General features: G+C 38.2%; 1 long non-coding RNA gene across 1 annotated transcript; it reads left to right on the top strand.

Moving 5' to 3' along the window:
- Positions 1-25,180: 25,180 nt before the first annotated feature.
- Positions 25,181-117,338, top strand: LOC146327111 (uncharacterized). Its single transcript, XR_014770624.1, has 3 exons — positions 25,181-25,292; positions 112,264-112,371; positions 116,972-117,338. It is a non-coding gene; the product is annotated as an uncharacterized LOC146327111 (long non-coding RNA).
- The last annotated feature ends 26,841 nt before the right edge of the window (positions 117,339-144,179 follow it).

The raw sequence follows: 144,179 nt of genomic DNA on the forward strand, positions 1-144,179 counted from the left end.
TTAAAAAAAATGAATTATTTGATTAAAAAAACATCTCTTTACTATTCATTAGTTATTAATTATTGAGTCTTGACCCAACAGTCAATGTCTACAATGTGTTTGAGTCCAAATTCAGTTTTCACTTTCCAAATTATGAAATCATTAATTTTTTGGACTCCTGCATGTTCTCTACCAGTATTACTGAGCTAAAGCACAATCTGAGTCATTATTGATTAATGTTGCTTCAGTGTGGTCATTGAAACTCAATAGGTAACCAACAGGCGGGCACACTAATAACATTTTACCAGTTAACATCAGGTGAAATCAGAAAGATCAGAGAACTGTAGTAAGTGTCAGTGTAAGGCTTATGATTGATATACAGTATTTGTCACTTGTAAGACAATAAACAATCTCACTGTGAACTTGAGTGATAAATGAGTGAGTCTTGAGTTGTGATGAATGATGAGGTTTATCAAATCAGGTCTGTTCCTGCTTTATCAGTTCATGTCGGCTTAAATCAGTTCATTCTGTGTCTTTATTAAAGGAGTTCTAAGAGACAAATTTAAAACCAAATTTATAATTTCAATTAGAGCTTCATCAGTCTTGCTATTTGAGTCACAAGACAATTTATCAATTTAACCGTAATTTAATCAGCTCTGTTTTAATCATTTAAATTTTGTGAGTTCCATCTCTAATACAAATGTGTTTGATCATTCAATCCAGCACTAATGATCTCTGCTGAAACGCTTCCCTGCCCTCAGTAAGTGAACGGTAGCACGTCTCTACAGATGTATAGCCAGGCTTCAGCCTTCCATGGCACATCCGTTTGGAGTGACAGGCTGCCATTCTGATTTAAGCTAATAAAAAATAACCTCCACTTTGCCTCCAGAGCTGACATATTGCATATGCGGATGCAGGAGGAGCAGCAATTTATTTCTTCACAAGGGGTCACTTGTATTTTTAATAATTCATCCAGCATATGTTGAGATGTCAGTTGCTGCGCTTTGATCAAAAGCTAGCCTGTCTCTCGCTGAGCCATCAATTTCCAATGAAAGTATTTGGACTTCAGCACACACACACACACACCTGCCATGAATGTGGCACAGAGATCTTCCCCACAACCCCTCACAGAACACTCTGAGATGGTACGCTCTCCAAAAAATACTCTCCTGTAGTCCGCAGGAATAAAATGTTATCATCACATTCACGCCGTTGTTGTAATTAGACGGTAAAATAGTTGAGCAGTGCAGAGAGCAGAGCTGCCTAGAGAGAACATGGCAGCAGATGTTGAATTTTCAGAAGTATTGCTTTCTGCTGCCCTCTTGGGACGTCCGTGTACCTCTGGCTTCTCTCTCTTGGTCTTGTTTCTTTTCTCAGCCTGCCAATGAGCTTTAATAGGAAAACTTTTTTGCTGCTCCAGGTCAAATTAGGTCCATCACAACCCTCCTCCTCCATGCCTCTGTGTTTTTTTTCTGCACAGTTCTGTTGTTTGTGTTTTGGAATTTGCAGCATTTCTCTATTGGACTAGCTTCCTGTTACTGTTTGTGCTTTCAACACCGCATGTGTTTTGTCCTTAGGGGCCATCATCGTACTCAGTCTCTGTGTATGCTCTGATAGCTGTTGATTTAGACAGTTTGCTAATGAGAAAGAAATGACAAATTTCACCGGTGCATTTTGTGATGTTACCGTAATGTTGTTTATTCACACTTGCCAATTTGTTGCTACAGGTGAGAAATGGTTGCAGTTGAAACACTAAAGCACCACCACCATTACCACCACCCAGTCTCTTCTGTGTGATGAAAGAAAGAGCCCAATCAAATTACAAAAATAAGACAAGTAAAAAAGACTAATCAAAATGATAAACTCCATCACCAACAGGAGATGAAAACACGAGCATCTTTCCATATACTAAACACACACATGCATATATTACACACTGTTTCTTTATTTGTCCTTTTATGAGAAGTTGTGATATTGCTCTCTGACACCTTGTAGTTATTCAAGGGCCAGCTTTAGTATTCATACAAACATAATTAGAATGTAAGTTGACAAAGATATTTCCCACAAGGTAGTAAAGGGTAGTTGGATAATAAAGTTATGTTTCTATGGCAACTGCCTGCACAGACAGATACAATATCAAGGAAGAGTGAAGAGCAGAGGAGGGGAAAGACAAATTCATGAGACTTTGAATGTGGCTGCCTTTCCCCTCTAAAATAGGGCATTGTGTACAACTGCATACTGAGTTATCTATCTATCTTTCTGTCTATCTGTCTGTCTGTCTCTGTCTCTATCTGTGGTTCTCTCTCTCTGTTGGGCTGAGCAATATATTGATTATATTGTCTTAGATTTTGGGTATTGTTATAACATGATATGGCATAAGTGTTGTCCTTTCCTGCTTTTAAAGGCTGCATTACAGTAAAGTGATGTAATTTTCTATCTGTTCTATTATTAGCATACTTACCAACCCTCCCAGTTTTCCCAGGAGACTTGCATTTTTCATTGCCCTCTCCTGGTTTCTTCCAAGGGTCACAATTCTCCCATATTTCTCTTGATTTATGACAGATTTTCTCACTTCCTTTTCATTATCACAACCTGTTTCTGGCACTGTACAGTGTGTATCAGCCCTACGATTCTAAAAGTCTAACTTTTCCACCTGGACAGTAATACAGCTACATCAAATGTCACTGTGATGTGGAAGAGACCTGCTCAAGCCTGCTGTACCCATACATCCATGTTCATTCCTCATTCTCCTCAGTGAGTAAGAAAAAGAAATACTCAAGCACATTTCCAACATCCTAGAAAGTAGGATTATGCTTTCTTAGAGGGAGTTTTAAAGGAAAGGGCAGCATTTTTCTAATTTTCTGTGTGTAAACAAAGTCTGTGAAACTCAAATTTACCCCAAAACCATCAGCTTTGAGATCTCAAGGTTGGCAAGTATGATTATTTGCCTGTACCCACTGATGATTATTTATTATTGTATTAATATTGCAATATTGCCACAATATTGAGGTGTTTGGTTAAATATATTGTGATTAGGGCTGCAACTGACAATTATTTATTATTTTTATTAATGTATTGATTATTTTCTCTAGACTTGCACCAATTAATCAGCAATGACAGTCTACAGCGAGACAGAGCAGCTAACAATGTTGCAAAACAGCCGTAAACTTTGTAGCTCTTCATGCTAATGTTAGCCAGCAGCAGACTGCTGTTCACAGAGGGACAGTTAAAATTTCACCTCCTGTTCTGGCTGAAGAATAAACAACCTGTGTTGATGTGTCTCCTCTCCATTTCTCATCCAGACTCGTTTAACTTCTGCATCTGTTTTTCTCACGGCAAAGTTTTACTGCAGCAAACTGTTGCACCGCGTCTGTCTCCACAGGAGATCACATGAAATCGCGTCCCGTGAAATCCCGCGAGATTCCATGATCTTGCGAGATCATGTTGACCCGATTCATAATCTTAGTATCAAACAATAATAAGGCCTGGCTGTAACCTGGAAGACTTTGGAGAAAATTTAAATAGTATTTAATGAATATTTAATAGTCAGTGTCTTATTATGAACATCCAGTTTAATTTTTACAAAAAAAGTTGCAAAAATGTTTGTGAATGCTGTCAGTTTCAATTCTTAGACTGAAAATCAGAATCAGCCAAAATCGGAATCGGCAGGTCAGACACTTCAAAAAAGCCAAGAAAACTGAAATTGGTGCATCTCTGATTTTCTCAATTAATCTGTAGTTGCTGTAGTTGTAATTGTGAAAAATTGAACATTTAACTTTATAGATTATGTTCACATTAATTATGGACAGTTTCTTTAAAAAAGTACTCAAAGCGATCAATTGATTATCAAAATAGATTTAGTTTAATAGACAGCTAATCGATCAATCCATTATTTTTTGTGTCTCTACTTATGATATTTGATTTTGTCGTAGCCCTATTACTGTTGACTAGTTTAATCAACAGCAGTGTGTTGTGCTCTATAAGATCATGTAGTTGCACTTTTTCAGAATTTCCAGTACATTCTTTTAGAGAAAATGTGTTTTTAAAACATTTTCTTATATATTTGGTATTTTGATTAAATGTTAATATTTGCACATACTTGGTCTCTTCTGTAGCAAAGAGTGTTATGGACCAGACATTTCACTGGTGCATCTATTCGTAGATTTTACAGCCACACAGAGCAGGTATCTAACTGTACAGGCTGTTGTTTCATGACTTGCCAACTGAGCCTCTGTAGGATGTATGCTAAATATATTCAGTATACTTACATAAGAAGTGTTAGAACATGGTTAAATTCCTAGTTTTGCTAAAAAATTGTCAAATAGATATCCTAGACATTAACGCTTGCCTGCTTAGACAGGCGGTGAAAAGCCTCAAGCACTTATCTGATTAGGCAAGTGAAAAATAAATGTGATGTCTTCTATTTTTCAGTGTTTGTGAGTTTGTTTTTTCCTTTATTTACCAATTAGTGCATACACACAAAGGCAATACAAATATACTAAAAATACATAACAATACATAATACCTAAACATTAAAGGACACAGTTAACAGGTGACAGTGAGGAAAGGAAAACATAAATAAAAGCAAAACAACACAAACAAGACTGGAGAGAAACAACAAAAGAAAAAAATACAAGTAAAATAAAAGAGCTAGAAATAAGAAAAAATAAGTAGTCATCTGTTTGGGTTTGGATATTTTTTCAGACTTTTGCAGGCTGGGTTTGGTTTATGATTTGTAATTCCTTCTGATCACAGAAACATATCTTCCGTTCCTCCTCCCCAGCGACAAGCCTACATTTAGATTTACTTGTGTTCTGGCATTAGCTCACTGGTGGTTGAACAGTCATTGTGTCATTGAAGTGGCGGGGATGTTTTTTTTTTTTTTTTGTAGAGCTGATTGCTGTTCTATTGATACCTGTTGTGTTAGTAGATAGTGGTTTGTTTGATTTTGCAAATTTAAGGATGTGATCATGTAACGGTGGTTCTTCCAGGTGTGTGTTGGAGATGTTTGTTTTTGCTTTACCTATCACGATAACAAAGTTTAATATCAGTCGATATCAATAATTATTGATCATGTAGGTTGTGGCTGACAACACTGCTAATGCTTTCACAATGTATTAAACCAATGATATTTTTTGATAAATAATCATCACTAATATGGAGATAATGACTAGGAGGGTAAAGGCAAATACTAGAACAGCTAGAACAGACTGGTAAGTTTAGCAAATGACATTGCTTTACTGTAATGTAGCCTTTAAAACCAGGAAAAGACAACACATATGTCTTATCACGATGTAACAATACCCAAAATCTATTGCTATATCTAGCCTCATATCGTGATACGATATAATACTGATATGTTTCCCAGCCCTAAATGAAAGTGTCCAAATGATGTTTTTTCTGATGTTTTATTGCATTGTTGAGCTTGCTTGATGTTTGGCTGTTTAGCAGAGTTATCGACTCACCAGTTTTTGATCATATTTAATACAATCATTGTATACCACGAGTGTCTCTGAAAGACATTACAAAAAATCCCAATACATGCATAATGCTGCTTTAAACTCAATAAACTCAGATAATGTTTGACAAGAATTTCTCCCACTTGTCTGGAACACTGAAGCACAAACACTGATATGAGAAGCTATAACCAGAGAATGTTTAGCATTTTGTTGTTTTGCAAAATAATTGATTGTCATAATAGCTGCTGATTGTTTTTCTGTCCAATTAAGTAGTTTTAGCTTTACAATGTATACAAAGTGATAAAGACATATAAAAGATACTTTTACATTTTGAAAGAGGGAAGATGTGTGTTTAGCCATGTTTTTACATGTTCTGGCCTAAACATTTGTACACTGAACACACTGTGCCTTTAGACTGCTGGTAAAGAAATGAAGTGTGCTTCACAAGTGGACTGAGAAGTTTCTATTGATATTTAGATGTTTTTCGCCTTGACTCTGGTTTGCTTTTTGAGTCCATTGTGAATCAAAGCTGACTGCGGCCGTCCTTCAAAACAGCTGCAAACATTTAGAGCCACTTTAAAGCCAACAGGTGGTGAATATTTGGTAGTAAAAAATTGGTCTCATGTGGAGTATTTTCTTAAATTCAACACAGCTGCTTAATGCCACTGTACATTTACTTAAAGCTACTACAAGTAACTTTCATATTTTCCCACACCATGTTTTCACCATCATCACTATAAAATATTACATAAACATTATCGAAAAAGACAAATGTCCTCCTGCTTCTTTTCAACTGGCTAAGGTACTGCTCACTGTAACTTTGCCTGTGAAAATGTAAACAGAGGGTCTTCTAGTCTGCATGCTGACCTGGTGGCAAGCATCAAGAATAACTGTATAGAAACTGCTAGTCTACATACTATAATGATAGTGTATGAAAGTTCCTCATATGATTGATATGCACATTTCACCAATGTTCAGCACGCAGTAAAAAGCTGCAGACAGGTCACCACCATCAGCCTGGCTTTGATCTAGCATGGCTGTCAGACTGTAGATACTCTGCATGACTGTACAAGACCCAACTTGGTGAGTGAATTGATTAATGAAGATGGATGGATGTCAGGGACAGCGCCAGGATTTTAATTTTGGGTGGGCCACGGTAACTTTGGATGGGCCTTTTAATTACAAAAGTTAATACTGTTTCCAACTGGTAATCTCACTGTAACAAAAATCACTGGTGTCATACTGTGGATGGTGACTAGCACTTCCAGTTGATTATGACACTTTTAAAATCTTTTTAACAGTTTCAGTCTGCAGTTTATATTTATTTCAAATGGCACAGGATATCTCCTTGTCTACGTTTTCACTATGGATCAAGTATATCAGTATATCAATTCATTAAGAAAACTGCCATTGTATTTCTTTTTAATGCATTTTCATTTGATCTGGCTGGATTACTCTTTAAATTGATTGTAAGGAGAGAGAGAAACGAAGCGATCAGAATAATGGATGAGCCACTATGACTTTTAACAGGAGAGAGAGCGCGCTGTGATGCGCTGTTCATTCATAAACTGTCTGTGCTGTGAAGGTAATCTGAAGACAATCAAGTCAAGCAGCAATATTCAGCTCTGCCTCTTGTATTGTCTACATTTTATAGACATTCTAGTTTTGATGAAAAATGCATTTTAAAATAAAACAATGATAAGCTTTCCTCAGTACACCGGTCATCATTTCTGATGAAAAGCCGCCATAGTGTGACGTGCGTGCACAAGCGTAACATATCTGGTGTGACGAATTATGGCCCACTGTGATTGGTCCAGACCTCACATGTGATAATAGCCCAATAAATGTTGTCTTTTTGTCAAATGGAAACTTTTTTGTCTTAAGGGTGTATTAAAATGCTGATTTTAATAATTAAAAATAAAATTTTAGAAAATGTATGTTCTCCCAGTCATTTGAGGTGGGCCAGTTGTATAAGTGGGTGGGCCCAGGCCCGTTAGGCAAAAAAGCTAGGGGAAACACTGAAGCAGTGGACCATGCACCAAAGACATGTCCCACCATGCCTTTGCCATCCTTGGAAAATCATTTCTGCCCCATTGGCACACTGGAGTCAGCTGATCTCTGCATCCTTCCATCACAGTTTGTTCGTTTCAGTCATTCATCATATCATTTCATTCATTTCATTGATATCAGTGCAAAAACAGTCATCATTACAGACGAATCCTCTTCCTTGCTCTGCAGGTGCCTGAACCATATAGATTATGTGTGAACATGTCTGTCATGAACAGTCTTTTAAAGCAAGCTGTATGTGTGAAAAGGCAAATTCGGACAATGTCTGGACCTCTGGAGTCTCAGGAAATAGTTCGGAGTGTCATGTGAAAACAAGTTTAGATAACCCATTAGCTACCTTTCTAGCAAACAGTACCGTTAAATAGTGTTAGATGATACAATAATAAAACCGTATATATTATTTCTGAAATATCAGTGTACTTCTGATCAACTAAGCCCAGAAGTACAACACACTGTAAGTAGTCAAACTTGCAGTACAGGCTAATGTTAATGTTAAAGGGTGGGATTTGGTTTATTTTAAAAATTCCCTAGGCTTTGATCTCTGTTTGTAGTCATCACCATAGTAATGTAATGTAATAATAATACTTCTACACTTTGTAGTCTGGCTCAATGTTCTGCCCACAGCACTATTTGATTGGTTAGAAGTCATGAGTAATAGCCAATCAACACAGACACACTATGTCCCAGACAAGCAGACACAGAGCTGCACCGGCGAGCTGAGAGGAGCTGTGTAGAAGTTAAGACAGCAGGTATCATCAAAGTTTCAACAAATATCACAATCTTCTGATCTGTTTCTTTGACGACAGCATAGTTACATCAGTGAAAATACCTGAAGTCATGGTTGGGATTTCACTCAAGGCGATGTCTTGGCTTCAGTTGCTCTTCACAGAGATGTGCAGTAGAGTAAAACAGTCAGCGCATCTGTCCTGCCTTTAACTGCAGCTCTGCATTTAGATTTTGGCTGTCATTACTTAAATAAAAGTAACAGTGACAGTTAAACTGTGTTTCACACCATGGTGGTTACATGTAGCCCACGGATCACATGCGTGCCCAACTGTGGGGGACGATCTGTACAGGACACGGGACAACTGTGATCTGTTGCACCCCTAACATTAACTTACTGCCTCTTCACCCAACCTCAGACATGTTCTGGTTCAGTGAGTAAAGTTATGTGACATTAAACTCACTGGAACACATATTTTCGTTAGCTTACATACTTAGTTTACATAGAGGCAGGGTCTCACGGTAGCTAACGGTTTATCAAATATGATTTAGCTTGAAATAAGGTCTGATGTCCCTTTAGTGGAGTGGTGAAATGATAACGATTAGTCAAATTCTCTACATTTACAGCTTACAACATGGAACAAGCTTTACAATATTTCAGCTTACCACCCTGTGACATCAGAGGAAGATGTCTGCTGTGTGAATATTGTGAATAGAGGCGTCAGTATTAAATTAGGACTTTGATAACCAGTTGAAATGTGTAAGAAACATAATGTTTTATATCTTTTTACTTGGACTTTGCAGTTTCCTGGACTGGACTTAAACACACTGCTTTATTTAACAGTGCAACATTATCTCTGGTCAGATGCAGTACTTGCCACATTCTGAAGAAATTCCTCTGTGGCATTTCAATTTATCAAACAATATGTGCACTTAGTCACTGTTCCTTATCAAAAGCTGAGACTACAAGCAAAAGCTTTTATAAAAATAACTGCAGTGAGTTTCTTCTTCTCTGCTGCAGTTCATGAAGGTAACCTCAATGATAACCATATTTCTTTGGTTTCTTTTTCTGTTTTTGAAGGGTAATTGGTGGTACACAGACAACAGGTCACACACACGTGTATTTTAATACTTTTATTTATGGTCATATTGAAAACAGATCATAAATAACACACATTTCTGTCTGGGCCTTAGTGCCTACCTAGATACACAGCCACACATCGGGCTGACTGCCAGTTATTGCAGAGACAGAGTATCACCTTGTGAGAGCATCTGCCCCCCCCACCACCTTATGGATGTTGGCTGGACTGACACATTTACAGACACATGAGCAGTCTGCAGGTTTAGTTAAGACATTTCTTATGAAGGCTGGTGCTTTGTAATCTCAGTGAGCAACGGCATCATCAAAAGTACAGCTCACTTCCAAAACAAACACTTGTCTGTCGCTGTCATTAAGAACATCTGGTGTATTACCCTAAATTTTAGATTTCAAACCACATCAAATCCCAAGGGACATATGATAAATTGTCCTGTCACAACTATATAACTATCTATTATTATTTTATTATTATTATTATTATTGGATCATCATCATCTTAGCCTTTGTTTGGCATTGGCATTTTTTTTTTTTTTTTTCACAAAAATGTGAAATTATCGACAGGTATCAGTAATCACCTTTTGAATATTTTGTACATGGAAGGCACAACATAGTTTATACATTGACAAAGTTGAGGTCTGTGACCCTATGTCCTTGACGGGGAACAATTCTGTCACATCTAACTTCAAGTTTCATCGCAAGATCATATTAAATTGATTTTTGGGACAACAATACAATATTTGGCAATATGACAAAGTCTGCTACAATACAATTTTGACTGGATTAAATTTAGGGGTCTGCGGTTGGTATAAGATGACAGTTAAATTTATGTTAACTCACAAAAAGAAACTTAATTATGATTTGAGAATTTTCTTCTACACTTGTGACTCTGTCGTGCAATTGGAATTTCAAAATAGAGGCAAATCATAGAGATGACGATATCTATCAGTATTTTTGCTTTGCTTCAGTAATATTGGGTCATTGAACATTGAATTGATATGTCGATCCATATCGATGTATTGTTTCACCCTTAACTGGGATTCGATTTAGTATGATTTTTGTTTGCTTTTTCAATGCTAAACCACGGCAAAAAAGTCAAATTGTACAATTCAAGAAACTGTGTAACATAATTCCAACAGTGAACATCACATGTCAGTCATTCTTTGAGGGTTTTTATTCAGCAGCATCTTTGCTATATTGTATATAAAAGCAGTGAATAATGTAGTTTTTGAAGTCATTTGCTAAATTTAGTTGTTCCTGTTCAGCAAGAAAATGCCATAACATAAGATTAGCTAGTCTTATTGTCATAATCATAATGTTGCAAAAATCAAATACTGTGCAATCCTGTTATTAGCATTTTATGTTCTTTATACTACATTTTTGAAAGAAATATTTTATTTTCATTCTACTACATTTATCTGATAACTATAGTTACTAGTTACTTTGTTAAAAAAAAAAAAATACATTTAAAAAATATAACGCACTTTGAAAAGCCAATTCACTTTTATGTACCCAGCAGTATTTAAAATAACTCAGGTGAGCTCCAGTCCAAGATTTTGAATGCAGGAGTTTTACTTGCAATGAAATTGGTATTTTAACATTTGAGTAACACTTTTGTATTGCTATCTATACTTACTTTTTGAATTATGTAACTGTGAAAATAATAATGTGCTAATCTGTTCCATAGTTGTTAATTAAAGTAGATATGGACTTCGTACTGTTTTGTGTTCAGGGAACAAATTCACACAATACCCTGGTTGAACTTTAGCCATAATGAAGTATAGTCAGACTGAGGTGTTGGTGCCCTCAGTGCTCTATTTTAACCCATACTTCCCTCCTCTCCTCTCACTCAGCGGCTTTTACACTAGTAAAAAATTTCATATTCAGGATTACAGTTGTCTGTTGGATTTCAGAGGCTGGTCTTGTATTAGTGTCATCTAAAAATTACCTGTGTTACCTCACTTGCTTGATCAAGTGGTTGATCTAACTGGTATTGTTGTTGAATCAAAGATAATGTAATTACTTTGTTTTTTGTTTTTTTTATATGCTATTCTTGTTGCTTTGCCAAACAAACAAATACAGATTTTCTCTGTGTCTTTTTATAATATTATTGTGCTGGCATAATATTGAAGCAGCACTTTATTACATTTTATTACTGAGATAATGAAAAATACAATTACAAAATAAAACTAGTCTGCATGATAAGAACTGCGTGTGACTATAAGGTGGGAAAACACACAGTATCTACTTGATGTTTTAGAAGACTTGGCTGAGCTGAAACACTGTGTCACACAATAATCATGCATGCATGCAAGAATATTTTACTGTACAACAAATGGAGACTGAAGACAAATCAAAAGCTTTGGATAATGAGCAAAAAATTAAAAACGCTGGAGAATTACAGTGCTTGATTTGAAAATCACAATTACAATGAACTGTAATAAAGAGCATTTTTCGGCTGCTGTTGTAACTGAAGGAGGCTGTAAAGCTGCAACATGTTTGTTGTGACTGCTGAATGTACACTCTGTCGATTTGACCTGCAGAGTGCTGCATGGCTGATTTTCCAGTTGTGGCGTTTATCTTTTGCAGGTCTGATTTCATTCATATGAATAACAGAGAAAGCATCTCTTTCATAGTCTGACTGTACAAAACGATTTTTCTCCGCTGCTCTTATTGTAACAGATGAACTGATGACTACAGAGATTTGGAAATGATCTCCGTGAGACTATTTGTGTGTGTGAAAGGAGCTATTCCTGTCTGATCCCTTGCCTCTAACCCCTTCAGGGAATATCCATGAGAGATTACATGTATCTGTCATGTATGTGAACTAAACATCTCATGATTTGACTGTGTAGCATATGGCGACTTGGCACTGTAGATTTATTGGTCCTGAACGATTCAACTGCAATTTTCATTTTAAACGAGAGAAATTTAATGCTAATTAGTGTGCAGCTATATTGTGATAATTACTTATGATATAAAATGTGTTATATTACTATTATCTTTGCAATTATATGAACCATTAAAATGTCTTTGCAGGTTTTACAGAATTAACTTTTTTATTCTTATTTTTCCATATTTTTTCACATTTTTTTCCCCCCTGGTCAATCACAGTGAACCAGGAAACATAATACATTCATTGAGAACTCAACAATACATGTCAGCTTGTACCACCCATTATTTTCATGGAACATATAAGAGCCTCTGTCAGTTTTGATTAATTAGCAGGTTGTCCCACTTATCACAGTAGAGCTTAATTAAACTCCCCATTTGCATTAGCGCTCAGTGGACATTTGATTAATACAAGCTTTTGTGGATAATTTAGTTGATATACCACCAAAAGGAGAAATTACATTTGTACTCTGAAACATGAATCTAAAATTCTGAATGATCTCTGAGCTGACTCTGCAGGATTTTCATCACAGTACTCAAATGGGCACATTTAGTTGCTCTGATCAGCGAGGGCTTGATCTAAATCAACTGGTGCAAATGACAAAAATGTCCCATAGCTGCAATGTTGAAGTTAATAAAACATGAACTGCAAGGGGAAAACCCTCACAACGCTGACATCTGAGCTATTCTCACAGTGAAGTTTGACACTGTATACAAAGTGCTAAATTACCTGCCAAACACCCTGATTCCCACCTTCTATTTTCTACAGTACATGAGGTACCATTCACCCCTGTGAAGTGTATTTATTTTCCCACTGTGTCTTTCTGAGTTATGAGCCCTATTCGGTTGGAGAACAGTGAAGAAATGCAGCATAACCTCGAGCAGAAAGACAACAAGAGCTCTGAGTTGCTGGTGGAATTTTTGTTCTCACTGAATCTGCCGTTTTATGCCTCTGCACTGAGGCTGCAGCTAACACTTATTTTCATTGTCAATCGGTCTAATATTTTTTCATGGTTAGTTGTTGATTAATTGTTGAGTCTAAATAAACTATCAAAGAATGGGAAGAATGCTCATCACTAGGGCTGGGCGGTATACCGGTTCGTACCGAAAACCGGTCTTTATTTTCGTTATGATATGAATTTTTCATATACCGCCATACTGGTGAATAGCCCAAACAACGTCTGGAACGTGTGCGGCAGGAAAGTGTTTCAGCGGGGACCCATTTCACTGCTGCACACCAACACCACAGGCGTGCTTGCTTGAGTTTGTGTACTAGGGATGCTCTTGGCAACTAATTTCTCTGTTGATTAGATGCAAAATTTAGAATAGTCACTAAGAAAACACAAGGCAGAATTTATTAATTTATAATGTTAAACACTGTCCGAAAAAAATACTGTGTGTATTAAGACCCATTTGAAGCTGTTAATCACAGTCTACAATCAACAAATCGTACTTTAAATGCCGCTGAAATGCGCGCTACTTCGCGCCGTGCAGTACAAACCTTACACGCTTAAGGTTCACCTTTTCAGACTGAAGAGGGTCACAGTGTCTGCACAACCCTGGCTAACGTTAGCAGCTAGTAGTAGCAGCAGCAGCTCCGCCTGCAGGTTTATGTCCGTGTCTGTGCTTAATGCGGTCACGTTTCTCCAGTCGAGTGAATATATATATCAGTTTATTCTATCAGTCTACATTCATCTGTCTGACTTTGCTGATGTAAACATCCGGTGTTGCCATGGCGATCGGTTCATACGCGCTGGGTGAGAGGGGCTGCCGTCTGACAGAGACGCAGCCCCGACTAGTGCCGTGCGGCAACAGATAACTGGCATCATGCATGAATGAAATATTGACACATATTTCATTTTTAAATATTTTAAATGACTAGTATTTCTGGTGCCGACTAGCGTGGGTGGGGACGTTTAATTGTATAGTCGTCCATGTGATGGTAACCATACTTTGAAGGGGTCATGCTTTGCTGTGTCTGGACATGAAAAAAAAAACATGATACAATCCTTATGACAGTAAAATGGGCTGTTTAAAGACGATCAACTGCAGTAATTCTGTTCTCAGTAGAATAAAACGTGAGTAAGAACACTGTTGCATGAAAAAAAAAATACCGTCAAATACTGTGAAACCGATATGATTTTTAAAAAAAAGGTAATATGAAAATTTTGTCATACCACCCAGCCCTACTCATCACAATGTCCCAGAGCCCAAAGTGATGTCTTCTGTGAAACCAAAAGTCCAAAACCCAAAGACTCTTCATTTACCATCATCAGTGAAAAAGAAAAGCAACAAAGCCTCACATTTGAGAAGCTGGAACAAGTGAATATGACTGAAATGATTAATTATCAAAATAATTGGCAACTAATTTACTTTAAATCAACTAACTGAACAATCAACCCATCGTAAACAGGTTTGTGATGTTTTTATGTGCAGCAAGGTCTGCATCGACAAATTGCCCCTGAGGGACAATGAAGTTAACTCTACTGTTTGTCTCACCTGGAACACTGTACCCATAGAACTCATTTCCAAATCAATAAAATGGTTGTTACTGGACAATCAAACATGTTATAATGATCTGAATTAGTGGTTACGTCCTTATTTTTCATAATATATGTTAGGGCTTATGTGTTCTTGTATAGTACATTCCACTTAATGTGTTTTGGTTTCAAGGTTATGCCACTGTCTTGCTAATTGTGCTTGTGTGCTGATGTCTTTGCTTATGAGCTTTGCTTTGTGCTTTTGTGTGTCTCTTTTCGGCTGTGTGTTTTGGTCTGTGTTGTGTTTTATGTTGTACTTTTGTATAGTATGTTTTTAATGTTTTGTTATATGGTTACTTCATTAATAGGGCTTAAATCTTGCTGTCTCTGCTTATGTGCCTCGTTATGTGCTTTTGTCTGTGGTTATGTACTTTCTCTGAGCTTCTGTTCTTTCTATATTTGTTTATGTGCCCTCCTATGGACGTGCCATTAATCCACTTTTATCTGTGCTTATGTGCTTTTGTATACATGCCTGTCTGTCTGTCTGCTTTAAATATAAATAAAATTCATTGATTAAACCATGAAATAGCCAAATAGCAACAGCGCAAGGCCACTGTTTCAAAATAATATATTATAACATACAAATAATACATTAATCAGGGCGTTCACACTACAAAATAGCACAAACAGAGTAATATTTTTTTCACTTATGAATGATTCTCTGTCAACATCAGCAAGGGGAGGCATGTAGAAACATCTGTTTGTAGCCTCCAGCTCCCCCTCTCTCTCCTTAACTGTCCAGTCTCTTCTGTGTTGACTCCATGCAGCAGACAGCGCTGTCCATGGTTCTTAAACAGCAGCTAAGCGATAGTCACATGTACCTTTGGCCAATAATGTCAACATTTTTGCTATTTTTCTATCAATACATAAAGCTTAAACAGGATGGACAAAGAAATATGGCTCCAAGCCAGAAGGCAAAAATGAAAAAAAAAAAAAACAACTCAGGAAGAGCAACAGAGGTGGAGACCTTCCTCCAGGACAGAAGTGCAGTAGATGTCGTATGTACAGGATGGACCAACATTACAGTAAACAGTAGTCCACCACAAGCTTACTGGTTCTGCTAATTCTGAGGAGATTAAAATAGTCCTAAAGTGAAGACAGCATGTTCTCACTGGAAATAATCAACTTCCAATTCACCAAATATACACTTAATACCTTTTATTAACGTCCTTTAAAGTCTTCACTACAAACATTATATGAGTTTGGACAGACATGGATGTAAAATGCGACTTGACTGGTTGGTGAAGGCATACAACTGTGTGGCAGTATTTCTACTTTTTAAAAAACTTTTTTCTGTCCTTGATGATTTTCTGCATGCCATAACCATTTATTTACTCACAGTTTAATAAGCCGTGATTTCCTTGAGAGCAAACTAAGAGCACTTAATGTCAACATTAAACTGCTACATTTTATACACGAGGCAGAGTCACCATCTTGTCCTTAAGCCTTTTCTATGCAATCCTGAGATGGCTGTATGTATGACTCACATTTAAGCTGGCCATGTGTACAAATAAAAAAAAAACTAATTAGTGGGGAAATTTGTCATGTCATTGTCATTTGTCAAACTTTCTTTTTATATTACTTGCTTAAATAATACAATTGCTTTTACAATCAGCAATCACAATAATTACAAACATGATTTATAAAGGTAAATAAAGACTGGTTTACCATTTATAAAGGATTAAGCTGCTGTAATGTGACAGTTTGCTACTTATCTGTGTTTTATATGGGCCTAATTGTAAACTGTATGTTTTGTGAGTTGGTCTGCTGGTTGGATATTTCAGGTTACAACGTTAATGCTTTTATGTTTTTGTTTTTTTTACTTTTGCCTGCAAGTGGGTCAGAAATCCTCTAGTTTAAAGTCAACTTTTACTTGCTCCTGTACAAATTGTTCTATTAGCAGTGATTAAATAACAACAAAGACTAAAGTAAATCGTCATGTTTATTCTAAATGTCAGAAAATAGTGACAAATGTCCTTCCAAGTTTTTCAGAGTCCAGGGTGATGTCAGAGTCCAAGTAAATCTCCAAAAATTAATTTTCCATGAAAGTTACTTTAACCATTAATCAATGATCAAAATTGTTAAGTTATTTCTTGCCACTTGCCCAGTGAGGTGCCAGATTTAGTGTGACATGACACTTTATGTACCCTTGTTCAGCCCTGCATATGAAGACGTGTAGAATCAGTTTGGATTCTAGAAAATTGCCAATCAAAAATAATAAGAATAGATCAATTGATAATGAAAATAATCATTAGTTTCACTCCTATGTGTGTTACTGATCACAGATGATATCATTTTATTTCATTTACTTACATTTACAGGACAACACACACATCAACATTTCTGTAAATGTAAGCCAGCTGGCTAATTCTCAACTGCAGTCCTTTGGAAAGATGTGTTGAAACCTCTGAAAATGATAAAATTCACAGAACAAAGACAACAGGACACCATAAAGACAGCAACAGAAAAAAAAAAACAAGAATTCTCAAGACAGAACACAAACCATGCAGAGCAAAAGGAAACAGCAGAACATCAGTACAATAACACAGCAACAACAAACACCATTTCTGCAGGAGTAGTCACAAATACAGGCAACATGAAGCAACAACACACAGATAAACAATTCCCACCACAGCCATCTTTTGTTACACGCAGACATGCAGAGCAGCAAGACACAGACATAAATAAATAAAATAAGTCATTATTCATTTCAAATGTTATTTGTATAGCACAACATCATACAAAATCACTTCAGAGCACTTTAGTGTCCTTTATGTTGATCTTGATAAAAATGTTAAAAGATACAATTTGCCATAAGTAAAGCAGGACATTTATCCATCATAGTGTTTCTTATTTCTGTGTAAGTTCAGTGTTTGTAATGTACATAAACAAATAAACAAAATAAAAACATGACTGATGAAACAAGCACTGCCTTCAGCTGAGAGCAGTGGCAACAGATCAATTAATTGTTGTAATATAAGCTGATAATGCAACCAATAAATATGCTTATCTCATAAAGGTTGCTCAATTATATCTAATTACTGGATGGACAGGAAATAATTAGTCAAAGCGATGATGCTTAATCTTGAGACAGGGATGAGTGCACTCTGTAGAGTGTCCATGTGTTATCATCACCCCTCTGTTAAGGATTAAAGGAATGTTAATATATGCATTTACCAAGGGAGGTGATGCTAAGCCAGCGCCTGGCTAAAAGCAGGGAATTATGAGAACAGGAAAGGAACTCGGGGTCCTATGATCGGATTACAGTATTTACCCAGCAAATGTTTGTAACTCAGGTGCCTCAGCTACTCGCAGCGTCAGAAGCCGAGGCTATTATTTCCTCTGATTAGAACATTGTTAATTCACTCTTTCAGCCAATCAAGAAACGCGCCGGTGACAAAGTGAAGTAAAACTTTTCAACTTTCAACTTCATAATATAGCCAGATTAACGTTGCAAATTCTGTGAGGCTGCAGATGACACAAGCATTGTTCCAGGCAGCGCTCTCTGCAATCCACCCCTTTACTTCACAAACTCCCCCCATTTCAGAAATTTATTAGGGGATTTGTATTTCTAATGACACCTGCGCCCTGCCACCAGAGCAATGTAAATAATCCCATCACAGAGCCCCGACTCATCAGCGACAGGCTAATCCCTTGTTTAAGGCAGTTACACCGACCCCACCCATTAATACCGCCTTCATAAAGGCACAGCTTAGCATACATTATAGAGTTATAATGTGGCGAATGCTCACAGCCAACTTGAGAATTCTCCCTCTCTGCTCCAGGAAGAACATGTCACCTCTGCTGGTTTCATAAAGGGTTCTGCCACGCTGCATCACAGCTCCCTTTTTCAAATGCAGGGAAAATAAAAAATAAAACCCTCATCTCTGTGATGTATTGGGACAGAGTTAGTACAGTAATAAATTAGACCAAGCCAAAAGGATTTAGTCCTCGGAGAGAAATGTTAAGAGAAGTGGAGGAGTCAGGCACGAGAACTAATATCTTGTGACGACCCCTCTCCCCAAGTAGTTGCTGTAGTTTTTAAACTTATGCAGCTTCATGGTACATGACTAAGTAAAGCAGCAGAGGAAAAATTATCCAGCATGTTCTCTCTTGTTAGCCATACATATATTCAAAACTGAGCTGTTATTTGCAAATTTACATTTTCTCTTCATGTCAACTTCTTTTGTCTAAAAATAGGATAGCATATTTTTCTGTTAGACCTTCTTACAAGCAAATACAGAAATCAAGCAATCAAAAGTATACATTATTATGTGACACGTGTGGTCCATCATATACCTGTATGTCTCTATAATGCATACACATATAGATACATGCACATACTCATGTTGTGACAAGCCCAGGGACTAATCTGTTAGATGCAACTTATGATTGACTGTGAGATTTGACAGCTCTATTAATACACGTATGTGTGAAGTTGAAGAGCTCCTGCTATGCCTGTTTTGACACAAGTGCTGAGTGGTTGATTGTTAACGATAGCTGATAGTAGTGCTGTGCCTGAACCACAGTATTCAGAGTTGAGTCATAGTTCGCATTTTGGTATTTTCATTTGTTCATTCTTTCTCTCATCTATAGATATTTTAAGTTTTTATAAATACTCAACATCATTATCACCTCCAGAGTTTGCCAAAGGACCTATTGGTCATGGTGATTCACAATTTTTGTCTGACTTGCCATATGTGCTCTGCAGGTATTAGCCATTGGACAACTTGTATCAGATGGCATTGTGGCGTCGGCTATATGCATTTTCAAAGTCCCCGTGAAACAACAACAATGTGAGAGATAGCAACCTACACAGTGAAAATGGTAAATTAACACTTGGCTTGCTAGCGATACAAACACAAACAGGATAGCACGTCACCTCCTCATGTGTAAGTTTTCCACCAAAACAAGTTCCCTGCAGCACATATTTTGCAAGTACACTGTTGCCTCATTTTGGACATAGAGCAAACCATGACATAGACTCAATTCTATCATGATGATGAAGTTTCATATTGTGACTGATGATACGTTATGTACTCCAAAGGGTAGAAACAGCTAAGTTTATTGTACTTGCTGTCTCAGTCGGGACAGTGTTCCCACAGTTTACGCACAACTGTGGTCTGGTAGTCCATCCATCCATATCCATGGTGTTAATGTGGCAGCAGGCCGAGCATGACGTCCTGCTCTCTAGCAACACTTTCCAGCTCCTCCACCTCAGCTCCTGAGCAGCTCCTTTTGACGTGAAGGGGGAGTAGTTCTACTACTAGCCCCTCACCTTCAAAAATTGCCATGCTGGCAAGCTGTCTCTGCCATGTTTCTGTGCATTGCCATATTGGAGCGTTCATGGTTGACTAGTAAACAGAGATGCAGATTTCACAAATTGAAAAAAATCGAAAATGAGACTACGCTTTGCAAAAACACTTAATTAAGACTTTGCATACACAATCAAACTTACACTATACTTTAGTATAAAACTTAATTCAACACTTCTGGCAGTTGTGGTGGCATTGCAGTACATGCCTGGCAGAGATCTGCATTTATCTGAGTGCACTCTTCTAATAAGTGATGTTTTTCTTCAATACATTTTACGTATGATTATGAGAAATATATTATTAATTTCTCTGCCCAGTTACAGTACAGTTCAGCGCACCTGAAGAGCAGCCACCATACACTGAACTCCTCTCATGTTCTACCTGTGAGACTTACGTTTTAGTGTCTTTCATCATCATCTGTGATGTGAAAACATCACTTTTCTTCATAGTCTGTGAAATAAAAAAAGTGCATGTTCTGGTCATAGTTCAGTTAATACACCACGGGGCATCTCTCCTGCCCGGCTGCTGACAGCGCTGTCAGCCGAGGAGTCAATCACACTGGACGGCAGTAGAGGAGGTCATACCAGCGTCTGGTTCAAAAGTAGTTTAGCCAGCTTTGCTAACATTCAGCACTGGAGCTGAGAGCGTTGAAGCAGCCAACAGAAACCAGTCACTTGAAAATGTGATCAAAGAAAAGTTCTTAAAAATATTCTATTTCATTATTCTGTGTACATGCTGTGAATATATTTTTGACAACTTATTAGATTTGTAAAATGTGGGCTGTTTACTCACTGTGTGAAAATTAAACATTAAATGAGATTCAGAGTATAGTATCAGTAACCAGTTTTAGACCATTTATGTTGCTATATGGCTTCATTTTTGGCTGAAATTAAGCCATAGAGGTCCATCAGTGCTATATAACAAATTACTTAGAAAGTTGAATATTAACACTTTTCCCAGTAATAAGTAGTGTGGATTAAAATGGTCAAAACAATAATTATATTACAGTTACTAATCCATTGCTGTTTCTTGTGAATTGCATGTGCAGGTGGGCTCTGACTTCATCCAAGAGCGCATGTCTGCATTTATCATCCACCCACCCAAACATATCATTTTCTCCCATTTAGAGACCCGCAGCTCTACCTGCTGATAGACTATATTACCTTTTAAATGATTTCAAGTAGCGTGACCTCTGAGTGGTTTCTTTAATGTGTGTTGTATTGATGTGTGAGTGTTTTCTGTTAGATTTGATTAGAGAGGCTGCTTTCAGTTTCGTTTCCATGCATGGACTAATGTCACTACAGCAAATATGTGAGACATTCAAGCAACTAAAGTAAAAACTGCTGCTATAAACTTGACAGGACAGAGGAAACTCTCCAGAGGACACAGAATTAAGTAATCAAGGAGTTATGCTGCTGTCTCATTGTTTGTAAAGGCGGGCACATGTCTCCCACCTGCAACCTACCCGAATGTTAATTTTTATGAACCAGTCCACATGTTCTACTGATTAACCACAGTGTCTTCTGTTGTAACTGCAGTCCACCCATCACTAAGAACTTGTTTCCACCTCAGTCGATGTCTGAACATCTAACAGCAAAATCTGTCTGGGTGTTCACAGTTCACTGAACAGAAGTTCAGCTATGGAGAGCAACAAGGCTGCCAACGAGGTGCAAAAGTAATTTAGTAATTTATAACAAATAATGTAAATAATTCCATGTAATACCAAGTAATACCAAGAAAAGTAATACTATTACTTTTCAAAGGAGTAATCAGTAAAAAGTAACTCACTACACTATGTCTTCAGTGTTTTTCTCTTTCAGAAATGAAAGCAGACAGATTTTACGTTACACATTATAACAATATGCAAAACAATTCTAAATTCTCAATTTGTGCACACAAGTGATGTTCACCATATTCCTCAGCCGTAAATTATATGACGTGACAATAGGTCTTCAATCAGGTAGCTGTGTAACAAAAAAACCCCCAAAACATTATTATATGTCAACAAATTACTATCAACACATAAACATATATCAACACATAAATACAAACATGTAAAGAATTAGATATGCATTTGTATTGAACAATAAATAAAAATATCAGTCTGTCTGACACACGCACACAGTCATATTTTGATTATTTGGACTGAAATTGTGATTAATCATTGTGATATGCAATGCAATTAGTGGGAATGATAATTTTTGCATTTTTGCAGCATTACAATACTTCATTATAATGCTTTTCTCATGCATTTTTTCCTCTTTCAAAAAAATTGCACTTGGCCATAGTTTGATTTTGTTAATGTTGCGCATATAAATGCATACATACATACATACATACATACATACATACATACATACATACATACGTACATACACAGCAGCCCTTGTTTAAGAAAGGTATAGTAAGTACAAATGACTTGTCCATTGTCTGTGCTTTTGGAGACGCTCTAGCAGTTTCACTCACTGCGATACCACTGCTGTACTCACACTGCAGTTAAATCAGCCTTGAATCTTATGGTGTTGAAAGGGTTTGTTTTAATAGCTTTTTGGGTTTATCTGTTGGGAGTGTGCATTGACCCTGTGGGTGTGTATTGGAGAGCAGCACTCCCTGCAGCTTAGTGCTGCTGTACAGTGAAATGAAAACAATCACGACAGTGAAAACTATGAAAATAAGGCACAGGGTGAAAAGAACAAGAATTATCCTTTAAAAAAGAGAAAGGAAAGTACAGAGAAAGTGCTCTTTTTTGTGTATTCTACTTGATTTATTATTTCTTAGGGTTGTTACACATTCCTACACTACTTCAGTGTTTGCCCAAACCTTTATACTGTGGCACTTTAGCCTGCAAGCATTTCCATTACAATACTCAGCATTACTATTTAATGGTATATTATTCCATGACAATACTGCACTCCCATTTCCGACTACAATCTGTGCATGCCGTATATGCCTGAACGCATATTTAATGCTTTCTATACATGTTGGCTGATACTGTATGTATAATGTATATTTAATACCCTGCTGTGACCCTTGGCACAGAAGATGGGGTCCTGTTGCCTCAGCTTAAGTGGTAATTATCTAATTATAAGTATTTTATTATTTAGAGTAATTGCTTTTTCATGTTCATGTAATTCTACTCTACCAAGACATCACATCTTACCTGTAAATTACAGAACTACTGTGTTAAATGTAGACATTAAGAAAAATAATACCATCTGCTACAACACAAAAGTAAAAAGCTAATAACAACACAACATGTTTTCACAATATATATGGACAACTGTGCAGGTTGTGAAATGCTTCAAAATGACCTACGTTAACATACCAAGTGACAAAGCCTTCTTGTGGCTGTAGTAATAATGACGGGAGCAAAGGAGGATGTCATGGACGGTCGTAATAGAGCAGGAAAGTCTGTAGAGGATGGAAGTCAGGGTGGACGAAGACTGGATCAATGAAACACTGGACTCTTAATTTAACACAGGAGACCACTGTTTGTTTCCCATTTTCAACTGACAGTCAACTTTTTAGAGCTTGACCATGATCAACCCCAACCTTAAATCTACACCAAGAAAATTTCACATTGTGTTGATTCTGGAGGCCCCTGTGCCGTAACCACAAAAAATAAATGTCATTAATAAAATTATCTAAATTAAAATTTCCTCCTTCTTCCTTTTAACTGGCTAATGTACCAATTACTATAACTTGGGAAAATGAAACTTAGAATCGTTTCATCTTATTTCATGGAGAATCTGACGTACAGATAAAATAGAAAAAAATAAATAAATAACTATAAAAAGCTGATTATCTCACTGGTGGTTTTGTTTGGTTATGTTGGTCATGTAGAGGCATCAGGATTAAAGTGAAACAGTTTCATAACCAGTAAAAAGCTTTAACCACGTGTTTATTATTAGGGATGGGTATTGGGAACCAGTACCAATACTGATTCCTGACTGGTCAGTACTGACAGATTGATAAGCTTCTGGACAAACCATAATACTATCAGCATTTATGTAATGTTAAATAAACACGTCACAGGGCGAAACATTTACAAGTGTGGCCAATTTAACTTTTTCTAAAAAACAAAAACAAAAAAAACCCCTAACTGTTCAATCTTTTCCCATGTTTTCATGTTGTCTGTATTTTTGGCATCAAATTATGCAAAGGAGGATCGATAAGAGTATCAATATGTATTGATGTATTGGTATCAATAAAATCTTATTGACACCAATCCCTACTTGTTATCAGAACTATGTTGACAGTCGTCACCTAACGTTACAAACAGTCCCCAAACCGCAGTATCACTAAACCTAAATAAGTAATTTTTGTCGCTAACTCTTAAATGAACTTGAGATGAAACGGTATGAAAATTTCATATCACAAATATAGTGACCAAAATTATCACAGCTATCAGTATTATTGCAGTATTGTTAAAATGTTCTGAAAAGTATTAAAAAGTACAGATTTTCAGTGATGCAAAACAAACACAAGTTGCTGTGCCTGTATCTAGGATACTGAGGCTAACTTTCGTTGATGCCGCACATTATTTATTGTGAGTTTTTCAAAGTGTATTAATCCGTTTTAATGATAATTAAAATTTGAAATCTTAATACTAATTGTTTAGCATTTTACTGTGGTTTATTGTGAAACTGTGTCATTTTAGAGAGCATAGACAAACTAATAATAAATGTTTTTTATTGTTTAATTTGCAGCAATTGCAAGGCTTGTTGCCCATCCTGCAAACTCCAGTGTAGCATATTAAATATTCAATATAGCATCACAGAAGAGCATTAACCTTTGCACCATTGATGCACAACTAAATGCACAATAAGTATAGATCTCTTGTCATGGCTACATATCATTTTATTTATCAAGATCCCCATTGCTTTATCAAAACAGTGGATTGTATGCACTGGATTTCAGACTCTGCAAGTGTGAACATTTGCACAAAGATCTTTAGTAGATGATAAGCTCAATTTTTACTAGTTTAGTTGGTTGTCATAATGGCAGTGTCAATCTTAAAATAAGTTAGTATTACAAGTTATTCATACGTATGCATGCTCAAACCCATTAATTTAATTCTAACATCAGGACTATTTTTTCCTGACCTCCAGGGCCTTGTCACCGTGGGGACTATCCGTCTTTTCTCTGTCCGCATTGGGGTCAAGAGTTTATAAGGATCATGTGTGACCAAAGATGACGACATGCAGTAAAACCCTCCAGGGTATGTAAGCTCCCAAGCTCCCTTCACACTTTTATCTATTTTGTAAAACCACTGTTGCCACAGTCGCTTTGAACATGATCTGATGACATCGAGTCTAGCAGAGTTAGGTGAATGTTGTGTATGCAGACTGTACACCGTGGCCTTTGTTTGCTGCTGCAGTACAGGGTCTCAAGGACACGACTGATTCCTAGGTTGTGGCCGTCTTTGTGCATCTTATGAATATATGAGTTAGTCTGACTGTCTCATTCATTAGTCAGAGAAATCTTGAAAATACAGGAAGCAAAATATAAGATACAGAAATTCTTATGGTTTTGTGAGAATGTGATCAGTCACTGTCATTTGTGCCTCAGATATAATTACCAGACACTCAGATACTCTGTACAATTTTAAACTAGAATAACCTCCTCGTGGCTGTACGCCTCTGCCAACCAGTCAAGGTCCAGTTTACCTCCATGTCTGTATATGTACTGAAGGCTTTGAAGGAATTTAATAAAAGGTAGTAAGTGTATTTTTTTTATTATATTGACATGAATCATTTCCAAGTAGAAACATGCTGTTTTCATTTAGGGACTATTTTTCCAGAGGAGGACAGAGGACTGATAGAGACCTCAACATTATGATGTCACAGTGAAGCTGACCTTTGACCTTTTGAATATAAAATGTCATCACTTCATCATTTTGTTCTAATAGACATTTGTGAAAAAAAAGTCATAATTAGAGTATTCAGTTTTATATTGTAACACTCATATTCATACTGCCTGAAATCCAGTCCACTTGTATTTTGGATTCCTCTGGCCCTTCTGTCTGCAGGTACTGCTGGTAGAGAGAGGAGACACTGTTTTGTCTCATCCAGCTCCGAAATTTAGAAGAATTTGCCAAATTTTAATATACAAAGCAAACTAAGCTAAACAGTCAGACAACATTCAAACAGCTGTTGTTGTAGCTTGTTTGTAATAATTGGCTATTAGCCGAGCCAGCGCCCTGTGCTTGTGTAAAACATAGCGGTTGGATTGGAGATAGCATCTGAGCAGATTGACACCGTCACCATCATGTTTACCCTTGTTGAATAGGTGCATTGATTGAAAGTATTGACTTTTTACTCATTAAGTTTTTGGGCATTTACTTACAGTAACAAGCACAGTTGTCATCATCTCAAGTAGACAAATCTTTGACTTATTTTCACTTTACTGTCTTTAAGCTGCTGCATCTCTGCTCTGCTGTTCACTGACTTCTCTCTGTGTGTGTGATTGTGATGGAACTGCCCTGACTCAGGGAGGGCCAAAAGTGATAATAAATGACACCGAAACATGCATTTATCAGTTATTTATGACATTATGGTATGGTATTTATATAATCCAATATGAAAGGACCTTTTTAAAGAAAATCAAAACTTTTAAGGACTTAATTTTAGATTTTTGAATTCAGTACTTTTTTAAAATACTTTTAAAACCCACTGGGTACCCTGTGTACATACGGATGGATGGATAACATGAAAACATAACGCCTCCAACCAGAGCCGTCACCGGCAGATAGACATAAAAATGTGATTAAGAGTGACACATTGTGTAGATGTGGTTTTTCTAGCTAAGCGGGGTTATGCTAGCAATGGGCTGTAAAAGGCCATTTAAAAGGCCACTTCTGATTACATGAGAGACTGACAAAGTGTCAGACTGTTGTTGGCCTGATTTCCTATATTACACATGCTTGTTGCCATGAGGAAGAATCTGCTCTCAGACAAAGACGACCACCTTTCATCCAGGCCCAGACTTTCTTCTCTCGGCTGTGCCTTTGGCCTCTAAATAGCTGGACGTGCTCCTGAGAGTTTGATAATCATATTGCAGTTTCTGCACTCTCTGCTGGATGGCAATAGATCAGCCTCTCCCTCGAAGGTACATGTGGCCACCATCGTGGCCCACATGGTAGTGTGTGAAACCAAACTGCGTGGTCTCACAGTCTTCTTATCTGTTTTCTAAAGGGGACTTGGGGGTAGAAGCCTTATGAGTTCCTGGGATTTGTACTGAAGCCAAGTTTTGAGTGCTAGAAGCGCTTTGTCTGCTCCCTTTTGAACCCTAGGGGAAGCCTTAGTCAAAGGGGCCGTCTGCCAAAACGGCCTTTCTTCTCGCTAAAGCCTCAGCAAAGAATGCGGGTAAGCTCCACACCTTGTTCGTGAGCCAAGTGTGCATGTGCAGGAACTCCTCATTCCTCCCCAAAAGACTGTCTGCCTTCCATGCCAATCAGGCCAGTGAGTTGGCAGCATATGACCTTGCACACCAACAATGTGAGGAGGATGAGATATCAAAACAGCTTCACCCAGTGTTGCCTGGCTTCATAAATGGAGGGAAAGACTGGGGTTTGCCAGTCTGAGAGTCTGTTTGTTTGGTTCATGGATCATGCCCTGTTCAAATAGAAGCTCTGTAAATTGACTGTACAGATGAGGCGCAGACTGCTGAGGCGTACAGTACAGGTCTGAAACAGTACCCATGCTTTGTTGAGGGTCATTCTCTGTCATCTCTCCATGTTCCGGGTTATGCTGATGGGTGTACTGCTTCCACCGAGGGACCTGCAGGTTACCTGAAGGCAGCTCTGACAGAAATGACCAAAACAGGCTTGTGGAGGAGTGTGATAACAAAGGCTGCACATATCAATGACATTACCAATGCTGGATATGTTTGTTGCACCTGCTGTAAAACTTACAGTTTGTACGGTTGGTGGTGCTCTCCATACCATGGCAGCATCTGATGTGTCAATGATAACAGCATATTTTTAGTCCTTGTGAAAAAATGTGTTGTGATTTCTTTCTAAATACACTCACCACCTCTGATACGAAGTAGGATGAAAAAAGGTTTGATTTATAAATGTGGCTAAGGGTTTATAAACTGCTCTGTGTCACTTTGGATTATTTTCATGAAACAATAAGGTACAATATGTTGCAAAACACAGTCAAAGGTCCATCTTGAAGTGAATGGTTTAAATTCTTGGATTGAGACAAATCAAATACCTGCAGAAAATGTTGAATCAGAAGGAATACAACTTCAGCAGGCTACAAAGGTATCTCTCATAACCAGTCAAAGCAGATTTTAATTATGATGATTCATCTTATCCTTCACTAGAAGTTTTCCAAGTCTAAGATGCTTCTGGTGAATACTAGTGATATTTGCAAATAAATTGGCTATTAGCAAGACATGCTGTTTGTTTTGTAATTATACATTAATAAGGCCCACAACTAAAACAATACTTTTTTTTTTAACAAATCATTTCCATGGCTTATAATAATTGCTTTTGAATAAATGAGAAACAAAATTACTCAAACATAACAAACATATTCATTATTCAAACTGATACAGGATGAAAAAGCTTGTCCTCTTGTTTCCTTCAAATGTCTGTATTGCATTACCAATTTGGTAATTTGTGAGGTTTTTTTTCTTTTGCTCATTCCCAAGATAGAGTTCTAATTAAACAGTGTTGGTATGGTGATGATCATTTCTAGAGTTTCTGTTGATAAAGTTTGAGTTTTTGTAAATACCCGTGTTTTGTTTGTCTGCTTAGCAATTATTCTGTTCCGTGGTTAAAAAAAAAAAAAAAAAAAAAAAATATCTCTAGTTCAAAATACTGCTGTAGCCACTCAGAGTTACAGAAAACATTGCATCCTGCATACCAAGTATACCCAAAGCTTTCACAGAGGATTGCAACTGTGTTATATCAATCAGCAGCACAGAGAAGCGCACAGGAAATACATTCATATGAAATTGATAAAGATTTTTACTGTGGAGAGTCATTTTGAACTCAGTTTTGGCGTCTCTGTGCCGACAGGAAGATCTAACAGAGAATCAAGTAGAGAGCAGACGTTAGGAGGTTAGGCGGTTTCTGGGTTTACATATAACAACCTGACACCTCCTCCTTTGACACCATTAAAGAATACTGACAGGAAAATGAGGTGACATAGTAATGTCATGTATAGAGCAGTTCCACTGAGACTGGAGATGAAACTTACAGTATGAAGTGAACGTAGATGTGATCATAATATTTTTTCACATAACTTTTGAGAACACTTTATTTTATTGCTACCGACATTTCCAAGAGAGGGACTGATACTGTAATTTCTTAGGAAGATTCCTGGAAAGGGCTGTGCAATTTTAGCTTGGAACCAGAGGAATCTGCCAAGCTAATGTTTTGATTGTCTGTCCCATTGCAGAAAAGCCAACTCGCTCACCACCTCAGTACTGTAGTCACCGCTGCTTCCCTCTGACGGAGAAAACTCTCTAGCACAGAGAGCAGGCAAATTAACTCTTCCATTCTTGCCAGGGACGTCCCTTTACCGGCTTTAAAAGGGTTTGCGTCTCCACACGACGTGTCTGTAAGTCAGTTGTGTTCAATCTCTGAAGTCTGAAACAAACTTAGCCGGCTATCTATTAGGACTGAACAATTAATCGAAATTATATTGGCAATGTGGCCTACAGCAATTTTGAAATTGCAGGAGTCACAATGCTTGTTAAATGCAAAATGTGTGCCAGACTGCCATTTGAAATTAAATACTGTCATGCTGCAGAGATGAGAATAATTATGTAAAATTCATCATTCCCTCTAGTATAGCAAATTATTCCACAATAGCAATATCAGTCAAAATAATCGTAATTATATATTTTCTCAAAATTGCTCAGCCCTACTATCTATACTGTAGCAGGTAAGCTAAGAGAACAATTGGCACGTTTGAAATTTTGGTCTGTGAGCGTTGATAACATCCCTTGGAAATCAAAAATGATCTGAGAGTTTCCAGACTAGTTCACATTTGCAAATTAATTTGGTGATACCGGTCTAATGTTATCTGTAAACTATAGCAAAATGAGCAGTGTTTAATCAGTGCAACTTAATACTGAGAGTTTCACAGTCGACTGAACACGCAAAAATGTGAAGTTTGTCTTTCAGTGAAATTTTAAAAATACTGGCAAATGTACAATTCAACAAACATTGAGAATTAAAGGGACAGTTCACTCCAGAGTCAAAAATGCATATTTTTCTTCTGACCTGTCTCTTTCTAGAAATCATGTTCTGGTTACTCAAGATAATCCACAGACTTTGTGAACAGATTCACGGAGGAACTACTGTACTGTAGTAGAATCATCTGAAACTACTTTTAAAATGTACCTAAAGTACTTCCTTGCTCACAAAAAGGCCTGTGAATTATCTTGAGTAACGTAGTCATGATTTTGGGAAAGAGACACTGGTTTTGAATTAAAAAAAAAAACTTTTTGAGCTTTGAGCTCCACAAGCCGAGTGCCACTCAGTTTCATTATACTGGAGAAAAGGCAGACATCTCTAAAAACTTTGTAACTTACACCAAAAAACTCTAGATGGATAAACAGTACTGTTGGCCAGAGGAAAAAAGTTGTATTTTTTGATTTTGGGGTGAACTGTCCTTTTAAGTTTCCTATAATCAAGCATTTACTTTTAAATATATCAGCAGTTTCTCCTGCTCAATTAAATTAAAGCTGTTTTTTCAAGGAAATTCTGGGATTCTATATAGTAGTGCAACTCTAAAAAACACAAAAAAATAAGGTAGTGCCTACAATGTGTACTACCTTGTCTCTATTTCCCTTCAATTATTACCAAATTACGTTGTACTTGTCAGGAGAAAAAACACCAAGAAATAATTAAGATGTGACACTTGAACCCTTAAAATAAAATGGTTCTCAATTTTCTCACTACGTTGCCTCTGAAACCACTGACCCACTGTCTCCATCATCACTCAACGCCTAAGTGTGATGGCAACTGGCAACCTGATCAAACAGACAGGAAGTGAGAACTGAAAGGAAATCCTTTTGATCTGTTAAGGAAGTTAACTTCTTTTCACCCATAAAATAAATAGTTTCTCTGAGCATATGTGTAAACTATTTAATGAGGAAACACCAGGTAGTCTGTGTTATGATTTCACTTAAAACACATCTTACACATTAACTCCTTTGATCAAAATATTTTTGAAATTGTCACGGATAGCATGGTGACATGCCAGTACAAGAGATGCACTGATATTAAGATTTAAAGGTCTGTTTCAATGTTTGACAGAAAATTAGACATATATTTTGTTAGAAGTGGAAAATAAGACGGGCTTTGGGTATACTGTATGATGGACAACATCTAAGATGAAAACCGATTCAAATCCAACAGGTCTGTCATTTAGTATAAACAGAATTAGGATTTGATCAATCAGAGGATGTTTCATCATATTTAACTGGATTTGTGCAGATGCATGTTTCACAGTTTAGTGTGTCCTGTATTTGCTTGTGGCCGTGACCAATAATAGGTGTCACTGAGCAGTTACCACATCATTCCATAAAATGTTTGATTTATAATCATGATGTTGATATTATCATCTCTGGAGACATGGCATCTCTCTCCCTCTGGCTCAGATTCCGCCGTTTTATTATTTTTCGGTTGCTTCACTGGTTTCAGGCAAGAAGCCGACGCTGGTTTGTTTTGGGAATGTGGCAAGTCACATCAAAGTACTGGCAATACTGCTGTGGAGCGACTGCTTTGAAGCCCGATACAAAACACTGCAGCAATGACTGCTTTTCATGGAAGACGTGATGAATGGATGGTGATTGATGAAATGAACAGATGAATTGACAAACAGAAATCTGTGCATTTGTATACAATATATACTGTATTTGATAATGAATGATTCAGCTGGATGTCACAGCGTGTGGGCATATCAAAGAACCATTTGTGGGCACTTTTGGAACGCTAAGCCCTTTTTGGGTTAAAGCAATTTTTCTTGTCATTAAATATGACAAAAATTCTACCGCTACAGGCAAGTATTGACCCAGAATCATCTGATGACTCTGAATCCTAAAAGAAAAAAGCACTTCAGGAACTTGAATTAAACATTTACTGACTGAAGGATAGTTTTACATTTTATCATTTATGAGTCCCTCATTTAAATTGCCTTTTTACTACATCACTGTGGTCCTAGTCAGTGTATATGCCATCATGATAGGGTTACTGCTACCTCCCTAATTTCATTAGTGTGCATATTTAATACAAACATTTGAATTTAATTATTAACTCTTCTTTCCTCTCACAGTGTGTTCAGGTTTGAGAATCTGTGCCAGTTGTATGATGCAAAGAACGTGAAAGCAACAGTCTGAATTGCTGTGGTACCTGTTTTGTATTAAGGTTGTTAGTGATAGCATACTTTTTGATACCACCTATTGAAAACAATACAATACCCTTTAAATATTGTATCAAAAGTGCCAAAGCTTTAAAGAATAATGAATAAAAAAGTGAAGTGCTCTTTCAAGACCTCAGTTCTGTCTTTATTGTCCTGCTTCAAATTTGGCTTGCAGCAAAACAAACCCAGACAGTGTTCATTGACTTTTTAACGGCACTCTTAAGGTTGTTCATTTAAAAAAAGAAAAAAAAAAATCTACTTTTTGTGTGCCTAGGACATATTTCTCTTTTAGCTGTGATACCAAAAGAGGTATTGTATTGTTTTTTATATACTAGCACTGCATCAAAATAAAATTCTGGAATTTTGACAACTCAATACACTGTAAAAAATCATACAGACTAATTTTTTGTCATTAAATTAACGTCAACATCAATATTTATTTATTCAAGTTAGTTGAATTTAAAGTGGATAGTATTTATTTTCTGAACACTGAAAACCTACAAACACAAATTCTTCTAACTTGAAGTCTTTTAATTTGAAATGGTGAGCTGAATGAATATACTGTAGAGAGTTCAAGCAGCTCATTAAATTAAGTTTCTAACAAAACATAATAATAATAATATTATAATAGCTAATATAATAGCTAAGAATATCTTCAGCTCACTTAACATATTTCCTCAAGTACAATTAATACAACAAAATTAATATCAAGTTTATGTGATCAGAAAAGTTTGTCTCGATTCATTACAGAATTGCCTTAACTTGTATTTTCTAATTCAGTCAACTTAAAATTTTAAGGCGGTCCAGACACAAACTTTTTAAAATGAAAACAGTGTATTATACAGACAGGACACACAGCATTACAGAGTCTTCCACTATGAATGGTTTTTATTGGTCTGTAGTGTTTTTAGCTACACTAGCAGTGTGGCCTCAGTCGGTCCACCAGTTTGGTAGACTTAAAGGACTAGGAGGTACGATTTACGACTTCTAGCAGTGAGCGTGTAGATGGCCACCTTGCCTCACTTTCCCTTCCAAGCGTGCAAAACAACCTGTGGTGGCCACAAAACTCGAAACATGAAAGGCCGTGTCGAGAGCCAGTTTTTGGTTTGTCTGTTCTGGGCTACTGTAGAAACATGGTGGTGCAACATGGCAGACACCTTGTGTAGATAAATGTCTCATTCTAAGGTAACAAAAACAGAACAATTCTTTTTCTGTTATTTTCAGGTGATAAGACACTGTTGAAAACATACTTATGGGTATTATATTTAATTCCTGCCATATTCTGCGTTGAAATATCTCAAACTATTGTATGGAGGGCCATGACATTTTATACAGACACTGTATAGCAATATGAGCAATATGAACACAAACTTTGGTGATCCTCACTTTTCCTATGTCACCATCATGGGCTTGGCATTTGTGCTGTTGAATAAAATGTCTTAACAACTACTGGATGCGCTGCCATGAAGTTTTGTACAGTACTTTTTCCCTTAACTGGATTATCATCAGGTCAGAAATACCTGCCAAACTTATGTCATCCTCATCAGCCTCAGCTGTACTGTGCTGTGTTTACTGCTAACAAGCCAATGTTAGCATGCTAACATGCTTAACTAAGGTGGTGAACAAGGTAAATATTATGCCTGCTAGCATATTTAGCAGTGAAATGGTGAGCATATTTCAATGCTAGCATTAGCATTTAGTTTCAAGAACCACTTTGCTTAAATGCAGCATCATAGAGCTGATATTACAGCTCTTGTTGACTAATGTTTGCCAACAGAAGAGATTAATAGCAAACTGGTAAATTAATTTTACAAAGTGAAATGTCACTTGGATGACATTTGCAAAGTAAAATCTTTTTTTAACTAACTAAAGCTGCATGAAAGTTTCAAATGTAATGCCAGCTTTCACAAAAGAAAATGTGGCCTTTTCACAATGGGTTCATAAATTCCTTTTTCTTTAAATGAACAAAGCATCATTTTGCAGCTTTAATGTAACATTGTGTCACACTTAAAAAAAAAACATTATTATATTATATTATTTGCTGTGCTGCTTTACAACATTCTCCACTTGAATCGCATCATCAGACAAACATCAACAAATTACTGCACATTCCCTCCATACTTGAAAGACACATTATTTGTGCTAGCCTTCATGAAAGCCATGAAAATATGCTACAGATATGGCCTTAAATATCAGATTTTAACTACTGCTTTGAATAAAAAAAAAAAGAACTGTGGCATAATAGAGACCAACACACCTGGAAGAGTAAATGGCACAAAGCAAAATAAGCCAATGACTCATTCTCCAGTGGCACTTGTAACTATAAAAGTTTTAGTGTGGTTGGATGAGCATTGACTCCCACTTCAACAGTTGTCAGCACTAGAGCAAAGGTAATATTCATACAAGAGACAAGGTCCAAAAGAGCGCGGGGACAGCCTCTATTGCAGTACAGTACCCTCTATATTTAAAGACAAGTCTGGCGATATCATATATTTTTCTTTTTTCCCCCAAACAACCATAAAAATACCAAAACCAGTGAATAATGTTTGTCTTACTCCTCGTTTTCATTGGTGCCATAGACCTCCATTGTTGTCTAAAAATGGTTAAAAGCACAACATTGAGCCACACTGTTGCACTAGGCGACGTGTTCCTCCCTTAACATAGACACTGTGGTTTATTTTTGTCAATCCCACATGTGCTGTCCTGCTGCTATAAATACTTACCCAAGTACCAAACCTTTTCTCGTGTTTGAATAATGTTTGCTAAAAGCTACAGTGCACAGCTGTTTAAGGAAATGAAGCCTTTTTCAGAAATGATAGTATATGTTTGTGCTTTGTTTTTAAAGATTTATGTTCTCAGTAGCAACAAGAACTTGGGGCTGAGAGCCACAGACAGGCTGGGTTATTTGAAAACTTTGAAGCAGGTAGACTAACAAGGAATAGACAACAACATTTTTAAGCATTTGATCTATGGCCACCCATCCTCTAAATTTTGTGGCAAGTGGTCACCCATATGTAAATTTCTATAACAAACAATACAGAAAAGGCAATTTAATGCAATTTAACACAGTCATAGTTAACCATAAATTGTGATGTGGTGTTTTCTGAAGGCATTGTTTCCAACTGAGCTAGACTTCTTGGCTATTTGAGCGAAATCGTGGCACACACTACAGTACATTAAGTCCTTAGATGTGTCAGTAGTAAGGAATCAGGATGTTAAATGGAACTGTAATGTTGTGCTGGCAAACACTCACAGTATTGGAGCCACGTACATGGAATATTTGGATGGCCAGAGAGTGATTCTTGGCGACCAATAGATCATGGTGAATGTCAAACTCGCGCTTTGTGGACTTTGGATGTTCAGCAGTGTCCACTAGAGGGTGCCACTCGGAGTCAGCCCCAAAGAAGAAGAAGAGTTAAAAGTTTCAACACTAAACATGGGAACGGTGGAGGAGGTGGTAATTAGGCAAAGGACGAGGCGGTGTTGTAAACGGTGGTGGTCCGTGTGGCTATTAAATACATCACATGTGGATGAGTTTTTTTTCACTGCCTGATTTATGGCGGATTTTTGAAACGTCTTCATCATTTCCATGGCTACACTGCCCCCACGACCACCGCAGAAGGCTCTGCTCCTTCATCAGTTTTTAATGGACAAAAGGACTTAACAAATTTACTACAAATTAAACTGTATTTAGCAATTCTTTGGTGAAGATGAAACCAAAATGAATCCAGGTTCTTAGTTCTCATATCTGATATGAAAGCCTTGTTGGCTTCACATTTGTGACAGAAGTGCATCACAGCGGCTGAGCAGAAACGAAGCTTCTACCATCAGAGCGGTGTATAGGACAACACAAAGATGATGACAAGACGACGAAAGAGTTCTGCACCGTCACTTGACAGTGCGATTGTTTGGTGGGCGAGATGATGGATCTCAATGGAAAGCTTTGTCACCAACATACATAGCTGCTGACGCCTACACCGTTACCATAGCAACCCATTCTGCATGATATGTTGTTGTCTGGCCACACAAATCTGATCTGATCACGTGTCAATATACGTGCAGACAATTTGTTTTACATACTGAATTTATAAACTGTTTAAAGAAAAGGAGAGAACTTTTGATGAACAAATACTCAAAAATCCAACTTTTCTTTTTGACATATATAGATCATGTACCAAGAGACACACTTTCAAGAACTTCTATTTCACTGACTTGTTAAACTTGGAAGAACTCTTTCCTCTGTATCCACAAGCAAACATACACATACAGATATACCTTACCATAAAGGTTTCTAATTGAGCTTAAATCAAATAGACTCAAAACAAACAAATTACTCCTATTCCAGGTTACTGTCACTTATAATTTTCAACTACAAATTATTGCTAAGAATTAGCAAAGTGAGCATTACTTTCATTATATACTACATGATTTTCTACCACAGTGCATTTCCCAGTGATACTATCCCAAATATCTGATTACAAAGCTGATTCCTGTGTGTAAGAATCACTTGGAAACCTGCCGTTGGAGATTGCGTTTATCAGGAGCAGCAGTGAAAACAAGAGATAATTAATTAGCCATACTTTTCACCGACTGTCTGTGAGACAACTGACAAATCTTCTGTGCCGATTCATCCTTTGAGTACAAATGGAAAGCTCCAAGTAATTAAGTACCTCTGTGATAAAGTTCCACTGTGGAGCTATGAATCACATGACGTTAACTACCATTGATTTGGCTCAGAGTGAAGGGTGGTGGAGCATCAAGAACTCCATTTGCAAAAATCAAAGTAAATAGACAGATAAAGGCCATGTTGATTGTGTGAGTTTTGAATGTCTGTTGCATGCATAATGAAATCACGAGTGATAGTAAATCTCCATTGACTAAGAACTATCTCTTCAAATAGTGAGTCATTATGTGGGATGTAGAAAAGCCTTACGATTTTCTCTATTAATTTGTGCCACTCTGGCATTGTAGAGAGTACAGAAGGAGATCATGGGAAGGATGATCTTTTTACTTATGAATATCCAAGGTCTGTGCTTGATTATTTTGGTTGCGATGATAATTTTGGGAGAGCTATCCATCATAAAATATTTACAATTTGACCGGGGCTCATTGAAATGTGAGTGGCTGCTCTGAATTATAAATCAGAGAATGTAGATGTTTGGAGGGAGATAGATGAAGCCATTGGTAATAAACATGCGCATCTTCCTGGCACCTAAAGCTAATAAAGATCTGTCAGTGAGAGCCAGACAGTTTGGCGCAGAGCATATTTACAGGCGAGATTCCTCACTAATTGTTAGAGTGTGGTATACCCATTAGACACACTATTGGTGGTTGGTCTCAAAGCCACGTCAATGCCATTCACTGATGCTTTTACAATGTAATTGGATTTATTGCCTGTGCTTTCTGAACAATGTAAACACAAGTATAACAAATCAAAAAAACATTTATGTTACAACGCATCAAAAGACTTACAGGCGTGATGTCGTGAAACAGCTGTTTCAGGGTCTTTCCCTCTTTATATTCCAGCTCTTTCTTCTTCCTGGTTGTTGTACAGCTACTGTTAGTGTAAACAAAAACCACAAAGGCAGACAGTAAAAAAAAAAAACTCCCTCTGTGATGGAAACCCACTGTAGCTGGCCAATGAACCATGAAGTGTACGGTTATGAAATCTCTTCACAGAATGCTAACAGTACTTGACTAAGTTTAAGCATGTTAAATAGTTTCTTGCAGCATTATATGCTGGCTCAAGCACCCCAATTACAAGTTGGCCTCACAGTCTGCCCCGACTGTCAGTAGGATCACACTGAAACTGCAAAGGCAGACATTTCACTTTGAAAGGATTATTAATGAAATCTTGCTCTTTACACAGTGTTTCACTCTGACATTGGAGGAACTTCTCTCTACTCTGAGAGACTGTTAAAGTGGCTGAGTGGACTTGGGGAGGGAATTGGCTGTAATTGTCACAAGAGCTTGTGACTTCAATAGAGTCGCCTTGGAAAGCTTTGGTCACACTTTAAATCCCCTAGCTGCACACTGCACTGCACTTTGTTTCTTGGCATGCTCATCATGAGATCATAGATGGTTGATATTGCTTTTCAAATAGTAGTGGAGGAGAGAATGAGTCACGGTGTGGCAGGAAGTATCACAGGCTCAAGAATTACAAGGTCAAATATGTGCATCATGATCTGAGAAAGTGCTAATGTTGTGTGCAAAATTAAGAGATATATTCATCAAAGATGAGAGGAAGCTGCATTGCACCAACATAAAGGTGATCATATATTCACAGTCCAGCATTTGTTTACACATGCATGCGTAAACAATCATTTAAATCTGCTTTCTTAAGCATGTTTCATATATGTATACCCCTCCTTTGCATGCTCAGAGGCAGATTGTGTTTTAGTATTTATTATACCACCATGACTGTATTTTCCTTGCATAAGCTGTGGTTGCAGAGGAAAATTTCCTGAGCCCTCAGCAGAGAGAAAGGGTTCAAGTTAAAGGTGCAGTTCACTCAAAAATCAAAGAGACAAATTTTTCTTCTTACCTGTAGTGTTTGCTATCAATCTAGATTGTTTTGGTGTGAGTTGCTAAGTTTTTAAGATATCTGCCATAGAGATGTTTGCCTTCTCTCAAATATAATGGTACTAAATGGCACTTGCTGCTTTAAGTACCAAAAAAAATGTCTGTTTACAGAAATCATGACCCAGTTGCTCAAGATAATCCACAGACCTTGTTAAAAGCATTTTTATATAGGAACGACGTTCTTTTTAGTAGAAAGAAAGTAGAACCAGTAGATTCTCCTGCAAAAAGAAAGTAGTTACTACATGAAATTGCTCACAACAATTAATGTGGATTTTTTTTGGAGGAACCAGGTCATGATTTCTGGACAAAGACAGCGTTAGCGTTTTGAGCGCCACAAGCAAAGCGCTATCTATATTCTAGAGAAGACATCTTTACAGCCGATATCTCCAAAACTCAGCAACCCACACCAAAACAATCCAGACGGAAAAACAGCGCCACAGGCCAGAGGAAAAATATCTATTTTTGATTTTGTAATGAGCTATCCCTTTAAATGTTCCACACAGTTTCATAGAACGTGTATATAAATGTTCTCAAGTCTTGAGCAAAGACAGACACACATGCACATAACCACATGGGCAAAACCACATGCTCTCGCCTCCTAATGTGGTGACACTGCAGAAGAGGGGCGAGAGGGATGACCCATAATTCATCACCCCGCACCTTGGACATCTGGTGGTGAGTACAACCTGAGCAAGGGGACGGCTTGGTATAACCATCACAGCACGCGGGTGTCTCTCTAGGCTCTCTAAGCAATTGACTCATTAGCTCACTGCCGACTGTCTGAGGATGCATTATTCATGTGGTGGAAGGGTGGGGCACGAAGAGTGTGTGTGTGTGTGTCAGCTTGTGTGTGTGTGTGTGAAGGGGGGTAGTCACAGGTGGACAGGGGTCTCCTGAGAGGTTGATGCAGGATGGACAAGGGAGACGATGGTCTGCTCACCAAGACATCAGGCAGATGTTGGGTGGATTTAGTGCATCCACTGTTAGACACGCTTGTGTGTAAAAGCGTGTGGGTGGTTGAGCATACTAAAGCCATAGCTACTGCTGAAAGGTCCAGAGTGCAACATTGAGGGGGATCTATTGTCAGAATATGGCAGAAATGGAATATAATATTCTTAAGTCTGTTCATTAGTCTGTAATTACCTGAAGATAGGAATTGTTGTGTTTTCATTACTGTAGAATAACCTTTTATATCTATGAAAGTGAGTGGGTCGTGTTCCCTGGAGGCAGCCATGCTGTACTGACATGTTTCTACAGTAGCCCAGCATGCACAAACCAAACACTGGCTCTAGACTTTTATGTTTTTCCACCATAGTTATTCCTACACATTTGGAAGGGGAGAGTGAGGTGAGCAGTGTTCAGATGGTTGCAATTTGCAACCTCGCTGCTACACCCTGGTGCTTTAAAAGAGCATTGTATACAAATGTTTAACACATTTAAAAAACTAAAATTATCAATGAAATGTTAAGAAATAATAGTTTTGATATGTCAAAGTCATCTGTGTATTGTATTGAGAAATCTATGATATGCTAATAGTGTAGCTCAGGCCTCCTGACGTAGTTTCAGCTTGGAGATGTCTGCGGGTTGGGAGTTTTTTATGTTGTTGTGAGTTTTTTATGTTCTACGAGCTATCTTAGATTTTTTTTTTGTCAAAAATAAATGAAAAAATAAATAAAAACAACTCACAAAATCACAAAAGGAAATATTCTTACACCTATTTGCTTTAACAAGCTTCTCTCTTTTATCTAACTAAAATAGCTTACAGAGGTACTGTGCACTTAAATGTCCTTTATGAGCTGTAAACTAAATTATATTATTGTACTCTACTGATGAAACACATGATATTTCTTGATAAATCTGCATTTCATGGTTTGAAAATGGCTCAAGATGTCACCTGTTTTAAATCATCCTAATCATAGCAAGTCCAATGTTAAGATAGAGCTGACCATTTGGGCGGACCCTACATTATTAAATTTATATTTAAACAAAAGATCAGCGCCCTTTAATCAAAGGGGCCAGCCTCAACTCTTGAGTGGCTCTGTGAAGCAGCACTCATTTTTAAATATATGCTAATCAAGATTCATCACTCACAAGAGTTTACACTATTTTTTGCTAACCTTGTACTCAGCATTTGTCTATTCTGGCGCCTCTGACGGCTGTAGAAGCACCACCAGGCTGCATTTGTTCCTTTGATGATGAGAGACGGGAGGGCTATTTAACCACTAGCATTAGCTCGGCTAGCTACAACATGGGGACAACACAGATACCGTGTCAAAATGGGCCTTGAATGTGCTTCTAGTGACGGTCAAAGCTCCTGCGGACATGGAGAGTCTGAGCAATTACTCTTGACAATGAGCTGTTTACTGCTACACTGCTACACTGAGCACTCTTACTTCCTGCATCACACATTGCATCGCTACAAGGTCACTCCCCCTGACAGCGGTTGTCTTGTACACCTCCACACTGCTACCCCTCTCTCTGCCCCATTTTTTCTAAAGTATGTTGTGGGTGCAGTTAAACTTTAATTGCCTTAATAACACAACATAAAACACACTTAATTCGGACTCCAAAGAAACAAGATGAAACTCACCAAAAAAAGTCTTTGTTAGCCTTTCCACTGTTCCATCAACCACCACCTCTCCTGCTTCACATGTTCCACTGGCTGCTCGATCCCCCACGCCCCAGGCCAGAAAATCTCCTCAAGACTCAGCTAATAGGATTGTCACTAGCTGCATGGATAATTAAACTAATGAACTAGCAGCAGCTACAGTTAGTAGCTACAGTTAGTAGCGGTTAGTGGTTACTCTGGCAATATATCCCCTATTTGTTAGAAATATGAGTTTGACCGGTCGCCGAACTCTTTCATTTCTTACATATTGATCCTCTAAAGTCCAATTTAGAAATGGACATTGCCATTAAGCTTTTTTACCTCCACAGGTCTGGATTCCTCCTCATTTAATGGAATAGTTTGACATTTTGTGACACAGACTGATCTTCTTTCTTTCCACAGGCTGGGATACTTTTCTACTTTCTCTGTTCAGTAAAGGTAGCTGGTGATTACTTTAACTTTGCATAAATACTGAAAACAGGGAAACAGCTAGCTTGGCTCTGTTCAAAGGTAATTAAATTCACCTACTAGCTGCTCTAAAGCTCATTATGCTATCTCTCGCTGGTTTAATCTATACAAATCCCAAATCTTAAAAATTAAAATGACAACAAGTGTCACTGGAGATTTTGTGCCAGACTATTTCATCATCAAGAGAAGCAGCTCTTCCTTAAAGGGGCACATTGGATCACTGGGATCTTTGAGGTCTTGGATAAGTCAGGATCTTAGATAACTTTCAGTTTGTGGGCAAAGTCTGGCAGGATGATGGGGTAATCAGCCAGCCTGAAGTCTAGAGAAAGCGATGACAGATGATAATGCTACTCTCTAGTGATTGAAGCAGGTATCAGAAACTGAACACAGCACTAAAATCTGAGCAATATACACTTTAAAAGCATTTGTTCTGGGACAACATGTGCTTGGTGTCTTACCAATGGGCTTTGGTAAGAGTTGAATTTATCACCTAGAGCCCCTCCAGTACAGGAAGAGATGGATAGCAAGAGGCCGGTTGTTTCTCTCCTCGGCACAGAAAGTCTGGGATAGATAGAAGAGAATGGATGTTGTTTCCTTGTGTTTGGTAATCCTGAGGCATGGTTGCTGAACACTACTTGGAAGCAGTGTTTACATTCAAACAAATATAGGAACATTTGAGATTTATTTTATGAGTAATAAGCACACTCATATTGTTCACTAATGTTAATGATGTCAATAATAATATTCTAACACAGTGTAAATGGTTTGAATTTTATGGAGTGAAAATTAAAACAAATGATTGGAACCAAGAATGTTTTTGAAGTACCGCAGCTTACTCTAAATTGCATTGTGAACTAAATTAGTTGTATATGTTAAAATGCATGCCAAATGTGGAGATGTATGATCCACATTTTTTCAGTTTCTGATCTCTGCACTTGGATATCTTCCGACACTGATACCAGTGGTCTTTTAAATTGATTTTTTATAATTATTTGTTATTACATGTGTTGTACCTGAGGCTGAAACTGAATGCAAAATTGAAAAGCTTGTGTAGTTTGTGTAATGTAACTTGTGTAATGGTGGCCACCATAATGGGATGCTATAGGATTCTGGCTTGTGAAGTCCACAGATGCTGTTGATAGGCTGAGAGATGACGCTCATTTGCATAATATCCCATTAGAGTTGGGCAATGTCTACCAAATTGGCTTAGACGATGTCCAGAATGAAACATCGCCAGTGGACAGTGCTGTTGTTGTTTTTTTGTTTTTGTTTTGTTTGTTCTGTTTTTTTAGGGGAGGGAGAGGGAATGCCTCACATCAGTATTGTTAATGTAGTCAAAATAAGCTGTCAGTCAGATCTTTACTAAATAACTCATCAATCTAAATTAAACCCAACCATAATTGAAGTGTTTTTTTTACCCTTATTACTATGATTTTCTCTTTAGAAACTGTTTATGTTGTCGTAGCTCAAGCTAGTCAGGCCCGAAAGCAGCCTTTTTCAACACTTTTTACTTTTAATGAGATTAACTTTATTAGTTGACTGATTACTAGGGATGTGCATCTTTAGTCAATTATACGATTAAATGCCACCCTTGCTAGTCGGCACCAGAAATATTATTAAACTATATAACTAATATAACTATATAACTAATAACTATATATAATTTCTATTTTGTTCTGCATTTGTATTGATACTGAATGTGTACTTCACTACAAAAGAATGTTAGTTCTTTCTATGAATGCTGTTGTGTATCACACAGCCTTTTAAATTCAACTTCCAGCAGAAGGTAAAAGTTTACTGGGGAAAATAAATATTGTACAATACTGTAGTACACACAACAAGGATATGCACTTTTGTATGTATACAATAAATCAATTTGAGTAGCAATGTGTACAGTAAACAGAAATTTCACCTTGGATCTTTCATATAAAGGCCTGTACAGTGAACAGAAAAATGACATCCATGCCAAAGCCAAAGAAAAAAAACCCCTGCAGCAATTAAAAAAACCCGCGGTACATCAATTGCCAATTTGTCAGACATCAGAAACACTCCATGCCATGGATATTAATGGTATATACAAGTATATTTGACAGATTTTGATAATTGAATGGATCATTTTGCAGGGAGAAAAAATGACAAGAAAATGTTTCAAAGTCATGAAAAGTTTGACAGTTTCACTGAGAACTTACACTCATACACTTACTGTTTTGGACCATGTGCAGAAATGATGTCAAAACGATTTGAGGTAAATTTGTGTTTATTATAAGTGCCACCGTTTTGGTTTTGCGCTACAACAAACACAACGTGTGTTGAGAGTCAGTAAGAATTCTTGTCCTTCTCACTGCACTAGTGACTCCTACTGGTTGGTTGAGGTAACTACTCAGTGGGGTGTTGGGTGCTTGCTATGCTTTGCTGGTGAAAGTCGTCTCTGACAGGTGAAAAGATGGCATCACATGTCCACTTTGGTGGCCTCCTCAGGACAATAGTGTGTTTCACAGTGACATAAACTGCATTATAAAGGGAGGTGAAAATTATCGAAATAAGATGTGATTAAAAAACTGTATGAAAGAGTCATTGATGATTGTCAAAAATATAAAAATAAATGAAAGATAAAAAGTCATCTATAAAACCAGTTGCTAAATGTAGATTCTTTCCGCAGTTAGTTCAGTTATGTCCTCATCCTTGAGCACATTAAACATTTTATGCTTGGGTCTACGGTCACTGTGTAATTGCTAATCAATGTATCGATTGATTAAATTTATTTAGTCACATTATAATTTCAGGACTACGGAATTTTTATTCGCTTTGGGAAATACAGTATACTGTGACCAATGTACTTTTATTGCAGTGATAAAATCTGCAGTGATATATAGAAAACTACGTCACATCAGCGAAGGGAGTTCAGGTTTGGTCTTCAATACACAATCTAGTTTAAAAATACAACTCTCTTGTGAGAGTAAGGCCAATTAAGGTACCCTACCTGTGTGTGTGTTATGTGTGTTTGTGTGTGTGTGTGTGTGGCTGAGTATTTCACTGTGCATCTGTACAATAATGATACCCTTGGGTGGGGGGCTGTCTTAATGACACGACACTGCAATCTCCACTGTAGATGCTCCCTGAATTACAATAGCCTTGTATGTGTGTTTGTGTGTGTGCATTCCAGCACATGTAAACAAATCAATATGATGAAGCTTTCAGAGAGCAAACATAATTACCACTCAAATGAAAGCAATTCTGTCTGAGCAGTAATTACAAGCTCTAAAACTGTAAATCTGATACTTGCCAAATGACACGCTAACATACCTGCCACTCGATGACAAACTCTCACCTCTTATCATACATGCGGTTCACACAGAGGCAGCTCACACGGAGAGATTTTCCTGATTAACAACACCTCTTAGATGAGGCTGGATCATTGGCATCGAGTGGATGAGAAGACTTTATACGATAAAGCCTCTGTAGATGTTGGCTCTTACCCCAGGACTGGGCATCAGCTGTCGAAGTCTTTGTCCGGCAGATAACAACACCATACTGAGAGTCATGTTTTAGCCTCATGCAGCCATAGCCGGTCTTTGACATTTGCAGCATCGATTAGACTCTCAGGGAACTGCATTGTCTAACTTGACAGGGGCCGAACAGGCAAACAAAAGCTTACACAAAAGCAAAGAAATATCCTTCTCTCTTTCACTTCAACATCTCATCCTTCTGCAGAATCGTAGCCTTGATATATACTGGCTGGCTCAACTTAGCTCAGGGGTTTTATTAGCTCCTAATAGGTATGTCATTTGAAAGTGACAAATCTGACAGCTATTTTACCCAGGGTGTATGGTGCCGCTGCTTTAATAGAGCCATCGGTCTGTTTCCCGCAGAAAAGACAGAAGGCACTGGAGGAGCCATGTCTTTTTTTTGTTGGTTTTTTTCCTGCTGACTCCATGAGAGCTGCAGTGCAAAATCTTTGTTCCACCATGAAGGGGATTGAGAGGGATTCTGCAACAGTGTGTTGTAAGAAAGCAAGCGTTGATACTTTAGTTGCAAATCCCAAAGACAGACCCCCACTCATCCTGCATTCTCCCCAAGTCACCCGTGATGGCTTGCATTATGCCGGAGCTGTGCAGACGATAGAAATTTCCTGTGATGTGCTTTACATAACAAGATGTTCCGATAAAGCAAGAGTGAAAAAAAGTCTGATGGCTGAAAGCAGTTGGGTACAAACTTTATAGATGGAAAAATAAGATGTCTTATCTGTCCTGCTCTTTGCAGCTCTATCTCAAAATGTGAAGGCAGTGATTTAAAGGATATTTGCATATGCATATTTGTTCTCCTGGACATTCTGTACTTCTGTGCATTTGAGAATAAATAGCACACACTTCAACACCCTCTTCAACCTGTAAACCTGTCACTGCAGACAATCTATGATTTTTTTTTCATTTACTGCATTATATTCAGCATGTTCCGCTGGTGGCGACTTGTTGAATTATCCCCAGTACTCTCTGTTGTATTATTATTATTAGCTATATCTTATTCTCCTCAGCTACAACAATCCAGTTTCCCCCACAGGGATCATTAAAGTTTAATCTAAATGGAACTAAAAATCTACAACTTGAAATTATTCTGTCCCTATACAAGGCTGAGAATAACTGTAACTTACCGTCGCAGCGATCTATATAATGACAGAAATAAAATAATCATAATTTTGTTGTCATAAATTCTTTGACAGCAGTGCAGAAAATTTACATTCCAGATGAGATATGCTTTATAGCTCCTAGCTGTCACATTTATTTGACTGTAGCATAATTTCCATCCGTGTTTGTCCTTCAGCATCTTCAGGGCATTTTTCTATTCACATAAGATTACATGTTGCTTCCTGTGGCAAGCTTGGAGATGTGAATTCCAAAGTTTATATGCAGAGTCACAAAAAAAATCCTCCTTTACCAAATTCTCTCAAACAGTGTGTCTCCACACTGCCTTGTTCAGTGTTGTCTGTCCACTATGGCGCAGTGGAGTACATCTGCAATGCAGGGGGCTCGACAGTCTGCCCTCTATTTCACATGTCATTGCCTAACACCTTTCCTTTTACTCTTACTCTAAGCATCTGTCACTGAGGTTTACCACATGGAGTCAACCATGTGTCTGGATGGTGGAGCAGATTATTCTGCTACCGCTCTCCCTCTTCTCTTTTCCAGTCAGCCATGATCCTTGCACATAAATGGAAAACAGCAATGTGTTGCACAGAAAAGAAAAATGGTGACTCTTTGCTATGTAGTGTGTTGCAGTGACTACAAATAAATCCAGTCATAAAAAAAAGCTATAAACAAACACTTGAGAAAGTGTGACCATAATACACGTCTGAGTGGTTATTATGCATAAACATGCCTTACATTTCCAGCAGAAAGGACAGTGCATGCACCTGCATATGTCCGTGTTTATGTGTGTGTTTCTCTGTTTGGCATATAAGTGCGTGCTCGTGTGTGTGCTCATGACATACTTTTTTCCCATCTCTCCCATGAGTCCTCCAGCTCTCATTCCTGCCACCTCCCTCCCATCCCTATTGGTGATGGATCCACATTAGAATTCATCCCTCATCATCCTGCCGAGTTATGACCCAGTAATAGTCAGCCCCTGTGGCCTCAGCAAATGAACAATAAAACCAGAGCCTTGCAACAGATCTCTGGAAAAAAAAAAAAGAGGGAGAGAGCCAGGTGCCAAATCCTGACTTTCACTCACTCTCACAATAGCATGCATTCCTGTTGAGTGAGGTGAAGACAAGACAAATATGGCTTCACAGTGGCTACTTAACCTTGGAGATATTTTAAGCAAACCTCGCAACCGAACGATATGAAGATCGAAGGATTTATTCAAGCACCCTACTGTGTTAAGCTTGTAGCACTAATAGGTATGCTGTCTTTAGATACACAAACTCATGCATGAATGCAGCAGTGTGGACACATGAATTACAAGTTGGGATATTGTGGAAAATGTAAATGAAAACAGAATGCAATGATTTACAAATCCTTTTCAACTTATATTCAGTTGAATACAGTACAAAGATAAGATATTTAATGTTTAAACTGAAAAACTTTTGTAAATTCTGAATTTAATGCTCACAACACATTAAAAAAGTTAGAACAAGAGTAACAAAAGACTTTGAATTCATTCATTCATTCATTCATCCTTTATTTAATCTTGAAAATCATTGAGGGAGTTCCCTAATCTACAGTGATGTTGAGAGTACAGTTTGAACATAAAAAAAATACAACAAAACAAAACAAAATATATATAATAAACAATTCATACAATTAACAGACAACAGAACACAGTTGAAAACGGTTACATTCAAAAACAGAATAGTTTATAGTCATGGATTTAAATTGACCCATGGGTACAAGTGCTTTCAGTTTTAGTATGTGTTGTAAAGTGCTCCAGGTGTGTGCAGCACAAAAACTAGACGCAGTTTGGGACATTCCACAGGTACACAGGTTAATTGGTGTGAAAGGCGCATCCTTGAAACTCTGAGTTGTTCACAAGCATGGATGGCAGTTTAAGAACAACATTTCTCAACACAAAACTGCAAGGAAACTGCATTAAAAACTCACATGAATGGAATTATGATACTATGCGGGCTTTGGAACACTTCTGAAAAACATCAGTAAACAGAGTTTGTCACTGTATCTACAAATGCAAGTTTGGACTCCACCAACAACATCCAGAGATTTCAGTTTTTGGAAATCATGGATGTTGTGTCCTTTGGGCTTATTTCAGCAAGACAGTGCCATGTGTTATAACAGTGTGGCTTCATAGTAAAAGAATTCTTCTACTGGACAGACCTGTCCGCAGTCCAGTCCCGTCTCCTATTGAAATGTGTGGTGCATTATGAAGCACAACATATGACAACAGAGACCCTGGACTGTTGAGCAACACACTGGTATACCAAGCAAGAATGGGAAAGAACAAAGCTTTCAAAACCTCAACAATTAGAGGTAACAAAGTGGTAAACATGCCCCCCATTAACGTTTATCAGTCTGAACATCAAACATCCTGTCTTTGTACTGTATTCAGTTAATTATGGGTTGAAATGGATTTGCATATCATTGTATTCTGTCTTCATTTATGTATAACGAAGTGTCCCAACATTTTTGGATTTGGGGTTGTACATGCAAATACTGTCTCGTGTGAAATTATGACATGCTGTAGGAGACGTTTGTGAGTGACACCCATGGTAAATGGTAGGGTCAATGACCCTGACTAATCTTGTTTTCTGTGGTTGCTGTTTCTCGTGCCAGAACTGGATTATGATTAACTTAGCCAAGATGCCACCACATGGGGAGTTGTTTGAAAGGCGAGAGGAAAGTTGTTGTGGTGTACAAACCGGTCCGATTGCAGGCTGCCTGGGGACTTCACAGGGATCAATACGGGCGGAGTGACAGCCGTGCACTTGATTAAAAGTGACTGCTACATCTGGCAGGCTCGGCCATTACTTTCCCACTCAGAGTCCCCGGGGTGAAAGAGCATAAAGTGACAGGCCTCAGTCAGCCCTCCATTACCACCTTTCAGCTGCCCCTCAGGTAGCAGCAGGATAGGGCAAAAATAGGCTGACGGATGACCCGGGGGGAGATGAAACAGAAAGGGAAAATAAAGGTGCTGCATGTCTGTTTGCCCATGTGGCCATGTATGTTAGAGGGTGTCAGTATGTGTCAGTCTGCGTCAGGCTGTGCCTGTGCTTTTGAATCCACAAGTGAATGCAGGTAGACAAAGTGTTTCATCCCACTCTGCTTCTTAGATGATTTTTTTTTCTTTGTTTCATGTATTTCATTCATTGTTTCCTGTAGGAGTGAATAGGGCTGTATTGTGGTCATGTGATGCCTTCTTCAGGGTTGAGCTCATTACCATCACCACTGCAAATTTTATTTTGGAGGGTCAATCTCATGTGTAGCACAGTTAACGGACCTCTTAATTCATCCATGAATCAGTGGTGTCACACACACATCAGGCACACAGCCTGTGATTGGTCAACAGACTTAACCCGAGGCATTTTAGGATTGCCAGTGGGCAGCTAACAACATGCTAACAACAACAACTGTTTTCAAGACAGAATAATAGATCGAAAAACATTCAGTGTTAGATTTATCACCATTTTATTTATTATTTATTTATCTCCAAAAAAAGACACTCATATATTTATTATTATTATTGTTGTTTATAAAGTTTCTGAAGGGGGTACAATTTCATCGGAGTCAGTGTTGTTAAGATAATGCAAACCTAATGCTAGCATTGTATTTTTACATTAGCCCATCCTGCTCAGCTTATTTTGGGGCTAACTGCCTACACTTTTCCAGCGGTTGAGAAATAACAGACAAGATTTTTCTTAGTCTTGAGAAGCTGCAGTTTTTATTAACTGGGTCTCAAACTGGCAGCCCGGGGGCCACGTCTGACTCCCTCTCTTCCTCCTTGTCTGCAAAACTATTTTTTTTTTTTTTTTTTTAAGATTATTTTTGGGGCTTTTTGCCTTTAATCATAGGACAGCTGAAGACATGACAGGAAAAGGGACAGAGAGAGAGAGGGGATGACATGCAGCAAATGAGCCGCAGGTGGGAGTCAAACCAGCGGCCGCTGCAGAGGACCAACAGTCTCAGTACATGGAGCACACGCCCTACCAACTGACCTATAGGGGCAAAACTTTTTTATTTGATTATTTTTTTGTTTTGTTTATTTAACTACCAATTGAAATTCCCTCTTCAATAGAATACGACTGAACTAAAGGCACAATTCTATTAAAAAATAGACGGAATTCTTAAGGATCACGTGTTGCAATTTGCTGATATTCTATGGCCAGAGAATAATTTTTGTTCACCAATATTTCTGCAAACACAGTGGCAGAGTGGCTTTGAAAGTCATCAAGTGACATTTCCGATCAGTCACACTCAGTTGTACCCCGTTACAAAGCTGAACTTTTCACCACACGAAAGCACCAACATTTCTCCTTTACCCATTTTCATCAGGGGTATTAATACCCAATTCAAAGTGACAGAGGAGTTTGTGTCCAGTGCATGGTTAACTGATGTATATAAAAATATATATAGACACTGCTGTTTGCAACTTTTTTTGTCAAGTATGAAAAAATTGCTAGTAATCGAAACAGAAATGCAGATTTTGAGAATTATTTCACTTTCCTGAAGTACTTGAACACCGGAGTGGCCCCCTATGAGAAGACCATACCATCACTAGCCCCAAGCCAATTTGAGTTTGACACCTCTGGTAAATACCATCATATCAGCCTGTTTTATTTTGGATATCCTCACTTCCCATCTCATTCCAGATATTCCTTGCCCTTGTGTGTTTCCTGCCCTTGTACTTGCCCCCCCCACCCTGATTTCTTTCACCTGTCTCTCAATAGCCTTCCCTCCCTGGTGTATTTTTGTCTGTGTCTTCCCCTCTCTCAGTGCCAGTTCATCTTTGTACCCCGTGTTAAACATTCCAGTCTCTGGTATTTTTTTGGATCTCTGCTACTTTACCTGACCTCACCTTTTGACCAGCCACCTGTGCATCTAAACCTATTTGGTACTGCTTTTTGAACCAAGATCCTGTATCAACTCAGTCCTCTTTCCAGTGGTTTCTCTGGTCCTTTTGGTAAATGTGTTTTTGAGCATAACACAGAGGTCAGGGTTGAGTGGCTTTAGTAGAAAGATGAAATAAAAACATGCAGTAGGTGCAAACTTAACAAAACTTGTTAATAAATAATTATTATGCCAACATAGTCAAAAGGAGCTCTTTCAAAAGTCAGGGGCATCACCCTCTTTATACAGTATCATCTCACACTTACTTTGTGTGATATCTTATCTCAATCATGGCCAAATACAAGTGCCAAGTATCAAAGGGAGACTGACATTAAAAGAAGCCACTGTGCTTGATGTTGTTAATCTCTCTGCCAGAATACAAGATGCATATTTGCTATGGAACAGCGTGAGACCCATTGACATGCGCACAGCTTTTAATAGAGCAATAATGGACAGGCCACATGTCACCAATGAAGGCTTTGAGTACAGATGGAGCTCATGTGGTGCTAAACAGCTAAAAACAGGGGTGGTGCTGCTGGTGTGTGTATGTGTGAGTCTGGTTGCTCGGTAGTGTGTAGTTGTTGTTGGCTTGTGCTAAACACCACAGTGACTCATAATTTTCAATTTTTAAACACATAAGAAGAAGACGGAAAATAGATATCTCTATATTATACAAATATGATACAAATCTGAAAGTCTGAATTCTGAACTTGAATTGAATCTATCTAAATCAGTCTATTTTATCTTGGCAAGAAGCTCATTTTCGTTTTTGTCAAGTCTGTCAAAGTCGTGCTGTTTTGAATGGATGGTTAAATTTGATTGACATCAGAGAAAAATTGATTAATTGTAATAGTTTTTCTATGATGTCTGTGTGGCTCGATTTAACTGAGTTATGACTGAGAGGAAGTCATTTGTGGCAAACTGTGGCAAATTTTACTGCAAAAATTCAGATACTGTTTGTTTCTTTTCTGAACATATATATATATGTATATATATGTATATATATATATATATATATATATATATATATATATATATATATATATATATATATATATGTATATATATGTATATGTATATATATATATATATATATATATGTATATATATGTATATATATGTATATATATATATGTATATATATGTATATATATATATATATATATATATATATATATATATATATATATATATATATATATATATATATATATATGTATATGTATATATATGTGTGTGTGTCTGTGTGTGTGTGTGTATGTATATATATGTAAACTAATGCTTACAGTTTTGTTTTGTTTTGTTTGTTTTTTGTTGGACCCTGGTTGTCTTTTTTTATTCATGAATTCTTAAGATAGGTGATTACATTTATAGTTTTTAAGGAATGTGATTTAGCTGCTTTTTACATGACCAGTGCTGAGCGGTCATTGCAAACAGCAACTTTGGTGTCTGTTTTGGAGAATTTAAAAAACCTCCACACCACAGATATATTTGTTGCATGTACGAATTAAAGGATCATCTTATAGGCCTGTCATATCGACGATGTTTCATTTTAAATACCAATGACAAGATGATATAACAGTATTTGCTCATTTTAAAAATCTATATTATAGGCAGATATATATATAAATGAATTGCCAACTATTCATAAATGATTAAAATGTGCCTCTTTAATCAATTTATTAAAACTCAGTTGGTAAGAAAGTGTTTTATTTTACAAGCTTCCTCCTGGTGGTGTTGGAGCACATACAAATCCTTTTCACTCCTATCAGGTTGAAGAGATAATATATTGGTGCTTTTTTGCAATCATGCACACTATTATGACATTGTACTGATGAAATTCTTAAAACATGCTTAAAATCTTAAGCCTAAATTAGCAGCATTTGCTTTAATGCTGCAGATAGATAGATAGATAGATAGATAGATAGATAGATAGATAGATAGATAGATAGATAGATAGATAGATAGATAGATGACTGTACTGCAAACTGAGATTGCAGGTTGTTATTTGTATACTGCAGAAGGTCTGTGAATGTAATATATTAAAGCAATCCTAGTCACTGACTCCTATCTATTTTTTGTCTATTCTTTAAATAACACTGTCACACTTGTTTCCAAGTAACCCCCAGCCCTCCTGGACTTCATTTGGTTAAAGTAGTTCCTCCTTCCTCTAGAGAGTAGCCTAAACTGTCACCTACCATCCAGACAGTGTTGGAGATGCAGTGTGTGTGCGTACGTGTGTGTGTGTGTGTGCGCGCGTGTGTGATAAGCCCCGAGTTCTGCTCAATCTCAGACACATAATACGCTTCAAAGCAAGCAGGACAACCTGCAGACTCAGCTGCGGTGGGTCATCAAAATGATTCAAAGGGAGCAATCCCATTTAACCCTCACCTCAAAGCTGGTGTTCCAGAGACACACTTTCAAATAGCCAACTTCCCTGCCAATCTGTTACAATCAAAGAGCCCAGAGTCAGGGACAACATGCGTACATGTTTGTCTATCTTCACTCCACTGAGGGGGAGGATGCATCTCAGAGCTGTCTAAATATGATGCCTTTTCAACCAACAGGCTTTTAATAATATCAAAATGACTCTTGCTCTATTCGCTTAAGCATTTGACATACACACAAGAAAAATCCAGTATATCTGATTTTAATTTCTAAAGCACAAAACAGAAACTAATCAATCATCATATCTTTAAGACTGTTGCTTTGGTTGGTACTGGACAGTATTTACTGTGAGTTATTCAGAGTTAATGAATCAAACATGATTATCATGGTGATTAAAATTATGAACGTTGATACTGTTTATTGCAGTTTATTGTGAAACCGATTATTGATTAATTTTGTTTATATCTACAGAAGAAGAGGGTCCACTTCCATGGAGTCCGCCATGTTGCACAGCCATGTTTCTACATTAGTCTAGAACATACAAAACAAACAGTGGTTTGGGGCTGCAGCTGACATTTTTTTCATTAGCAATTAATCTGACAAATATTTTCACGATTAATCAATTAATCATTGAGTCTATAAAGTGTCAAAAAGTGATGTCTTCAGATTACATATTTGTCCAACCAACAATCCAAAACCCACAGACTTCACATTTAAGAAGCTGGAACCAATCAGTGATTGACATTAAGACATTATCAGTTCAAAGACACTTTCAAATAGCCAACTCACCTGCCAGTCTGTTACAGTCAAACAGCCCTGAGTCAGGTGCAACATACGTACATGTTTGTTTATCTCCACTCCACTGAGGGTGGATGATGCATCTCGTAGCTGTCTACATGACGTAAATGTGGTGCCTTTTCCTCAGCAGGCTTCTAATTACTATCGAAATGACTCTTGCTTTATTTGCCGGAGCGTTTGACACAAAAAAAATCCAGCGTGTCTGATTTTAATTTCTAAAGCGGAAGACAAGAATGAATTAATCATCATATCTTTGAGTGGAGTCGGCGTTTGTACCTGTAGGTGTGCATTATCTCTCCCGCGCGTCCCTTCTCACATTCAATCATGCAGGCATTAATTAACGCCAGCCTGATGAATTTAGCTCTCAACCTGGGCGCTGATAGTCAGACAGTGTTGAATGAACCGTCCATGTTACCTGTGACATAGTTTCTGCTCCTTTGTGAACATGTCATGCAGTATTGAGCTGATCAGGGCACCCATGATAACACTGACAACACGGTAGCCTGTTCTCTGTTCTCATTAGTGGTAATGCCACGTATTTACACATGTCACAGTAATGACACTATTAAAGCAGGTGATGGTTGTGGGTTTGCGGTACCACACACTAGTGCTGAGCCTCTCTGTAACTTGTGTGCGTTGTGTGGGTGTGCTTTTTGTTCTTCCTCCCAATAGTGTTGTATTAACCCAAAGAGCACCTTGCAATTAGAAAGTATGACATGTTCTTCTCATCAAGAGTTCATCAGCTAATTAGAATTCTTTCTATTCATACCATTCATATACTGTATGGAAACATCACATTCACAACACCAATTTAATTTCATTAGGATCAAAGATTTTGTTTTAATGGTGAAAGGTTGTAACAAAGCTGTGAGCATCTGTAATTGCCACCACAGGGCTCTATAGCTGCTGTCTGTCAGCAGCTCAAAAACAAAAATCCTACCAGCTCATGAAACTGAGAGCAGTACTCCTGTTCCACAGTAACACGAGTCAGAGAGAAATAGTTTAATTTAGTCTGTTGGCAACTGGTTTAGCGGGTTTTCTTGCCCTCAGGTAAGCTGTTTCAGAGCCTACGGGGACAAGATCATGTCAAGTACCTTGGCACCCAGCCTTTAAATTTAGATGATATGACTTTGCTTGTGGCTATGCCTCGTGTTCATCAACCAAAGATTTAATTCTGTATCCAACTAAAATCTTGTGCAAAGATATTAGAGTGGGAGTAAATATATTTTGTTTTTGTTTTTTTTTTTAAATTGGAGACACAATTTAACAACAAAGACAAAGACAAATTTAGGACAATAATATCAAGCACATGTTTTTAAGGTTGTCACCATAATTAAAGACTGCAGATTGTGAGCAGTTTTACATGAGCTGACAGTTGATGATAAAAACTTCAAACATCATTGTTTAATTTAGCACCGCTGAATATAATAAATAATAATAAATAAATATCTGTGTGTTGTTCGTAAATATCTGGGTGAATGTTCTTGACAACAAATTGACTTTTGAATACCATGCTGATTTTACCTCGAAAAAGGTCCAACAGAGACTTTATTTCTTGAGGAGAATGAACTCCTTTACTGTTTCCACTGAGATGATGACGCTCTTTTACAGAGTTTCATTGAATCTGTTCGAACTTTCTGTATTATTGCCTGGTTTGGAAATCTTAATCTGTCCTGTCACAATCCACTTCAATGTCAAAATGTGCCAGTAAAATCTCGGCAAGGAGTCAGAACAAGCTTTTGGCCATTTATAACAGGCAGGTACTTGGGAGGGCTAATGCTATACTGGTCTGTCAGGACCACCCACTTCAGGGAGAGTTTGAGCTGCTGCAGGTCACTGTTTCAGGGCACCTTTTCAGTGGACTAAAAGATTTCATACCTCTTTCATTCCATGTGCTATAGATTTGTACCTTTATATGAAATTTCCATACCCTTCAACTAGAATGTGTTTTTTGTTGCTGCTGTTGATGATGATGTGGCCCCTTTGTATCATGGTTTTAGGTTTTTATGTAAACTCTTGCTGCACAACAAATTTCCCTGAGGGGACAATAAAGAAACCTACCTACCTACCTAACCATCAGTCCAGAACCCAAAGAAGCCAAAGACAAGACTCTTCATTTGCTATCATAAAGGAGAAAAAAAGCAGCAAATCTTTACATTTAAAGCCACTAAAATTAGTTTTTAACTGGTTATGAAACAGTCTCAGTTTATTACTGATGCCTCTAAGTAATCTGCGTAAGTTAACGAGACCATCTGCCAGACGAAACAATCCTGTGTTTATATTTTCCCAGGCAAAGCTACAATAAGTGGTTCGTTAGCCAGTTAATAAGAAGCACGAGGAGACTTTTTTTTAATGTGTATTAAAAAAGGAAATTATCTCAACAAAACATTGTTAGTTAATAAAACATTTTCAAAAGTCTGTTGAATTAGCCTTTAAATTTTGAGTTTTGAGTCCTTTAACTACGTCTAGAAATAAGTAAGAAAAGAACGAAATGCTTTAAACTCTTTTGCATTTTAAATTTAGCTTCTTCACATCTTTAATGGTCAGTGGTCATTGGCAGGAACTCTGCATTCATTCACCATTTGCCCTCAGCCTGATTCAAAGCAGAAATTCTCTTCGCTTCATCATGAAAGCTGAATAAACTATGTTCACCCCAATCAGCTGAATGAAAGGGAGCAACGCTCACAGCAAAGCACGCGTGTGGTTTACTAAAGATTACAGAGAAATAACACAGTAATGTGTCAGAAAGTTGAGCAGAAGTTAAACATACAGCATTATCTGTGTCTGAAAGGTCTTTTACAACTTTAAATAAAGCAACTAACAAAACATTTCTTGTGCAAAGCAGAGAGGATTTTAAAGATCGACAGTTCTGCGTCTGAGATCCCTCAATTTATTTTAACAAGCCTTTAGAAAAGAATATACAATTTGGAAACAGTGTTGTAAGTGCTTGGAATTTAAGCTGAGATTTCTTTTAAGGATTCTTTGTGATGAAAAATATTGATTATATTATGATGTATTATCTCCTCTCCAGACATTTTTTGTTGCATGAGCTTGTCTTCTATAATGAAAATGTGACTTTTATATTTCTTTCCAGTATAAGCAACTGCAAGCTTTGGAAGAGACCCTTGGATGTTGATGCAATTCCTTGGTTGCAGATAGAAGTCGATAAAATTCATAAATTACTAAAAATCCCCTTTAACTTGGCCTTCCACTTGACATGGCTAAATCAGTGTCGGTCCATTGGCTCAGCTTGCTGCAGACATCATTAGCGGCCTTTTTTTACTCTTATACTCAACATGAATTAAACAATAGAATTTTGAGATAACTAAAACATTATATGTTCTGGGATTTTGAGAAAAACAGAGAAAGAAGAGCCGGAGTGTGTATTTGTAGATGGCATATGTGTGCGTGTCCACTTGTGTTAAAGTGAATACTCGATTTGCCCTCCCTTTAATTTAGAAAGCCTAATCAATATTTCCCAACGCCAGAGATACTAAGACATCTAAAGTGAATCCCCCATGGCCTCCAGGACCTCAGTGAAGTCTGTTGCCCACTAACATCTCCTGCTGCGCGGGCGTGAAAAACCGACACACACTTCCAGACCATCCCACAAGTGGAAACAGTTGGGCACTGCCAGATCCTTGTCACAAGGGCCAAGTCGCGACGTGTGTGTTATGCTGCTGGCATTAACATTTTTTTAATAAACACCTTGAGGAGCTTGTGACAGCAGAAGGCATCCTACTTGACACACTCACTCCCCAGGCTCATAGAAACAGCTGTTGGAATCACACAGACGTGGGCTGCAAAGCCCTGCTGGCATGTCTAGCCTCAGCAAATGCACCCGACTGAGAATACACACTTTATTACATGCGAAGTCTCCTGGGGGTGCATAATACCTTTAAACATGTGTGATCGCTAAACAGGGGAATTGTAGATTCATTTTTTTTTAAATCTGCAGCTTTGGGCTAAAAAAAAAAATCATGACATGGAGTGTCTCAGTCAGATGAGATGCAGAGTAATTTATCAAACCTTTACAAAATGTCAGATACTGTACGTGAATGACATGTTCAGTATGTAAGAACCACGGAAGCATAAAGTGCTATCATCAAAAGATTTAAAAAGAATTTCAAATTTTTTTGCAAATGTTTATTAATGAAATTACTCTGCAACACAACAGGGAGGATGTCTTAATCATTTTAACCCGACAGTCGAAGCCATTTAATTGTTTTAGCCAAGACAAACCTTGAGGGGCTACTCTGCTTGTCTAGTAAATTGAGAATGCTATATGCTAGGGGTGGTCTGACTGCAATGAATGGATGAATGGGTTGACACGGAGTGCAAGGAAGAAGCTCAGCACATGAATATGAATTGGGCTTCTCTGTTTGTGTTCACTAGGCTGGAATTAGTGCTTTTCATTACTGATGGCTTATGGGCTGACTGTTTGGCTGCCGGCTGGGGTCACAATAAAATGATGTGCTTGCCAAAGGCAGAGAGGCTGGGTCACAAGGGACTAAATGGCCCAGTTATGAAGAGCAGAGCTTATCTCCCTGTCTGAATCAACCCCCACCTCCAGCTAAACTAAACATACACCATGTCCTGTGGGGAGCATATCTCTAAGAAAACTGGGGACAACAAAAGATCACTATCTGTCTTCTCTTTTATTATATTACTTAAAAATGCATTTTTTTTACTACATATTTCAAACAAGGCAGTTTTTTCACACTGTTCTGAGCACAACCCAGTCTATAAATTGTTTCATCACTGTATGACAAAATGATTAAAAGCTACAGTATGACAGTGGCTTAATTTGCTCAGTTCCCTGGATTTCAAAGCAGGGACGGCTCCTCTTCTAGCTTCATTTTTGGATTTCAGGAACCAAAAAAAAACAAAACAGGGTTGTACATCTACAGATCACGTCCTTTATTGATTAGACCCCCCACTGGGATCACTAAGTATGATATAAAGCCATCACCATATGCCTGTGTTTAAAGTCCCCTCTTAGAGCATAAGCTTGAAATGAGCTTGGATTATGCTTACTGTGGGGAATCGTTACCACTGCTCTTGGCTGCCTTTCATCGTAAAATGAATAACACTGTGAATTATCTCAGTGTTTTAGGGTGAAGAGTTGAAATAAATTGTGCTGGTATTAAAAGATTTCCTTGATGTGGCAGATTTTAAGCAGGATGTTCCCATTATATTCATCTTCTTTTGACTCTACCAACATGTTTTGTTCTGAAATTAACAGCGATATTTGGTAACATGGCTTTTTGCTTTGTTTAAAACATGAATACCAGTCCACTGAACATTAATAGTAATGTAGTTCTTCTTTTGGGATTTGCTCTTATGTCTGGTCTCTCTTTTGATGGTTGTATTTTTTTTTTAACCTAATTTCCATGTTTGTTAACAAATGCTATAAAACAGTCACTGTACAGTAAATAGCCCCTTTTACACTGGACAAAACCCCCACTAGCATCTGGCTTTTGTCTTCAGTGGTTCAAATGAATATGGTCACAATTATTAACTGATTAATCTATCATTACTTGATTATTAGATCAATCGCCAACTAGTTTGATTTTCTAAGGAAAAAATGTCAAAATCCTTGATTTCTCTGATTTCAGTTTCTAAAATGTGATTTTTGTTTTTTTTTGTTTTTTGTTTTTTTTTTGTTTTCTTTCTTCCCCTTTGACAGTAAACTGAATATCTCTGGGTTGTGAGTGAAACAAGATATTTGAGGATGTTATCTTTGGAAAAACGGATAGTTTGACTTTTTTTTTGTTTTTTTTGTTACCATTTTCTGACATTTTGAAAACAAAACTTTAATCGATTGATTGAGAAAATAATCAGCTGATGAATTGACGATGAAAATAATCAATAGTTGCAGACTATGATTCTGCAGTCGTGGTGGATATTTTTTGACTCTAGCTCTGATTGGCAGTGATTTAAACATGACACCCAGGTGGGCGCACTATTTTCATTCCTTTTCTGCAGAGACAATGAAGGCTGGTCGCCTCAGTCTGTAATTTCTGCAACTCTTTTGCCCCTTAAATGTGTAGCTTGGTGACTTGGTTTTACTCGGTGCATCAGCCCAGCACAGCACCCACCTGAAGGTGCGTACTGATGAAGTGCTTGTCTTTAGTCAAGTATCTGAATGGTGTCATTTTACTTCCTATAAATAATTCACAATAAAAGTCCCCATTCCTTTGTTGTCTCAAAGCTTTTACGAAACAGCAAAATCAAGTGCTGGGTTTTTATCAGCACAAACTTAGAGTAACTCCAATACAGCTGGGAGCGAAGAATAAACAGAGAAATAAAGCAGATAGCAACAAAGGAGAGAAACTAAACTTTGAACCAGTTAGAAGTAACAAAAACCGCTGAGAGCTGAACACAGATTTTTTTTTTATCATTCATTTTTTATTGCAACATCAACAAATAGGCTAAGAGCCAATACAAAACGTTGCTGTTCACATGTTAAGTTTTCATAATCTCCTACCCTCAACTCCCCAACAACCACCAACCTTCCCCCCGAAGTCTTAAATCCATGGACCTTTCCATACAACATGGATGAAGGAGCCAACAGTTACATGGAAGACAATGTGGGTTAGGGACCAGTCCCATTTGATGCCTAATTCTGGGTGTTGGATGTGCTCTATGACAAAATTTCAAATGTATATACTGACGATTGGGTTTTTTCAAAGCATCAGCAACGTTATTCCAATATTCCCAGTAATTTTTGTCCCACATCAGATATGTACATCCCCCAACCCTTCATTGATGGAGTGGACATATATTTCTCTGCATTTAACTTGTTATACATATAAGACACTATTTGTCTTCAGAACTGATTAATATTATATTATATTGGAAGATCTTTAAAGGTAAGGATTGTGCTTCCTCCATTAATATCTTGAGGAGTTGTAATACCTTTATCCTCCTGAGCTTTGTTAGTAAAGGGTTTCACCTCAGATAGTAGATTACCATTATTCCATACTGGGGAAGATTTACATCAAACACTTTTAACTTTGAGGAATTTTTCTTTTGCTTTAAACACCTGTAGCTTATGAGTTAAAATTGGACCATAATACAAAGCAAAGTTTTTGATTGACATGCCAATAAGAAGAAAGTCCTCTAATCTCACTGGAGCTTTTATCTCTTGTTCTTATTTTTCCATGATGTAACTCTATATTCCTACATCAAATAGCTGAGATTTCTTGATACAACTGCTGAGTGACACAACTTAAAATTTGGATATGGCCGTCCCCCCTCCAATTTCTAAACTGGAGAGCTGACCACTTTACATTTACTGTTCCAAACATGGAGCCATAATAAGGATCAAGTGGTATCATTGAACTAATAAAGTTAAATGTTAATTTTAATGACTGATATATGGGCTGGAACTGACACTGGCAGATGTTTCCATCTTTTTATGTCCTCTTCTATTTTTTCCAGAGTTAATAAGTGATTTGTTTTAGCCATAGGTGATAAAGACGCATTAAATTGAATACCCAGATAAAGGACCTCATTGGTAATGTTAACATTTTTGGAGGAAGGGATATGTTACTTTGGTCTCTATTAATCAGCATTAATGCTGATTTTGACAGATTAACCTTGTAGCCTGACAGATTACCAGAGGGCTCTAGTATTTTCAAAACATTGGGGAGAGTTTGTTGCACATCTGCCATATAAAGTAATGTGTCAGCCACATACGATGATATTGATTGAGACATGGCACCTACTGGAATAGGGGAGATCTGAGGACGTTTGCAAGTGTTACAGTTCAACAAGGTGGAGGACCCAAATGCAGACAACACGAGGGAACCAGCTCAAAAGGTTTAATGAAATTGAAAACAAACGAAACAAAAGCTTACACAAATGCAGGGAGGTAAAAATCCAAGGTCCAAGAAACAGAATCCACAAAAAGGCAAACTCAAAAACAGTCCAGGGGAAAAAATTACATGGTCGAAACACAGGAGGGAAACACAGGGGATGCAGGCTGACTGACATTGAAAACAAACAAACTGACACCGACACAACTAATGAGAGACAGGTGGACAAACAGGTGAAACTAATGACAATCAAAATAGCGGGAGAATAGACAAAGACAGGAAGTAAAAACAAGACACACGAGGGAGGACCAGATCTACCAAAATAAAACAGGAAATGACCAACAAAAAACCAAAACCATGACAGCAAGTGGTTCAATGGACAAATTAAAGATTAAAGGAGACGGGGATGCACAGACACTTTTAAAAACATTTCTCTCTGCTCTCCTGCACACACACACGAGTGTCCAACCAAAAAAAAGCAAAAAAAGAAAGAAAAAGAAAAACACAAAGGCCCCCACAAGCTTGTCTACTCGCCATGGGAGTAGGATCAATTGCCTATTTTTAGTGGATTTCCCTGCATTTTAAAAAAACTGCATATACATGCTAATTTTCATGGAAACACTTTTGTTAGTAAAACAAGTATTAAAACTAAGATATGAAACATTTCTGCATTGAAATTTTAAAAGAATTCTAGACCTATTTTGTATATTTATATATGTTGAGTTTATGTACTTACATAATCTCACAGTTTCCCACAGTGGTCAAACCAAACAAAAAACTGAAATTCATTCAGTGTAACAGCATTTCCTCATAGCCACTAGTTGCCATAACATCTGGTTAATGTGATGTGTTGGATGTGTCAGACGGTAACAAAGGAAGCCAGTAAACATCACTAAACATAATGTGAATTAAACATTAATATGTTACCTCATCTGTGAACATGATTTCTGCCTTAGTCGCATCAGATAGATTTTAATCTGCAATGATCATTATTTAACAATGAAGACAACAACTCCCATTATCCAACACCTGCATCTTATTGTTACTACAGGGATCTTTAATTTTTTGTTGTTTTGGAGCTACCTGTGGACAAAGGCAATTCTGTTTCCACCCTAATAACAACAAAATATAATGCCAAAAATACAATTATCCAAAGAAAAATCTCCTGCTGCTTGGTTTTAACTGGCTAACATACAACTCATTGTAAATTTGGCTGGAAAAATGTAAACACATGATCCTTCATCTGATTTCACAGAGAATCTGTCCAGCTATGTAGACATAGCCAGTCCTCTCAGAATAATAAATTAAGTATAGTAACCTAAAGGGGTGAACAAAATAACCCCAAACCCCATGAAGCGTAATTCACCCAGCAGCAATACAGCAGAGTTTAATAAATGCTTGATCTGTCCCTGTTTTTCCTTCACATCCTCTTGCTGTAATTGCACAAGACATCCAGTATTAACTTGGACAATAAATGTCTATGACGACAGCTAGAATTTGATCTTGGTGTTTGTTTGTTGCTCAGACAGGAAAGGACTGGTTGTTGTATAAATGCTCTTGACTAGTTGGAAGAATTACAGTGATCTTTCTGTTTTGTCTTGGGGATATTTCTTGCAGTTTTGTAGTACTTTTGACATCCTGAAGCACATTAATTAGAGAGAGATTTACAACCTACATAACATTCTGGGTTATTCTTTATCTTTATTGCAACAAGTCCTCCAAGTGTTTTCTGAACTGACTTGGCAGGATGATGTCATGTGTCAGTACCTTTAAAAATAGTAACAAATAATCATTACAAAAATAAAAGCATTTCATGATCTAACTCTAGATTTTCCAGGTTTGGTTAAGTTAAAGCATAAAAACAACTTATTTACTTCAGTTTTTCTCAATTGCTTTAATTCATTTTTGAAATAGGCTGAAGATTCTCTAAACTGCAGTTTTCACAGCTGTTTCCTCTTTTATATGTCTGCAAAAGGTGGTAATTGGCCAGAACACTTCACTGATGCTTCAAAACCAAGTTATTGTGTCAGTGAATTGGCCAGTGCCACCAAAATGAAGAGCTGCTTTGTCATTATACGAGCTGTACTGGTCAAGATATCAGATGTTGTTTTTCACCATGAGAGTCAACCTTGAAAATGTTTCTTATTTTTAAGTCTCTGTTTTGTTCTACCTCTTTATTGACACTGACTGCACACCGTACAGCACAAGAAGGTCAGTTTTGTCTAGCTGAATGCTGTTATGAATCACACTGAGCTTTTCAGATTCAGATTTCAACAGTAGGTAAACGTTAACTCTGAAAAGTCAATACTGTACAATACTGTGGTGTACAGAAAAAGGATGTGCACTTTCACTTCTATATCAACACCAAACAATAACTTTTTCTGGTACTTAATTCTGTCTGTAATACCAAAAAATGTCATTTCTGTTGTAATGAATTGGTTCAGACTTCTCAATTTCAATGTTGTTAATTATTTCAAATATTTTCTTAATTATTTCGAGCATTTTACACACCACAGTAAATAAAATCCTCCCTACATTTCTCTCTCCCCTGTTGTGGCATACTAAATCGCATGTTGGTAAGGAGTTTCTGACGCAGCCAAAGGCTTATTGTTGGCAAGTGCTAGTAAATATAATAAGCCAACCAAGAGAGTGAAATCAGCCCAGTTTTCTCCAATAGCGATTTACCCAACAAGCCAATTAATGACCTCAAGATCACAGTGAAGTTGTCAGTGTTAGTGTTGCTGTCCAAGGGTTACACTGTTTCGACACTGGCTACTACTGTTAACATTATTAGCTGTAGCTGCTATGGAGGACTTGTCTTTAATGCTATGAAAACAATTTTCTCTTTAGCTTGTTGTGTTGTTGTATTTTGTGTTTGGTCAGGCGTGTTGTCCTCACCAGCTTTGCATGTCACATTACAAACATTGTAGTGAGTGTTGTCTATGTCAAGTTTTGAAAAGTTAAACCACACTTTCGACCACCTTTGGGTTGCTGCTGCCCCGACTCACTCACTCCTCTCTGTGACTTAAACAAGCTGCTGCTCGCTCCAGCACTGCTCGCTCTCTTTCTTTTTTTCCTTCATACACTGAGATACTTTCTCACCCTGCGCTCCTAGGAATCAAAATTTGGCAGTGATTGATTTAACATGAACTGGTACTTGTTAGTGTCTCCATAATTCGGTCGGTACCCTCACAAGTACCAAATTCGGTACTCATACCAACCAGTAGGTCATTTTCCAATTTAGCAGACATCACAAACACTCCATGGAATAAATGTTTATTAAATATGCATGCATGTCTGATAGATTTTGATCATTGAATGGATCGTTTTGGATATGATGGCTCAAACTGTGAAAGAATGTTTAGAAGTTGTGAGGGTTTGATAATTTCACTGAGAATCAAGTCATCAGTTGTGATCAGTGAGCCATGTGCAAGTGGTTATTGTGCATATTGTTCACAACTGTATGTGTTGTGTTGCTTGAACAAAAGAGAAAATCAAATCAGGTGTAACAATAAATTAATTGTTCAGAGATTTGTACTTGTTTTTTTTTAAATAAATAATTCTCATTTAAGAATTGAGCCAAAGCAAATGAGAAAAACTGTGATGTTGACTGCCACTAGGACATAGGAAGTGGACAGCAATCTTTTGTGTCGAAGTCCAGCGTTTTGTTGACCCATCACTTTGTTGCTTTGATGTTGTATTATTTCCTTCTCTGTGTCCAACAGACAGTAATTCTCTTATGGATGTTTGAGGGTTTTGACACTTAAATGTAAGCATATGTCCTTATCGGACATTTACTGAGATGACGGACGCTGTTGTTTTTTTGTTGGAAGGACAGTTTGCATCTATCATGTCTCACTTATGTCTCTCTTATCTCTCTTATATTGTCCAGCACCAGTGGATCAGTTCTCTTTACTCTATCATGCTCCTGCAGCTTCTATAGCTTGCTGGAGGAAGGCATCAGTGCAAAAAGATAACTGGTTGAGGACAACTGGGTGCAGCAAAAGGGAAAAATAAAGACTGTGTAAAATCATGACAGGAAAATATTAATGTTAAAACAGATTTTTTTTCTCAAAGTTAATCTTTTTTGGTGAAATGTAGTTTAAAAAGCCAAGATGTAGTGGCTCTCCTGCAGAGAAAGTGAAGATGTACTAAATCCTAATATATATACTCAATGCGGTGTACTTCATGTTGATAAAAATAGCCAACCACATACAGCACTTTTACTTGCAGTAGATTATTAACTTAAATAAACATCAAAACACAAGTTCCTTGGATATAGAGTGAGACAACATGTGAAATGCAAACTGAGAGAGAACAGCCCGAAGCTTTCTAGGAGCTTCCCATATTTTCTGTCTTTTCCCCACAGATTTATTAGACATGGTTTAACTAACAGGAGACTCAGGGATCTCCTCCTTACTGAATTATAGAAATCATTTCCCATTAACCATTTTAATAGAGAGGAGAAATTCAAGGACACCCTCAATGTTAAGATTATCACTTCAAAGACAAGCTGTTGACACTCTGGAAACTGTTAACGATGTAATGAATGAATCATGAGCGCCGCTTTTGGTCAGAGGGCTGTTCCTCCTCCCAGCAGTGTGGTCTGGCCCTCGTCTGCGTCGTGTTTGTGACACCGTGCAGCGAGAGTCCTTACCTGACTTTCACTGCTTTTGCGCTGACAGGTGGGGAAAGGAGTGAGGTTGTTTTGAGATGGCGAGGTACAAAGGGACTTTGGTCGGTCACCTCTGTTTCTTGATCATCTGCTGCCACGCTGGAATAACAAGACAATTACGTGAGGACAAGCAGCATGTTAATCTGTGTCTTCAGTGCTGCAGATCAGTGAGGATCATTAAGTCCCTTGTTATCTTTAAGTAATTCTGCAGAGCGCGTCTTGGTCAGTAGGCTGCACGCATCTTGGTAACTGGGTCATAGGCACGCCACAGTTAAACTAACCAGTCATAAAACATCAAAACAGTGTCATCCACGTAATCATTTCATTAATAACCTTGCTGAACTCTTTCTGTCTGTAGCAGTAGTAAGAGCAGCGTGAAGAGTCTTGACATTGATTCCTGTGAAAATGTGAGTTAATCAAACAAGCGGTTTGAGCATTGATGCAGATTGATACAACAACAAAAATCTATTGGATGAATTTGTTTCACTTGATTAGATATTATTTGGATATTAGATGCCCTGCAGAACCAAAAATCTGTTTCTAAATATTTTCCTTCAAACCTGAAACGAAGGCAAAATCAAGAGAGCTGCTGCCTATTCCCTGCTTTATCTTCATCGGAAAACATGACAAGGAGAGCTGTTGCACAGACGTATCTGGCTGCATCCATTTTGTCAGATTTGTTTTGTCTTGTTTATTCTGCCTTCCTGTAGAAGGTGAAGGCTGGGAGCATTCAGCTTCAAGTTCTGTCTGCAGAGCAGTTGGTGGTGCTTTATGGATTTACTGTTGCTCTCCTATTGAAAACAATGAATGTCAGGTTTTCTCCCGATGTGCCACAAGCAAACGTAACATGAATGCAACATAACCCATTCCCATGGCACTCTAGTGTACATGTGGAATAGAAATGCTTTGCCCTTGTGACCACTGTGCAGGTCTCTAGTCATGACCACATCATCACAACCAGACAGAGTTTGCAAACCAAGCAGGTTGTCTGACAGTGCAGCATGTGTTTAGTTTTCATGCTTTTGCATTATATTGTTTACATTATACTATGTTATGTGAGGGTCTTATTCCATGGAAACAACTCTGAACTGATATGATAACTGATAATTACCTGCTTTTCATGGCTGATAAGATAACCAATAATTTCACATATTTTTTTATTTTAAAAATAAGTTCATATACCTCGTGGTTATGCACACCTGAAGGTAAAAATGTTTGGCTTTCTTGTCTACACGATGTGACTCCACCCGGGTGCAGCAGTTTGACGTCATGAGCACAACAACAGCAGGTTGTGTTTGTTCTTTATCTTTTTTCCCCACACTTCCTCTCCCTCTTTATCCTCCTTCTTCTCCATGTTTACTGGATTGCAAGCCAACTTTAAAGGTGCATGCTAGGGATCTAACAATACCAAAAACTCAAGGTATGATTATAACACAGTAGAAGTCCATTATCACAATATTAAAACACAAAAGACAAATGACGGATTGAAAAAATGAAAATTGAAAAAAAAAAATTGTATATAATAATATGTAATTATAATATTTGAATAATAATATACATTTCCCATTTTCAGGTATCCCTAGTTACACCATAAATCTGATGGGTTGTTGAATAATTCAGGGAATAGGAAAGAAAAATATGTTACCTATTTTTTTTTTTTTTTACCAGGTTTTCTCTAATCTTTCCTTCTTTCTTGTGAAATACTGAACAGTTATACCTCTTTAGGCTTAAAATTAATATTAAATGAAGAAAAAGTCTTAGGTGTTTTGGAAGAAAAATCAGTGTGGTGAAATTTCTCACAACTCACACATTAGAATTTTATGGATACTGCTATTACTTCTCAATATCAATACTTAACTCTTAATTTTCTGTGGGTGTGTATCCCCCAGTCACATGATGTCATGCCATGCATCGTTAGTGGACTGCTGCATGTTAGGAAAAAAAATATAGATAAACTGCTAATTCTGGACATTAATGAGTTCCAATCAAATACAGTCCATCTTCATTAGAAAAACAGGCGTACAGGTCACCTACACAAACAGCTTATTACGAGCCATTTTGACATTTAAGTGGCCGTAGTAATTATAACTGGAGAAGTACAAAGAGGGAGAGTGCAGTGTTCAACACAGAACTTTCACCCATTAGACTCCAGTTCTTTTCCCCGGTGAAACCAAAACTCAAAAGTTTAGTTATTTAGAGTTTAAAGTTACTTAACCTTTGTTGCACTCGTGAATACCGTCACATATGCAACATACTTATTTTAATCCAGACCATCAATCTTTTCCTTCCTAACCAAGTAGATTTGGTGCCCAAACATAACCAAACTGCTGCCATTTCACAATGCTTGACGTGTTTTTAACGTCACATGATTTACATCACATACCTTTATTTGGATTCATTGGCAATCAACCTATTCTGTTGTTTAGGTGTCAGGATGTTGTTAAAATACTTACAGAATAGTCTTCTATGAGTTGCAAGTGGACGCTGCTTCCTTTTAAGTTGTTATAGACCAAAAATGTTGGGAACCACTGATTAATTGGTTCTTCTTAATTCATTTCAGGCAAAAGTAGCACTTATGTGACAGAAAAACAGAAAAAAGTATGATGGAATAAATTCACAAGCAGCTGTGCATCCTATTCCAGGACGAACATAAGTCCAAATACATTCAAGAAAGAGACAAGATGGAGATGATAAAACCTTGAGTGGTTTCAAAGTCTAACACCCTTATTTATTCCTTTTTAAACAACATAAAAACAAATCAAAACCTCATTGATGGCGCCCAGCACAGCTTGCAATGATTTTTAAAACCACTCTCTTGTGTTTGTTCATTGGCTTGTGATTTCTGTTTCTTACAGATGTCTATGAAATTGCAAATGGGGGAGGAAGAAATAAATGCTAAATGTCCAAAGATAAAGAAAAAAAAAAACATGTTATTTGTGCCTCACAGCTCACAAAATGCCCTGTGAATAGCTCAACGCGCTGTTGAAATGGAGTTAGTCTGAAGACAGGGGCTCTGTGTGAACTTGACCTAAGTGGCAGCATTTAATGAGAACAAAACTCTCTAGGTGATCAATATGGTCTATCAATTCTAACTTTAAATGGAGTCCGCTCACCAGGCTCCCATTCCATAAAACCATACATGGATTCAAAGGACTGGTTTCAAACAAGACTGTTCAAACAGTGTAGTCAGAAACTTGTGATGTGGGTGGATTCCCTCTGTTGGTTTCTCTAACAGGTCAGGGAAATGTGCAAACACTTTTATTGTTAAATCTGTGGAAAACATTATTTACATAAAAAAGATAATCATAATGGGTGTCAGATTATCTGCAAGTGACCCTCATTCTAAATCATCGCGTCGGCATTGAAAATCCATCAGAAAGTGTGCGAGACGAGACAACGAGACGAGGAGGCGAGTATAGCAAGCGCGCAGCTCTGAGAGCCGTCAGTCAAGGCTGTCAGAGATGGCGAGGACGTGGTTGGAAGGAGAGGCTCGCTGTGTTGTGACTGCAGCTCAGAGTCTAAGGTCAACACTGAACTCGCAGCTCCCCCACCCTCCCATTTTCCATGAGTGCTCCACACCCGAGCCGGCAGGCCAACGATGTCCCCACTGACCGCTGTGATCTGCGGCCAAGTGGCGTCTCCCTCTGCCCGATCAGACCCAGCACCTCTTGTTTGCCGGCCAACTGGCCTTCTTCCCTGCAAGCCAGGGCCAGGGCTCCTCCTGGTTCCGTATGTTCTGTGCTTTTTTTAGGCCTGTGATGGATGCCAGCCGTCCCTGGGCGCCCTCCGAAGCTGCACCAGAGAGGGGGATTAAACAGATTTCTCTTTTTTTTTTTTGCAGAAAAGGGGATGGATGAGTGTAATCACCTATAATCTCAAATTCTAGGCCTCTTGATAATGAACCAGGGGCTGTTTCGGCCATTTGGATCAGCTCCCTCCAGTCACCTACTTAAACCATGAAAAGGACCTGTCATAACAGCCCCAAACTTGTGGGGAGGAAGTGGAGTTGAGGTAGATGCGTGCAGATCTTCTAATCTCTATTTTCTGCTCATGTGGGCTGCACGGTTAAAACCACCACTCACTCTGTAGACTGAACGCTGAGGACCAAAGTCACTGCGGCCAACGAGCACTTGGCTATTGATCCTGGCTAAAATGGAAACCCTTAGGAAGTTAAGCCCTCATCCTACATGTAATGGGGAGGATAAAACGACAGACTAGGACACGCAGTCTCTCTAATCTTATGAAAACTAAGAAGTGGAGCAGCATTTTAATTTAGTGGACTAAAAAAGAAATGCTCCTTCAAACATGGGAAACAGCCACAAAATGTGCCTTTAATAAGTCTGTCTGTCTGTCTGTCTGTCTGTCTGTATCCATTCGATCTTATATATATCAAAGATTTTAAACATTTCTTAAAGAATTTCATGAGTAAAGTTTCATTTATAGTATGAAAGAAACTGCATGAAAAGCACCAATATATTATCTTTTCAAGCCAATCAGAGTAAAAAGGATTTTTATGTACTTCAATACCAATAGGACAAAGGGACTGATGTGTGATTGGTTCACTCAGTGTGATAATATACCAAGGGAGAAAGAGAGAGAAATGGATGTAGTTGTATAGATGATAGATAGATGATATACTATAGCTATGCAGCAGCCCCATCTCCGTCCCCGCCAGAAATTGCATGTTTGCAACAGCAAGTTTTGAGAGAAGCACAATGCAGACCAAATTATGTTTTCTATTAACATAATGAGGACATGTTGGAGTAGGCAGATTATTTTTGGCGTCATTGTGTAAAAGTTTCATAATAACCTTTAAGCATTAGTAATTCAGGTGGTCTGAGAGAAAATGAGACTTCTGCTCCTCTGGTTGGCTCTGTTCTCAGGCTTTAGAAAATCTGGCCCGTGATGGGAGACTTTGGTCAGCTGCTAAGATAGTTGATTGTTTGGTCACATTCCCAAACCTGACCAGACTTTTCCCTGGATGTTTTTAAGACAAAGGTGGCAAATGCTGGAGAACATGTGTGACATGTACAATGTACACAGTTGCAAAAATGACAAAACACAGTTTGACAGATGAAAATCTCCATAGGGATTTAATTTTTATACCGACAGACTGTGACAAATGACAGTTTATTTCAACGCATGACTCAACATAAAAACACTCAGTGGCAGATTGTGTAAACTTTTCTGTGCACATTTGACTCTCTTGGCTCTATTTTTTGATTAAAAACAATCAAGAATGGTGAAGGAAACAAACTTTCCAATGTGACCAGTAACCATGTACCAATAGGTGGGTCAAAGATGCTGAATTTAATTAAAATATAATCATATAAAATAGAAAATAAAATCAGATAAAGAGAGATGTCTCTTACTTGTCCAGTGTAGTAGGTCTAATAATGTTTGGTATTAATTTATAGTTATTTTGTCCCAAGCTACTGAAAAATGTATTTATTATTTAAATATTTATGTTAAATAAAATAAATACACATTAGCAATCCAAATAGGAGCACTACATGAGACCAACTTAGTATATCTTTTTAATCGTGGTGTAAAAGTCTTTGTATTTGTGTTGCAATTTTCAACAAAGGTGGCAGCCAGTAATACAAAGGTGACCCATCTTTGAGGTACACAGGCAGGAAAAAATTTGGATATTTTAGAATCAACCATTTTTGAGTTACCACTCTAAAACGTTGGTAATTTAACAGCCTGGGAATGAGACTCAACACTCAACCATCTTTCTCCAGACTCACTTTGTGCAATTTTAATTAATGTACCTGACAAGTCATAAAAATCTTGATTTTGAATATCAGTAAAATGTTCACTGATATCGTATTTCATTTGTTTCCTGACAAATTAGGCAATCTTGCAATGCACTATCCACTCGTAGTAACTACAGCATTATTCAGATCATACTGTACAATACTGTAGTACACAGACAAAGGATATGTACATTGGTATGTTCAGTGCATTTACTTGTGTACCAATGTGTTGTCATGGGGTAAACTGAGCAGAAAATTCACCTTCAGAGAATCTTCCCTGTCATAGATATTTATGGAATATGCATGTATGTCTGACATATTTTGAATTGAATGGATGATTTTGCATGTGATGGTTCAATCAATGAAAGCATTTTTAGAAGTTGTTAAGTGTGTGACATTTTCACTGACAATCAACTCAGTTTTGATCAGGGAACCATGTGCAACTGGTTATTGTGCAAATTGTAGACAATTGTGCTTGCTCTTTTGTACTCGTGCCAAAATGCATGTAATTAGCTTGAATGAAAGAGAAATCCAGATCTGCTGTGAACAGCAAATTAATTGTTCAGGGATCTGAACATAATGTTTTGAAATAGGTCATTCATAATCGAGGATTTGGCAAAAGCCAATGAGAGAAACTGTAACATAATGACAAAAAGTTGTTCAAGCTGAGGTAGGCAGGAGACTTTAGCCAGTCACAGGTTGTTAAGATGATCGTTGAATCTCATTCCTAAAACATTCAAAATGAGAAGCAACAGTTAATCATCGCTGAGTCACCGATCCAAAGTGTGGTAATTGAACGACCTGAGAATGAGACTCAACAACACTCAACTATCTTTCTCCAGAATGACTTCTTGTACTTCTAATTAACATGCCTGGTGAAATCTTCACTGAAAACATATTGTATTTGTTTTGTGACAAAATAGGTACCTTGCACTGCAGTATCCAGGCATAGTGACGACAGTGTTATTCAAAAGTTAAGCAATGACTTGAAACACCAGATTTATTCAATATTTAGCTGAAATCACAATCTTTCCCTAACCTTAACCAAGGGCTTTTATTGCCTAAACCAAGCCAAAATCCAGACATTTCTCAATCTTAATCAAAGTGCTTTTGTTGCAGGAATGTGGACGCAAACGTCTTTTCTCTGATGTTACAGCCCTGCACCTCCACCTCCTTGCGACTCCAGCTTGTTGTATAAATGTACTGTTTCATTTAGTCAAAGTAACGTCTGTGAAAATAATCCAAGCAGAAATTATGTTGTCACCACAAGTCAACTATGAAAATAATAGTTGTATACAAACATAATTTTCCAGGTGACAGAGTTGATATGCAGTGTAGAGGTGACGTTGTATGTTAAAGATGACTTACCTATGTCATAGCACATTGAAGTGGAATAAAGACAAAGATAGTAGGAGTGTTCATTTGAGTTAAAGACTCCCATACTGTCAGAGATATCGATACTGCCAGACAGCCAGTGCACTGGGGGTGTGCTTGAAAATAAAATTCATGAAAGAAAGAATAGCAGAGAGAAGAGGTGTGAAAATTAAATGTCATTTCTTGACAGGGATGTCTGAGAATTAAGCTGGCAGTGAAGTGTGACAAAGTTGTTTGGTGACAAGGCAGGAGAAGACAATTGTCAACACTTCTTTCCTTCCAACAAGTGCTGGCACCCAAGAAGTGAGTGCAAAGCTAAGAGATGTAGCAGAGCAGGATACAGCGACAGAGAGACAGGGAGAGGTGAATCAGTGTCCATGATGTGTGTGTGTGTGTGTGTGTGTGTGGGGGGGGTGTCTGTAAAATAAATATATGGAGGTATATATGTCAAGTGAGTGAAGTTTGGCTTGTTTGCACGTGCTTCTTTCCACAGTTTAAAGACATGAGTCAGTACACCAGATACACTAAATGACAGAGTGTATATATGTGTGACTCACTGTAGATACAGGTTCATTTAATTGATCCTGTCTGTCAAATGCAACACTTGGATAGGATGTTGTGGTGGAGCAAGTCCCTGTAAGATGTGGGCACAACAGTCTCTGTTACTCATCACTTTGACAACCTGAGTCCCACTTTTTCAGTTCCATTTTCTCGACTGGACTTTGGCCAGGCGCAGCCTCAAGTCCAAGTTGGGTTAGTGTGACTCTTAGCCCTGCACTTCTCCTCTCCTCCTGCAGTCGTCACACAACCTGTGGTAGTGCTCCGGATGTGGTCGATGACGCAGTGTGAATTGCTGATCGTCTCGAGGTCTGCTGCGCTTTAATCCTAACCACATGGTTCCTTTTCCCACGCCTGTGAGAGTATTTCTGTCATAGGTATACATGTTTGAGCAATAAAGTGAAATAACAGGTTAAAGTAAGAATCTAGTAAAGACTGGTAGCAGGGAAACAACTAGCCTGGCTTTGTTAAACGGTACAAAAATAATGTGCAAGCACCTTTAAAGCTCATAGCCATACAAAAACTGGAATGTAAAAAAAAGACATTTTGAATGGATTAAACAAAACAAAATATTTTAAGTTGATTGGTTAGCTTTCAAGGTGCTGGGCTAACTGTTTTTATGCATTTATGTTTAGCACCTGCCTGCTTCCACAAGCTTCATTTCTACTCTACAGGCATTTGATTGGCAATGACCTTCTCATCTAACTCTCTGCATAAAAGCAATTTTTTTTTTAAATCATTACTGTTTCTATTAGGATGACCCATGTTAACATTTTCTTTGACAAGCAACTTATTTGTGAAAATTATGCATGTTCCTCCCAAGAAACATGACAGCATAGGGAGGTTGAAATGATGCAGTGATCTTTCTGTTTTTTCACTGCACATGCAGAAGTCGTGTGATGTACTACTACAAAATCAAACAAAAAACAAATTCCAGGAGGTTGTGGGTGTGTTTAATTGTCTAAATGTAACCATACCTTAACCATAGCAACCATAAGAGAGTGCTCATTTTGAGCTCTTATGTATCTTGCAAAACCAACCAACCAAATATAAAACTGAGTCCTCCCTCTCTTCTTTGTGTTCTTTCATTATATTCCATATTGTGATCTCAGCCTCTTCATGCTTTTTTGGTTGCTTTCAAAAAGCTGTTGCCAAGTTGAAGAGTCTGCTTTTGGAAAGACCTCATCAGTTTTATGACACTGGGTCCTGGGAGTATATGTGTACCAGCGTGCTCCCCCTCTTTCAAAGACATGCTAATGTGGACCTCCGTCCAAAAGCTTGATGTCAGTCTGTGCCATCTCGCCACATCTGATACATCTCATGATCATATCCCGAGTCCCTCTTTGATCAAAGTCCCCCAGTAAGCAGCTAGTTTCACCATAATGGCCTCATTCGATTACAACGTGTAAAGTACTCCATTAGTTTCTCTGTTCATGAATCATTAAGTGCTGGTTATGATCAGGCAGCTCCATGATGAACTGCAGATTGAGGAAATGGAAACTGCAGGAGCTGCCTGAGGTCACAGGTGGATACAATATTCTTGGAGGCTAAATGAACAATTGCGTATTAAGGTAGCCTCTGAGGTCAGGTAGTGTTTGGAGAATGAAGAATCAAGAACCGTTCAACCGCACAAAGAAATTCCATATCAAAACAAAGCAATTTAAGGCAGCTTATTTCATTTTAGATGCAGGAAATCCCCTGAGATAACGATGAACACAGAAAAACAAATTAACTTTGTCAAACCACTCTCTTTCCTCTGTTGTAATGCCCTCACTCCTTTTCCTACGCTTCTGCAGGTGAGAGAGTGGCTCAGGGTTAAGTTTTAAACCTTCATTTATTCAACAAAAAACACCAAAGGCAATAAAAATATGTATTTATTGACACATTTTTTTCACTCCTAGCAGAAATGGGCACAAATACATCAAAAAGTTTCCAATTACAAATACTTGTTCATCAAGTGTATTTTAAATGAAATTCAAAATACTGGTATGTAAAATGTATCGTTTAATAGGTGCAAAAACAAAACAATACAATAGTGACTTTACAGATATAACAATGACTGGGACAAAATTCACAGAAATAGACAAATTCAAAACAAATAAATGAATAAATAAATAATGATCTGTAAAACACATAAATGTTCATAATTATAGGAATGATGTTGACATCATGCAGTTACTTACTGTTTTAGGTTTTTTACTTTTTTATTTTCATAGGGGAAATATGTTATATTACGTGTGTATAGAATAATAAAAAGTGAGAAAGCCCGCGTAGGAAGGGATGGGTCAAACACAGGACTTTCACCCTGGAGACCGGGGTACATGTCACATGTAAAACGTCAACGTTGAGTTATTTAAAGTTTCAAGTTAATTGAATTACCTTTCATAATTGATGTCACTTACGAAATATAACATATTTATTGTAACTCACACCAGGTTTTTTTCCTTAACCTCACCAAGTAGCTCTGGTGTCTATAAGCCTCACCACACTGCGACTGTTCCATAATGTTAACCACACGTTTGACATCACGTGACATACATCACATAATTAAGAACTGTCAATGGAAATTAGCAGCATAAATGTAGCAATTTCTTTTTTTTTTCAAAAGAAAAATCTATTGTCTCAGTCTATCGTACATTTTAATTCACCACTTTTAGATGCAGTGAAGTCCAGGGTTTTGAAAGGACAGTTTTGAAGTTTAATTTGTGATGGATGTTAATTAAAGACTCACATTTGTGCTGTGTGCAGTTTTCAGGGGATTTTTCATTTTGGCCTATTGTCTTATTTTATTTATTTTCTATTATTATCTTTTATTATTATTTTAAATGAAACTCATTTACTTCAAAAAGGGTATTTCATCTACTATTTTTATATGCAGTGTATCAATGATGCTGCTTAAGTAAAACTAGGAAAGGATGACTAACATGATGTGCAGTGTTTTTGGAAACATGAATTATGATAGACAGTCACTAGAAGTGTGTGATTTAACTCTTTGTCATGGCCCAGGGTTGGAAAAGCAAACAAAAATTCCAATAAAGGAATTAGTAATATGAATTAAGAATCACAATACGTGTCAAATTGGCACCCAAGTGTCGATTTGATATGTACTGTGTGAGCCCTAATGTGTCTTATTTGAGAAAAAAACAGCATATTAAGTAATGCATGTTAATTATTTAAAATACACAAATATAGGCTTGTATAGTATTTTGTTACAAATTACATCTTATTTTTTCTGCCCAGCAAAATACAAATGATAAAATACTCAAAAGTAATTTAATATGTACTTAAAATGCATTTAGTTGAAACTCTGGCCATGTCCGGATGTCCGTGACTTGTGTGCTGCTGTAAAGAGGGGATAAGCTTTGGTGCCACGTTGGCTGGAGATGCATCCATTTGCATCCGTTTGCTCTGCGAGGGAGGGGCAAAAAAGAATGAAGAAACGGAGTGTGCCATGGAAACAAAGTGGATCGGATGATAAAGTTGGATCTCAAAAAGAGGTGACAGAAAAGAGGGGTTAAGGCGGAAAAGGCCCACGGAGAGGTGAAGATGTTACCGAGAAGGGTGAGAGATGGTGGCGAGCAGAATGAGTCACGGAGGAATAGACAGTGACTGTTATCCATAAGCCATGCGTAGTGCTTGGGAGAGTGAAATTGATGAGTTCATCTTCGTCTCATTATTGCCATGATGGATCAGATTGCTGACTTCCCTCAAAGGCGGCTTAATGACTCGTTGACACAAATCTGAATGACTGGCTTCACCGGTAGCGTCCATTAGCGTGCCACACAAAGCTCTCAGATGTGCTTAAACAAAATTGATAATTACCAAGAGCTTTCATCATTGTAATGAATGACATCAATAAAGGGGACAATTCATATTGCATTTAATGCATTCAATCCTGCCACTGAGGCTGCTGTGAAGTCCAGAGATGATTTTTAACTCCCATTTATCATTCTTTTGTTTTGATTCAGCTATGAATTATAATAATCCCTAATGTCAAATACTGCAGGATAAGATGTAGAAAGACAGTAGAAAGATAGGTAGGACCTTAATAAAATGAACTGACTGTATCATTGGCTCTGTGTCTGTGATTGAGCTATTCTCACAGCCAGGCCTCATGCAATACAGGCTATAATAACAAGGTGGCAATATTACCATAATTACAGCTCTTCTTTCTTGTCTAGCTCATTCCCTCTCCTCCTCCTCCTCCTCCTCCTCTGGTTTGTGTTGTTTCTTGCTGTTGTTAATGCTTAGCCTCTAATGGCCATGGCGTCTTCTCCGACAAGGCTTAAAAACGTTTGTCTGCCTCCTCCATCCCCTTACTTATTTAATAATGAGACCACACAAGGCAGTGTCTCTATTCATAATGGGGCAGCAGCGGAGCCATCTTGGTTGGCATACAAATCATGACGGGGCCGAGGCAATACAGCAGGAGAGATCTAATTGAGAGATAAATTAGACCTCTGCTACCAACTGACTCAAGAATCAGTTGAACTCGGTCCCTGTCAATACGAGAGCCCGTGCTCTCTGAGACTGTTGGAAGTCGCTGCCTCCCGCACGCACACACACCGCACATATCTAAATATGGAGATCTGAAGGCATTGGCGTGTCTGCACCGGTGTTGTTTCTACATCCTGATGGTTGTCGTGGCTGTGACAAGCACGTTTCGATGTTTATTTCTCTCTATTTGCGCTGGAGAGTTCAGGATCCCATGCCACCCCGTCTCATCTAAAAGAAAACAACAAATCATTTCTCCCAGTTTGAAACAACAGACTGGCAGAGGGGTGGGTGGAGTGGGGAGAATTTGCTTAAAGTATGATTTCAGCATGGTTGACTGACATAGACTCACTTCTACAGGTATCTGTGTTTCAACACACACACAATAAACTATTGATCCTTCTTAATAAAGACCATTAATTTAATTGCATTTATCTTTTAAATTTATCATTTTATTTATCGATGCGCACAGCTAATAAACTGAGAGTGGGAGAATACAGCAATGGAGATTAATTCAATCTAATCAGAATTTAGTAAAACTAGGTTTAAACTGAATAAATCCAAATTTAAAATTCAGCAGAGCTCTGATGCACAATTAAGAAAGCAATGTGGAGATGCTTGCTTACCCACATTAAAATAAAGAATGAATAAAAAAATAATTTGAGTGCTGTTGGGAATTAGTACGAATAAAAGAGGTGTGAAACCATTAAGTTTTGGCTACTCTGTAACAAAATGTGTCATTGTTTGCCAGCTAGCTAAAGAGCAAAGTAAAATATTATTTTGTTTTCTAGCCATCTTAAATGAAGTTATACTATTTGCTCGGTAAATAGTGAACAAAACATTATATTGTTTGCTATGTAGCTTAAAAGTTGCTTAGCCTGGTTAAACCTCCTCAAGTGTAAGTTTAAAGTCAATACTAGATCAGTTTAAATTTTGGTGCAACAGATCTTAATTTAATCCAAAATTAGAATAAAAACTAAGCGGGATTTGAAGAGATGTTTAATGCAACAGAAATTAAAGTTAAACTATGATTTATTTTGGTTTGAAAATTAATACTTGTTGGTGCAACCCAGCCTTATAGACTAGAGACTATAGACAAAAAAACAACTACCACCGTGAGCTGACCAGTCCTTTTTAATTAACAATTTCCTCACCAATCTGCAATCAATTTTCCCACTCCACATTGTTTCTGTTGTCGTGTCACGTGTCAATGGTTCAACTGAACAACACACCTGGTAAATGATGGCTGAGTGTGTGTCACTTGTCAAATGCTCTGTATTAAGGGATATGATGTCTATGTGCTTTCATGGTGGTATGAAATGCATCTAAGTGAAACTACTGAACATTTTATTGAACAGTTTTCTTTTTGCTTGCGCCCTTTTGATGAAGTGTCTATTGATGATACATATCACTGTTGTTTTATTGACCAGGCCTACTAATTGCTCATCTTCACTTTGTTAATCATGCATTATCCGAGAGAAGGTTCAGATTCATTCACATTTTTCATCTCGGCACAGGAAAAAGCTATTTATTCTCTAGCTTTATTTACAGAAACAGAATTGCAATGGTTCACCCACTCTACATTACATGCAGTCAAATAGGAGCCCTTCATATTTCATCCTCACAATCCCCAGAGCGTCACGATTCGTGTTGACGATGCGAGCGGAGGCAGTGATAAACTGGAAAACAGGGACAACACTTAGTACGCAGGTGCTTGTATGAGCTTAACAAAAAGCCAAGGAAGGCCAGCAACTGTCTGTGGGGATTTAACCATGTTACAGCTTTGATGCATTTTAAATTGACCTCGAGCATACTTTGGAGACAAGGAGAGAGGGCAGAAACACACAAAGCAGACGATCAATTACTATTCTATAATTGGACAGGGCTTTAATGAGGCTGGCGGATGCAGCCTTGTGCACCTTTGTCAGCCGGAGTCACTGACGTGGGTGGCCCAATCAAAGCATGTCCTCATTAGCATATCTCCGCACATGCAGCACTATCCCTCAGAGTGGCCAGCACTTCAAACAGAAGAGTTTCTTCTCGGGTCCAATTTCCCAGTGATGACTGACCCCTACCCATTTTCAGCGTTGCGTAATAACTGACACAGTAAAATATTTTTTCCCAAAAGCCACCAAACAAGGGGACATCATAATTAAAGTTAAAGGGAAAGAGAGACACATAACAAACAAGAAAATGGTCTTTATTATAGGGCTGGATGAAATGATATAAATAATATCTCAATACTTTTAGGCTATTCCACAATAATGTATTTTATATATACATATATATATATATATATATATATATATATATATATATATGTATGTATATATATATATATATATATATATATATATACACATATACATATATATACATATACATATATATATATATATATATATATATATATATATATACATATATTTATATACATACATACTGTGTGTGTCTGTGTGTGTTTACATTCTCATTAATATGCAGTATTTCTCAAGGTTGCTTTATCATAATATCCTACCATAATATCTGTTACATGTCATCTAATGTGCGGTGTATGGAATTGTCTGAATATAAATAAATATAAAATATGAATTAAAAAATATAAATTCAGGACAGTTTTGGGAAACTAAAGAAAAAAGTTCATGTTGAACCCTGGGTTTACAAACTTTTGCCTGAGTAACATTTTTTGCCACGTTGAAAAAAATCGCAGTTACTCCTGGCTGCTAGCTATCTAAGTTAGCTTTTTGTAGACCAATGCTTAGTACAAGAAGACTTGTAGCTGCATTACATAAACATGGATTGTTCATTGTGTCGGGAAACACAACACACAGCAGTAGTTATTATACTGCAACCTCAGTTTATCTACACACTTTATGGCTGACTAAATATATGTAACTACCTTTAGTGGCAACCAGGGGAAACACTGAAAACTCAAATGTTGCTCATTATTTCATACTTAAATATGTCAAATATGTTCAATATATCACCCAGCCTACACAGTAGAATAGTTTTTCTCAAAGCCACTAAACCAAGGGACATCATAATTAAAGCAAAAAAAAAAGAGAGGGACAAAAAACAAACAACAAAATGTCCTATATTAAATTAAAAACAAACTCTGAACCATAGCTTTTAAAGGTAATATCGAAGCAGCTGTTTAATGACATGCTGCAACAAAATAATACTTATTCAATGCAGTGGGAGGTTGAAAGTAGCAGCAAGTGTTTTGGTCTCGTACATCTGCTTTACTGACCCACTCGTCCCCGACATCGAGAATAAGAGCTGAGTCAGAGGTGCAGAACACTGCAATGCAAAAATCAAAACAGCGAGGTTTAAGCAATCCTTTGTTCCCATTAACGTGTTTAACAGCTGGCCCTAAATCTGCACCATGTGTGATGTTGTTGGTATTTGGTATTACTGTCTCGTATGTCTTATTGTCACTCATTAATTTATTCATATGATTATGGTTTTAGTTTGCATTTCTGCTATATTTGTGTGTATGTGTAAGCGGGGGGTAGACTCGCACAGCTGTTTTTCTTTCCTGTGTGTGTGTGCATCTATTTGGGGAGAGGTGTTGCAGCGAATACGATGCATCATATCTGCTAGATGCATTGTGTTGCTCAGTGTTTTGTGCATGTTTACACCACTGACCAAAGGAATCTCCTACATGCAAGTTAATCAAGACTTGACTTGATTATATACCGACTGTAATCATTGTATATACATGCAAAGTTATATAATTTTGCTAAAGTATAATATATGATGTTGATTATATAATGACATGTTTAGAGTCACACAAAAAAGAGAGTAGGAAGACAAATAAAATGAATCAGGTGCTGGAATATCTGGAAGAAATACCTTCATTATTTCTGCTTCTGTCTAAAGCACACAAGCATCTTTGATTGGGGGCTAATGGCATGTAAATGATGTCAGTGGACACAAACAAGGTATGCATTCACTGCTTTACCACAGTAAATATGAATAATACAGTCCAGCTGCTGTTTGTAGTTCCCCTCTAAGATGGTTTGCCAACGATTATCAATTAACCTGAAGATCAAAACATCAATTTACTTCACAATGAGTTGGATTCAGTCTGAATGGTTACATGCTCCAACATTAGAGTCATTCTTTCTTATGTACACATTAACTACATGTGCACAACTATATTATTAACAGTAGGTTACGGTTCAGACAGGAGGAGCCAAGGATCAAAGAAACAAACCTATAATTAATGGATCTCATATCCTATATTTATGAAAACTGCAGTAATAATTACATTGTCAGGATGTGAAATACAAGCCATTTAGAGATTTTGAAAAGGAAACCATGAACAACCCTCTGTGGTACACATAATGATACCAGTTGGGGAAAAACAGAGAGAAAATATTATTTTAATACAGTTTATGGAAAATGTTCACTCGCCACAGGAGTTTAAAATCTAAGCCATTTGAAATCTTGTTTGTTGTCTGGATGTTAACTTCAGGCAACATTGTGGAACAGCCCATAGGAATTAATGTGTTAACAACTACCAGCTAATTTCAGCAAACTTTACATCAACAATCTATCAAACCGAATGATCAGAACCCTCCTCAAAACAAGAGTGAGTTACATTTCAGTGTTTGATCATTTGTTTTACATTTAAATGCTTGTTTCAGTTTTAGCTTCAGCTTCCTGGTGTCTTCCCTGACAGACGCTGTGTTTCCATCTGTGACGTTGCTGCCATCTTTGGCTCACTGCTTGATTTAAAATAAAATAGTTAAATCAATGCATTTTACAACCCGCATTATATTGGCTGAATAGTATATGAACCTAAATACACAATACCAAACTGTGTCATGGTGGGAATCCATAATTGTATGATATTACTGCAAGGCGAAATGTATACTTTAATAGTTTTACATTACATAATTATCAAATAAAACAGCAATCTAAAATTGAACTATACTCATCTACAGTATAGACCCCTTTTTTGTTGGTAAACATTATGATGTTTTTGAATTTAGCTGGAGTTCTTCCTTTTTTTTTTCTTTTTTTTTTTGACTTGTTTTTTAACAATGGCTAAAGAAAATCTTAGTTTTTCTGAACATGTACAACCATTCCCTTTCCAGGATTGCAAATGTTACTTGACAGAGTTCACATTAACCAACGGGAGCAGACTGGCTGACCTGGACCATCTTTCTAGAGCTGCCAGAGGGTTGGGCAGTTGGGGAATATATTGACAATTAGCTGAGTCCATTACAGTTTGGTTTTTTTGGGGTGTAATTTTTATCATTTTATTTTGCTAATTTAATGGCCTGCAGAGCGACAGGCCAGGCTCTGTGCTGCTCAGGACGCTGCTGGTAGAGGGGAGGACGGTGCACTGAGCCTGGAGGATGATTGAGATTTTAACAGCCTCTTACCCAATGAATTAAGGATTTATTTCAACAAAACCAGAGTTGGTGATTATTATAACAGTGGAAAAACTGGACAAGACATTTTTGGTGATAGTTTGTTTCTGGCTGTCGAGTTTAAATGAAGAGTGTTTTATGGCATTTACGAGGGAGTTAAAGCTCGTCATAGTTCAGTAACAGAGAGAAAGTTGGTTTCAGAAGGTGATCTGTATTTTTCCTGTTTAATGATGAAAAAGGTGTCTAGACAATTTTGTTTGTACATTTTGTTTATTGTGCCACAGCTTGCACACAACTCCCAGCTTGTCTTCATTTTTTTTTTCGGTTGGCTGGTATATGATAATTCCAAGCCATTACTACTTCAATTCTGGCACCAAACAACACAGCAAGATGACATTTTAGCTCGGTTATGTGGCCCACTACTCTGTGTTTGACTCAGATTTTCCTTCATTGTGCCTCTGGCTAACACCGTGACATAATCATGACGTTAGCCCAAAAAGGGGCTCTTAATGTAAATCCATTTTTTTTCCAGATTGTAAAATGACAGAAAAAGACATTTTCAGACCATTTTTGTGGAGAGAGATGATGGAGCTGAACCATGTGAAGAAAGCGGCAAAAATGGGATTCAGTATGACCTCCAGGAAGTAATGTGACAAATTAAAACACTGCTATTAGTTTCCTTAGAGGCCTGCCTCTTTTTTTAAAGTATTAGAACATATTGTGGGACCATAAAAGGCCATAAATGGGTGTGTTACCAAGAAAAAACACCGTACCATAGACAGATAAGAATAAAGTCCTGAAAATAAAGCTGATAAAAAAAAAAAATTAAAAAAACTTTCTGTTGCAAATGTTTAATTTGGGGTCAAGTGTTGTATTCTGTGTTCTGGAAACACAAAAACATCTGTCTCCAAACACTCAGCAGCTTTGACAGGACCTCACCAGATGGTTGTCACTTAGTGTACAATGGAAAATCTTTCCTTTTTTAACTGATTTGAGGTTTTTATTCATACAAGTGGAGCATTTCGCAAACATTTTTATAGTTCTACATAACCAGTCTAAAATAATACTGTATTTTTGCTATGTTTTGATATATCTCCATGTAATGACTTAATTGTTTCACTCCTTCATCTCCCAGACTGTGTTCTCCTGTTTCGTCGGTTAATTAGTAGTTCCTAATTACTCACTCTGTTTGCTTCTGTGACCTTGTATTTGCATTTGCGACTGGTTGAACTCATTAACGTGTGTGTCCTTAAAGTCCTTCACCTACCTACAGGTACTTGTACACTATCTTCAATTAAAGGAAATACGTCACACACAAGTAGGCACTCGACTAGAGCGAGTATTGGAACAGACCTCGAGACTCTCAATTCACTGTATGATTCATCATGTACCCAGTGCCTGCTGAGCGCTCTACATCAATACAAAGCAACTTCAAATGACTGCTCCCTGTTTTTACAATCAAAGTCAACATCCTGTGTTTTGTCTGTACAGCTGACGCCTCATTATGGTTAGATCACTTAAACCATAATGTTGTCTCCAGGAAGAAGACGAGTATTCATGTTTATGTAGCCTGAAACATAAAAATTGACATTTCAAACTTTCCTGTCTCAAAAGTTACAAGACAGGATGTGGCAGCAGCATATGGTCGCCTGAGAAAGTGTGTATTTGATTAGATGGATAAAAAAAAAAAAAGAAGCCCGTCAATTTGCTTTGTATGCGTCCAAAAAAAGCTGATTTCTTGGATGGACATGATTGTAAGATGAAAGGTTTCCCTTCATATCTATTTGGTGTTGTTTTGATCATCAACATATAAACTCGTATCCAGCGTTACCGATCAAAAAGACACATTAATTTGGACTTTTCAAGATAAGAGAGATGAATACAGGCTCTGGTTTCAGCTACTCGAGCTTCCAGTCTGGTGAGGCTTCATCCTCTTCGTTGCTGTCAGAAGTGATCATGTAAAACCTGAGCAGGATACAGAATTTGGCATCAGCCATGCAGGCCTGTTTAATAGAATTTATGCTTAATTACCTCAAATTTGCAATAGCAAATATGTTTTGAGAGATATGTTACATTTCTCATTTGATTTTTCTTTTATTAATATAATGAAGATGTTAATGAAATTATCTGCCAAGTGGCAAAATGTTGATACTGTACATATCAGTGAAATGCTCACTGACATTGTACCTAATTTGGTTTATTCTATGACATCCATGCTTGTAATATGATATACACCCATAGCAACTAAAGCATGATTGATGATTTTAATTGTTATGTTTAGACACTTGATTAAAGTTATGGAAAGAAGGAAAAGTGGTTAGAAGCATGAGACAGAAAATTTACTTTATTAACATTTAGGCTTGTCATAGTAGGTCTTATCAGTGTTATGCAGGGTTCAGGCACACAGTTACATTACTTGCCCACCACCCTCACTGTCTATCAATATTTAGTTGGACAATGAATGCAACAATTGCGAACTGAAAATGTCTTCTCCATTCAACAGCAGCAGAGTTGCAACACAGAGCAGCAGAAGTCAAATCATGAATGTTACGCTATAGGCTAATCACATTCCCATTTGAGGTTGCTTGATATGGTTGTACAAGTGCTGGGTACCAAACTTAAGTACATTTATTGAATTGTTTCCATCCTATTGAGTATTGAAAAAAGTCACTCAGTATCAAATTTTGATAGAAGGAGTCATTTTAATCAGCGTCCATGAGACATCAAGTGCAGGGAATACTTGTACCAAGATCTAATGATGCCAGTAGAGCAAACCTGTTAGCTTGTCGGTGAAGCTGTTCACCTAAATGTCCACTCACATGTAAGTCTCAGATGGAGGTGCATCCTCTCTTCACCTCTTGGATAACCTGGAGCTGAGGCAGAAGGTGTTTCTGACAGCAAGCATGGTGTTGTTTACAGACCGACAGGAGGAAGTGGAGAAACACCTGAAGTTGACAGTCAGATGCAGGCTAGCTCCTCTTTAGCACAGAAAGAGTTCGAGGTCTCACTCTACCGCTATTTCCTAGACCACACACAGTAACCATACATCACTTCCTTCTTCTTCTTTGGAGGCAGACTACTGTTTGTTATTAATGTTACTTTTGATAGTTATTTATATTTGTATATAGTTTAATACTGTACAGACATTCCATCGGATCCTCATTTTAGTCCTACTAATACTTTCTTGTCTTTGATTAATTATACAGTAATGTGTAAGGTAATTTTCTTTTTCTTGAAATGGATTTTATAAATTGAAAAAAGTATCCTTCAGGAACCAGTATTGAAGTCAAGGTATTGGTACCGGTATCGAACATTTTTGAAGGATACAGGAAACATAAAAAATAATATTCTGTTGCTGATGCTAATTTGTCAAAACTGTGGCTAATGTGGCTAAACCAAGCTAGCCTCACCAGGAGCTAACATTACAAACAGTTTGTATTTAACATTGATGTACTTTACAACTTGTCTGTGAACATCTGCTTCAGTTGTTAGGATCAGTGGGGATGTTTGATAGACGTGGCAACTCTAAACTTAATGACGTACCAACCTTGTAAGCATTTATTTTGTTCAAAGTAAGGAACAGTAAGGGGAAGTGCTTTAATGTTATAGGTATTGAGAGTCATTGCTCAAATCTTTTCTTGCAAAATGTGCAGTGTAATCAGTAACACCAATGTTGTCAGAGGATTATTAACTGGTTGGAAAATTTCCTCACCATGGCATCCCCATGATCATTTGACTGAAACAAAGATCTTTCCCTAACCTTAGCCAAAGTACTTTCAGCCAGGTTTCCATCCCCATGTTTTGACCAAGCTGCTAGAAAAACCAGGAAAAGAAAATTGGGAGTGATGTTTGTTTAAAGTTTCTGTCTGCTAAAGTTAACGCAAATTTTAGGAGTTTGCATACTGGGATAAACGGCAGGGACCAGTCAGGTGCCAGTAAACTATTGCAACAGCAAGATGATCTAAGTAAGAGTGTCAGTCATACCTCGAAGAGTGGAAAGGTAGTAGAAAACAAGATGTTCATATGATGTATTAATTTGAGGGACGTCAAAATGTTTTTGTCTGCTGCTTATGTTAGTCTCCTTAGTGGAGCGGAAACTTCACTCCGTGTTTAAGTCACATGCAGCACTATGTCAAGTCTGCATTTTGCTTTTATCAGTACATCAACTTTTCCATGTCAAGTGTTTTCAATTAAAAAAACCCTAAAAGTCACCATCCATCCATACCACCTCCCTATACTAGGATCCTACACTCTAAAAACTGTAGCAATGAGTACATTTAGTAGCAGTAGTGGCAGTAACATTGACATGTTAGCTCACTGGATTTCTATGTAGCTAATTTTCTTGTAAATCCTGACCAGGATACAGAGGCCATGCAAAACCTTGACAGTCTGAAGAACACCAGGACAGGCATTGTAAAATGATATTATACAAGCACGAGCATTTGGCATCAGCCAGTGTCACTCACAATGGACTAAATGGGCTGTACACACATAAGATTCACTCCCCTTGCTTCTGTCAGCCACTAATGGGGTTAGACAAGGATATTTTCAATGTTTGACAGGGGAGTTTTAAGTATACAGAATGCAGAATCAAGAAAAGGAACAGAGTGAACAAATGCAAATCTCCTTCTTGGTTAGCCCAACTAGACAAAGCCAAGCCCTTAGAAATCTTAACCCAATCTTCCATTGAGCAAAAGTGGTAATCCTTTATTTATTAATAAAATCAAATTGAGCAAATGAGACTTTGGGTCGCTGTGTTGTCTATTATGCCAAAACTTGAAACCATGGAATTCCTTTCAGACAAATTGAAGCCATGTCTCCATGCACATCGAGCATTTTATGGTAGGTTTAGCAGCGAAATCTCAAAGGCTCATTAGATGTCTTCTAGCTCTGCTTGGCAGCTAAAGGGTATCTGCAATTCTTATCTCAAGTGTCGGGCTCCACTCAAATAAGACAAGAGCTATTATGAAAGTAGGCCTCGCAAAACTTTAAGAGACATGCTACCCAAGGAAGGGGAATGTTTAATGTCCTTGCCATTTTGGGGGACAGAGGTCCTCCAGCCCCGGAGCGTTGTAGCCCTGTCTCCAGTTAAACTGATAGGCCACATCATTACCAGGCCTCCACTCCGCTGTGGATAGAGGGACAGGCAGTTACCAACAGGGAGAAATGGAAAGAGCAGCGCCTGGGATCAACTCAGTGTAGATGCCGGGGCTCAGCTGCCCACATATGCAATTCAAATTCAGAAGCTCGGTGTGCTGCGACAGGGCTGTGCCGGACCAGGTACATCTGTATCTCTTCCGGCTCAATGTGGAGGAGGTGGTGAGTGACAGCAGGTGGGGATGCAGCCCAATTAGAGCAAGGCTGTTGGAGGATGATGAATGGGGCTGGCTTAGAGAGCCTAGGAGAAACATAGGCATAGGCAGGCTCGAGATGCCCACAGCTGTCTCGCTGAATGAGTATAAACATGCTGAGGGGCTCCTCCATACAGAATAATGCAGCCAGCATCCGCGGGCTTGTGTGTGCTCCCCTGTCTGTTTCCACCACTCTTTCACAGGCTCTGACAGTTATGAGTTCACCTCCTTGACTGGCATGGCCTTGATCTAAATTTAGAGAATCATGCAGCTTGACACTCAGCCTCCTGTAGATTCATATAGTGGAGGAAGTATACTCTGTGTAATGTGCGAAATGTGGCCTCCTGTATGTGAGACGTTGTGTGGAAGAAAGGCTATTGTGTGAAGTGTAAGTGCAGCCTCACCTGTTGCTTGCGTAAATCTTGATGCTGCCACTGCAATGTTGATATACTTTAATGTAAATGTAAGTTAAGGTTTAGAAAAAATTAAAATTTGACAAATCAGCATTATAATGAACTATCTTGTTCTCCAGATATAAGAAAACATGTTTGTTTGTTACAGACGCCAACAAATATCATCATCATCATTTAAAATTTTTTTTTAACCAGATCATGCCATCCTAATTAAAATCCATGATGAAAATCCAATTCAATCCAAATCATAACAAAGTTATCTTAGGACACACCCAATTGTTTCAGCCAAGAACAGGCACTGAGGCAATTGTGGTGAGTGAAAAGTTCCTTTCAACAGGCAGAAAACCCGAGCAGGTCCACAATTTAATGTACAAATTCTACTTTTCATTAGTAATGTTTTTAAAAAAAATAATTTAGTTATATCAGGGATGTAACAATAACAAAAACTCAGTGCAGTAATGCCACAATGATATTAAAAAACAAATAGAAATGACTACTTGAAAACATGTCCTTTACAGCATTTTTTGTCAATATAAAATTTGTTTTTGCTTTTAACTTAAAGTGCTTCTGCTTCAGATAAGATAAGATAAGATATAGATGATATATGACAATAATAGTGAAAAGTAAGATTGCATCTGATAATAACATAACATGATATTAAAACATGATATTAAACATTACAGAAAGATAATTACGTTTTTTGCATTCCTAAGTTCTGTCTAAAAAATAGAGACTTACATGGATACAAATAGAGTTACAGCACACTGTCAAAGACAAAACACACACGCATCACTATAAGAAATGTAATGATGTCAGTAAGTCTTTGACATAAATGTTAATCAAACTGTGTAACATGTACTGGTGGGCTCTGGCACACCTGCAGTTGAGGAAAAATCTTCCAAACCTATATGGAAGAGATTAGTAGAGGTTTATAATTCAATTTCATTACTGTATGAAATAGGAGGAGACTTCTCGTCGGCCCCCTGTCTATTCCTTTCTTTCTGTGTCATTACCTTAATCCCCTGGAGTTAGGAGGGAAAAGGCGCCGAGCTCCTCCTCTATAATGTAGGGTTGGTTCAACAATGTCTTTGAAAGTTAATTATATAAACTTCTTGTTTGCGCACTGTGAGGAAGATATTGGGTGGGTTGGTGCAGGAAGAGTGTAATGCAGCAGAGCAGCGCTTGAGATAAAGAGCATACATTTCACCTGTTAATTCCCTCATGAGTTACCTCGCCTTGCATCAGTTAGAGGGTGAGGGTGAACGAGCAAGACGATCGAAGAACAGATACAGTAGATTAAGAAAGATAAACAGCATTAGATGACTGTAAAAGAGGAAGAGGAAGGTGAGATGGGGGATAATGTGCAGAGAGAGTGAGAGAGATGTTATGGTAATGTGCTGTATTGGTGAATAAATTTGTCTTATTGCACCATCTGCCACAGAAACGAACCCTTATCATAATCAATGCTAATACACGGCTGGAATGAACGAAACAAAGAAAATCATTACCATACTGTATGTGAATAGCCTCCACTGTATAGTCAGTCCCATAAAGCAAAGCGAAGAAATGAGGGAGGGCATGAAATTACACTGCCCACATTCACCAAATGGTAAAAATGACACCATGCAGAGGATGTGTCAACCCAATAGTCCTTCAGTTTCACAACAGCAAATCTTATGAAAATATGCCAAACTTACCAATTCAACCTGATATGTGAGCACAGACCGACTCAGATAAATACATAAGAGCTTGAATACAGAAATGTCTTTACTAATATCATTATTAATGCAAACACAATAACAGCAACAAATATATAGGCTACTAAACAGAATATGCCACATATCTGTACATAGCAGGGTTAGCCATTGTACACTTTCTTTGAACTGTCAATAAAGCATGCAAGGTCTTGCAGATTAAATGGATATGCAGGGTTAGTACACCAGGTATATAGATTAAAATAAATAAATCAATATATAAAGAAAGAACATCAGACAGTGAAAAGACCTCAAGGTGACGTTTTATGCAACCTTCAGTCTGAGGAGAGACGTGAAGACGCCGTGCTGCTGCCAGAAGAGCACAAGTTTACCACATAAGAATTAGTTAACATTTCACACTTTCCCCGTGATGATCTGAATAACTCGCTAGATATGTCGATTTGTATCCCTTCTTATTCAAATATTAAACATCTTGGCTGTGAAAAGAGATGAAACCAGACACCAGTGTGAGGCTTACTGTATGCAATCTTTAAAAAGTAATAGTGATTCGGCTATACTTTAATTTTTTGATCAAAATTATTACTGGTACAGTTCAATAATCCCTGGATATTGTTTTGGACACGACCCATTTCTATGTCCTTGCTAACACTACCTCAAATGCAGAAAGCTTTTAAATCATGATGTTACAGTGGTTGGGCTCAGTGGTCGATGACTGTCAGCCGTTGGCTATTTTCAGATGATTATACAGTAATGACAACATACTTTTGAATATTATATTAAAGTTCAACCATATCCTGCCAATAAATCCCTGTAAATCTTACACACTGGACCTTTAACTGGCATAATGTGGCTTTACAGACAGGAATACACCATTTTCAGTGTGGAAACTGTACTGGTTTTAATAAATGTTAACGGTACTAAAGGTTTTATTTCTCTGGGCTCACCTCGAGGTGTGAACATAATGTGGAATGTGATTACGTTTAACAACAGGAAAGTAAATTTATAAGAGCTCCAGTTTTAATTTATTGATCTTAAGCCATGAACCGAGTTTCAATTCCACCCTACTGCTATAGTGAAGATTTTCACCTTGTAGAGGTGAAGGTTGGGGTCTCTGGGCTGACAGGGATAATCCCCCCCTCCAAAACGTTTGTGTTCAAACACTAATCACCGCCCCCAGCATAATTGACTGATCCAAGTTTGGCTTGGGCTAATTTATGTGTGCAACACCAGGAAAGCTTAAAGACAATCCTGGGGTGTCATCTATGTGATAGATCTCTCCGCTCGTGCCCTTGTCGCTGTGTGAAGTCTCATATGTTTACATATCTAGATTTGACAGCCTCTGTGTTAAAAATGCAGGCTTCTAGGTATTTCCATCAAATGGTTCCGCCTACACCTCAGAGCACTGAACATACATGTCATTGAATATTATGAGTAAAGTTCTGCTGTTAATGGCCAACATATGTGATACTAATAATAATTAAGAACGCTTTTATCACAAAAAAAAAAAAAAACATAGCTGCATGTATTTTAAGACACGTTTAGGTTAGGGATGTTCATCAATGGGGATATATCAGGGAAATTAACAGGCAATAAATTGACAAAATGTTTTGATTCTGCAACAAGCTTGATGTTTGGCTTTTGCTTTTTCAGGGATATATGTTTAAGATGAAAGAGAGAACATGTCTACAGTATATATCAGACATTCATACTGCATTCTCCTTCATTCACTCACATTTTATCAGTTTAGAAATTTCATACCTGCATAACTTTATAAGAGGTAAACAAACAAATATGATTAGGAAATAAATTTATGATGATGATGATGAGTGGTCCTAGTTTTATTATGGATTCGATCATATTTTGCTCCCTCTGTGAACTTTGTTTTAAAGGATTAATGATTAACTATGGGGCATTTTACAGTATAATGATATTCACATCAATTATTACATACCTTGAGTCCATTAATTTTTTCTCTATTTGGCCTTGGTCCTGAAAGTCAGTCTTTCTGCAGTATTCAGAATTTGTACCTGTAATGACGCCTGCATTTAAAGGATTATTCTGCTGATATTCTGTTACTTGAAATTGTCAATAAGTCTCATGAAAAGGCCTAAATCAACAGTGCTTAAGTTAATCTCTTAATGCTTTACAACTTCCGTGCTCTACCTGTGGCTCTCAACCCCAAGCCTGTTTTTTTTCAGCATTAAGACATAAACTTTCATAACTGGTCACGATTATACATGTTCATAGAGGGTATAATCGTGATGTCGCAGTAGGTGGAGTCACTGCAGTGGCAGAGTTAGCTTTCAGCTTGAATGCCATGAAAACACAAAAAAAAGACATCTAAAATTAGAAAGAGCTATTGTGTGATTCAGCAGGAAATCAGAGCAATCTTCTTACAGACTGCCAAAAGCTAAAGACAAGAGAGGCAAATGGATCACTGCAGTTCATAGAAACAACTGGAATCAATGTGGATTTCCAGTTGTCATTTTATGTCATGTATGTTGGATTTTTGGGTAAAATCATACCATAATTTATATATATGACTGAATTTATATCCCATGCTACAATCACGCATTGCATCACTTATCCTCAGTACTTCTGCATGTGAATATGTCTCTCCAGTAATGTTGTAAATAAAAATATCTGTACTAGCCTGTCCACATACAACCAGAATATCCTTTGGTGTCCTCATCACTTTAATTTCGCCAACAAATCCCATCTTGAACAAATGTTATGAACAAATGACCACTTTTGTCTGCCTTATTTTTGCATATTTCCCTGGTGTTGAAATCAAGTAAATATAAATGTATATATGCATGTACCTGATTCCTGTCCACATGTCAATGTCCACTGTGTCCTTTGTTAAGGTGTAAGGCAACTGCCTTTAATTTATGCAGAAAATTGACGCCCGGTTTTTCAGTGTCCCCTACAAAAGGCAGCCATGTTTCGGGATGTTTTGCCACTCAGTATGACTGAGGGGTTGTGTCCCCGTGGTAAAGTGACATAAGTGCAGACTCTCAACTTTTTTAAAAGGTGAATCACAGCTGGGAATTGTAGTTTTCAGTAAACACTCAAACAGGAGTGCTTAGGTACATTCTTTTGGAATTCTTTTGTTCACAGTTGGAAACTTCAACTGGAACTCATTAAGTCAGAGGAAACTCACCAGCCTGGACCTCAAAATCCAAGATGAGTGTTCTGTGCATCATATACAATGACAGCTGGAGTAATATACTGTTTACTAGTATTACTGTCTTTTGTGTCTCACAGTAATGTCCAACTTCTCTCTGTGGACATGTTGCTATGGTGTTTGTATGTGCAAAATATTCCGTATTGCTTTGTTGTCAAGGAGAACAAAAGTTTTCCTGGAGGCATCCACCTTTCTTATCCGACTTGTTGTACTGGAACGTGGTCAACAGGTAAAAAAGAATGCAACATTAGTGCCTTTATTGGGTACTATTTTCAGGCATAAAGGATAATACTTGCTGGTTTGTACTCTAGCAGGACAGTGTATTGGATGGAGCACTCAGGTTCATTGTAATGAAGGAACGTGTCACCTAGTGCATTGGTGCAGCTTATTAATTTGTTTTTAATAATTTTTGGACAAAAATTATGGTCTGTGACACAGAAGACTAAGGTCTTACAGGCTTTGGTCACAACAACGATATTAGTTAGTGCGATCATTCATTCACAGCTTTCTTTTTTTGACCACTAAGAAAAATATAAAGTATCACAAAAGCACTACTATCATGTAACAAAGATCATATTTGATTCTTGTGTTTACACTGAAAACAACCTGCTAATGAATGCATGTCAGATATAAGCCTTATGAGCACAGCCAAATTGCCATCTGTAGTGGCTGCAAACAAGATGGAAATAACAATTCAAGCTGGAGGGTCAGCTGGGGTTGGGAGAAGGACAGAAGGGGTCTGATTTGGAGGGTCATCTGGAGGAGTGGCAGGGCTGTGTGTAACTCATGGCCAGACACTAAGCACTTCTGTTCCTCCTTGTCATTTGGAAATGCCAGAGAGGGACAAACAATCGACACCCTACACACAACCTATACATAATCATGTCTCTGCAAGTATATTTTGAGAGAAATGCAATGATATATAACCTTAATTATCAACATAACGAGTTTGTTTTAGGGATGTGCACGATTAATGATTACGACAAATGATTAAATGTTGACACCCTCGCTAGTCGGCACCAGAAACACTAGTCAGTTAAACTGTTTAATAATATTTCATTAATGTATACCACTGGTTAAGTGTTGCTTCTAGATAAATAGATAGCAGCTATCCTTTTGTGCTTTGTATCCTTTGAAATGTGCTATATAAATAAAATTTTACTCACTTACTTTCTTATTTACTTTAGATTTAACTTAAACCATGATTTTCCCCTAAACTTAAAGGGCTCTCCCCCATAATAAAAAACACATATCTTCTCTCTTACCTGCAGTGCTACGTAGGGCTTAAATACAGTGTCATCCAAGTTACGATACGGCCAAGTCCAAAACCTAAATTGCAGAAGCAGTAAAGTAAAATGGTTATCCTGGCCTACAAATCTCGTTCTCCAGCTCTCACATCATCGTGATTTTAATGGGGTTTTTTTCCACTAACCATAAATCATATCACAATATCTGTTAGAATAATCACAATGTGATATTTTTCCCCATATCTTGCTGTGTTAGTCTGAGTTGCCAGGTTTTTGAGATATCGACTGTAGAGATGTCTGCCTTCTCTCGATTATAATGGAACTAGATGGGACTTGGCTTGTGGTGCTCAAAACACCAAAATAATGCAGCAAGGTGTGTGTAGCTTGAGCGACCAGGTCATGATTTCTGGAAAAAGATATTGCTGTTGAGTTTTTCCACATGTATTTTTTTTTTCTTTTGGCTTTTTGGCACCACAAGCCATGAGTGCCATCTAGTTCCATTATATTTGGGCAGACATCTCTACTACTGATATCTCCAAAAACTCCTAACACTCACACCAAAAATATCTAGATGGATAAATAGCACCATTAGTATGAAGAAAAATATGTATTTTTGATTTAGGGGTGAATTGTCCCTTTAACTAAAGTGCTTTTGTTGCTTAATCCTGTCTGGTGTCAAAGTCCTGGGCTTTCTACATCCACTCCATCAACTCTCCTACCACTTCTGTGTAATTGTAGCACATTTTTCAGTCAAAAACAAGTAGCCACCAAACAGAATCTAGGCGTCAATTATTTGTCCCTCAAAAAGTATTTGGCAAAACAAATTATTCGTGCATAAATGTAATTTCTAAGAGACAGGGTTACCCTACAGCTTTACAGCAGTGGTGGAAAATGTCCATCTCAACAACAGCAGGCTATTCAGGAAGAACTGCTAATGATTCTTTTTTTTTTTAAAACAAGTGACTCTGATTTCGGCGAATGCCCACACCACTTTTGGGAAATGCAAATGTGTAAACAGACAGCTGCTTTTCATCTTGTTCATACATTGTTAATACATATCTGATTTGGGAGCAGACACTGTATGTGTTATGAATGTATCTGATCTACGTGTGACAAAAGAAGAAAATTGGGTCACTACCTGCTGGTGTGCAGACTTAGCTGTGGTTTGGGGACATAATTAGTCGTCTGTGCTCTGTTTGTTTAGAAGTAAACATACTGCAAGATGGCTGCAAATGTACCTTAGATCGAGGGAGGACTGTGTCAAATTGACTGCATCACCTACCAGTTGTTACCAGTAGCCACAGGCTCAGTTCCTTTAGTCAGGGAGTACAAAAAAACAATTACATCAGCTACTACTTTGAAAAATTCAAACCCTGAGCACAACACTGACCTGCCAGAAAATTGTTGTTTGGAGAATTAAATGAATTATGAAAGTGCAGAAAAACAATTTAGTCTTGCATATCCAGCTGCCGTTCTAATAAATCACTGCCACCCAAAAAGAACTAATTTGTGTTGTTGTACTGTGAGCATGATTGATGAGCATGCTCTGGGTTGCAGTAAAGGAGACACAGCTCGACATCAATGCTGCACTACATCTTTAAAGGGAGAAAAAAAAAATCTTGTCTTTAATCTGTTCACATGGCATCCATTATTGATATTGATGTACCTGCGCTTTAACATATGAACAGAATTCCTTCCAAGCAAAAGCCAAAAGGAATTATTGCCTTTATTGTTGCTGTTCTTTTTGTTTGGCACTCCAGAAACAAACATTTGACAAACACTCCACCTTGAAATCATGTGTAGCAGCTGTCACTTGTGACTGTACAGTCTGAATTTATTCCAGTCAGGCAGTGTCTGTATTGCCACCCTGCTGATTCTTCATTGTTGTTGACTACAATGAAAGCTAAACTTCTCTATTCCCCATTCATATTTCTTCACACACAAGTGAGGGGCAGCTGCTTTTTTAAAGTAATACCTGCCAAAGAAAAGCCGCCCCCCCCCCAGCTGAGATCATGTACTAATGATGCTGTGTGTGGAGTGTGTTATCCTAGATTGTGGTGTCACACCTTGTTGTTATTTTCTATGCTGTGATGTTTTATGTGTATGCGCTTTGCAGTCATTTGGCAGATGCCCCCCAGTTCTTAAACCTCTTTCTACGTTCCAAGAAAATTAACAGGACACATGGGCATTGTTGCATGCTAACAACATGCAACACAAACAAATGCAAATGTTCATATAGCCTGCAAACACACACAGAGGCTGTCTTTGCAACAGAGAGAGAGAGAAAGACACAACGGTGGCCCTGAGTAACACTGCCGTATTGTTGAGTAGGGGCAGATCTGACACCACAGACATCAAATTGATATTAATATCTATGAGAAGCCTTTACCTTTTGAGTTATCGCTCTAGCGGTCAAATGCCTTCCAGGGGCGAGGCATAGCCGAGAACATGAATGTTTAACAAGACTGCTGCATAGTTCACCTCAATGAGAGCCTCCAGCTCTGCGCTGAATTATTAACCACTGCAAGCCTGGTCCAAATTCCTACTGAGATTACATTTATAGGTCCACGCTCAGCAAAGTGTGGAGAAACAACGGAAGTTTAAATTCGAGAAATCCCTAATGTAATTACACCCTCCACATGAGACAATGGTGACGGTTTCTTTTGCCAGCAACACAAATGGAACAAACAAATACACAAAGTACAAAGGGAGCGATTCACCTACTATTTGTGGTATCAATGATTCATTATGTTGATTATAATTATTTTAAAAAAGACAAATATTTACTGTATGACTCAAACAACATTTCATATTTATAGATCAAGTATGTCTCACGCCCAGAAAGACAGGAGACAAAGATAGTATTACACATTCATTTTAAATGAGTGCAAGAAGACGGGGAGCGACAGCGAGCCAGAGCAGAGACATCTCAGTGACTCGCCGACAGGAGGAAGTTGAGTTGACTTTATGCAAATGTCCAATTGAAGGGCAGATGTTCTCACCTTTTGTTCTTCCACTGGAAAACTTCTTTTAACTTGGGTTCCTATCACGCTGTTCCTATCAATTTCAAAATGTAAGAAAAGCTCATTGTAGTCACAGCTGCTTTCCCAGAAGAATACAACGTGTCCCGGCTTATTTACAGGGACATCACTAAAAAGAATAAATCATGGAGGGGAGGTATCCAGGGTCATAAGGATCCCTAGTGAGCTTTCTAAGAAGGTATTGCAGCTTGCTGATGAATATATTAGCAAAGAACATGGTAAATAATGTTCCCTAAAGTAAATGCAACCTAAATTAATGCATATTTATATATATCAACAATGTAGTGCAGCTAAAATTGTGTATTGTTTTCTATATTCTCAAAATGTTCATAGTAACTTCTAGAGGTGTCAATAGTTAACTTTTAATCAGTTAGCTTCAAATTCAGGTTACTTTATTTATACCTATAGGTAGAGAGAGGGCATCCATTTGATACGAACGTCTCAGACAAACTAATAAAAGTACTTAAAGGCTCCAAGGACTTCTTTATTTTTGACAGATGTTGCTACACATGTCAGTCTGAATGTTAATTTGCATATCCAAACACTCCGCTAACAGCTGTCACTTCATCATTACTGGGAGATGCTGTCCAGCGTGCTCCTCGCTCAGACAATTGGCTTCCACATGGTGTAGAAATACCACACAGTGGACGGGCTAGTCAACAACTAGGCCTTTTTTTTTAAATATAATAATTTGGTTACTTAATGGAAATGACATTTGGTTTCCACTGTAGGAGGCAAACTGTTTAGCCTGAAATACTGTCATGGATTCAGACATTCCTCTTTCTATTAAACTGATCAGGAGATCCTGTATTGTACTGCGCAGCATATGCTACCAGGGGTCAGTTGATCCATGGCAGCACAGCTGGGCTGAGAAAGCTGGTGTCTGGGGGATAAAGTTACAGAACTAACTACTCTGGTTAGGAGAAATTTGGATTAAGTGTCAGACTAACTACTGTCTATAGGGGCAAAGAGTAATGGCGAATGAGGAAAATATACACAATGAAGTTGTTGGTCTGGCAGAGTTGATTAAGATTATGTTTATTGACAGGGACAATGCACAGGTCCTCAGCTGCACCAGAGTTAGCTATAAGCGAATTTCCATCTGTATTCCTTTGGCAGGGAACAGAGAATAACATCACTGCTAAAGAAAAAAACAAACACTGTTATATAAAAAACACAAATATAAGAGAGAATATATTCACTACACAACAGCTTCAACAATAACAATAAGAAAATTATACAACATTAAGACCCTGCAACAGCAATAATACAATTTCACAGAATTAAGACACCACAACAATAAAACCACAACATTAAGACACAACAGCAAGAATATTACAGCATCGATGCCATAAATACACAGCTTAGTCTTCAGTTTTCCATGAATTAATGGTTACAGCTTCTCAAGATGGAAGTAGAGCTCCCGTGTGTGTGTGTGTGATGCCTTGATGTGGGAATGGCATCGCTGTGATGATCAGCTCTGCCTACTACAGTACAGAGGAGTGCAGTTGAGTCGAGCCGTTTTACACAAATACCACCACAATACCGTATATCCTGGTAACATGTCAGGAGGGTACGAACCCATGAAAAAAGTGATACCACCCAAGCCTAATTGCAACTTGTTGAGTCGATGAACACATTTGCACTTTTACTTCTTGTGTTGTGGTTTCATAATGGCCTAAAAAAGGTAACGCCTTTCAAATTGAGTGTTCCCATTTTCCCCGTTGATTTTACATTGAAATGACTTTGTTCACACAGATATCACATTTCTAGGCTCTTTTGCAAATTGACATTGTATCACAAAACAAAACACAAAACATGGAGTGTTGCTCTGGTGAAAAAAAAAAAAAAGTTCTTCTGATGCTTGATGTTAGACTTCTCTTTTTTCTTTATCTAAGGCACTCAAGAGTCTAACTATTTTAAAAGCCTTTTCTAATTCCTGGCTATTTAGTCATAGCAGCAGTTAAGAAACATGTTTCATGCATTGAAGCCTTCATCAGGGCTGGCATTCCAAAAACTGGCGTTGTTTGCAGTTGGGTTTCCTTTAAACGGGTTTAGACTTCCCTTTTATAATGATGGTCTATTGGGAAAATGCTTTGTCGGCCACAGGGAAGAAATCCAAAGCTGGACAGGCTTGCCCATGCCTAGTTTTGGTTGCTAAACTAGGACTGGATCATTGTACAGGGGGAGGGGTTTAGCAAACAGTCATTTGGCAAATGTTGACAAATTCCCTGCTGGTGTAGGTGTACGGTAAAACTGTAGTGTGTTGAGGAACAACACCAAAACCTACTTTCAGTGAGATAAATACTTTATGTTGTAACTAAGACAGGAGCTCTCTTTATCTTTTGTGCCACTCTGTCCTTCATCTTTTTTTCCCACCCACTGACACAAACAAATGCACACACGCAGAGCTACCACTAACAAACAAACACACACACCTACCACTGACACAAACAAACGCACACACCTGCCACCATCTGCACAGACAAGAGCACTGCAATCTTGTGGCATTCATACGTAGATTACCTGCAGCTCGGCTAGAATCACATTAGGAATGGGATGGGGGAGCCGATGCCACACATAATGAACAGAACTTGCACCATATGTAGCAGTTATGAGGTCCAGATTAGAATGGGCAAACCAGGAGTTGGCCTGATTGGCAGCTGCATTGATAAACAGCTCTCTAATAGGCTGTGGATAGGAACATCCCATCCATGACTGACTCTGACAGCTATCCTGCTCTGCTTCAAAGCAACACATGCACTCTCCCCGCTCCGGCACCAGGCCTCATTTTCACCAACTGCCTGAGAAAAAAAAGACATGGATGGCAGCCATCTCAACCTCCAAACCAACCGCGACACCCACCCACAATACATACACTGTAGTAACACCATTGTCTGTTAACACCAGGAGGGTACCCTCAACTTGGTAATTGCTCGATCTGTCTGAGAAGCAATAGTAATGAATGCAGCAGCCAGGTAACCTCTGCTGGCTCTGAAAAGCTTGGGCAGAGTGGCTTCTTTTGTGGTGGTGGGAGAGGGCAGTGAGGCGATGTGGAGTGAGAGGCCAGTGCGGTTCGGTAAGAAATCAAATACACGGACATGTTGTTCATAAACCACACATGCTCTGCTTGGTACACTGCTGGAAGCACCTTGTAGTGGAGCCTGAAATACAGTCAGCCTCCCCAGGCGCTGGTACAAGTGAGATATGTTAGTGGCTGGCCTTCTCCATCAAACAGCAGCATATAAAGTACTGCACCACATACCCATGTGCTATATATTGCCAAAAGGGATTGCACTGCTTTAGAAATATTCACTGTACAGAAAGATGCATCCATCGCAGTGTATTGTTGTCTTCACTGTTATGGTGATGTATGCCCGGGTTTGGTTTACAGCACTCTATGATGGAAAGATGTAGGTATAGCTTTTGTCACAGGCACTATAATTAACTGTATATTTATTATATAATAGAAAGCCGTAACTTGTCGTCAAATGGTCATGTGTAAAACCTTGGAATAATTATCATTGCCTCTGAGGACTAACCGCTGATGCATGTGCTGCACAAGAGCTTAATAGTGGCAATGTATTATTAAAATACTGTATTTTCAACCTTGTTCCTTGCCTCTAATGATTAGAGTGAGAGTACTAAAAAACTCTACAGTGTCTCTGGAACCATAGTCTCTCGTTCTTGCTAGTGTGCAATTTAAATAGCATTGAGCATGTAACATAAATAAAAATAAATTATCTATTAGCTCTGCAACTGCCAATTATTTACACAATTTAGTCCAGCACTGCCCAAACTTTGTCCCTTGTAGGGCCAAAACTGAAACTTAATGGTGGCCAATGGACGTAAAAGCATCCGTGGAAATTTCTTCATTGAAAGAAGAGCAAAGAATGTTTTTGCTCTTGTTCTGGTGGGCTCCAGCTTTGGTTGATCTGATTGGTTGAGGTCCATGGTTCATCCAATCACCTACCAAGTGTTTTTTTTTTTTATTATTTAAAGCACCCACCCTTTTCCAAACAGTTTCTATGTATGGTAGCCAGATGGTAATGTGTAACAAACCATCTGGCATGTCAGGTTAGCAAAATGGTACTTTCTCAAGTTCCCTTAAAGCTGACTAAACATAAGATGAATAAATCTTTTATACATTACCTCATCCATGAACATAATTTCTGCCTGATTCATGTTAGATAAATTTTAATCAGAAATGGTGGTTGTTAGTGAAGAAAACAACTCCCATGACTCCGCGCTACTTCATAACATTGTCAATCTATATCTTTTGTTATTGTTTTAAACTTACATATTTTGCATGTAATTGACTGACTTCCTGCTTTTATAATGAATAGTCATTTGTAATTGGGGATCCTACATATGTAATAGGATTGTACTTCACAAAAATAAAACAGCAATTGAAAACAATGGCAATATTGTGACAGTGCTGTCTGTTTGAATTGGTTGCAAAATACAAGTAGCAAAAATTCACAATTTATCCCTCACTTCATCCAATATTTTTATGCCTGTGAAAACAAGTAGAAGCAGGGAAAATGTTGACAGTGTGTTGTCAAAACAAGAAAATACTGACAGAGATAATGTTTCTCTGTTCTGAGACCCAGAGTTTCACAGCCTAAATGTGGAAAAAAAAACCCTCTCTTGAACCAGTGTGTGCAACAGGGTTGAGAATTCTCACCTGCAGATATTGGTTTTGTTCCCTCACCTCACGCCTCACCCGCAGTCAATTTGCTTGGTTAGGTCGTAGCTCACCTGCAGTCACATAGCTTGTTACAGAGCTGAGGTGGGGAAAAGGCAGCCTCAGTCCGGTGTTTTCTGGTGAGAGGGTGGGTAAAATCTATGCCCTGCTCAATAAAATGCACTCAGCTCTAAGAATAAGGTCTGAAACTAAAGCCATGCATGAAAAGTCCCCAATAACTTTTCAATTCTGTAACTGCTGAGAACCTGAGACCTTGGGGACCTAAAAATGGAAACAATACAGGAAATTTTGAGCAACTCTGACCTAATAATGATTCTTACAGTTGAATATGAGATAGGGAGATCGATCCTGCAGGACTGATAACATCAATTATCACATGCTACTCATTTGGTATTGATTAAAACTATCAATAATAAGCACCTATTCATTATAACATTATAAACATAAAAATGGAAAATGTGGGTGTCTGCATCACTTCAAAACATTTTCAACACTTTTGTATAATTTTGTGCCAATAAACAGGCATGACATTTTTATTTAACTGGTCCGTGTCACATGATTATGAGAGTCAAGTGTGCAGCTGCAGACGGTCACACACTTCTGCATCAGACTTGTGAGAATTTAATTAGTTTGTTATATCCATGGAAAATGTCAGCAAGGGAACATAATGTGGTGAGGTCCAACTTTCACCTGTAGGCTAGAAAAAAAATGCAGAAAGATGCAGTATTTGTGACAAGAAAGTCCCACAAAGCAGCAACACAAACCCGTACACTTCAAAACAACACTCTTGATTAGACTAACTCACACTGCTGAAGCCTCACATCAGCTTCGCCTGAAGTTTGGAATCCAGTTTTGTACATAAATACATTGTGTATTTTGTCTACTGTATCTCATACATTGGAATCGTATTAGGAAGGGATCTCCTCAGTTATTGCAGTTCTTTCAAATACCCAGCTGATGGTTTGCTGCAACACTCGAGAGATCAAGAGAAGAGATCGGGTCAAGTCTGGATGGATTTTCTTAAATTTTTAATACATCTGGCCATTGAATCAGGGAGTGTTTGCTCTTCAGATTTCCCTCTGACATGCAGCTTTCTGTTTTTGTTGGTTGTTTTTTTCCATTGATCGAGCGGGCAGGTCAGGAGCATAGAGTAAAATGAGTACACACTTCGCCCAACCGGCAGGTCGCTGCCCAACTGGGAGCCCTTAAACGAGCGCAACCTTTGAAAGAACTGCTGTTTGCTGAACCAAAAAAGCTATGGTCACAGCAGAAAAGAGAAAAGAAGGACTTTTTTTCTGTAAGCTCTGAGATCTCACATCCAGGAACGTGCTGCTGATGTTGCCTGTCAGTCAGGCAAGGTCATTTGACAAAGACTTACAGATGAATCAGACGTCTATGGTATTGGTGTTCTCAGCTACATACATGTTCTGTTTGCCAGTACGCTACAATGAAAGCATTTCTTCTTCTTTGCCCTTTTTGCTACGCAGGCTCTGTTGAATCAGAATGTAGACTGAACAGAAAGGGTGAAGGGAATGAGGCAATTTCTATAAACTTCACTTGTTAAAGATGAACCCTTGACTATTATTAGAGTTTTCATGCTGTGATTTTAATTGGGTTTCAATTAAATTCAGAGCCACAAGCATTTTGCAAATAAAATTAGGAATAGCCTAAATCAGTCCTTGGCTAAGAAATGAGCAAGGACACAAATACAAACGCATCCCCATGTTTTGATGAACCAATCATTTCGGTGGTTTGAAAATGCTTTTGCAGCACTGATCACACAATCGCACACAACAGCAATCGCACAGGATAATTAAGTGAATTTACTAACTAAGATATAACTTCCAGTGGGTAATTAGCAGTCAGTTGCTTACTTTTAATCATTGCTCTAAAATGACATGACAGTTAGAATTAATTTGCTTAAATGTTGCTGGTTTATCTTTACACACAACTGTTTCTGTCAAGGGGAAATATAACGTAGTGTTGTAAATTTTAAGAGCAATTAACTACAATAAATCTACAAAAAAGTATATTAGTAACAAAGAAATTTAATGTAAGGAGGAGTAATGAACTTTATAGCTAACTAACTAACTAATTAACTTTTTAACTTTTTAGCTTGCACTTTAATGTTTCTGTAACGTTATGTTTTATTGCGTTTTATATCTTGAATGTGCTTTGGCAATACTGTGCTTTGCTATGGTCATGCCAATAAAGCCTCTTTGAATTTGAATTTGAATTTGAAAAAAGGAGTTTCTAGTGGGAACCATTACAGACACAGATCCATAGCAGTTTAGTGGTTGTGTCTAGAAAGTAACTGACCCATTATAAGTCCCGCCCCTTTTGTCTAACTAAATCTAAGCTAGCGAATGATTGATGTAGCTAGCATTTTGCTAACAATGGCTCAGATGTAATTCACTAGCTAATGAGGGTATGGTGTTCACAAAGTTAGCCATTATATCAGTTGTCTGAGGCTAATGTGCTGCTAATAGAAGTTTCTGTTCATTTGGTATTGTGGTAACTGTTGTGGCATCCTGTTGTTTTCTTACTGGTAAATATTATCATGGAATTTGTTTTTTATCCAGTGTTGTTTTTATAGTCTCATAGTTGTTTTCAGTGAAAGCCAACTGCTGTCAAACCTTAATTAGAGTTGGGTTTGGCTAAAGAAAAATGACAAAACCAGCACTGATACCAGTACCTCAAAAGTGATACCAATGCCAGTGGAGTACTTTATTCAGTGCCTTTTTTCAAAGGTTCTTCTTTATAAAGAATGCTTGTGGTGAGTGGCTGCAAGCAAAACCAGACAATAGTATTTTTTTCTGGATCTGGATACCAAAAGGATCGAATGTTGGTATTGTTTGACTGGAGAAGTTTCAATACAATTTTTTACCAGGTCATTTCGACTGAAACCTTGAAGGTATTGCTTCAGCCTTCACCACTGTACATGCACAGTGAGGGCCAAAGGAGGTTAGTGCGTACATGTTCTCAGTGAGTTATCCTCATTTGTTATAAATGACTGTGATGAATACTTAGAATAAATTTGTCCCCTTCTTCATTCTGTGTTAATGTTGTTGTCTAATAGCTTAACATTTTTGTTTGTACACTGTTTAAATAATACAGCAACAATTTGGTAAAAATTAGTTTTGATGACCACATAGTGTGATCACAGATGGTATCAGGTTTTTTTTTGCATATTCACTGAATAATTCACTGGTGTTTTAGTGCTCTGTCTCCTGAGATGATTGTAATTTAACAAACAACTCATACATCTCCAAAATAAGTAATATAATGATAAGTGTTCGCATTGACTGACTGCAAACTAGCACATGGTTGATGAAGGGTAAATGTTCTTCGCTTTGTCATTCTGTATGTCCACAAAAATAACAAAACCACCCCAGTGTACATTTATGTCATATACCATTTGGTAACACTTTATAATAACCATTGTTAATAAATGGTAAACTATTTAATTAATTAGTTAACACTTAATTAATTTAGTTATTACTTTATTTACTGTTAACAAACAACATGACATGATAATTAATTGTTTACTAATTATTAAAAATTTTCTTATCATTAGTTTGTGTAATATAAAATAATCAGTTTATGAATTATATAATGAATCCAACCTGAAAAGACACAACCTCATTTAACCTTTATTTTAATTGGAAAATACATTGAGGTAGAGACCTCATTTACAATGTAGCTGAGTAAAAATAAATAAATAAAAGCTCCCAGACATAAGAGGCAATAAAAAGTAAAAAATAATAATAATAAAAGACACAATAAAACACGTTAAAAAATAGATTAAAAAGATAAATAATAAAAAGCTTCATCATAGATAATATAATAAATAATAAAATTTAAGGCGTATGAACCAGCTAAAACAAAACAAAACAAAAAACAGCTGGAAGTAAAATGTGATACAGTTAAAGACTTAAATTGCTCTGTTTTGATTGAATTTGAATCTTTGATTAAATAAGTAAACCAACAGTTTATAGTTGCACATGTGACAACATTTTATAGACTATATTAACTATTTGTTAATCAATACTAAATTATTCGTAAAATTATTCGTAAACTGGACAGCCGTTATAAAGTTGCAACTGATGTTTACAAAACTTTAAAATTGCTTAATAAATTGTTTCTAAAGCAAGTGTGAACATCTTGTGAATGTTTGTTTACAGTAAAATACATATTAACTAAAGTTTAGAGCCCTCATGTGATCAGCGGACTGAATTACAGTACAGTAATAATTCCCTGAATCTCGATGCAGAGTTAGAGTGAACAGACAAGACACATGGGCACTGTGACGTGCTCTGTGTGGAAGACCGATTTAAAAGTCGTGACTTTCATCTCCATCAAGTGAAATCCCAACCATGACTTCAGGCATTTTCGGTGGTGCTTGTCGTCATGGAAATAGATCATGAGATTGTCATATTTATTGTAGTTTAGCTGATACACATCTCCTCTCAGCTCAGCAGCTGCTCTCTGATCTGTGACTCAAGATTCAGTGCTGACTGGCTATTACCTGTGACATGTGACCAATCAGATAGTTCTGTGGGCGGGACATTAAGTGAGACTACTCATCATCATCATCACCATTATTATTATTATTATTAATATTGTTATTGTTGTTGTTGTTGTTGTTGTTGTTATTATACTTACCACTACCTTACCATGGTGGTGACTACACACAGAGAGAGGCTGCCACATCACAGACAAGTGCATTTTTAAATTAATTTCACCCTAATCCCCCCTTTTTCTCTAATCTGAAAAAGGTGCATGAGTCAAAACCATGATATGATCCCAACTGTGAGTTTTGTGATCCGTTGCACCCCTAATGATGGTTATTATAAAGTGTTACCAACCGTTTTGAACCTGTAAAGCTATAGAGATATATAGCGTTTCCACACTCATTTAAATTTTGACCCAAACTTGCCTTCCACAAAGGAGCATGATAAAGTGCTGGTAAGCTATATGCCCTATAGCAAACGTCATCTTGCATGCTAAGAGGAAAATTTTTTCTGTCATGTCATCAAAGAATATGCAGAGGATCAAAGAGATTGTCATTTGTCAGTTGATTCCTGTTATAAAAACCTCCATCACAGGTATGCACACAGATTTAATGTCGTTCTGCTCATCACTATGCTTAGATTTAGTCCACCGGCTATTCCCTGAATGTCTGACATTCATATCTGTATCCATTTGACGAGTCTGAAGGAAGAAGAAAAAAAACTTTTTTGATGGTAATCAGTGATGAGTATAAGACAGCAAATTTTGGGATTCTGGACATCCTTAAATTATTCCACTTGTGCATATTCAAGGCTAAATAGCCAAATGAGGGCTGACATGAAAAGCAGAGATAGAGGAAAGCATGAGCTGCGATGCAGATACCTTAGTGCTGCAGGCCCTGAGGCCGCTGCTCCTCTGCCTTCCAGTGGGAGGCAGATAAAGTCATCATTAGAAAAGGCTTGAGAAATAGAGAGTCGGAATCAAACAGAGAGCGGGAGAGAGAAATAACAGGTTTCAACTCAACTCCCTGCTCTCACTGATTCTCTTTGAACTCGCAGCCAATTTTGCATGCTCGCGCAGACCTACGCCTCTAAGCCAGAAGAGCCCGGCGCTTCCGACATCTAACCCCTGTGCTCAACCTGTGGAGCCGACTCCCGCTCACTGACTCAACTGCCTGCCTCAGAACAAGGGCCAAAGTTGAAGGAGAGACGTTGACACACCCCTTAGCTCCAGTAACCACCTGTGGCATATGTTTCTCTTTCTCTGCTGCCTGTGTGAAACAGTTTTAGCCTCAAGATAAGCGGTTTTACACAGTAAGCGCAGCAAAGCACATTTTGACGAAATGTGTTGAATGGCAAGTGGGAATGCACTGTGATTTTTAATAGTGAAACCAAGCGAGCCTATAGTTCACATGTATTTTCCCTACATAGACATCGTCAGCACAGTAATTTGTTGTTGTTGTTTAGCTGACTCCTTTTGTGGTCTTTCAGCAAGGAGAAATCTGTAATATATATACTGTAATAAATTCTAAAATGACCATGATATGTCATCAGAGATGAAGGAAAGTTGGAATACTTGCTTCTCTGATAACAACACTTCCACTTTAAAATTTATGTTCTGGCCTGTATCTTGTGTTATTGTTTTAGAGTTCAAATTAATGCTGAATGTTTGAATGAGTAAGTACCTGTTATAAGTTGTAAGAAATACCATCTATGGCTCCAACCCTCTATTTGGAATGCATTTCTAATTTTTGGACGTGTAACTGTTAATTCTCTTTGTGTAGACACTATGGAAGATACCATGAATCAGAAAACACACTGTATGAAGCTAATTTCTCTATGACTTAATCTCCCCTTTCTTTTAATCCTCTCTGGCAATTATTATGATCAATGTTTTGTGGTCCACCATCTGTCTCAGTTTATGTTTTGTGAATTTATGTTCATTAATTCCTTAACTGCCTTTTGTATTATTTTTTACATGCTGTTTAGTAGCTGTGTTTGTCTGTAATCTTGCTGCCACTGTTAATTAGGCCTACCATAGAACAGTGTACAGCATATTTAGTACATAGAGTTCACATGATGGTCCTAATGAGTGGTGGAAGAAGTACTCAAATCTTTTGCTTAAGTAAAAGTAGTAACGCCACATGGTAAAAAAAAAAAAATACTCAACAAGTAAAAGTCCTTCAAAATCTTAGTTAAGTACAAAAGTATTAGCATTGAAACATACTTTACCTTCCAAAAAAAGCGCACATTATTCAAATTGGCCCATTTCAGAATCATATGTATTGGGCTGCACAATTAATCACAATATGGCCACCTGCAATATCCAAATTGCAGAAGCTTCAATTTTTGTGTGTGACAGGACAGGATTATAATGAAGTAGTGTAGAGCTGCAGAGCTGCCCTGACCTACAGTTTTTGTTCACCAGATTTTATCCAGAAAACCTGTTTGTTAATACAGAACCCAACAAATGTCACATCATCATGATTTTAATAGATTTTTTTTTTTAGTGGAAATGAAAATTGTGATGCAAAACTTTAGGGGTGTCCCGATCCAATATCAATATCGGACATCGGTCCGATATCAGCTAAAAAATGAATATCAGATTTTATCGGACTGCATCTAAAATCTCCGATATAAGCACTCCGATAAGCAGTCCATTTTCTGCTCCAGCACTTCTATCTGACTCTGGTTGCTGACTATTGTTCTCTGTTTGAGTAACATCACTTGATCAAGCCTTTTCTAACATTCCACACTACAAAATAAGTAATAAAAGTATGTATGATTTGCGCTGATATCGTATCGGATCAATATCGATATAGGCCAGTACTCAAGGCTACAATATCAGTATCGTATCAGAAGTGAAAAAATTGTATCAGGACATCCCTAGTACATAGTGAGGTGTGTGTTTTGTTTTTTTTCAAAATGGACATAATTGATATGAATACTTGGCTCTCGCTGCATAGAATGTACTGCTATATGTCTATGTCATACAGTGGATGTTATAAAACAACATACTGTACAACCAGGCCCTCTACAATCACGTTCTTCATCAACCGAGTCAACCCAAATAACTCCTGTCTCAGACATATCGGGCAGGATGTTCTTCCTACGCCACCCGGCAAAGCTCTCCCTCAGATTCCTACCGTCTCCTTCTTCCTGCCTTCACAGATATATCCAACAAGACAAGAATGAGGAGACAACCACGGACGTGACATTTCCCAGCACAGGATCTCAAATTAGAGGAGCTGAACAAGAGTGGTGACATCACATCCTTTGGTAAGTCTAACACTGCACAAAAACTGAACATAATTTGTCCACAGTTGAGGCACTGAGATACTAGTCTTGATTTACTGTTCAGATCATATTTAGTTGATTTTAATGTGGCAGATTCAACCTTAAAACCTTAAAGGTGCGGTATGTATGGCTTTATAGGGATTTATTGGTAGAGTAAGGTAGAAATGTAATATAATATTCATAAGTATGTTTTCATTAGTGTATAATCAACTGAAAAAATGCTGTATTTTTGTTACCTTAGAATGAGCCTTTTATATGTATATTATATGTATAGTATAGTAAGTATATGTATTATATGCATATGAGTTTACGTTGTTTCTCCTATATGCTTGAAAGGGGGCAGTGAGGCAAGTGGTATTCAGTTGGTTGCAATCTTCAACCTCACCACTAGATGCCACTAAACCCTAAAAACTGGTGCTTTAAGAGGTCACATACAACACCAGACACACATTTTGAGAAACACATATAATTTCATTTAACTTTTTTTTTTATTTCAGTCTAATTTTAGTCAGCAGTGTATTTGATGAAGAGTCGCTATAATTACAGGTGTTATTGTCTATAGCAAGGTTTGCAGAAGAGACATCATTCAACTCAAATGAATTAATACAGAAATAAGTTGGGTCATATCCAGTAATTAAGTAACCACGAAGAGTAAAGGTTTGTTTCTTATCAACTGCAAATATTTTTCATCTCCGAGATGACCTCTGTGTAGCCACCTGTTGTTTTACTGTATATAACTCATTCAGCAGGACTGGAGCTTACATTACAGCCTAATATGAAGGCTAAACTAGATAAAATAGGTAGAGTTGAAACAACATCAGTTGACTTACTGGAACCCAAAAGTAATTTTCACAAGGGGTATGGGGACTAAATTTGTTTTTAGCCTTCACTGATGACAAATCCACAGAAACAAACCTCCACTTTCCACATCACAGAAATGCAAGGGATGACCCAACTCTATGAACACAAAAAAGACAGTGAAGTGAAAGTATTGTTCATGTTACATTCACATTCTTGATAATTATGTTTCCTACAGCTTATGGTTTTATAAATGCTGGTTTGTTGTCTTGCCCATGTGATGTGTTGACGACTGTGGATACATAAATCTGTAAGTCAAGTAGGTAAATCGGCTTGTGAAGAGGACATCTATCTGCTGATGAATGCTGTGATACATTTCATCATTTTGCATTTAAGTGGTTATTTGTTCAGTTGTAGTCCTTGAAAAAATGTTTATATTTTTTGACAGACATTTTCATTGAAAAAATTAAGGTAAAGACAATCTTTATTGTGTCATATACAACCATACACAGTGCAATTATACAGTCAGACTGAGTCTCTGTATCTAACCCATCCTAGTATTAGGAACAGGGGACAGCTGCTGTGCAGCACCCGGGGACCAACTCCAGTTCTAAGCCAGCACCTTGGTCTGGGGTACTGACAGGAGAATTGACCTAGCATACATGTTTATATCTACAGAACACAGGTGCCATGAAATGTATTTTAAAAAACCTCATGAAATATATTTGAAAAATCTCACAGCTGGGCACAAAATACAGTCTAACTCACTGCGACACTGACACAATGTCTCTTTCATTTGAGTTTTCACTCTCATTTAAGTTTGTTTTTTGAAGGTTTTAACTTTGATATTTCTGTCACATTCTCCTGCAGCTCTGTCTAGCCATCTCTGCTTAAATGGTTTAAAACATTTAACGATTATATAATTTAAGTGACACTTTTGACAAACAAATCATATGCATTACTATATGTAGTCGTTTGGAGACTAAATATCTGTATGAGAGTCGGCCAGAATCAGATAAACCACTGAACTTTCCAGAGTGTTAGTTTTTCACTGTTGTTCTTCAAAAACAAGACGAGAAAAAAAGAACGGACCAGCTTTCACCTGCAGTGTTAATGTAGCCCAGGACCAGCAGGCCTCAGGTTGTTATATTATACCTGTCGAGAAAGATGTTTCACACTTTTCATCTTTACCTGTTTCTCCTCACTATCCTGGAAAGGAGTCGATGGTTATAATTAGAATATAATTGCTGCAACATACTGAGTGTGCAGTAGAAATATGCACATAACGAACGATGGAATGATGTAACTTTGTGTGCATGTTTCCTTGGAAGTGGGAAGTGAAGTGCCTCAAGCTGCAGTATCTAAGAGATGTCAATTAAAAATGTCATGCTCCTGAGTGCAAGATGACTCACCAAACCTTAAGTGTGTTTAACGGGAGACTGGATATGAAATGGGACCTGTTTCAGCACCAATGTACACTGAGCATAATTCTTCAGAATTTTTTGGCCCCAGCTCTATTTGTGCTGTAGGTGCTCCATTTTTCACTTAATATGGTCTTTAAGAGAACAGCCTTAGCAAATATTTTAGTTGCTGTGGCAGAGTTACTGCTGACTGTTGGCAAATCTCCACTCATGAATCAGTTTAAGCTTGAATCCATGTACTTTCAAATTAAGTTACATGTCACCACTTTGAAAAAATCTTTGCTGAAATCGATGCTGTAAATTTGTAGGGTGCAATTGGGATAAAATGGGAACCGATTAGGTAAAACACAATGAACTCTGTCTAAGCGATGCTTGGAGAGCTTGCATTAGTCATCATCCGACAGGAGATTACAGATAAGCAAAGTTTACAGTGGCATTAGTCTTCACTGAGGGGCAGGTGTGTGGTCTTTGGGCAGAGTACCTTTTACCTTTTGCCACCTCCCAATCCTCTGACCCATCAACATCTCCATGTGATGGCATTTGAGCAAGTGCACTGATATGCACTGTTGCACCTCCCTGTGTGTGTGAAACAGGCAGAGTGTACACACATTGAGAGCCCACCTATGTAGGCACATCTTACTATCTGAATAATGTAACTTTTAGATAGCAGGAAATACTGTGGCATTGACTTTAGTCCAGGCTTCTGTTGGCCAATGGTGTACTCGCTTTCTGCTTCCCCAAAATAGCAATTCACCAACGATGCACCTGACCACACCTCATTTTAAGACCAACACACCCATGGTTACACAGATGGGTGCATTCGTGATTGCTACTTACAAAACACAGGCACTGGTCATGAAAATGACAACTGCATTGGTCAGAAACTAGTGATGACAGTTGTGCTGTGTTGTGCTCTGCTTTGTGCCCTGTGGCAGATAGAGAATAGTTAAATGATTAGACTGCCAATTATTTTTTTGGTCAGTCTATTAGTTTTATCTATTAAATTTTGTAAAATAATGACAAATACCCTTGTTGACATATTTAAAATGTTTGTCTTGTCTGAACAGTGATCCAAAACAAGAAGATAATCAGTTAACTATCATATAAATCAAAGAAAATCTAAAATCTACTGCTGGAAGCAGTAAATATTTAGCATTATTCCTTTAAACCAAATTTACATCAAACCTATTGAAATGAATTTCATTTCAATAGACCAATCAGTTAACTGAGTAGTTAACAGCTCTGCAGTACACTACAATCATAAAAACATTTAGTGCTTTGAATCTGAATTTAGGCATACTGTTGACTAAATGACACAGAATATAATGATCCCATACATTATATTAGACTATATTTTATTATATCATATATCGTAATACTTTACAAAGTATTACTTTGTAAAGATTTACAAACCCAGCATTACCAAACACGTTATTGTAGCTTCATGTCAGTGTCTTAAATGAAATAGAGTCTTTAGTGAGAACAGTGGCTGATTGTCCTTGTAACTCACAGGTGCAGCTGAACACAGGAACAGCAGAGTGTGGCCCAGACAAGTAATGCTCATTATATTCTTAAGAGACAAAAAAGCATACCGTGTGGCATTCTTTTGACTTTCTTTTCTATCAAAGAAGGCAAACATCTGGGGGGCAGAACATCTACTCCGTGCTCTCTATACACATCCACCCACATGTAGAGCGTCTCCTTACTTTGCCAATGTTGTGTGCAGTGAAAGGAAGCCTCTATTACAAATGGTTCTATTAAGTGCCCTCAATGGAGGATTTTTAAGTAGCCTTGTGGTAATGATGGCTCCCACCTTCTCTCTCTGCTCTCTCTCGCACTTTTCCTCTCCTCTCTGTCTTTCTCTTAGCTCCGACCGACCCTGAGAGCACTAAAACACACTTGTCTCCTCATCTCTTTTCAGCGACACAGAAAAGAAGATGACTTCTCTCTCTTATTCTACCCCTTTTGCATATCTTAGCCACGTTTAAAAGGGGGGCCTTCAGAATTTAGCAGGGCCATTTTGCATTCAGCCAGGCCAGCTTATGGCAGGGATGAATGCAGATCAGTGCTTTTACTTGAGAATGTTTGATACATCCAAAAAATCCCTGGTAGGAATGATTATGGATTCTGGGGGAATCTTGGGCCCTGTTTGAATAGGGCGAGCTGTAGGCTGATTCCACCGCTAAGAAGAACAGAGGAGATCAGCCTTCATTGTCAGGCCTGACAAGATTAAGCCGACTCAAAAAGCTGATCAAACTGAGCGAGATTCTGCGTGGCGAGGCGAGAAGTGGTGGCATAGGTGGCTGCTCTGAGGTGTAAACAGAGTTCTGACATTGACAGGGACACTTCATCTCATCCTGCAGGGCCAGACGGAGGCTGGAGCCCACCCCTCGCAGCACCACAGCCACCTTGTGAGGAGGCGCGATGACCATGAAATCCTTATCTCCCTCACTTCAGCACGAGCAGATATTGCAACACAGTGGCACGGCTGCTATAGTAAAGTAAGTGACAGTCAGGTTTTATCTGCCTTCAAAGGGATGAATCAACTGGTTCTGTTTCCATTTCTGCAAAAGTGGTCGTTATCTTTTCTCTCATTATCCTGCTGGGTCTATATTGGAGCTTTTTTATTTGCACTTTTTGCTGCTCTGAGTCAAACAATGCGGTGCTATTTGCCTTTCAAGCAAATGAATTTGTGTTCAGCTCTGAGTACTTTTGTAGCTTCTAACTGAATCTTTGTGGTTTGGAGTTTATTTTCTTTCCTGCTTTGTTGTTTGTACCTTTAGTATCTTTTTTTTTTTTTTGCTGTTTCATGTTGTGCTGTTTGGCCTTCAGCTGTACTGAAACCTTAAAAACCTTGTAAAGTTACTGCTGATGAAAACCCAGCATTTCCTGGTTTTGCCGCTTCATAATAAAAACATTTCAATAACAACATAACAGGGGACTTCTATGGTTAAGAATTTAGCTCAAGTCTAACAGCTGCTTGATTTGAGCTAATCGTTGTCTTCTGCAGAGGTGGGAAGCAATGCAGTACAAATACTTTATTGCTGTACTTTTTTGGAGATTTTTCAAGTATCTATACTTTGCTTGAGTATTTGTTTTGTTTTACTTTTACTGCCTACATTTTAATACAAATATCTGTACTTTCTTATAGGTACGTTTCCAAAAAAGGCTTGTTACTTAAGTTTTAATGAATTTGAGGGGACTTTTTGATTATTTTTATTTTGCATCATTGTGCATCTCCTTGTCCTTGTCAGTGTGACTGATTTCAGCCTAAATGGATGTGACAATAACAGAAAAGACAATTATTGGTGTATCCACAATTTCATATCAGATACAACAGCTGTAACAAGATGAAAACAGCATAACAAAATGTAAGATATAGCAAGACAGAAACAACGTCATAAGACGTAACAAAACAGAATCTTTATGACAAGACATAACCAAACGAAAAGGCTGTATCAAAACAAAAAAGACGTAAAAGACAGAACAAGACCAAAACGAAGTAAAAGAGGTAACAAAATCAAAACAACAAAAAAGCCACAACAAGACAAAAGAGACAGAGAAGGAGACTTAAGCATGGAGTTATATTTGCATAGAAACAGCTGATAGAAATGTCCATCAGAGGGCAACTTTTTAATTTTATATTTTCAGTGCATTTCAGAGGCTGTACTTTTTCACTTTTACTGCAATAAAGAAGTTGAACAAGTACTAGATTTTTTTTACACAAGTATCTGTACTTGTATTTGAGTGTATACTTTTGCCACCCTATAGTCTTCAGTTAAAAGACACAACTTCAAGCTGTAATAGAAATGCAAATCCCTGTCGCTCTGGGCTCATGTCCGAGTCAAACCGAGTCAAGCCAACCCAGCACATGTGTATTGAAAAGGGGTATGTGTGTGTCTCCTGGGATTCTTTCCCCCTCTCGGTCGCTTTTCTTTCTTTTTCTTTCTTTCTTTGCTCTGTTAATAACTGTCGCCCGGTAATGAATGTGGTTATTAAAGGAACAGCTGTACAGAATGGTACAAACATAAATCGGAATTTCTGCTGCAGCAGACAAACTCATTTAATAGCGTAACAGATAAATACATCTCATTTGAAATGTCACCTCATGCACCCCCTCACCCATCCTCAGTTATTCTGTTTTATGCGTGGTCTCTTATGACCAGCCATGCTAGTTGATTATAACATTAGAAGAGTTGCCTGCTCAGCAGTCAAAAGTATTACAGCCTCCACTCCTGTAACAGCCATGTGTCTTCCTCTCGACATTTTCATCTCCTATGCAAATACAGACCCAATGGAGCCAGTAATCATTCATCAGGAAACTGTCTCCAAATGGTAACTGCTTCTGTCCTGCTCATTCATTATTCATCACCATGGACGGGTCAGGCGGCAAGAGGCTCCACTAGTACCACATACACAGTCGGCCTCATTCCACTGTTTATCTCTCTCACTCCCAGTATTGAAATAAGGGGAAAAAGTCCAATGTTCACTTACTAAGCTCTCTGCCGAGTGTCAGAAAAGAGAGGCTGTGTAGCTTGGTTCACTTCCCCGCCCCTGGTATTGATAAAACACCTTGCCTGCTGCTGATACTCCTGTTCATTACTGTGTTTAATGAGAAACTTCTGCATACACTGCACAGAACACACAGTGAGTGCACATTTCACAAATGAGAGGGAAATGTATTTAGGAGGAGCTGGAGGCAGAGTTTCATCACAAATGTGACAGGCGATGTGACATGTAAGAAACACCCTCATAAACAGGCCAATATGCAAACACCTCAGCAGGAAAACACAGTCATATCTATAGTCTCCGTGCTGCTATCATGTGCAGTGTTTAATTCAAATTACACAGCGGCAGCAAAAACATCAAACCAACATGTTAACCTAAGGAAGAAAAGGAACGAGCTTCCTTATGCAGCAGCGCCATGCCACTGTGTCTTTCTGGTGTCTCATCTTGATCCCTGCAGGAATTTTCTGTCTGTGTATTAATAACCACTTCAAAGCGAATACGCTCGCCTGAATGTGTTGTGCATGCATTTAGAGGTCTATCTTCCTCTGTTATGATCCCCCGCAGCAGACTACATGCAAACATACCAAAGGCAAACGCATGGCGACCTGCTGGCTTCTAGTCTGTCACCACGTACATCACCCATATGGGTTTATACACTTTTAGACATAAGGGTTCCAGAAGCATTCTTTCCAAACAGCTGAGGTTCTATAAAGAACCATTTGCTTCTTTTTTAAGAAAAGGTTCATCAAGGGTTCTTTGTAAGACTAAAGGTTCCAGTAAAAACCAAACAAACTTTTTAGATGAAAGACTTCTTCAGTCATTGTTGAAATCCTTGAAGAACTCTTGTGTCAAGGGTTCTTTGTATCATAATATAAAAAGCTGAACCCTCCCTATGGGTTATAGATGAAACCCTTTGAATACAAATGGGTTCTCTGTAGAACCCCGTTGGTGGGTTCTACATAAAACTTTGGATTATTAAAGGGTTCTCAGCAAATCCCCCTGGGTGGGTTCTTGATAAAACCCTTGGAATATATAAAGGGACAGAACCCTCAGGGTTTTGGGTGGAACCACAGAAGGGTTCTCCTTTAGAACCTCTCATAGGGGGGTTCTGGGTCAAGCCTTTCACAGATGGTTGTAGGTTTAACCCTTTATGAGTTTGAGATAGAACTCCCTAAAAGGGTTCCAAGTGACACGTTTATTATTTATTATTTTAAATGTTATTCCAGGAACCAAAGGGGTTCTCCTTGAGGACAAGACAAAAAAACATATAGTTCTTCCAAGCATCTTTATTTCTGAGAGTGTAGTTTGATTTGTTTTCAAGCAAGAGCCCATAGTTGTGATTGATGATTTCCACGCACGATATTCATCAAGCCTGTCGAGTGGCTGACCTGTCAGCGTTCAAATGAATGGAACAGACTATTTGTATAATGCTATGAAACTATAGACGGGCAAAATTTAAATTTACTTTGCTAATGGAACACATCCAGGCATATTATATGCTTTCTGTCTTCAAGTTGGCTGATAAGCTAAATTTACGGTATTTGACTTTTGCCCTACGGCGACAACTTCAGCAGGGGATGCCAGGAGTTTTAGTTTTTCAGCTGTGAGGGTTTTGTGAAGTTTATAGAAAGGGCCAGGGTACATCCCCTCTAGTCTGTCATCATACTTAAGTGGAGCATTGTCTAGGCCCTGCAGCTCCCCCAGATAAAACTGCCAGTGGTGCAATTTCCCCAAGACCCCTCAGGGCCCATAATTCTCTTTGTAGGTTGTCTGACAATTTGCTAAGCAGTTGAGACGCACACACACACACACACACACACACACACACACACAGGAAGACTGAGAAGTGCTGCAGCTTACAGCATATTCACTGAACAAGAGGTGCTGCAGACAATTCTGCAAGGTTATGTGAACCATTTAACTTTCAAATTTCATATATATCAGTGGGGGGGGAAAGGGAAATAGTGAACCCTCATTCATGGCTGAGAGATCGCCAGACATGCAAATACACCCAGGAAATTTATGAATTCAACGCAACATAGCTGTTCTTTCTGGGAGCAAATATTTGTTTAGTGGTGATCATCAAAAGAAAAAGGGAATCCAACAGATATACAGTGAGAGCCTGAGGAGCCAGAAGGCAAAAGATGGAGAGGACTTTTTTGAGTCTCACTCTATCTAGCGCTGGTGCTTTCTGGGCAACCCAGATTTAGTGCATCACATGCGTTAATCACCCTGCCAAGTGTAAAAATTGCACCAAAGGAGGGCGTTGGCTCTGAGCTGGAGTGACATACATTCAGCACGCATGAGACGCTCGGACTGATGTAGTACTGTAGGTGGAGGCAGCCAAGTCTTGTGATGATGCTCAATGTTCCCATCCACTTGTCATGTTGCAGACATGATTATGAGAGTTTTTTTCCGGGTGTTTTTTTTATCGAGCCATCTGTAAGGCGGCAAAAGTATCACTGCACTGTTCACAAGGACATTAGTTTCACTGAAATGTTCAATTTATGCAAAAATCTGTTGTGTTGCCTGTAAAGAACTTTATATTTCTGATGATTTGTGCATGTGTGTGTGTGTGTGTCTGTCTGTGCGTGTGTGTGTATGAGTGTGTGCACTCTTAGAATGAAGGGCTTGTCAAGGGTTCTTTGTAAGACTACATGCTCCATTAAGAACCATTTTCATCCAAACCCTTTTTCTTCAAGGATTGTTTAAATCCTTCAATAACTCTTTCATCAAGAGTTTTTTAATAATACTATAAAAGGGTACTCACTAGAACCCCCATGGGTGGTTTCCAGAATAAACACTTGGAATATAGAGGTTCTTTGTAGAACCCCCTCAGTATTTTACATGAAACCTTGGTTAATACAAAAAGGAATCCCCTTAGTGGGTTCTAGATAAAACCCTTGGACAGAGCCCACTGGATGGGATCTTGCTTGCACCCTTAGAAGGTGGAAGTGTTCTGGATAGAACCTCCAGAGAGAGTTCTGGGTGGAACCATTACACTATAGAAGGGTTTTCTGTAGAATCTCTCATAGGGGGCTTACAGATGGTTCTTGGTATAACCATTTATGTCGGGTTCTAGGTAGAACTCTCTGACAGGAGCCAAACGGGTTCTCCCGTGGGGACAAGCTGAAGGACCCCGTATGGTTCTAGTTAGCACCTTTATTTCTAAGAGTGTACAAGTGAGAGGGAGAGACGGACAGTGAGAGACACTCATAAAGTCTTTATTCTTTCGTATTGGTACAATTACCCTTGGAAGTAGAATCATATTTCCAATCTTTTCCACATTTTTCCTCCTCACAGTAAACCGTTCACAATCAACCTGTAATTGATTGTAAGAGTGAAATTGCCTGTTACAATCCAGGATGGAATTGACGGAGGGATGGCATGAGGGAGCTAAATAACAAATGAGAGGACAGGATGAAAGACACTGCTTTAATTCACCACAACTGATTTGATAATAAAACTCGAGCCCATTTCACAGTATAGCCAATTATGTCTTCAGTGAGTTCTGCCATCATGGCTGTCGGGAGTTTCATGCCTCACAATCAACACATTCAAAACCAGTGTGCTGTCTGTCGCTGATGGATGTATTTTGAAAATACCGTGACATACACAATTATGCAGATATTACACATAATTAAACAGCAAACCATAATTATAATGCCTTATATTATTAGAACTTGTCAAAACATTTAAAGCCCCCTCGACTTTAAAAACTTTTATTGTACAGTGAACTCTCTCAACTAATTTTGCAATGCAAAACACATGAGAGGGCTCCAAGGTGACATGAAGTATGAGTCAATTCTTCATGTGAAGGAAGTAATTAATTAGGATGTCACATTTGGAGAGCATCCTTGCCTTCATTTTTCTTCTTAATTGGGGAATAATTTGGAATTTGGAGAGGCGGCAGATCACATGTAATGAAGATTGACACCTGTTATTTCTCCCTGTCTCCGCCACCCACCGCAGACTGCGATTTATTAATGGCTGTGCCCTTCTGTAAGGTTACATACGCGCTCTTCTTCTGAGCTCGCCATGCAGCCACAAGGGTCACATCCCGATACACAGCAACGATTGGTGGGCTGCTGGGCGCCACCCTTCAGGGAGGACCTGGATGACAGAACAAGAGTGCTTTCTCGGGCTTGACTGCTCATATCCCATGTAACAGCTGTCTCTCCCTGAGTGATGACTTCATTTTGACTGCAACAATCCCTCCTGGAAGGCTTCTCGACAGTATTGCCCCCCTGAAACTAATATCAGTGTTAACATATGTCAAAAGGTCAAATACGTGTGTTTTCACCTTTCACACAGCACACTCAAGCTATGATCAGCCCGCCCCGAAATTAAAGTCGCCGCCTGGATGTGGAAGGAAGATTAATTGCCCTCTAAAGTCTGGTTGTACTTAATCTCACGTCCTCAAAGTGTGGCTATGTGAGATTAGGTCCCACTAAGCCACTAAGCGCTTGGTGTATACACACAGACAGGGAGTTGTCTAACTGCGTGCACACATATGTAAAACATAAAACACACACAGCTATGTGGGTGGTTGGCCAGACATACACAGGTTCACCCTGAACAAATGCACATGTAAACGAACACTGGCGCACACACACACACACACACACACACACACACGCAGACACAGCTGCTAAACCAACCACCAAATGTCAATCTTCAATCCAGAGTAATTCACCAGAGACACAGACCCGTGCTGTGTTGTCACAGGACAGAGAATCTTAATCAAACCTGAGCTCTGTCAGTCCGCTGCTCACCTTCTTTTTTTCTCCACGAAATCAAATTAAATGAGAGAGTGTGTGTGTGTCTGTGTGTGTGGAGAGAGTTACTGGTCTGAAACAAGAGCAATGGCTCCATCGAAAGCAAGACTAAATAATCATTGTTTGCGTGTGGCAGATTGGGCAGCTTGAAAGGGTTAAGCATGAGTGGATTAAAAACGCCGGCACACATCCGTTTCCATACTCTAATCCTCTTAGTGCCCACTCCTAATACGTTTTTATATCTTTCCTATCGCTCACTGAGGTGAAATATCAGATTAGTTGCCAGGCTTTGACTATATCTTATTACAACCTTATCTAACACTGAGGGGTTGTGAGCTTCCAGTTGGGGCGGGGGCAGCCGCCGTGCTGGGCACTGGTTTCACTGCCTTTTGTTTAGAAAACACTGATTTAAAGGGACAGTTCAGATTATTGAAAGTGGGGTTGTATGAGGTACGTACCCATTGTCAGTGTGTCATGTACAGTAGATGGTGGGTGACACACCCAAGTTTAGAGAAACAAAGAAGTGGTGTATAAGGTTGGGTATCTTTTAAAAACATTATGATACCAGTACCAATACCAGTACTTTTAAAATGATACAGTTAAGGGATAATGTACAGTGAACAAGTCATTATCGTGAAATAAATCCAGATAGGATAAATGCAGGTTTATTTCACAATAATGAGCTGCTCACTGTATATTGTCCTGCTTATTACACTGTTACTTACCAAAAAAAGGCACATGTTTATGTGACATAGTATATTAATTTAAAATGATTTAATGACTTCATGTTGCATTGTTACATGGTTATGTATGAAACAAATCAGTCATTTGAAACTTAAAATGAATTTTAAAATGATTTTAGTGATTTAATAATGATTTTAGAGTCTAACCAAACAATGTAATAAATATCAATAGAGTATTAATTTGATGCCTTTTTTCAATTCAATACACATTCTATACTCATTGTGTGAATTGAAGCATTTCTGAAAAACATTACTAATTTTTTGCATTTATTTTTATCAAATACAACAGGCATGTAATACAGCCATACATCTGTGTGTTTTGGTAGCATCTGAGCACACTGGACTGCCAGCTCCATCAATTAGATCATATTCAACTTCACACACACATCATACACGCACACTATAAACTGTATGGGTTGTAGCTGCTGCAGTAGTGAGCCAAACACATGTTAAATCAATGGACTCTTGCATTGATTGGTTATAAGCGAAGCCATCCAAATGATTATTTTTTTTCATGATGTTGGTATCAACAGGATCAAATGCAGGTATCACAGAAGAAATTTTGATTCTTGAGTACAGTTACCCAGCCTTACCAGTGTAGAAAACTAAGCAATGTACTGCTGTGAACAGGGTCAGCAGCAAAACGTATTCACTTAAAAAAAAAGACCCACAAAATCAATATCAGTTGAAGCGTATGCTATATTGAGAATATTTTCACTGCTTTAACTCGCCGTCAGACGGCCTTTTCTGCCCAGAAACTGCCAGTATATAAGCCAATGTTGCGCTCTCCAAACCAAACAAATTGGTTTATTTGTGTTATTATATGACTTCAAGTCTTTTGAAAGGATAGTTCAGATTCACAAAGGTAACAAAATAACAGAAACAAAAAATAACAGATCGAGGCATCTGTGGGCCAACAACTCCTGTGTTCTGTGAGGTAAAATTACAGATTTTGCTAATGGAGTTTGGTTGGTTTGGAGAGGGCAATATTTGGCTTATATAAAGGTGGTTTCCCATTTTAAATGACTATCTGGGGGCGAGGTAAAGCAGTGAAAACACTCTACACTTAAACTGATATTGATATTTTTTAGGTGGACCTTTTTTAAATAGCTAAAATATGTTTTGCTGCTGACTAACTGACCAAGGCAGCGGTACACCGGCAACTCCCACAATCTGTGAGCTAAATCACTCTTTTCAAAAGGAGTGTGGCTGCGCAAGAGTCAGCGATATTTGGTTTATATGAAGGCAGAAAAGGGCTGTCTGATGGCAAGATAAACCAGAGAAAATACTAAAAAATATATAACATACAGTAGAACTGTGATGATAGATTAGTTGTCAACTATGAAATTAATTGTCAGCTATTATGATAATCGATTAATCTTTTTGAGTCATTTTCTTCTCTGATTTCTGCTTCTCAGCTACAATAGTGAACTCAATATCTTTGGGGTGTGGACAAAACAAGACATTTGAGGGTCTCATTTTAGGCTTTCGGAAACTGTGATCAACATTTTTCTGTCATTTTAGATTAATGAAAATAATCGTTAGTTGCAGCCCTAGCATACACTTAAAATAATACTGAATTTTTAGATGGCTAAAATACATTTAATTACTGATCCTGTCCATGGCAGCACATTGCTTATTTTCCATGCTGGTACTCCTCTCTGCTTCTCCTAAATGGGGACCTCTCCATCTCCATCTGTCTACTGTGGGTAATACACTAACTCTCAATAAGTACCTCACATAACCCCACTTCAAGTAAGCCAAACTATCCCTTTATGGTTTGCCTCTAAAACACAGGATTTGTCCATCATCCTTTGATTTGCTGATGTATTACACTTCCAGATTAGGTTGTTTACAGTATAAAGTCAGAAATCACGTCCTCTCAGCAGTGATGTGGCAGTTTGACATGAATTAGTCTCAGTGTGTGTAGCAGGGAATGTAATGTAGATGTTGTTTGTGGTTGAGGAAGGTGAAAAGTGAATCTGGAGCCCACTGTGAGAGAAACAAAGTGCTCTGATGACCCATCATGTGCAGACATGATGTCTATTGACTCTGAAACTCCATTTGTGCGTGCACACACACACACACACACACACAGCCCTTGTAATAATGCACATCTTGTGTAAATACTGTAAACAAACCGTCTGTCAACCTGAGACTTAAATTCAATTTATACACTGCCCCCAGCTGAACTAGATCTCATACTGCTAAAATCAATCATTTTCTTGCAAAAGCTAATGAAACATATGAGAACACAGGAGTCAAATCAATGAGTGTGTTAAAACAGAGATTGCCCATATTTCTCAACTATCTCCCGTAGACAGGACAAGACACGGCATAGCAACTGACAGATGGAAAACTAGACTTTCTGGGGTGATAATCTATAAACTGTGAACTTAACACAAAAAGTTGTAAATTAGTTTCAAGCACAAATGGCCAGCAGCACGGCCTGTGCAGTGAAGTAATGCAAAGTGTCGTTCACACCAAAGGTTATTAGGTGCACTTTAACCCAGTGAGGTCCATCTGGAATAAAGTCTAATCAGGTCACCTTTACAGAGAACTTAAGTCAAAGCTGCAACAAAAGACTGCTGAGTCACTTTACTGTTTGTTCTGTAGTATCTTGGATGCAAGATAGTACAATGGATCCTAAACCTTTTCATGTCAAGGATGTCACACATGCACATCAGACCCTGGACCCCCGATCTATTCCATTCCAGCCCTCCCCACTATACGCTTATTTTTATATATTTTATATTATATCAGGTTAATAGTGTATTTAACATAAAAATGGTACACATCTTAAAGTTGGGAACCTAAAGGTTAACTTAAGCACTCTGTGTCAACTTTTCGTAGCCATAAATCTGTAACAGACATTGTGCTTTCATAAGGAGCCTATTCACATTTCTGCTTAGAGCATTATAATGGAAGTATATGATGCCCATTCCTATGCTCTATCATGTCTCACAAGTTGTTGCGGCAGTTTTTGGGTTGATACCATTTATTGCACAAATTTGATGGGCAGTTTAACAATTTTTCACCACTTGAGAATTGACCAAATGGTCAGAAATCCCTCCAAAATACCACATTAAGACACCGAGACCTTGAGGAACACCACAAGAAAATTCACGCTGTGATTTTTTATCAGAAATCTTTGACATTTTGGAGATTTCTTTTTTTTTTATTTTTAGGATTGAAGATAGTCTTCATACTCAATACATGATCAGACTAGGTTCACTATAAATTATAATCAACCAAAAAAAGGCCAACCCCACTTATTCACTTGTTGTTACAACTTCCATAGATGTGATAAAAGTTAAAACGTTCTATTAATCCTTTTGCTGTCGATCTTCTACAACCCATTAAACTAAAGGCTAGACACAACTAACCTGTTCAACCAACATCAAGAACTAGGAATAAAGAACAGGCGAGCCCCCCCTTTATGTTCAGTCTAGAGGTGTCACAATACAACATATGGACACGGCAGAGAGAGCAGGTCTGGATACAAAGGTGAGCAATTTATTGTTACACATAAATTTATTTACATTGTTCAATGGAGGTTAGTATTTACACGAATGAAGCAAAAGACTTCAGGGTGAACCCAACCAAAACCTACGGCTTCATGCAGATATATACAGTGGTTGTGACTATTTACTGGGTTTATAACGCAGTGGGTTAACACAAGCAATAGCTGTCTACGCAGCACAAACAATAGCATTTAGCAGAAAGGCTAAAGCTAACAAGCTAACACAAGCAGGGCAGATTAACTTTAGCAAAGGAGCTACAGCTAACAGTTACACACAAGCAACAACTGTCTAGGCTCATAAATCTCAACACAGAAAGATCTACTCTATCTAAACCAGCAGCGTCCCTTGAAAACCCAAAAGGTAAATAGAGGACGGCTTCATGGATCAGCAGCGGTACCATGACTGGAGAACAGCACTTAGATTCTCCGACTCTTCACCAAAAACAAGTAATGCAAAAACACAAAAATATACAATGTTGGACTTCAGTGTGAAAACCTTTTGGCTCCCAGTGGTCGACAATGCCATCAAGACCTTCTGCAGCAGTGCTAACATACCACACTGTAGCAGCTGCAGAGGCTAAGTGAGACTTTTGACTCATGTTTGGTGAATACGAAGCACAAGAAAACAAGTAGGAGCGTTCTCACGTTACTCAAAAATGGTACCTCACCTGGAATTAGCCCTGTAGTCGCACCATATAAATGGCTAAGTAGCCTGAATTGGAAATAGTAATTGAATTGCATATTTCTAGTTGTTAATTAACAAGTTTAACCAGATGTAAACAAACCATGTAGGCTGTATAGCTCCTTTTAAATTAAGTGAATCAATTTCAATCTGGTTAATATTGGATTGTGTATACACTGAACTGCCAACAATGTTGCTTTGAAAATATTGCTGGCACCAGTTTGTTGATGCTTTAACCGTTCTGCCTAGCAAGTGGGAGATACTGCAGCTATCAGAAATGTCACATTTCTCAAACTCATAATAACACCTGGGAGGCTGATGTGACCTTTCCCCTCTCTCTCATGGACAGTCAGTACAATATGACCTGAATGCAGCACACAGCACTGTATGTCCTAGAAGTGTCAAGAAGTTGAAGCTGTAGTCAATTGTGGTTGATTGTTGCTATTAATGGAATGGAGGAAGTGATTTCACTGTTTTCATTTCTTTTTCTTTTCTCACTTTGTTCCTTTTGCCATTATATACTGTTACATTGGTTTAACAACGAACTATTACCTCCGCATACCTCCGCCACTTCACCAGTCAACTAACAAAACACCGTGAGTCACCCATTCACACTGATACAATGCCAAACAATGCACCTTTGACTGTGCCTGCAGTGCTCATATACTCTGCCTGCAATGCAGTGCTCTTTCATATCAGCATAGAGAAGGCACCAGTTAATCCACAGGGTTATGATAGTGGAAGTCCTTCTTTATCCACCTTAAGATGATCCTGCTTTTGCAGTCCTGTGCAGCCCAGATATCAGTCAAGAGCTGAGCAGAGAAAAAGTACACAAGTATGCACAGAATGTACATCCTGAGGTCTGCAAAGGGCCACGATGGCTCGCCTACAGACAGCGTGCGGTTGTTCCACCTTTCTGATCAGTGAGGGACATAGCAGAGGAGGACCCTGGCTGCGCCACTGGCAGCACTATAAACACATATTGATGGGAAAGTTTAACAGTGTAGCCACGGCAGTGGCTGGAGGAAGCTGTTTCAAGCTTATCTGTTGTGTACTACACTTAATAAGGTGTGCCGTGGTGAGAAAATGGTCCGTGTGTTTGTGTGTGTCTGTGATAGTTGCAGAGTACATAATTTAAAGGTACCCTGTGGGTGGTTTTTTGTTTTGTTTTGTTTTGTTTTGTTTTTTACTACTAGTAGTGCTATAAAGCAATGTTTTCACCAGGGGTCCCGATTTTGTATGTTGTGTTTGTATGCACGCGGATTGAGCAGCAAAAAAAATGAAAGTGGCAAAAACTGCAGTTCCTCTAATGGCCACTTGAGACTGTTGTGTCAATCCCCAGAGAAACCAATATTAAAATGCTCAACTTTACAGCAAAAATAAACATGTATACAGCCAGGATCAAAAAACTGTTTTGGTTTCTATAGCTATAAAAACAGTAATTCCAGCGCGGAATGGAAATTTCAAAGGAGGACATTGCAGCTGTAGTGTTGTTGTCAGATTAGCAAGTATTTCAACTGAGCATGTTTCCTTGATCTCTGATGGATACCATGGTCACTTTCTAATTTATTACAGTAAATAGATTACAGATTCACAGGTGTCACCTGTTACAGTGTCACAGGTGACCAGCTGCTAGGATCCCACTTCATACAGCCGCCTCAGTTCCACCTACGCTCCGTCTCTTCGTTTGTTTTTGGATTAAATGGGAGTTAGCCAGAGTCAGGCACTGCCAAAATGGCAACGGCCCTCGTCACACCACGCTGTGAGCTTCACAGTGGCTCTTCAGACACAATATGGGTGACGTCATGGGTGCTCTGTCCACTAGTTATTATACTGTTTACGATGAGGATACAATCAACACAGTCTGATCAACAGTTTTCTAGTTCACAAGAATGTAAATAATGCGTGATTTAACATATTAAAATAATTAAAGTGTTTCATGATTAAGAAAATACAATCAAGATATGTTTCAGCGAGTAACACTGAATGTTTACAGAGAATCTTTAATTCATAATTAATGAATAATATTAGTTTTTGTCTTTTGACAGAAACATATTAATTTTAGTTAGGGCTGGTGTTAGTTATTTGAATTTTATTAGTTCGAGGCCAGTTTAATCAACAAAAACTTGAAACATTTTAGTCCACTGTTCATCAGTGGAAATTTCATCTGCGTTTTGCGAGTCATCTCCACCCCCCCGTTATGTATCCCTATTTACCCACTAATAAAGTCTAATAAGGGTCTAATAAAGAAAATATTATTTCAGTTCTTATCTAATTTGAAACTAAGTACAGCCTGTTCCGTGTTATTTGTGTACTGTAAAATAAAGTGTGACTGCAATTTCCAATGTGTTATTAAACCCGTAAACCACTAGAGTCAGAAAATAAAAGAGAAGGAATCAGAGAGAAAGCACTGCTGCTCTATATGAAATATCACATTTCAGAAATTCAGATTTATACAGCCTGTGCTCAGGTCTCAGTGAGTTTTACCTCCAGTGCTGCCATTCAGAGTGCATTGATTCTGAACTACATCTTGGAAAATAGCCAGTGCCCTGGGAGCAAGAGGAAAACTGTTGAGTAGCGATTCCAGAGATGTTCCCCCTTCTTAAAAGAACTGCTGACATAATATGCGTCTCTTGACTTATATGGCTCTCATAAATTCAAATACATGGTTGGTTAAAACACATGAATGAGAAGGAGCAGCTCAGGTGGAATACAAATAGCGAGGCTTTACAAGCGAATCATGAAGCAGTTTCCAGGGAAGCAGAGCACTTGAGTGTGGACATCTCTCTTGCTATCTCTTCCTTTCTTTCTCTCCCTCTGTGTGTCTCTATCTCTGGCTGCAGCATGAGGCTAGCTATGGGGAAATTACCCATGAATGAAACAACTGTTGACACAAAGAGAATTATTTTTTTGCCCTTGCTCCACTGTACGGGCAGTGGATTATGAAATCCTGTGATCCATCCTCAGTCCTCAGGCCTCGGTAAACATTAGCTGACACATGGGGGAAAGGAATCCCCATAGCCTCAGGGCCAGATTGCCTCCTGCCAAAATAAGCAGCACCGCCCCCACTACATAGTAAGAGAGATAATGAAGCCAGGAGGTGCCAGAATGAGCAATTATCTTAAATATTCAGGTATTAAGGACCTTAGCATGCCTTCAGGTTGTATGGAATAGCAAGAGGAATTGAAGGAACATGTGGCAGGAATAGTAAGAGATACAGGACATAACCTTGATATGTATATAACCTTGGGATGACTCTGAATCACATCCTTTAGGTTCTGGCAAAAGAAGACGAAGAAAGAAAAAAGTTTATTTTAATCAAGGAGTTTGTTTTAGATGACAAGCTGCTGTCCAGTAAGACTGCTCGGACGAAGAATGGCAGCACTGGTTGTTTGTTCAAAACAACAAATACGACTTATGTTACCTGACAGAGACCTTCATGAGGCTTTTCCATTGTCACAGTCAAACCATACTGCACTGATTTTTACTTCCACCACCACTTTTAACACGCCAAGATGGGCGAGTCGTGTCTGAGATAGACCCTCTCTGGAGACCCTCTCTTGGACCAGCCTCCGAGAGGCTGTGGTGACATCTCGCCAACCCGTGACGACCCCCCTTCTCCCCTTCAAATAAGCATGTGTTATGAGACTCAACTCATGTCTGTGCAGGAGAGAGAAAGACCTTTTTTTGTGTCTTTGTGTCTGTGTTCATCTCTCAGTACTTTAGTAGCTTGTAACTGAGTCTCTGTGGTTTGAAGTTTAGTTTCTCTCCTGCATCACTGTTTGTACTTCCAGGTATGTGCCTTATTTTACTGTTTAATGTTCGCTTTCAGCTGGATAGCAGTCGTGTTAAACTACTGCTGATGTAAACCCAGCATTTCCTTATTTACTTGGTCCATGATAAAGGGCTTGAACAACAAAATAACACAGGTATTTTATTGTGAAGAATTCATAGAAAATTAAGTGTTAGCTGTTCAAGCCAGGCTTGTCTTCAGTATGGAAAAGGGGTATTAGTGGCCTTGTGAATTATGATTGTCTGTCAGTAGCAAAGGTGGATGCTATGGTAGCACCTCTAAACTTCTCCAGCAGGATGTTGGCATTGATGGTTGAGTCAACAAAATTCGTGACCACTATTTGTATTTTACCAGTATGAGAACCAGTGTAGGAAGCTTAGCAATGTACTGCTGTGGACAGGGACAGCAGTAAACATATTTTAGCAATCTAAATAGTTCATTTGTGTTATTGTGCAGCTTTGAATCCAAACTGACCCTTTAAAACACAGTATTCACCAGAAAACATAACAAAGTCCACAATAGTACATTGTACACTGTACTCCTGCTGCTTCTCTAAAGTGGGGGCACATCTACTGTAAACCCACTGACCATAGATAAATACCTCATAGAAACCTACTTAGAAAAATCCAAACTATCCCTTTAAACACATGGTTCTTCCTTTAGTCTTGACCGTGATTGTTTACAACCATTGTTTCCATTATCTAGGTTGTTATTTTAACCCAAACCGTGATCTCTCCCAACTATCAAACCCAGCAGTTTTTGTGTCTAAACCTGACTTCACCTTAAGCATGGTGGTAGCAGATCAAAAAAACGGTTATACATATATGAGTACTGTGTGAGTCATATGCATTTTGTAGGGCACTGACAAACATTACCACAGAAAGTGGTGGAAATCAATGTCAAGTGACATTGATTTCCACCACCACATTGTCTGGAGGACTTGTTGAGGCAAGTAGTGAACTGTGGTTCAAGGTGTGAGTCTGTCTATCTGTGTTTGTGTGAACCTGTTAAAGCAACATTATGTAAGATTTGGGATTTTTAGTGATTTGGCACCTGTAGTTTCACAGTGCAGTTCCCTTCCAGTATACCTCTGTGGTAAATATAGAAAGCTGTACACTTGCATTTGCTATGATTACCCATTACAGGGCTTTGTTAAATACTCAATTCTGATTGGTCCAATACAGCATTCTGTCTGTTATTTCTGAATAGCAGAGCATTGTTAGGAATAGCAGACTGTTGCTATGAATGCAGGTCTTGATAATAGACTATAATTATGTGGAGTGAGCTGGTCATTATTGCAAAATAAACCCCAACAGGAATGTGTTATGTCCCAGCAGACCTGCACCGGACCTGCAATGACGGTCGTAGAGGCTGTTTGCTTGGCTCCGGTCCTGGCGCAACATCGGGGCAGCTCTCTGCCAGCCTGAAAAGCTCCTCCCTCCCGCAGTTCAAAACTTTGGTGCTAGCGGTCTTAACACTCCCCTGGTGCTCTAAATACCAAGAAGACCAGGCAGTATACCTAACTTAGCTAATAGGTCAGCAGCAGCTCACTTCACTGTCCATCGGGAAACTCTGTAAATCACAGAGAGTTGAAGCAGAGCACCCGGAGGACACCAGAGGGAAAAAAATAATATTTTCTCCATAAAATATGACCCAATTTCACTAAAATCAGTGGCATAGTAGGGTGTTTTAGTAAACTCAAAATTCAAAATTTTCCAACTTCCTACTAGAAAAAGTACAATGGAATGCAGTAGCAACTATTAGAGCTGAGACTTCAGTTCGGCCAAAACTTAGTCAGACACACCAAAAATGCAGCAAGATGGAAAAAAGTTTTCGCTGGAATGAGTGGCAGGCAGCCAGGTAGCTTGTGACATGTGATTGCAGTGTGTCGTTGCCACATACAAAGGGCATCAAACACCACACAAAGTGTTTTCCAGAGTTTTCTGTAGTTAAACATGTATTAAACAGTAGATGACTGACATTTACTGTTACTATCACTTGGATAAGCTATAATTAAGCTTGTGTTTGACAGTTAGAGCTTTGCAGTCCTTTGCAGATCCTCTGCTACGCCGTGTGTTGTCCCTTCTCTCTCTATCCTTTTTCCTGTCAAATCTTCGACTGTCACTCTCAAATAAAGGCAAAAATGCCCAATATATAATCTTGAGAATGTGCATATGTACCAATCTGTATGGATAAACATATGCAAAGTTAGCAGGAGATTGTGAAAACAGTCTGCAACTGTGCATTAATCCACAAAACCACAAAATGCAGCATTAATACAGCACACTGTCCTGTAAGAATCATACTGTACCACACTGCAGCTGATAGGCTAAGACAGTATTAATTTTCAGGTCTCACACTGTTCACACATTATCACACTGTAGTTCATTGTACAGTACAGCAGATATCACATCTCAAAAGAGCATTGACCTGAGCACACGACTGTGTACAGCTGAACAACTTGGAGCCAAGACTCAGAACTAATAGTCACAGTTAAAATAGATATAAGGGTCATTAGACATTCATGAAACTGTTTCATTACAAGGAGCTTTCATATTTTGTTGATTTTGGGAGCTCCTGTGGACAAAACAGTCTTGGTATCAAAACTAAAATTATTGAAAGAAAAATATCCTCCTGCTTCTTTTTAATTGGCTAACATACTACTCACTGGATCTTTGTCTGGGAAAACATAAACACAGGCTGTATGCTATTTGGTATAATTTCTACCCCATACCCACAGTAAGATGGCAGTGTGCCCATCATCTTATCTGAACTTGAGAAAATTTGCAGATTTAATATTCTTCGTTTTGGTCTTAATCTTATTATATTTTAATATTGTACTTTGATTTGTGATCATTGCTTTGTAGATTTAGCCTAAGCTTAGCTAGAGCCCAGTTTTTCTTGTGTGCATGCTGTGATGATCGCCATCTACCCAGAACAAGTCAAGTCAACTTTATTTATATAGCACATTTCATACAACAAGTGTAAACTCAGTGTGCTTCAGAACACTGTCTTGGGTGCTGAACTCTGATTTACTCGATTTGCCATAACTAAAGTAAGGCAGTACCCAACTCAGAATTTTGTCAGTTGAATCACTGGATGTTCAATATGAATTTTCGATTGTTTGTTGCTTTTTTCAGTCCAGTGCCACACCGAACTCCCATATCAGCCCACACGAGTATGTCTTAGCATTAATACTGACATTTTATTGCCTTTCTGCATCATCTTTGATGTGAAAAGTATCAGATTTTCGCACAGTCAGGGAGAGTAAGTGTGCTCATAGTATTAAAACCCAGCACGCTGCAGATCATGTTGCGTGTCACCTGCGCTCCATTTCCATCACTCTTCTTTGCTTCCTTCACATTTAAGTTTTGTGGTTTGTGGTGATTTACAGACTCTGTAGAGTTTACAGCCTGCGATGCTGTTGCGTTGCTCTGTGTACAGTGACTTAGCTAAAAAACAAGACCAAAAACTTGTTTACCAAGCATTTTTTACAAGCTTCTGTCTGTCTTAACTGTTAGTGTGCTGAACGCTGACTGACAAAAACCTTGTTGTAGTGAATTTATGATTAAAATGCCTTAGATTCACATAAATGTACTGTACCTTTAAGGACTCCATGTTTACTGCAATGGAGTGTCAACATGTGTCAGTTTGTCACCGTTCCTAATACCCAGGGGAAGTGAAGAAAAGCATCAGAAGGCAAAGCAGACTCATCTCTCAGGCCTGGGCTTGGTTCCATTGGGCTCGTAGAGATTACAAACTCTAATGTGTTTTATTTAAAAATGTTAAGGACCTCCAACTCTCTACGGATCAAAAATCAGTGTGTGATGTTAAAATACAATCTGCTTACCCCAGACCACTCCGTACCACATGCACAATTAGAGTATACTAAACAGCATGATATGCCTTTCATGTGCCATTTCCTTAATCCCACATTGCACAGAGGGATATGAGTCTCCCAAGGAAATCAATCCTCCTGTATCCCAGCGTTTTCTCGTACTGAGATATCTGCAAAGGGAACTGCCACCTTCCTGTAGCACCTTACACCACCTTTAACGCCAAAGGCTTTGAAGACAGCTAATTTCCATACTAATTTCTTTCTTTTCTCCCTCCCCTCACCGTAATTCCAGGCCAGGCACGAGGCGAGAAGACATGTGTCGCTTGATCTAATGGCAGAGGACTAATTGCATTCTGGGATACATGCCTGGAATTCAGAATGTTCAACAAAAAGCATGTTGTGCAAGCAGACCACATACAACATCGGGACAATTAATAACCCTCCTTCAGGGGAGAAAATTTGGACTGTCCACCCTCCCAGAAGACCGCACTGCTGCCTTTATTGATATCTGTGGCCAGATAGAGACAGGCCTGCCATCCCTAGGCAGCGTGACTCCACTGGGGCTCCACTGTGACTGGACTGTTATGAGGCCAACTTAGCCAGCCTGCTCCAATCATAGGAGCACAAACAAGCCCCTAACCACACTGAATGCTAAGCCAGATCAGTCTCGGGGGTGGTTTGTCAGGTTTTGCAGGGATAACATAGCATGAGATTATTTTTTCTCTCTTTCCGCTCACTCTGGCTGTCTCTCTGCCTCTATTTCTATCTCTGTGTCTGTTATTTTGAATTCACATCTCTCTGAGGAGGAGAAAGCCTTTTCGACACATGCTGACACGCACACACACTCACATCCATACATAGTGGCATAGACACAAATACGCCTGTGTGCTCACCACCCACACACGCTCTCACCTCCTATCTCTCCTCGACACAGGCAGCCAAAGCATTCGAGGTCTCCATTTATATGGTTCAGATGTGGTTCAGCGGTGAAATTAAGATGAGGTGTCGACAAGCTAATGTTGAAATAACAAGACCCACTAATTTGTGGCCAGCCTTATGGAGCCCGTGCCATCGAATGTTGCCGGAGCCCAGTATTAAGGTGATGAAGTGTAACATTTTAAACTGGCACAATCATAGGGCAAAGTCCTCATTACCATGACGGCACTGGTGGCACATTATGAAAAGCAATAAACATGACCCACCCCTCCTCTCCCCGCCCCACACCTCCCTCCTCTCTCATGCTGCTGCATCTATCACGCAGACAACATATGGGTGCCTGCAGGAGTGGCCGTGCTTACCCACCTGGGGTTTGCTAACAACACCGTCATGGTCAGTGTAAAAAGGAAATGTCATTTTCTTAACAGAACCTAATTTTTCACCAGTAGGAGGTCAGCGTTTGGTAGACAATAACCTTTTCAGTAGTTTCACCAAGGTTTCTGTATTAAGTGAAGACGTGCATGACTGTTTTGCGAGGTGTGTTTTAGGGCTGGGCAGCGTGGCTTATGAATAATATCTTAATATTTTAGGCTTTGCGACAATATATGATATATATCTCAATACACACATTTTTTCTGCCAATAATGAGCCGTAGTGGAAATACAATCCTAATATAATTGTGTCCTCAACTGGACACCTTTTTGCTACAATTTCCCTCTGACTATGAATATAAATGATTTTGTAATGTTTTCAGCCACGTACACAAGCAGCAACGTTTTGAGGTTATGGGCGATAGTAGTAAACAGCGTACAGATGAGGATACAATTCCGTTACCTTTTTAAATAATTTGTGACAAAAATAATTCAAACTGTTTCTTTTTAAGCGCTGTGTTTTCTGTTGTGGTTCAGGTATGACTATATGGTCAATTTGAAGGATAAATGTATTGTTTTCTACTTATCTCTTTTCTACTGCATCACCGTTGTTTTCCGAGGTTTCCAAATGGAAACACCCACTCAGCCGTTAGAAAAAGCGATCACATATGCTCCCCTTCCTTCCCCACAAACAAAACGAGTCTAACTAACAGCAGCCAGTAGGCTACAGCCAAAGAGAGTTACAGCAGAGAGTATAGTGAGCAGCAGTTACTCTGGTGATACGCTGTTTGTTTGGAGTTAACTTTGACATATGGCCATATTTTACATGCTGTTCCTTCAACCTCGAGGGTTTGCATGGGAATGTAATTATGCAGAAACTTACATCACATCACATGGGGAGAAAAAAGTTTTTAGAAGGGTCAGGAAAACAGCATATTAGGCCAAAACATGCATACTTTGATGAAAAGTTGAATGTTTGGAGTTGAATGTGAATGTTCATGAATGAATATAATAAACACTAGTAGGAGGCTACAGAATGATATAAAAATCTCAAAAAAGCCCAAATGACTGACATTGTCCTGGCAGATTTTAACCTGAAACATGAGATATTCAGGTTATATTTTATAGCGGTTTTCCCAAAAATGAAACAGTGTTGTTTATTTATTTCTAGATCATCACTAGAATCATGTTAATGTCACAATATGAAGAGTTTTTGTTCATCACATTTTACCAAATTAAACTTAACAAATAAATTAAGGGGAAAAACATGTAATAAAACTACACCACATTTATATTTTACTTAATTTTAACAGTAGCTGTTATTGAAAGGATATTTATGATGAGAAGTAAAATCAAGCAATGTTATGCATGTAAAACATGGTAACCGTTAGATCTTCAGTATGTCTAGAAAATGAATTCAACTAAAAAGAGTCATCATCTACTCTTGGCAGGACAGCTGAGCTGCTGTTTTCATATTTGAATGTCTACATGCAACAGACGGCACGTTTTCTTTGAGGAAAACTCTGCAGAATTCTTGTCATGATGGAGACTGCTGTGTTTATTGAGGGTGAAAGTTATGCAGTGACTGTCACAGCCTCTAAGGCCACCACCTATAATATGTAGTAATGTATTCTTTCTGATCCCAGTCCGTGTCCAAGTGCACTACAGGTACTCCAAGGGAGATGTCAATGAAATGACCACAATCTCGACACTCTGGGTTGGTCACATGTGACTGTGATCTATCCACACGCCTGGGTTCACAAAAACAGAGCCTTTGGTGTCCTCTTGTGTGCTTCTTGTACTAACCAACTGCTGACTTTCCGAGATAAAGATATAAAAACAAACATGCTGCTCAGGGAGGACAGGCAGGATGAGCATCCACAGTATCTGATGCATCATTAATATCATGCTGTAGAAAACAATACAAAACATGTTAGACCTGTATGTTGATATTTTTTCCTTTTTAAAAAGACAGCAATATATGACTTTGCTTACAGTATTGCAATATACTGAATCATAAACCCTGTATCATGATACTTATCATACCGCCAGATTCTTCAACACACAGCCCTAATATCATGATATACGGACATACAAAACCAATAGTGTCATATCACAATATCGATATAATATATTGCGTAGCCCCAATGTGTCAGGGAGAAAGAAAAAGCCAGTGGCAGGCAGAGTGGATGATGTTTATGTGTAGAGGGCAGTTATCCTCTGTGAATATAAACTCGTTCCCTCATTTTACAGCACACGGCCTGGTCAGGCTTGTCAGGATTTAGAGTATTACCACGGCTAAGTCAGCCCCAGCCACTCAAAAATAAATAAATAAATAAATTTGGATATTAGATTAGACAGACAGATTAGAGAGAGAATAAAAATCCCAACAATATGTTTTCCTCTCCTTGAATCCCTCAGGTTATGAATACAAAGATCAACAAACAGCATTTATTTAAAACTGACATATGTTACGGACTTGTAAATGCCGCTAAGCATGGCCAAGCATGCACAAATCCAAAAGCCCAGTGAGAGGTAGTGACCATGATGTCCCCGCTCACCACTTCACTCCAAGGGGGTGAAAGAGGTACACAGCCGCACTAATTTGTCTTGACGAGAAAACAGCTGTAAACACCCCCGAGGGGGGCACTGAGATAAGCACCGTGTTGTGGAGATGGTATCAGATGGCAACAATGTCCCACCCAGGCACCATACTACATTTTCAGGTGTTCTATCCACCATGTTGTGCCTATTAATCAGAGCTGACATTGAATAAACACAGCAACACAAAGCTAATTGACCATACGCCAAGTGAACAGAAACTTGTGTGTTCACAGATCCTGTCTATTGTCTGTTCACAGCCTTGGGTTTATGTGGCATTTTTGTTTTTTTCTTATTTTATATATTTATTTTGTGTTTCTTTAACAGCCAAGGCCTCCTAACAAAGACAACTGATTTTGCACACTGAGGTAATTAGATCCAAATGAAATCTCCATCGTGGCATTGTGCCTGTGATTACACCTATTGTGCTTCATGCTATGGAAACAGGGAATAAATGTAGCAGACTCAGTCCAAAACACCTTGACTGAAAGAATATTTTTTACCAGCATGTGTTGCCTAAAGCATTCATAGCTACTGTAAAATGTTCGATTTTCCGATTCAGGAATGTTTAAAAGAATGGTTCTGAGAGGTCAACACTTTTCAGGGGAAAATGAAATACTACTGTAAGATGGAAAATATCAAGACTGATGTGAGGCTCCAAACAATCGGTAAAGCACGTCCTGGCTTTAAAATGGAGCCCCCGAAAGCCGAGAAGAGAAAATCAATGAGTGAACCAAAATTTTATTCGTATGTCCTGTACAGTGGAGTTTTTCTGAATACAAGATTGTCTCATTGATTGTGATAATGGTTGTCTGTGTCATATTCTGTAGCCTCTATGAACTGTTTTACACTGGAATATTACATTATCTGACATCCTGCTCAGTTACTTCCACCACTGCATTTATTTTAAAGGAAAAATAAAAAAAATTAAAAGTAAAGATGATTGGGGAAAGTATCTACATAGATACTTTAGATCTAATTTTATTGTACAGTAATTTTCAGAATGAGAAAATGACAAAAATAGCATTTTAAAAGGATAGTTTTTTGTTGCTTGTGTGAGGTACTCCATAGTCAGTGTATTATATACAGTAGGTGATGGTTGGCACAGTTTGGAGAAGCAGCACAGAAGCTAAGCAATGAATTGCAGTAGACAGTGTCAGCAACAAAAGGTAGTTTAACCCACCTCAAAAAAATAAGTATATATTTAAGTGTACACTATATTTAGAATATTTTCATTGCTGTAAGCCAAATATTGCTCTCTCTCGCTAAACCAGACTCCATTTGAAAAAACAGTAATTTTACCAAGCAGAACACAGGAGTTGCTGGTTTACTGCTGCCTCGATCGGTTAGTTTGTTTATGTTATTTTGTGACTTTGGTACTCTCTTTTTCCTGTAGTGCCATTCATCCATCTGCTTTGGTATGAGTTGTCAAGTTTTGGAGATATTGGCTGTAGATATGTCTGCCTTCTGTCCAGTATCATGGGACAAGATGGCACTCAGCTTGTGGTGCTCAAAGCACCAAAAAATTACATATGAAAAATTCAGCACTGGTTTCTCTTTCCAGGAATCATGAAATGGTTACTCAAAATAATCCACAGAGCTTTTAGTGAGCACTTTCATGTAGGAACTACTTTATTTCTGTGGTAGAGTCTAGCAGAACTACTTTATTTCTATGAGAAAAGAAATTAGTTCCTACTTGAAACTGCTCACAACAAGGTCTGTGGATTATTATGAGTCATGAGTTTTTCCAAATGTATTTTATTCAAGTTGTGAGCACCACGAGCCGAATGGCATTTAGTCCCGTTATCTTAGAAGGAAAGCAGACGTCTCTACACCTGACATCTCCAAAATTCAGCAACTCACACCTGAACTATCTAGATAGATAAATAGCATTACAGTTAAGAGGGGAAATTGTTTTGCCATTGCTTAGCTTTCTACACTGGTACTCCGGCTGCTTCTCTAAACTGGAGGTGTATCGACCACCATCTACTGTCATACGCCCCTGCCTTAAATAGCCCAAACTATCCCTTTAAATAAGATACAATAAAGTAAATTACTGTTAATGTTCTAAAACCAGAATTCCTCTTTGAAGAGAGCACTTTAACAAATAGCCTTTTTGAGTTTAAATTGCTATTTATCATATAGACATTCAAAGAGAAACAGTGAGAGCATATTTGGCTCCAAACATGAGAGGACTGTACACAAAGTCTGTTAATTGCCATCTAACAGCATAAATAGCTAAACCAATTATGCACCAATGGAACAAGCTTCTCTTAAACATGTTTCATTTCAGAGGCAAATGGGTCATTGGGTTACTAATTATTAATTGTTTAAACATCAACAAACTGCATATTAAATCAATGCAGCTCTTGATGATCAGGAGCCCCACCAACCATGCAACTTCAAACAGCCACATTCAACAATCCTTTCATTCATTTGCATCTGTATGCATCAAGGGCCACATCCACTCTAATGCAGGACCATCTGAATCCATTTCCTGTGCGTGTCAAGGCAAAGCGTGGCGAGAGCAGTGATTCCATTAAACCTGAAGGAGTCTATTCAGGAAAAAACCTTTGACATGTCACTAGAACACACATCAAAACAAATATGTGAAAATCAAAAGCAGCTCTTGTGCTGCGAAAGGAGGACACATTCATGCCCAACAAGTCCGTCACCACCAGGAAAAGTTAAAAGTTTTCTTCTATGGTACCACTCCAGTCGGTAATAGAGGAAAACACAGAGCCCAGAAGAGGCACAAACACAAATACTTCCACTTTATTTCCACTTGCTGATTCACAGAGTAGGGACAGGGAGGAAAAGAACTGGTATTGAGTGGTATTAACTCTGATTGAATGACAAAGCCAAGCCGTACACACTGTACTCTTTTTTCGCAACTCAACCACGATGGGGGTCTCAGGCCAGTGCTTTAGGGAAATTAGGATTAAAAACAGGATTAAATTAAAAGTACCACAACAACAACCAACAGCACAGCAAGAAATACTTGTTGAAGAGCAGAAAAAAGTCCATTTTGCTACTGAATTTACTTCTAGCCATGTTGGTGAGCCCAGAGGACTCTGAACCCTCAGATGGATAGTGAGAATTGATACTAATTGATGTATCATGGACAGGCACAGTGTGGAATGGAGTGGAGGGCGTATCGTCATTGACGAGAGGCCCATAGATTAAGCCTGTCAGTTCCCCTTCCTTTTTATGCCTCTGGCAAGGGGTGCTCAGGAAGAATCAATTTTTTGAGAAGCTGTATGGATGAGGACCATAATAATAACGTCATCTTCAGCTCTAGCCAAAATAAGCGTAGCCATTTTTGCCCATTCAGAATCAATGTGCCGCTGTCTGTCTCTGCCGTCTTGTGCTCGCTCCTGTAAGTCCGTGTCTGTGCATGGGCCCGGTTCCAGTGCCGGGCAGGACATAGGGGTGATAATGCCAGCATCTGTCAGAGGAGCTTAGATATTCCTTTCCAAGCAAGCAGCAGGGACAGACTACAGACGCGTGCCATTCCTTGGCAGCAGAGAAAAAAATGATATGAAATAAAATCAGTCATTCTCTGTGTACTTTCAACTGCACTGGTTCAAGCTTTCCACCACAAACGCTTCAGATATGCTCAAAACCAGTGTGAGGTTGAGAAATTCCCATGGACTTAAGTAGCCGAGCTCTCTGCCTTCTGTCTTCAAGTTTAAGAATAAACCACTGCACAGCCTTAAAGCTCACACTGTGCACTGCTACATTTGCGTATGTCAGGGAATACATTTAGAATATTAATATCTTCACAGTAAGTGAAA

The sequence above is a fragment of the Lutjanus erythropterus genome, chromosome 5, assembly GCF_056507025.1.
Source record: "Lutjanus erythropterus isolate fLutEry1 chromosome 5, fLutEry1.hap2, whole genome shotgun sequence".
Classification (NCBI taxonomy): Eukaryota; Metazoa; Chordata; class Actinopteri; order Lutjaniformes; family Lutjanidae; genus Lutjanus; species Lutjanus erythropterus.